Source organism: Anas acuta, chromosome 1 (assembly GCF_963932015.1).
Source record: "Anas acuta chromosome 1, bAnaAcu1.1, whole genome shotgun sequence".
NCBI classification, from domain to species: Eukaryota; Metazoa; Chordata; class Aves; order Anseriformes; family Anatidae; genus Anas; species Anas acuta.
Window position 1 is genome coordinate 73448244 of NC_088979.1, and position 144179 is coordinate 73592422.

Here is a 144179-nt window from a genome sequence, read left to right on the forward strand (position 1 = left end):
CATTTAAAATAAACATGACCTGAACAGCAGATAACTACAAATATTTTCTTTCATTAAAAAAATATAAAATACTTATGCTGCCATGGCATACCACAGAGGATTGAAAAGAACAGAAAAGGGGTACACAATTCCCTGCTCTGGAGCTTTCCTTTAAAACAAGAAGATAAACACTGGAAAGAGGATAAAGATATAAAGAAAGCAAATGGACTTTGGTAAAGATTGGATCCATCATAACTGTAAGGATATAAGACAGACCTTCATGTTTGTGTGTCTGTTTACAAGTACAGCTGTTTGCAGAAAAATTAACAATTTACATTCCATCGGTCACCAGCAAAAATATTGTGCTTTATATTTGATCCTTTATATCCTTTATATTCTTCAGTTTGTCTGGCCATTTTTTCTATCAGTCTGAACCATCTGTACCTGTGTTTTTCTTGAGAACTAAACAATGCTACAGGATTAGAGACTTACCAAAACTTTTCTTTTTTTCTTTTGAGATATTTTCCAAGAAAAATTACATGTGAAAAAGTTAGAATCTCAATTTGAAGCCAAAGATTCGCTTCGCCATATTCTAATGTTTAGAGTAATTTGTGACCGTTCTTGGTCAGAATACAGATGAACTGATTTCCACGTGTAGTTATGCAGTTTTTTTCTTGGTTCTTGGTGAAAGACTTTGTAAGACATTATTATTATTATTTTTTAAGAAATTTGCGAGAGAAAAGAACATCAACCTTCACATAATAATAAAGCTATCCTCCATATAACTTCAGTTGTAATTTAAAAAATGCTTTCAGGAGGGAAAAAAATACATTATAATACAGCATTCTCAAAAATATGTTAGCCTTATAACTGTACGTTAAACACAACTATGTATAACGGTACCTTTTAAATAGGTAGAAAAAGTATATAAAACACTGACATAAAGCAGTATGAAAGTGCAGCTGCCAGAGGAATAGATAGATATTGAATAGATGTTTAAGTAGTAACTTAAATATCATCTATGTAGGTATGCTGTAGGGTTTCATTTCCTGAAGATGAGTAAGACATTCTCCTCTCCTTTACTGTACACAGACTGAAAACTGTAGACAAAATGTTACTTTACAAATTGGCTGTAATTAAGCCATTCTATCTGTGACAGAAAATAAGTCAGATAATTATATTGGAATTCATTATTAAAACTGCAATTGAGCCTTGAATCTGTCATAGGAAACACAGACAACAACACTAATTTTGAATGCATTTTTAAACCATTCTCATCAGTTTCAATATTATCAAGAGTTTATTGACAATATACATAAGTAAATTGGAAGTGTCAAGCTAGGATACAAGGTTTGTATTATACCAGCTATTTAATTATGTCTTATTGCCCATATGCAGGATCTTGTTCCCTGCATTACAAATAAAACAGACAAGCCATGCCATTTTTGTCTTAGTATAAGAGGAATCAACAGCAAGTTCAAGGTGAATTTTAGGTTATTACCTATCTTGCTTGTATAGCCATAAAAATAAGCAAATAATAATAATAAGAGTACTACTACTAATAATAATAACAATAATAATGGAGAATATATCAGTAATGAAGTCACAAAACACAGAAGCAAAGTCAGCAAAGTTCTTAACTAGCAGGTTGTTAGACTGTGTGACTGTGTGACTGTGTGTGTGTAGTCACTAGACAGCTTAGCAGCATGTTTGCAGGGAGCACTTGGACAATGTTGACCCAAGTGCTGGGTTCTGCACCTGAGGCGCAACAACCACAAGCAGAGCTACAGGCTGGAAGATGAGTGGTTGGAAAGCTGCCTGTCAGAGAAGAACCTGGGAGATAGTTGGCTGAATGTGAGCCAGCAGTGTGCTCAGGTGGCCAAGAAGGCCAACAGCATCCTGGCTTGCATAAGAAACAGTGTGACCAGCAGGGCTAGGGAGGTGATCGTCCCCCTGTACTCGGCTCTGGTGAGGCTGCACCTCGAGTACTGTGTTCAGTTTTGGGCCCCTCACTACAAGAAGGACATTGAGGTGCTTAAGCGGGTCCAGAGAAGGGCGACGAAGCTGGTGGGGGGCCTGGAGAACAAGTCCTACGAGGAGAAGCTGAGGGAGCTGGGCTTGTTCAGCCTGGAGAAAAGGAGGCTCAGGGGCAACCTTATTGCTCTTTAAAAGTACCTTAAAGGAGGCTGTAGTGAGGTGGGGGTTGGTCTGTTCTCCCACGTGCCTGGTGACAGGACGAGGGGGAACAAGCTAAAGTTGCGTCAGGGGAGATTTTGTTTGGATATTAGGAAGAACTTCTTTACTGAGAAGGTTGTGAGGCATTGGAATGGGCTGCCCAGGGAAGTGGTGGAGTCACCATCCCTGGAGGTCTTCAAAAGGCGTTTAGATGATGAACTTAGCGATATGGTTTAGTGGAGGACTTGTTAGTCAGAGGTTGGACTTGATGATCTTGAGGTCTCTTCCAACCTAGAAATTCTGTGATTCTGTGATTCTGTGAAAAGGACAGAAGAAAACCAAATAAAATTCTGCACCTGCGCCATGTAAAAAGGAGTCATATTTATTTTAGAAATCATGGAAGCCGCTATTAGAAAAATGAAGAATATTTAAAAGGATTTTGCATCCCTGGGGAGGTTGCTGAGGGGATCAGGGGTGCAGGTAGTGTTCTCCTCTGTCCTCCCGCTGGGTGACTGGGATGCAGATAGAAGGAGCAGAACAGGACAGGTAAATGACTGGCTGAGGGGGTGGTGTCTGGACCAGGAATTTGGGTATTTTGATCTTGGGCCGTCCTTTGAGAGGTTGGGTATGTAGGCTATGGACAGACACCAACTGAGCAAGTGGGTCACAAGTGTGTTGGGGAGCAAGCTCTCTGGGTTGATAACCAGGGCTTTAAACTAGGTTTGATGGGGGAAGGGAGGGGAGCTAAAGGTGACAGAGAAGGGCTGGGGGAAGCCATCACTACTGTCACTGTTGAAGATAGGGAAAAACTTCTGAGTTCTCCCATAGGATTGTCTGAGGGCTCCTCAGAGAAGGTAACGTTCCCGATCCCCCGTCCAGTATCTTCTTCTTGCATCCCCCCAGGGGTAACTGCACCTGCTGCTTCCCTAAAGTGCCTGTACACCAATGCACAGAGCATGGGAAATAAACAGGATGAGCTCAAGATCTGTGTTCATTCGCGGGGCCACAATCTCATTGTGATCACGGAGATGTGGTGGGATAGCTCACATGACTGGAACACTGTCATTGAGGGCTATGTCCTCTTTAGGAAAGACAGGCTGAGGAAGTGAGGGGATGGGGTTGCCCTTTACGTGAAGGAGCAATTAGAGTGTACCCAGCTCCACCTGGGGGAGGGTGAAGGACAAGTGGAGAGCTTGTGGGTAAGAATTAAGGGGTGGGCTGGTATGGGAGACATGGTGGTGGGGGTCTACTACAGGTCTCCAGATCAGGAGGAAGTCGATGAGGCCTTCTACAAGCAGCTGCTAGTAGCCTTATGATCACGAGCGCTGGTCCTCATGGGGGACTTCAATTACCCAGACATCTGCTGGGTAAGCAACTCGGCCAGGCACGAACAGTCCAAACGGTTCCTACAATGCATTGAGGACAATTTTCTGACGCAGGTGGTGGAGGAGCCGACAAGGAGGGGGGTGCTCCTGGACCTCGTTTTTACAGACGGGGATGGCTTTGTTAGAGATGTGAAGGTTGGGGGCAGCTTGGGATGCAGCAACCATGAGATGGTGGAGTTCCAGATGCAACTAGGCAAAGGAAGTAAGGCTAAAAGCAGGATTTCTACCCTGGACTTCCGAAGAGCCAACTTCGACCTCTTCTGGGACCTGCTTAGGAGTATCTCATGGGATAAGTTGCTAGAAGGCGAGGGTGCTTGTGAGAGCTGGGCTACATTTAGGCAGCACTTCTTCCATGCTCAGGATTGGTGCATCCTGAAGAATAGGAAATCGGGGAAGGGGAGCAGGAAACCCACATGGATGAGCAAGGAGCTCATCAATAAGATCAAAAGGAAGAGGAAGGCCTATGAAATGTGGAAAAAAGGCCTGTCCTCTTGGGAGGAGTATAGATGTGTTGTCAGGGCCTGCAGGGACACGATGAGGAAGGCTAAAGCCCACCTAGAGATGAGGCTTGTGAAAGAGATAAAGGATAATAAGAAGGTTTTTTTTTCAAGTATGTAAACAGCAAGAGGAAGATTAGGGATAATGTGGGTCCCTTGCTGAATGAGGGGGGTGTCCTGGTCACGGGAGACGCTGAGAAGGCAGAGATACTGAATGCTTTCTTTGCTTCAAGGACACTCCCCTGGGACTCCTCACCCCTGGCAATAGAACAAAGGGTCTGGGTAATATAGGGCTCCCCCACGGTACATGTGGGAGTGGTTTGGTAGTGTCTGAGTGGGCTCAGCGTACGCAAATCCATACGTCTCAATGGGATGCATCTGCATGTGCTAAGGGAATTGACAGAGGTGATCGCCAAACTGCTCTCTATCATCTTTGAAAGGTCCTGGAGAACAGGAGAGTTGCCTGAAGACTGGAGGATAGCCAATGTCACTCTGGTCTTTAAGAAGGGCAGGAAGGAGGATCCGGGAAACTACAGGCCAGTCAGTCTCACCTCTGTCCCTGGAAAGGTATTGGAGCAGCTTGTTCTGGAGGCTATCTCCAAGCAATTGGAAGAGAAGAAGGTTATGAGGAGTAGTTAGCAAAGATTCACCAACGGGAAGTCGTGCTCGACCAACCTCATTGACTTCTATGATGGCATCACCGGCTGGGTAGATGGGTTGAGAGTAGTGGATGTCATCTACCTTGACTGTAGCAAGGCTTTCGATGCTGTCTCCCATGACATCCTACTAGCAAAGCTGAGAAAGTGTGGGACAGGGGAGTGGACGGCAAGGTGGGTTGAGAGCTGGCTGACTGGTAAAGCTCAGAGGGTGGTGATCGGTGGAGGAGAGTCTGGCTGGAGACCTGTGACTAGTGGTGTTCCCCAGGGGTGGGTGCTGGGTGTGGTCTTGTGATCTTCATCGACGACCTTGATGAGGGAATAGTGTCTGCCCTCCGCAAGTACGCCGATGACACAAAGCTGGGAGGACTGGATGACATGCTAGAAGGCTGTGCTGCCATTCAGTGAGACCTGGACCGGCTGGAGAGATGGGAAGGAAGAAAGCAAATGAGATTTAATAAGAGCAAGCATAGAGTCCTGCACCTGGGAAGGAACAACCACATGTATCAGTACAGGCTGGGGGACGACCTGCTGGAGACGAGCTCTGAGGAGAAGGACCTGGGGGTCCTGGTGGACAACAGGTTGACCATGAGCCAGCACTGTGCCCTGGTGGCCAAGAGGGCTAATGGGATCCTGGCGTGCATTAAAAGGAGCATGGCCAGCAGGTCAAGGGAGGTGATCCTCCCCCTCTACTCTGCCCTGGTCAGGCCTCAGCTGGAGTACTGTGTCCAGTTCTGGGCTCTCTGGTACAAGAAAGACAGGGATCTCCTGGAAAAAGTCCAGCGGAGGGCCACAAAGATGATATGGGGCCTGGAGCATCTTTCATATGAGGAAAGGCTGAGAGACCTGAGTCTGTTCAGCCTGGAGAAGAGAATACTGAGAGGGGATCACCTCAGTGTATATAAATATCTGAGAGGAGGGGGACAGAAGGATGTAGCCAACCTCTTCTCGGTGGTTTGTGGGGATAGGACAAGGGGCAATGGCTGCAAGTTAGAGCACAGGAAGTTCCGCACTGACATGAGAAAGAACTTCTTCACGGTGAGGGTGACGGAGCACTGGAACAGGCTGCCTAGGGAGGTTTTGGAGTCTCCTTCTCTGGAGATATTCAAGGACTGTCTGGATGCCTACATGGGCAGCCTGCTCTGAGGAACCTGCTTTGGCAGGGGGGTAGGACCCGATGATCTTTCAAGGTCCCTTCCAACCCCTACAGTTCTGTGATTCTGTGATTCTGTGATCATGTGATTGTGTGATTCTGTGATTCATGTCTATTACTTTCATTTTTTGAAGATTTATTTTAGGTTCTGAACTGAGGTTCTGTTTCATTTAGTTTTACTATGTTTACAAGGGTAAACAACAGCAAGTAGAGCACATGGGTTACCCTACCTTTTTTTCTTTTTAATTAGATAAGCTATTATAAAAATGTTGTATGTTTTTTTTTTGGTTGTTGTTGCTGTTGTTGTTTGTTTTTTATGGCATTCATATACTGAAACAGAGGTAAAGATGTTGTTATGGTTTAATCCTGCAAGCATCTTGGTATCACACAACTGCTCACTCCTTCTCTCCATGTGGCATAGGGGAGAGAATGGGAAAGGTAAAAGTGCAAGAACTAGTGGTTTGAGATACAGACAGATTACTAACTAAAGCAAAAGCTGTGCACACAAGAAAAAAAAAAAAAAAAAAAAAAAGGAATTCTTTCGTTGTTTCCCATCAACAGGCAGGTGTTCAGCCACTTCCAGGAAAGCAGGGCCCAGCACACATAGCAATTTCTTGGGAAGACATGCCATCACTCACAACATCCCCTCTTCCTCCTTCTTTAACCCAGTTTTATTTCTGAGCATGACATCATATGGTATGTGCTTTGGTCAGCCTCAGTTAGCTGTCCTGTGTCCCCTCCCAGCTTCTTGTGCACTCCCAGGCACCTGGCAGGGCAGCATGAGAAGAAGAAAATACCTTGATTCTGAGGTCACTACTCTGCAACCACTAAAACATTGGTGTGTTATCAACACTATTTTTATCAAAAATTCAAAACACAGCATCATACAAGCCTCTATGAAGAAAATTAACTCTATCCAGCCTAAACCATAACATTTATGTTGTGGTATGACAGACTTAATGGAAACACACTTCAGGGTTAAGTTGTATAAATTGCTTGCTATTTTGACACTCTAGTGAATTGTAACCATCTGAATTAGTGTGAACAATATTTTATATTTATATCACACTCAAGAAACTGTAAATGTATATATACACTCAAGAAACAAAGAAAATAAAAGAAATACAAATGTAATCTGTGTAATCTTTGTTTTTTATCTCAGTATTTTCAGCTTCAGTGATGGCAAAAACAAATATTTCACATTCAAGATGAAATTTAGAAAATAATAGAGAACATCTTTCAGGTTACTTCAACTAATTAAGCTATTTTAAGTGATTTGCCATCATTTTGACAGGATGACATTTTCCATCACACTCTGCAGTTCCTGAGGTGATTCTTAGTCTGTCTATGCTTCCGCCTACTGTGCAGTGAGAAGATACCAAGGCCAACAGCAGAAAAATCAGCCCTTGTAGTAGTAGCTAGGAACATTGTACATGTACATGTCATTTAACCTGCTTCTCTGGTACACTTCTTTGCAAAGCACTTTACACAGCTAAATGCAATGCAAAAAGAATTATTATTTTTATGTGCATGTATATATTTATATATCAAACCACTGGGATTTTTATCTCATTATATTTCATGTGCCAAATTACACTGCAGTAATTTCAGAGTTATGTTGGTGAGTTCAATAGTTGCAACCCAGATTTACAATGGGATGACTGATTAGAATCTATGTAATGACTCCTTTCCTAAAAAGGTCCAAGTTTGAGGCAAGATTCAGTACTAACTTCTACTTAGATTAAAAAAGAAAAAGTATGATAAACACTACCTTTTTGTCTTCCTGTATTTACACCAAAATACAATAGTTAACTTAAGAAAATTAATTTAAAAATAAATAAATAAATAAACTCAGTTAATTTCATCTGTCATTCTTCATCATTGACATGACTTATCTGTTGCTGCTGCTAGAGAGAAAGGATGGTTGCAATTTTATTTAAGTGCTTCTGTCTTATAATTGCAAACACAGCAACGACAAATACTGGATTTCAGGGAGTATTACAAACAGAATTTTATCTTCAGAAACTTAGAAAATATTTCAAGCAACTAAAGGCTTTTTTTTTTTTTTTTTTCTAGAATGAGTAATTAATTAGAATTTTTTATTGATTTGTGTTATTTAATATTCATGGAAAATCTTATTTTCTGGTAGTAAATTAAGACTGCTATTGATCTGTGCCAAAAACAATATTAATACAATTAAACTTATATTGCCTAATTTTGGTATGAAAATAAAAATATTTTAACTAAGTAGGCATTCATACCAAAACATACTTTATGATAATAGCAATGTAAATAATATATAAGATTTATAGATATCCATATCTTAATAAATCTAGTGTCTCAGCACAGCAAGTGCTACTGAAATTAAAGGAAACATTTTTCACTGTGAAAAAAAATTGTGTCATCTGCATGAATTCCCAATATGTTTAAATAAGCCAGTATCATCTCTGTTTTGAGTTAATGTAGAACTGTAGCAAATATATTTTTTGTTACTGAGGAAAAGTGGAAGATTTATCTCACTGCCTTGAACACTTAGATTCCCTTATGGTGTTCGCTTATTCTTCTTAATGGGTGTTTAGACAATGTCTTTTACTAAACCATTGGCTCAAGTCTGAGTAAACTCATTCTATTTGTCATTCTCCAAACTAAAGTAGTCCAGTAATGATCACAAGGCATAAAGAGATGTTGCTATGTAACTTCTAGATGCAAATGAGATACAAAATGATTTGTATAAGCAATCCAAGTAGCAAAACATCAAGTTGTGGTTATGAAGCTCTGAAGACACTTCCCAGAATGTGAATGATATCTGTGAACAGGCTCACAAAACAACATCTTTAAGAAAAAAAATTCTTACAGATAAAAGCTGATACTCACAAAGAAACCATTTAATCTGATTTCCTGTTTTACAGTATCTCAAAGAGAGATACAAAATCCATTGTCTACCTGAAGGTGTAGAGGGCAACTTTTTCCAATAGTTAATTAAAATGCAATGCAACAAAAAGCAAAACTTTGTTACCTTACTTAAAACACATGGTAGTTAGTATATTTTAAGGATTAATGTGAAGTTCCATCTGGTCTATAATTTCCAGGGTCATCTCCTGTGACTTATTCTTTAATCCATAAAATTTCCAGAATGTGATAATAATTCACATTAGTGGTTCTGTAAATTTTCATATGGCCTTTTAAGATTTTTTGCTTTACAATATATGAACATATTAGTTCATTAATGTTTCATTTTAGCCAAGGTGTCTCTCACTTGTCTCACTTGTCTATCACTACAGCATAGCATATTGAATTTGTACAGAACTGTGTTTGTTTCAAATACATCACAGAAATGTTTATCTAATGGTTCTGAAATGTTTTCTGTACCTATATTTACTAATGAATATACATAACCTAAGATTTATTTTTTTTTCTTAATACATGTATAAAATTCTTAGCTTTAGCTTTTCCCACAAGGTTTTGTACACTTAAAATACATAATTAATAAATCCATGACTTTTTATAAATCATTTTTATTAAAGAATTCTCCGTTTTATTTTTTCTAGTCAATTATGTCAGTGCCAATTATCCCTTCAAACATATATAGTCACAAATGAGATTATGTGTGTTTAAAAAAATATGTATGTATATATAAAATATGTTCACAAACATATGCAATATACATATATCATAGAATCATATAACCATATAATATACCGAGTTGGAAGGGACCCACAGGGTTTATTGAGTCCAACTCCTGGCACCACACAGGTTTGTGTGACTACATCTCTGGGGAGTCTGTTCCAGTGCGTGACCACCCTCTCTGTGAAGAACCTTTTCCTGATATCCATCCCAAACCTCCCCTGTCGCAGTCTGACGCCATTCCCTCGAGTCCTGTCACTGGTCACTGAAGAGAATAGATTGGCAACCTGACCATCCACTCCCCCTTGTGAGGAAACTGTAGACCGTGATGAAGTCTCCCTCAGCCTCCTCTTTTCCAGGCTGAACAGGCCAAGTGACCTCAGCCACTCCTCGTATGTCTTCCCCTCTAGGCCCTTTACCATCTTTGTAGGCCTTCTCTGGACTCTCTCCAACAGTTTCACGACCATCCCCATCAGGTAGTGGACCTATATTTTCTCTGGTTCTCTTTTTTCTATTCACATATTTTAAAAAAAACTTTTTCATTGTCTCACTGGCCAGCTTCAACTCTAATTGGGCTTTGGCTGTATGAATTTTCTCCCTACAAAGGTGAACAGCATCCCTGTAGTCCTTCCATGTTGCCTTACGTGCTTCCAGGACCCATAAACTTTATTTTTGTGCCTAAACTCCAGAAGAAGATCCCTGGTCAGCCAAGCCAGCCTTCTGTCCTGCCTGCTTAACTTCTAATATCTAGGAATTGCCTGATCCCATGTTTTTATGAGGCAGTGCTTAAAGACTGACTATCACCAATGGATGCCAATGCCTTCATAAATAGTTATCATAATATGCACATAATCTCATTCAGTCATTTAGGATGGAAGAGACCTTCAGGATTACCAAATTCAATAATCTACCTGACCTACCAAGACCTGTCACTACATTCTGTCCCTTAATGTCACATCCACAGATCTCTTAAAAACCTCCAGGAATTTCCCCCACCACTTCCCCAGGCAGCTTTCTCCATTGCCTAACTACCTTCTCCATGAAGTTCTTTCTAATAGACAGTATAAACCTCTCCTGCTGCAACTTGTGACCTTATCTAGCATTTCAGCAGCAGATTCTTGCAGAGTTGTCTTTCTGATGACCATGAGTTTGGACCTTTTTAGAGCAAAAGGCCTTCACACTAACAAACAAAAAAACATGTTGTTCTACAACTTTATCATATAGCATTATTAACAAATACAGATTAAAGAAGCTCACAAATAACATGATGAACACGTTTAGTGAAGTGATGCAAAACACAAAGAGAAGGAAAAAAGAACAAATTTAAGAGAAGAAGAAAAAAGAACAAATATAAGTAGATAAACAAAAGTTGAACATAGAGATTTTAAAGACAGAATTAAAATATATATATATTGAATTGTAAGATTTTGGGGATCTGCAGAGTGAAGCCATGATAAAAATATAATTTTAAATACAGAAGAATTCATGCAGAATATTAGCAACTTCATTTTTAATAATAATAATATTATGTCTTAATCCACATAAAATAGTGAAATATGGTAATCATATTTCAGTCTAAACAATCAAGGTTAAGTTGATCTGCTACTTAGCACTCAAGCTGTTCCTGCTAAATTTTGACCCACAGGAAGCCCACGTTAATATGTCTCAAACTTTCAACATTTACTAATCTCATCATATGTTTATCTGACTAAAGTTGAATTGGTCTAAGCTAACTGATTAGTTTTGCAACATAGGATATACAAAGCATATTTTATACAGGCCTACTGAAACAATTAAGATTAAATGATTGTCGCATGTGTACAAATGTATACATCTACTGACTACTATGTTGTATTAACATAAAGTATATGGATTAAGATTCTAATCAATTTGAACTGAACAATTGCTAAATATAGACCAATGCTCAACTCTTTTATGTCTGCCAAAATGTAACTCACTAAAGAATTGGCCTTGCTGAATGAAAGACTTAGTGTAAGAAATTATTAATTTTATACCTGTAAATAAATAGTATTCCAGAAACAATAAATGTTCTCATTAACTCATGGAGAGTAACATAATGTCTCATACACAGAATGGAGCAGTCTGTTTTCGGAAATTAACTTTTGTCAGAGAACTTTACCAATGAGTGCTTTAAACCTGTGTTTTATTTTTAAGCTTTAATGATCCTGATCATTAAATGAAGAGAGAGCTTCTTTAGCATAAATATGCTTTCCCCCCTTTCCTCTTACATCTCCATAGAATGGCACCTGCTATTTATTGTAAGAAAAATCCTACCACATTCAAGCTGCATCAAGATGACATGTTTCTTTGAATCTACAAACATCTACCATACTTTCTTTATCATTGCTGGGCAAAATCAAGTGGAAGAAGAGAGTCTACAGATCATGGAAGAAGGGGCTGGCCACTTGGGAGGAATATAAGGCAGTTGTCAAAGAATGTAGGGAGGCAACTAGGAAAGCTAAAGCCTCCCTAGAAGTAAAGTTTATGAGAGGGGTCAAGGACAACAGAAAGAGCTTCTTCAGATACATTGTGGATAAAACTAACACTAGAGGCAATGTAGGACTAGAGGCAATGAACGAGGTGGGTGCCCTGGTGACAGAAGATAAAGAGAAGGCGGAGTTACTGAATGCTTTCTTTGTCTAGAATGCCAGAGGCTCTCCTGAGGAGCCTCATTTCCCTGAGGCCCCAGAGGAAGTTGGAATAAAGGAGGAGTTTGTCCTGGTTGATGAGGGCTGGGTTAAGGAGCGATTAAGCAAGCTGGACATCCATAAGTCCATGGATCGTGATGCATCCATGGGTGCTGAGGAAGCTGGCAGAAGGCATCACTAGGCAACTCTCCATCATCTTTGGTAACTCATGGACATCGTGAGAGATGCCTGAGGACTGGAGGAAAGCAAATGTCACTCCGGTCTTCAAAAAGGTCAAGAAAGAGGATGCACGTAACTATAGACCAGTCAGCTTCACCTCCATCCCTGGAAAAGTGATGGAACAACTTATCCTTGGCCTTATCTTTAGGCATATCAAGGATAAAAGGGTTGTTAGGGACAGTCAGGCAGTCAACATGGCTTCACCAAGGGGAAGTCGTGCTTGACCAACCTGATAGCCTTTTATGAGGATATAACCAGGTGGATAGATGATGGTAAAGCAGTGGACATGTCGTCTCTTGATTTCAGTAAAGCCTTTGACTCCATCTTCCACAGCATCCTTGCAGCTAAACTGAGGAAGTGTAGTGTGAACAATTGGGTAGTAAGGTGGACCGTAAACTGGCTGAAGGGAAGAAGCCAGAGGGTTGTGGTTAATGGGATGGAGTCAAGTTGGGGTCCCATATCTAGTGGAGTCCCTCAAGGGTCAGCACTGGGACCAGTGTTGTTCAATATATTCATCGATGATTTGGATGAGGGAATGGAGTGCGCCGTCAGCAAGTTTTCTGATGACACTAAACTGGGAGTGGCTGACATGCCGGGAGGCTGTGCTGCCATTCAGAGGGACCTGGACAGGTTGGAGAATAGGGTGGGGAGAAACTTAATGAAATATAATGAGGGCAAGTGTAGAGTCCTGGATCTGGGAAAGAACAACCCCAGACACCAGGATAAGTTGGGGACTGCCCTTCTGGAAAGTAGTAAAGGGGAGAAGGACCTGAGGGTCCTGGTGGACAGCTGGATGACCATGAGCCAGCACTGTGCCCTTGTGACCAAGAAGGCCAATGGCATCCTGAGGTTTGTCAGAAGGGGTGTGGTTAGTAGGTCAAGAGAGGTTCTCCTCCTCCTCTACTCTGACCTGGTGAGACCACATCTAGAATATTGCATCCATTTCTGGGCCCTTCAGCTCAAGGACAGGGAACTGTTTGAGAGGGTCCAGCTCAGAGCCACAAGGATGATTAAGGGAGTGGAGCATCTCCCTTACAAGGGAAGGCTGAGGGAGCTGGGTCTCTTTAACTTGGAGAAGACTGAGGGGTGACCTTATAAATGTTTATAAATATGTAAAAGGTGAGTGTCAGGAAGATGGAGCCAGGCTCTTCTCAGTGACATCCAATGATAGGACAAGGGGCAATGGGTGCAAGCTGTGTGAGATATGTTCATTTGATTTGTGTCAGTATGGAACAATGCTAGGGCCACATTGTATGATGAATGTGACCTTCTGTCTTACATACCCTTGTATAACCACAAGTCTAAGAAAAAAAGAGTGGTTAATGTATATAGTTCTTGTATCTTGCAAAGGAACGTTTTAGCAATTTGTGTCAATAGAGAGCTTGAAGGGAAATGTATTTGTAGGCTTTTCCTTGAAGTCTCTGATATCTGGGGGGTTTCAGAATAACTGCTAAGTATTATGACTATTGCATGGGACACTATGTAAGTCTCTGATATCTGGCCAGGAGATTAAGGAGACGGGGAGAGCTGAAGAACAACTAAAAGACAAAGCTTGCAGGGGACGCTGCACAAGTCTCTGACATACAGCCAAGTTGGACAAAGGAGAAGGACAAGAGGGAGGAAGACTATGAGCCTTCAGCACAAGAGACCCCCAGAGACCCCCAGGGGGACCACTGGAGACTGATATGCATGCTACAGTAGGAGGGCTTGGATTCCGGAAACTAATTATAATAACCCTGGTTTTCTTTTAAAAGCAGTAATGAATATGTATTAGCCTAGGAGCATAAAAATCAGCTGCTTGATGTAACTGGGGTGCATCTTGGTGGAGCAGAGATTCCCAGTGCACCCAGCGCTGTTCGCTTATCTCTATTCCTTTAATAAATTGTAAACTTTGATTATAGTCCTGTTTTGAAGACTGAGCCATTTAGTACACTGGAACATAGGAGATTCCGCTTAAATATGAGACTTTTTTTTTAAGGTGAGGGTGACAGAACACTGGAACAGGCTGCCCAGGGGGGCTGTGGAGTCTCCTTCTCTGGAGACTTTCAAACCCATGTGGACGTGTTCCAGTGTGTGACATGAGTTAAGTGTTGCTGCTCCGGCAGGGGGATTGGACTAGATTATCTTCCAAGGTCCCTTTCAATCCTTAACATTCTGTGATTGGTATAAGGAATTACTAAATATCTGCATATCTTCTTTTGCTTGATTTTTATTTTATTTTTAATAGTATAACAACATGAATGTTTTAAATTTAAAATTACTGAAACATTATGACCCTGGATTCTGACTTCTCTTTCTGATTAATTAAATCCTTTCAGTTTCTTTGTTAATCTATCAGCTGGGAAATTCCTCCTAGATACAAGACAAAGCCATTAGAACCATCAGATATAACAGAGACCCAGTGTGACATAAATTCTTTCTACCAGTTAACCAAGGGCCCTACTCTTTCACATTTTATCTTTATTTCTGAGAACATTTAAGAGGTTGTGCTCACTTTCAGCTCCCTCCACAGGTTCACAAGTTCTTCTACAAACTGTGAAATGGAAACGATGTCCGTGCTGCTACTGTATATCACCATCAGTACTCACTCACCTGTCAAACTCTGAACCATCTTTCTAAATTCAGGGCTGTCCTTTTCCTGGCTGATATATTTCTGTTCCTTCCAGGGTAGCCAAGGCTGATTATTTTCTTTCAAAGACAGACATAGATTCTTTGCCTCGGTCTTTAGTGGCAATACCGGTTGTTCTCTGGATACCCAGTACCCTGAGTTGGTGGAAGGGGATGGGGAGCAGGATGTGGCCCTCACTATCCACGAAGAAATGGTTGGTGACCTGGTACGGCACTTCGATGTGCACAAGTCGATGGGGCCGGATGGGATCCACCCAAGGATACTGAGAGAACTGGCAGAGGAGCTGGCCAAGCCACTATCCATCATTTATCAGCAGTCCTGGCTATCGGGGGAGGTCCCAGTTGACTGGCGGCTAGCAAACGTGATGCCAATCTATAAGGAGGACCAGAGGGCAGACCCGGGAAACTACAGGCCTGTCAGTTTGACCTCAGTGCCAGGGAAGCTCATGGACCAGATTATCTTGAGTGTTATCACGCAGCACTTGCAGGGCAAGCAGGCGATCAGGCCCACTCAGCATGGGTTTATGAAAGGCAGGTCCTGCTTGATGAACCTGATCTCCTTCCATGACAAAGTGATGCACTGGGTGGATGAGGGAAAGGCTGTGGATGTGGTCTACCTTGACCACAGCCAGGCTTTTCCAAAAGCAAGGCTTTTGACACCGTTTCCCACAGCATTCTCCTCAAGAAACTGGCTGCTCTTGACTTGGACTGGCTCATGCTTCATTGGGTTAGAAACTGGCTGGATAGCCGGGCCCAAAGAGTTGTGGTAAATGGAGCCAAATCCAGTTGGAGGCTGGTTACTAGTGGCGTTCCCCAGGGCTCGGTGCTGGGGCCGGTCCTCTTTAATATCTTCATCGATTATCTGGACGAGGGCATTGAGTGTACCCTCAGTAAGTTTGCAGATGACACCAAGTTAGGTGTGTGTGTCGATCTGCTGGAGGGTAGGAAGGCTCTGCAGGAGGATCTGGATAGGCTGCACCGATGGGCTGAGGTAATCTGTATGAAGTTCAATAAGGCCAAGTGCCGGGTCCTGCACCTGGGGCGCAATAACCCCAAGCAGAGCTACAGACTGGGAGGGGAATGGTTGGAAAGCTGCCAGGCAGAGAAGAACCTCGGAGTATTGGTTGATAGTCAGCTGAATATGAGCCAGCAGTGTGCTCAGGTGGCCAAGAAGGCCAACAGCATCCTGGCTTGCATAAGAAGCAGTGTGGCCAGCAGGTCTAGGGAAGTGATCGTCCCCCTGTACTCGGCTCTGGTGAGGCTGCACCTCGAGTACTGTGTTCAGTTTTGGGCCCCTCACTACAAGAAGGACATCGAGGTGCTTGAGTGAGTCCAGAGAAGGGTGACGAAGCTGGTGAGGGGCTTGGAGAACAAGTCCTACGAGGAGCAGCTGAGGGAGCTGGGTTTGTTCAGCCTGGAGAAAAGGAGGCTCAGGGGCGACCTTGCTCTCTACAGGTACCTTAAAGGAGGCTGTAGCTAGGTGGGGGTTGGTCTGTTCTCCCACGTTCCTGGTGACAGGATGAGGGGGAATGGGTTTGAGTTCCACCAGAGGAGTTTTAGGTTGGATGTTAGGAAGAACTTCTTCACCAAAAGGGTTGTTAGACATTGGGATGGACTGCCCAGGGAAGTGGTGGAGTCACCATCCCTGGAAGTCTTTAAAAGATGTTTAGATGTAGAGCTTAGGGATATGGTTTAGTGGGGACTGTTAGTGTTAGGTTAGAGGTTGGACTCGATGATCTTGAGGTCTCTTCCAACGTAGAAATTCTGTGATTCTGTGATTCTGTGGTAGATGGCTGTGCAATTGTTCTTTTATTTAAACGTGTATTTGGGTAGGGTAATCGTAGAATCATAAAATCATTAAGATCGGAAAAGACCTCCAAGATCATCTCATCCAATCATCTCCCTGTCACCAATATTACCCTCTAAACTATGTTCATAATCTTCAACATAAAGGTTTGTGCTTTTAATTTATATTCCTTTTCTTTCTGGGTATTCAGGTTCACAGCTTTGAAATAATAAATTCAAAATCAGGGAGTAAGAAAGACTCCAAACTCAACTGAAATTTGCATGCATCCTTTGTGTGAAGGCTGTTTGTCATCTTTGGTCAAATCATCAGGTTATTAACTTACCTGATTTAAATCAGTTGTTGGTGAAAAAGTTATTTCATGTAGTACAGAGGTTACTTCTCCTGAAATTTTTGTTTGTTTGTTTGTTTGTTTTTTCATTTTTTTTAAATGATATTGCTCATCATTAGAAAATGACTCAGTATTTCTAGATATTTAGCTATATACAGCTGGAGAAGACTCCCTTCTTCCGTGTGCAGGGAGTCTATCACATTTTTATTTCATGAAATTGTCTTTTGTTTTACATAAGCAGATCAAAGATGGCTAAAAAATAAGTTTAAAAATAGTGTTAAATACTTCAAAAATATATTTTTAAAAAAGTTATATTTTTCAACAATAAATTGCTGTTTCTGTTGTTGTGTTGGGGTTTAGAAAACGTAAGAAAAAAATGTGAAACTTTGAAACAGTGGAGGCCAGCAGTCTATATTTAATATCTTTAAAAATACATAAAAAATGTTTAAAATTGTTCTGAATTAGAAATGTCAAACAAAAAAAGCACATTTCCTGTTTTTGCATAAGACATCATTTGATGTTGTGAAGGGTAATATCCTTGAATGTTTGTTTGTTTCTTATTTTACACTAGTGCACTTAGTGATGGGCTCTAAATTAGATATTACTGCCTATAAAAAAGAATTCAGAGCCACAGCTGTTTCTCTCTTAAAATGTCACCTCAGTTTTCAGTTTTTCCCAGCAAAGAGATAATACAGAAAAAAAAAAAAAAAAAAAAAAAAAAAAAAAAATCCCTGATACTAAATAACAAAAAAACGCCATGATGTTAAATTATTAACAGTATTGGTGAGTTCTCATCTTTAATATTATGCATACCCCTGGGCACTTCATCTCAAAAAGACAATATTGTAGCTAGAAATGTACTTAGAAATTATCAAGGATGACAAAAGGTATTCCTTACAACGGAAGAATTTTTAACTAAGTAGACATACTAAGCATTCTAGAAAACAGGCTAACTGAAGAGCCTGAGATACAAAGTCTGCATAACCCAAGGAAGTGCAGAAAGCAAACAAGAAATACTTATTTTCAGAACAGAACAACTGGAAAAACATATTAAAAGGCAACAAGTTTCAAAACACGAGGAAAGAAAAACAGCTTTTTTTCTTTCTTCCTTTTGCAAGGGAGAGAGATTGAGAGAGCATGTGATTAAATTGTGCAATGCATTGTTGTAGCATACCAAAGATGATGAAAGATGTTAGACAAATTAATGATAGATATCTGTTGCTGGACATCATTTAAACACAATAGTCTCAAGCTTAGAAGGCTTTGAATGGTTGATTCCCAGAAGCTGAGCAGTATAATAAGGTTACTCACTTCTGTTTCTTAACTATCCCATAATCATCTCATTCTGGTTATATTTAGAATTATAATGTCAAACCAGGTAGTCCTGTGGTCAGAGCTATCAAAATACTCTCAACATAATGTATCATTACCTTAATTTGGCCTGAATTTCTACTTATTCCTTTTCTCATGAACTCAAGTAGTGCAGACTGGTTGGATTACATGCAACTCATGTCCTCATATCAAGCACAAATTTAGATAATTATAATATCTTGAACTAAGGAGAAAAGTGATTTAAAGAACTCCTGATATTTTTATTATTATTATTTTTAAGGAATTATTAAAGTATTTAACTCAGAAAAAGAAAAAGAAAAAAAAAAGAATTTATCTCTGAAGTAGGGATGACTGTATTTTCCAATGGGATATCTTCTCTATGTTTAGAAGTAGTTAACTCTTTTCAGTAAGTATCCCTTAACTTTGATATATGCTGGTAGAAAAGTATAAGATGGTTTCAATAAGCAATGCATTCAGTCAGATAACGCCAGCAACTAACACTGTGTGTGGGTGCAACACAGCATCTTTAGACTGCAGAAATGGTTATGTTAACCAATGGAGACCAACATTTGCATTATGTCCGTAATGAGATGTTAAAATATGAATGGAGAAGGAGATAGATTGCATATTAGAAATACATTAAAAATATAATAATAACAATCAGATAACTATCTAGCAAGTTTTCTTAGAGTACAGAAGATGAATTATTTTCTTCAAAATCATAGCTTCATAGAATCATTAAGGTTGGATAAGACATTTTATTCATACAATTGATCACAGACAAAATTTTAAGTGCTTTTGTTTGTTTGTTTCATTTACTTTTATATGGCAAGCAAGAAAACAAAGCCACAAAGGGCTATTTTCTTTTAATCAAATATGTAATCTTAATTACTTAATTTGGTAGAAACTGTACAAGGTAAAGCATGATACTGCTACCAATAGCAAGATTTGTAATAAGCTGTTACAGACTGCCATAGAGCCAGAAATTTCATGAACAGAAGCAGCAAACTGAGAAAGTGATCTACTTGCATGCAAAAATTATGTGACCATTCACTTGAAAATACTTTTCTGATGTAAGTTTCAAATAGTCTCAGTTAAATCCACCTATGTGTCTAAACTACAATGTCACTTCTACGAATCTGTTTTTTGATGAACTGATGTTTGTTCGTGTCTCAGTGAAGAGTCTAAAAATGTCTTTAAAAGTTGTGATTTTGAAAGGATCATATAATCACCTGTTTGTAGGGAATATTATTATGCAGACAGAAGGTCTACAAGTAAGTTGTGAGTGGAAGGAATGAGTAGGATTAGGTACCAAGATGATTTCAAGAAAAAATAAACTAAAAAAGAAAAGATTGTAGAAGGACAACTTTTGTATCGATTAGATTTAAAAGTCCATGAGAAAGAATTGTAGAAATCAGAAATAATCAGTGCCCATCTATTTCCAAAGAAAATCTTCATATTACATCCTATGATATTTCCAATAACATCAGGAAGTTTGGATGGGCTTTAAGGAATGAGAGAAAAGGAAGATGCTGTCATTATTCATATACACAGCTTCCCTGATCCGTCCATAACAAACTGATAAATCATATTCATAATTGTAATGTTACAATGCATGGGTTAATAACAGCAGTTGTGATGATTATAGTCCAGAGACCTGAAACTGTCATAACATATAACAGATAAGTCTTCTTTCCTTTTTTTACAGAAATAGTACATGTATTTCTGCGTGGCTGGGTCAGATTCATCCAAATGATTTATTCTTTAGACCAGCCTGAAAGGTTTGTCTCTTTAATAGAGACAGAAAATTTTATCCAAAGGCTCAGTTGTAGGATAAATGAACTATCTTCCCCTGAGCTTTGTTCCATTGAAAAGTTAGTTACACTTGCAGGATATCATGGAATGAAGTCTGAGCTAGGAAGGACCAGAATCTGACAGTTTCCTCAGCAAGCCCAACCATTAGGGCTCAAAAAGTGAATGAAGGCACTTGAAGCTTGAAACAGAGGTGTTTGATACTTAATATTCACCTTAAAAAAAAAAAAAAAAAAAAAAAAAAAAAAAAAAAAAAGTTTTAAAGCCTATACATATAACCTATATATAAGTTTTGGAGAACAACCATGTCTCTATGCCTTTTCAAGCAAAATAGTACAACAACCATGGATTTAATAAAAGTGTTGGAAAGAGGTAAAGAGGTACTTTTTGTTGGAGAGGAAACTGTTCTGAAACAAGATCAAATTACCATAACTAAATGAAATCAGATAACGCATCTTTTTTGGGTATCCTTTTTAAAACAGGAGTATTTTATGCAATTTGTATTCATGATGTTTAAATATTTTCAAATGGCTAAACTCTAGGGACAGTGTGAAGCACTTCTACATGGAAGAAAATTAAGAGAAAAGGGGGATACAGAAGGCAAAACATTTTATGAGAAAAATTGGTATGCATCTGGTATTTGCATTTCCTATTAACTTTCACTTATTCAAACAGAAAACTTTCTAAATTGGTAAACCCACTACAAGGGCTCAGCTCAATTTTCCTGTTAATAAAATTTAATTTAACCAAAAACCTACAAGAAAACAAAAGCTGAAACAAAGTCTATTGCTGATTGGTTTAATGTGAGGAACCTGAAATTGATGTTGACATTTTTCCAGCCTGGAGCAATCACTACACTGAATCTCTTAATTGGCTACCTAAGCCTCTCTCTTTCTCTCTCACAGCAGTAAGCTCATGTTTGCAGCTGCAGGAACCTCCAGTTTGTAAATGCTTACATGGAGAAAAAAATGGGGCAAACAAAAGGCTTCCCATCTTGGATATACCAGTTAGTTTTTTAGATACCAGTTTTTCAGCTGTGAAAATTCTGAAAGAAATTCCTGGTAACTTTTTCCATTGTGTGAAAGCATGAAGTGTGACGTTACTAGCTCTAATGTGTCAGACTGGAAAATATATAAGACATTATGGCACAGTCACACTGTCATCTACTAGATTGAACCAGTTCCATTAACAACAACAACCATAACGATAATAAAAGGCATGCATGCCCAATTCAGTTATTATCATTTTATGGGAGGTTCGCAATCACACTAGATTTATTTTTCTTTAAAAATTGCATTTTGAATTTTATATTAAAATGATCTGGTGCTTTCATTGTTTCACATGGTCTATTTTCTGGAACCTGTAGAAGTTCAACAGAATATTATTTTTTACATTTCATTTTATGAATTTATACTTACATAAGTTGTAACTAGTGTTACAACTTAATTAGTTGTAACTAATGTGTCTGTGATAAGTTGTAACTAATTTAGATAAATATTTTAACTATTATTGCAAACTGCTGTTTCCAAAGAAGCTTATGAATTTATTGTTAGAAACCACTATTTAATACATTTTAATTTGTGGAAGATTTTTAGGCAGGCAGTAGGGTTCTCAAGAATTTTTATTTATTACAGTAAGCATCTTTGTTTGTTTGTTTGTTTATAACAATAACTTCTGTCATAAAACATTGGAATTTTACCACTCTAAATTACTTAAATAAATGAATGCACTGCACTAAGACTCCAAGAGACAAAATTCTTCGTGCCGGACTATCTTTATATTTTCTTGACAGCACTTCCTGTTTAGAGATCTTAAATTTACAAAACTTTGAAATCTCTTAGAATTAGGATTTGGGTATTTTCAGCAGATCTGCTTCACTACTAGGATATCAAAAAAATATATGAGAGGTGTTTAACACACAACACTGCCTTAATAGTTTTACTAAAATGATTGCCACTGTGCAAATAAGTATAGAATTTGAGTAGCTTAGAATATGTTTACATGATAGATCTAAAGAAAAAGCCATAAACAGGAATGCTTTCTGTAGACATATGTTTTGTATCCTACTGTAAACTGCTTTTGACCATCTCTACTGAAAACTTTATTAACAATCTGAAAGAAAGCAGGAATACTGGCAAGACATATAAAGTCTGCAAACATTGCAAGAGTGGTAGCTAATGAATGCACGTGTGTCCTTTGGCTCTGACACACTTGTGCATGTGTTTCAATATAGTTAAATGAAAAGGTGTATATAAGGAAACTAAAACAAAGGTCCTGCTTATAGAAGGTAGAACTGCATTTTAGAAATCATCAGAAAAGACATGATGATTTTGATAGGGGAGATGAAGAGACTCAGACCATAATAAAACAATCTAGTTTACTATGTAATTAGATTTTGAAATGACTAAAATGCCTTAGCAAAGTGATGCAGACCACTGAAACAATGAAGAGAGGGCACTAAAAGCAGGTGTATGGAAAATTTTGTTGTGTGTGTAGGTAATTCACTATTTGCTAAACCTAGAGAAAGCTACAGAAATAGGATATTTCCATTAGGAAATAGTAATGTTCTTCAGTAAGAGTGGTGTAGTAATAAAGCATTATAACTATCCTGAATATCTCACATGACTTTTTTGGGATGCATACTCTCAATCAAAGAAGAGTATATTTCTAGAAATGAGTTTTAGATTCTACATGAATCATGAGTTTGCAACAGGAATCACTTGGTAAAAGACTGCTAATAAACAAGAGTTCATGCTAAAGGAAAACAATAATCAGCCTTAGAGTTTTTAATCTGATAATCATGAAAGAAAGGTATGACCTTAGTGACATGAATGTTGTTGTTTAGACATCAAAGCAGAATTGAAGGTATAATATAACAAAGAATTATGTTAACATAACAAAGAATTTTCTTCATTATAGATGTTTGGATCATTTTCCCATGCTAGTTCTTTTGCAAACTCAACCTTTTCTGAAGTCTCCCAGGAAAATCTTTGGAAGATATTATTCTGTATGTGTGACAGAAAGGAAGCCTCCACAGTGTTTTTAATACTTTTGATCTCTGACATCTGCTTCACACCTTTTAAGCAAATCATGAAAAGTACTGATATATATGTGACCTATATACACTTGTCTTAGACCACAGCAAAACAAAGTTCAGTGACTCTGCCAATTTTTTTTTTCTTTTGCCATAAAAAATAATGTAAGACATTGTATTCTATTTAGGTTATACATATACTACATATAAAACAATTAGTTTTTCCATAATTAATTAATTAAAAAAGAACAAACAAACAAACAACACTACTCACAATTATTCTGTTTTTTCTTTCTGTAGTTCTGTAGTCTAGAATTTTGCTTGCCTTTTTTTTTTTTTTTTTTTTTTTTTTTTTCCCAACCATGCCATACTGCAACTTCTCTGGAAGAATAATAAACTTCAGTTTATATATTGTTGTAGTTCCTGTAACACTGAGCTCAATGTTTACATTCTTAGATGCAAAGATTTATTTCTGTATCTATTAGTTAAAATAACTTTCTCCTCCCTAGATATTCTTCCATTTATGATGATGAAGTTTGTGTTTTTTATAAAAGTAGCTATCACCATTTCACATTGGTGATGTGGAAGGGGAGATAAAACAGAAAAATCTTACAAAAGATCAAAAGTAGAATGAGAAGAAGATATGAGATGCTAATGCAATTGCTGGTGAGAAACGATCATTACTGCAGTTTCTCATTAACCATATAATAATGTCAGTTGAGAATGACTATTATATGAACTCTGTGAAGGTGCATGTAGTTGGAATGGGATACAGTTGTTAAAACCAAATAAAACAACAAAAACTTTTTTTTTTTTTTTTAATAAAAATTTCACTGCATTTAATGGCTTGTTCCTTCTCTATCCCAAGACTTAAGCATCTTAAGGTCTTGCATCTATATAGTTCAACTAAGCAGAACAGGGTTCATGACAGCAATTCAAAGATCTTAACATTATTCTCAGTTTCAAATCCAGTCCAAATCTTCTCACTCCAAAATGTATCTAGAATAAATTTACCCAATACTATTGGAGATATTAAGGAAACCAACAACCCTTTTGTATTTTGTTGGAAATATTTCCAATAATGAAAAATAATAAACATCACACATATTGTTTATTATAATTAGTCTATTCTAATTTAATATCTTTCTTTTATGTGTGAGATGGTAGTTATTTTGAACTAGATATTTGTTAGCAGACTTCTCATATCCTGTTTTCAAAAGCAAACTTGGTTTTCAATCCTCACAAGTACCTAAGTACCTAAGTAACCTGGTGAGTATATCAGAGCAGGAACTATGCTATGATTATTCTGATGAATCTATATTAAAAATGTCTCTGTGGACTGAAGCTTTCAATTACAAACACAGGAGAGAAAAAAAAAATATTCGGATACCAGACAAAAAATGATTTTTATTGTTATTTTACCTGGTGAGGTAACATAATAAGACCATCAATGTTTCATTAACACTGAAGAACTCAGAGACACGCTGTCAGAAGCAATATCTTCTTCAAAGTAAAAATGTAATTTTTATTCTTTTCTTTTTTTTTTTTCTTTTCTTTCTTTCTTTCTTTCTTTCTTTCTTTCTTTCTTTCTTTCTTTCTTTCTTTCTTTCTTTCTTTTTTTTCTATTACTTAGGTGTGAGTCTGAAGTACTGACATCAAAATATTTCTTTCTGATGAATTTTTAAAGTTGTAATAACAAAATCCAATCACAAATAATAACCAACTTTTTCGGAGTAAAGTAACATTTAGTAATTCATTGATTCAGTGAGCTCTTACCTTTCACATTAAGGCTTTATATTCAACAGTGCAATTTAGAAACCTGTCAATATTGTAATGAGTTTTTTTTTTTGGAAGGGGAGAGAAAAGCTATATCAATACCACAGAATGAGATAATTCTAATAAAATTTCAGTTTTGCAATGTGAACTATTCAAATGTTTACAAATCTGGCCTGGAAATATTTAGATGTGGGGAAAAGGGAGGGGGGAGAAGGAAGTTTGGAAGGGGGAATAGGTTTCTTTGTGATACAGGCAGTGTTTTCAGCCTTTTCATAAACTGAGAAAAGTACATGGTTGTTTTACATATCTCTGGTTGTTTTACAGTATCATTCTGTCAAATGTCTCTTCATTTTCCTAACCCATCTGAATATTACAGAGGGTCCCTGAAATTATAAATGTAATCAAAAGCTTGATTTACATTCTTTTTTAATTAAAATTTGTTTTGATTTTTTTTTTCTTGAAAGTAGAATCACAGAGGAAATAGATAGAGATGTCATCATGGAATATCAGATTGATGGTTTTCTATACATACTTTCTATATATACTTCCTGCAATTCTTGATTGTTTGCAGCAATAAGATTTTTATGGTAAATTTTTTGCCAAATGTTTAACTCCTAGCTTTGTTATTTAAGGCTATGGTAGACAAATACAAAATCCTTGAACATAAATTATGATCTCACTTAGTAAAGTGACAGAACACATAGCAAGCTGCATGACTTAAATGAAAATCTTGTTTAAATTATGTGGAACAATAATTTGTCCTTGTCAATATACTGTCTTTTTGTTTGTTTGTTTGTTTCTGAAAATGAGAAATTTGTAGTTCACAATTCTGTCTTCAATTAAAATTAAGAAGCCATTCTCTAGTCTTTGTAGTCAAAAAAAAAAAAAAAAAAAAAACAAAAAAAAAACTATGAATCAAGAATAACCACAGAATGATATCTGTCAGCTTCTACCTAAGACACTAAATCCTAATTATTAAAATGCTATGTCTTCCCATATGTCGGTACTTCTTTGATATGCAATATTAGTTTATCTTAGCTTCTGCAGATGCAAATATTTTGTATTTCAAACCACATTGTATTTCAAACCACAAATTCTACTCATGTAAATAACATTTTGTTCCTGAGTAATCCTTCTCATCTTTTAGCTAAGGATAAGGTCGTATGAGAAGGCTGTGCATGTTAACCAGTTGGATAGTGCCAGAAGACACCACTAATGTTCATCTGACACTAAAGCGGTTTGAAAACAAAAGGCACCAAGAGCTAACATTACAATAGAATCAATAATTTCTTGAATATTTATTACCCTAAATCACTTCAGAATCAGAAAACTGCCAGTGGTGGTGCATTGAAAGGGGTTAAAAAAGCATTCAGGAGTGTAGAGAAGCAGAAGTCTCATTTAGTAATTACTTGTTGATACATTGGCATAGCTCTGCTGTGAACCACAATAGGCTGAAAAGTCCTAGTTGGAAAAATGTTACCCCTCCAGCATGAATTAAAGAGAATCAGGTTTCTACAGAATGATCCAGTTCTCAGACCTCAAACACCTCTGAATGCAATTGTCTGTTTCCTTACAGAGCAAGACTACCACATGCAGCTGTTAAATTTAGTGAATAAATTTGGGTGGAAGGAATTGAGACCTACTCTCTACATGTAAATTTCAAAATGTTTTACTATCTGCGTTATCTTTCTCCTGTGCTATTTGTTTAGTCTGTAGAGAATAGAGTTACTCTGAGAAGAATGCATTTATTTATTTTTATTTAATAAAATAAAAGTAATTCTTCATAATTTCAGAGAGAAAACCAGGGAAAATTTAGTGCTTCTACAAAATTGTTATTAAAGTCAAAATAAAATTCACAACTACAGAAAATCTTACACATTATGAAGTTATAACCTCTTTCTTTTCTAACAAACAGTACAATCTAAAAGTTCAAGACTTGATTATTTCACCTTGTTCAGCAATTAAAAAGGAATTGCAAAAGAGATATTGTGGCATATGTAACAACTAAACATACATTTTAATATAGTATTTTTGCTCCTGATTTTTTCTTATAATGATGTTGATCAGAGCAATAGTAGGAAGTGAAAATTGTTTTTAAATAGAGGTGACTAACCTTTAGCACAGACAACCTGCAGCTTCTTAAATCACATCAAATCTTTACGCAACTAGAAAATTAATTATAGCACTATATTTTTATGGATGTGAACTCTAGCAGTGGTGCTGTGGTACATAATAAGACAATATTAAGTCTCTAACATACACACAGGCATCTCTTCCATCACAGATGCTTTATGCCTGCAGAGATAAGTGTGTTGACAACTGTATTCTACTCTAAAAGCTTTGAAATTAGAGCCACCAACAAGCAACTTTAATGGCTCTGGGATAGTTTCATGATCACTCAAGATAACAAAAAGTAAATGCATAATAGCAAAATTACACATCCTTTCCACACTGGAAACTAACTATTATATATGCACACTACATTTATTTGTGGGAAAGCACTTCTTTTAAGATCTGCTTCAAGAAGAGAGTCATTATATTTAATCACCACTGGTGTCAATGCCTCCTCCCTGCTTCAGCTTGAAATTGTTATTCTAATATCACCACATTTCCACTGAGACTTGCAGTAACTTCTCCTGGACGCACTGAGTAAGCAGATTATCAAAAGAGGAGACATTCTTTCAGTCTTGTGCTTGGAAGTGAAACATTTTGAAGTGAAACACTAGAAATAAAACTGCCAAATACAGATATAATATAGATCACAGGTACAAACATACCAGTGAAGGTCAGAGAGAGAGCAGATCAGGCTCCTCTTTACTTCTTTACATACATGTATTGCAGATGTTATGGTACATGAAGTCATTTAAAATCAATGACAGTACTGATTCTCTCCCAAGCCCCCAGATCACACACAATTAACTTGTTAAAACTATATATAATATATATTATTGTGAAAGTCTATGAGAATTCAGAGGAGTTTGGAAAAGAATAACCAGATTAGTTATAGCAAAATTTAAGCAAAACAAGTCTTCAGAAAAAAAATCTAGAAGTCTCTCCTTTACAATATACAGAAATCACTAATTGGTGTATGTTAAACTCTGCCTAAAGGGGTTTTACCTTAAGTGTAATACCTTCTGTATATTGCCTCCTGCAAGGCTTTGTGAACAGTGTTCTGAAACTGATAGTCGTTGCTGCAATTTCTGATCTATATCTAATTTTTGGCTTATTCTACAGGTATTCTTGTAAACTTAATTTGAGAAAATAGGAAGAAAATAGAGATCCAAGATCTTCAAAGTCATAAATGCAAACCATAGGTCTGTCCTTCCCTCCTCCCTACCCCCCCTTTTTTTCCCTGCAGTGACTTTATCAATCTCATATTTCCTGTTCTAACGAATCTGCACTCAGTCCTGATATTTACTGCACAGCCCAATTTCAAAATTTCCCATTTTGAAATTAGAAATCATATTTCCAAGAATGTATTTGATTATGTAAAGATATTTCAAACATTGTAATGCAAAGCTTACCTTGCTGTGGGAAAAAATCATGTATTAGTAGGATATATCAAACACTAGAGGTTTGGTTTATTATTATTATTATTATTATTAACATTATTATTAACATTATTATCATTAACATTATTATTTTTCCCTTATTATTATTCCATTTGTAGCACATGAGGCCTGGAGATGAGTTGGAAATTAATGTCTTTGTTGTTTTTTTTTTTTTCTATATGCTGAACTCTGTCAGAGTTTCAGTGAAACCCAAAAAAAAGTTCAATTCAAATATCAGCTATCTGCATCTGTATAATCACATATGCAATTCCACTTTTAATATTTCATTTCCTTTCTTTAAGAATATCCATTTTATTTTTTTTAGTAAAGTCTCTGAGCTTTATTTCTCAACTGTTGTACAATCTCAAGACCTTTTACAGACTCAGCACATCACATATCAATCATACAGCAAACCTACATACTTGGGTGTTTTATCAATGTCTGCATTATTCTTTACTTTCTACGGTATTCTGAAACAATAAAAGTGGATTTTTGTACATGTGACCTGCAAGGTTCATACACTAAGGACTACTTGAGAAGTATATATATATATATATATATATACATGCATATATGTATATATATATATATATATATATATATATATACATATATATATATATATATACATATATATATATATATACATATATATTCATATATCTAGATATATATCTAGATACATATATATATTTATATATATATTATGAAGAAAAGGAAGAATGTGAAACATTCATTTTCTCCAGGACCTCAGGGAACTATTCTTCACCAAAGATAACTAATGTTTTGTTATATGTGAACTGTCACTACATGATACTGCTTGTCTGTACCCAGCAACATTATACTAGGTGTACTATTTCTTTAACATAGCAAGTTATGTAGCCACTGAACCCAAATGTCACAAGCTAAGCACTCAACAGTGATCTTTACTTGTCAGCAGATTCTTCAATTCCTTTAAATTACTGAACAATCAGTTCAGTACTGAGAAGCTGCAATGAGGTCACCCTGGAGTCTTCTCTTCTTTGAGCTGAACATCTACAGCTCTCTCAGCCTTTCTTCATAGGAGAGGTGTTTCAGCCTTTTGATCATCTTTGTGGCCCTCCTCTGGACCTCGTGTTACAGATAAACATCCTTCTTGTGCTAGTGACCCCAGACCTGGATACTGTACTCCACGTGGAGACTCACAAGCTCAGAGTAGAGGGGGACTGTCACTTCCCTCAACCCACTGCTTGCACCTCTCTGTTTGTAGCCCAGGATACAGCAAGTGCACACTGCTGGCTCACGTCAGGCTCATGTCGAGCTTTTCATCCACCAGAACACCTAAATTATTCTCTACAGAGTACCTCTCAGTGTGTTCTTCTCCCAGTCTGTACTCATGTCTGGGATTGCCCCAACCCAGGTGCAGCACCTTACACTTTGTTGAACCTCATAAGGTTCATGTGGGCCCACTTCTCAAGTCTGCCTAGGTGCCTTTGGATGACATCCCTTCTTTCTGCTGTACTAACTTTACCTCTCAACTTGTTGTCTTCTACAAACTTGCTGAAGGTGGATTCAATCCCACTGTCTATATTACTGATAAAGTTATTAAAAGATGTTACTGGTCCCAGGATAGACCACTGAAGGACATCACTTGTCACCAACCTCCAAATGGACATAGAGCCATTGACCACCACCCTCTGGGTGTGACCTCCAGGCCAATTTCTTAGCCACTGAATGGTCCACCCATCAAATCCACCTCTCTCCAATGTGGAAACCAGGATGTCATGCAGGACCATGTCAAAGTCCAAGTAGATGACATTGGTCTGTCTTCCTTTGTCAACTGATGCAGTCACTCCATCATGGAAGGCCATCAGATTGGTGAGGCACATTTTGCCTTTGGTGAAGCCATGCTGACTCTCTCAGATCACCTCCTGGTCTTGCATGTGCCTTGACATTGCTTCCAGGAGGATCTGTTTCATGATCTTCCCAGGCACAGAGGTGAGGCTCACCGGTCTGTAGTTCCCCATGTCCTTCTTTTCTACCCTTTTTAACAATGGGAGCAATGTTTCTCTTTTTCCAGTCACCAGGGTATTAACCTGACTGCCAGGACTTTTCAAGTATGATGGAGGGAGGTTTGGCAACTACATCAGCCAATTCCTTCAGGACCTGGGATGCATGTCATCAGGCCCCATAGGCTTGTATATGTTCAGCTTCATCAGGTAGTCCCAAGCCTGCTCTTCAATTCCAGTGGGTGGGACTTTGTTCACCAGGCCCTAATCTATGGGTTCAGGGAAACAAAAGACTTGGGAAGCCTGACTGGCAGTGAGGACCGATGCAAAGAAGTTGTAGGGTACCTCAGTCTTCTCTATGCCTGCTGTTACCAGTTCTCCCTTCTCTACTGTCAGAGGGGGTACACGCTCCTTGGCCTTTCTTTTCTGAGCAACGTACCTATAGAATTCCTTCTTATTATTCTTTGCATCCCTTTCAAAGCTCAGTTCCATCTGTGCCGTAGCTTTCCTAATCCCATCCCTGCACATCTGGACTGCATTCCTGTACTCTTTCCAGGCTATATATCCCAGCTTCCACTGCCTGTGCCTTTCCTTCTTGTGCCTCAGTTTGACCAGCAGGTCAATGCTCTGCCCTGCCAGTTTCCCACCTTCCCTGCTTGCTTTCTTACATATGTTAGGGGACCCAGTTTTTTTCCCTAGCAGAATGTTTATCCCCAGGCATCTGGAATTCACTCACAAAGAGTCAACATTCATTTTCTGGAGAACAAGTCCTACGAGGAGTGGCTGAGGGAGCTGGGCTTGTTCAGCCTGGAGAAGAGGAGGCTCAGGGGCGACCTTATCGCTCTCTACAGATACCTCAAAGGAGGCTGTAGCGAGGTGGGGGATGGCCTGTTCTCCCAGGTGCCTGGTGACAGGACGAGGGGGAATGGGCTTAAGTTGCGCCAGGGGAGTTTTAGGTTAGATGTTAGGAAGAACTTCTTTACTGAAAGGGTTGTTAGGCACTGGAACAGGCTGCCCAGGGAGGTGGTGGAGTCACCATCCCTGGAAGTCTTTAAAAGATGTTTAGATGTAGAGCTTAGGGATATGGTTTAGTGGGGACTGTTAGCGTTAGGTCAGAGGTTGGACTCGATGATCTTGAGGTCTCTTCCAACCTAGAAATTCTGTGATTCTGTGATTTAAAGCAGTGCCTCAGTTTGACCAGCAGATCCTTGCTCACCATCCTGATTCTCTGCCCTTCCTGCTTGCTTTCTTACACGGGGGATGGAGAGTTCTTGTGTCCTAAGAAAAGTGTCTTTAAAGAGTTGTCAGCTCTGTTCAGCTCCTTTGTCCCTGAGGACAATGTTCCAGAGGATCTCATCCACTACATCTTTAAATAGCTAAAAGGTCTCACTTTGGAAGTTCAGGGTCCTGACTTTAGTCTTTGTAAGGCCCATATTCTTCGAGATCACAAACTCAGCCAGGGTGGGATCACTGCAGTCTAGACTGCCTCCAATCTTGACCTCTTTAATGAGCTCTTCCACACCGGGAGTTCCTGCTGTGTAGTTTTACCAGCAGGCTTCCAGGTGATTGAAGTCCCCCATCAGGATGAGAGCATGCAAGCATGACAATTCTTGTAGTTGAAGCAAGAATGCCTCATCCACAGGCTCCCCTTAATTGGGTGGCCTGTAATAAACCCTGACCACAAGGTGTCCTTTATTGTTGTGGTCCTTAACTCTCACCTACAAGCTCTCAGCCTGTCTGTGCCTGTTTCTCAGAGGCATCTCTTCACAATCAATCTCTTCCCTAATGTAGAGGGCAACACTCCCTCCCTTTCTTCCCTGTCTATCTATTCTGAACAGTTTGTAGCCCTCTATTCCAGTGTTCCAGTTATATGACCCATCCCACCACGTTTCCATGATAGCAACCAGGTCATATTTGTCTAGTTGCACCATGTGACATTTTTTCTCCCTATTTGAACATTCTCTATCCTGTTTACACATTCACAGCAACTCTGCTATGGAGAAGTAATGATAGATTGACCTTTCTTTATGCATACATAATTCTTTCTTTCTGGCTTATGTGAGGTTAGACCTCTTCCATGCTGCTTTACAGACAGGACTTTTAAATTACTTTTTTTTTTTTTTTTTTCAAAATGGTTGAGTTTTCTGATCACTCTTATTACTCTCTTGTGATCACTTGGCACAGTGAAAGACTTTTGAATTGGGTTCTCCAGAGGCATAACCAGAATCCTTAGGTGAGATTTATCTGCTTAAATATCTTTTCAGTACTAGTCTAGATGCCAGTTTCTGTGCATTGACTATAAAGCAATACCCAGGCAAATAGGCCTGGTTAAAGCTAAGTTGGGAGAGCAAAGACACACATGTATACATAAACACGTTTGCACATAAAGTCTATTTGTAGTAACATAAAATCTACTGAATGCCTGCATGGCTTCTGGACCATGGCATAGCAATCTTCAAAAGACATTGATTTAGATGACTTGGTAATCAGAAGGATTATACCTCTATGGAGCTCAGTGTCAAATTTTTCATCCAGAGAAAGGCACAATTTTGTAAAACAGGTACCTTTTTTTTACAATTGTGAGGAATGTTTTAACAATTCCAATTCGTGTCCATAAATTCGTGTCCATAAAGAATAATTCTGTTTGAATCCTGTCTGCCTCTGGGCCCTGCACTGGCAGTTTAATTCTTGAACCACAGATGCAGTGTGTCCCAGTCTCCCCCTCATTCCAGTCAATTTATCAAGTCTTCAGAAAACACTCCTTAAATTTATGAACCTGTTTGCTTTTGTTATTCCTGACTTCTAGTTCTAACAGTTACAGTTTTTTTCTGTCTTCTTCGAGATTGATTTAACACTGCTATAGATGTTATGTAGATGACTGTAAATAGCTGGGAAAGAATGTTTTAATTGCTCGTGAGTCGTCAACCTGTTTGGGAGTTTCAGAACAACTGATAATAACTGGTGACTGCTGGTGACTGTTATGAGATCCTTGGTATCTGGCCAGGGGGGCCAAGAGATTAAGAGGAAGAAAAAAGAAGCTGAAGGACGGTTGGGAGACAAGACCTGCGGAGAGTGTACAGAGAGTGTTCCATAAACTTGGAATAGTGCCGAGTAAGTACAAAGGGTGAGAGGAAGACTACAAGCCTTCAGCATGAAAGACCCCTAGAGACCCCCAGAGGAGACTGATGCACATGCTCCAGTAGGAGGAACTGGACCCCGGAAGCTAATTATAATAATCTACTTTTTTAGAAGTAGTAATGAATATGTATTAGTCTAGGTGCATAAAAATCAGCTGCTTGATGTAACTGGTGTGCGTCCTGGTGGAGCAGAGACTCCCGGTGCACCCAGCGCTGTTTGCTTACCTCTATTCCTTTATAATCTTTTAATAAATCCTATTTTTTTATTTAATCCTAATTTGAATCCTGAGCCATTTATAACACAATGTTACTTCTTTCTGTAACTGTTTGCTCAAGGGATGTAGTCTATGTACTGATTTTGTTGTTCTCACTTAAAACCACTGCCATGGTGTTTAACTTTTTACTTCATCTCTCCTAAACTGACAGAAAATAGTCACTATTCTTAAAAGTTTCTAGTATTTTCTATTTTATGTTATTTTATTTTATGTTATTTTATTTTATGTTATTTTATTTTATTTTATTTTATTTTATTTTATTTTATTTTATTTTATTTTATTTTATTTTATTTTATCGGAAAAAGCTGTCGAATTGTGGGTGTGGTATCATACAAAAGGCAATATTTGAGTTTAAAAGAATAGTTTAATTTCAAAAAATATCAGCTGTAAGCTTGCTTGTATTTATGATTTTCAAATACAAAACACAGAACACGACTCTAAAACAGGCATAAGAACAATAATCCAAGGAAATAATAATCCAAATCTAGAAGTGTCTTCTTGATAATCCTAGTTATAGTCACTTCAGAACAACTATATCTACAGAGACACAGGCATCTGCTGTCTTTTTTGGTACTACAGGTCTGTGTTGGGTCTGTCTGGGATGGAGTCACCTTTCCCTGCAGCAGCCCACACAGTGCTGTGCTCTGCACTCGTAGCTGGAACAGCACTGATATCACTCCAGTGTTGTGTCCATTGCTGCATAGTGCTGTCACAGCATCAGGACTCCTTCCAAGCCCCCAAGAGCCAGCAGGCTGGGGGTGGGCAATTGATGGGGAGGGGACATTGCCGGGGCAGCTGACCTAAACCAACCAAAGGGATATTCCATAACACCTGATGTCACACTCAGCAATAAAAGGGGGGGCTCTCATGGGAGAGGGGGCTGTTCCTCCTGAACAACCACTATGCGTTTTGAGGCCCTGCTTCCCAGGACGTGGCCGAAATCACTCATTGATGGGAAGTACAGATTTTTTTTCCCTCTCTCTGTTCTTCCACACGGACTTATGTTTTTTTTTGTTTCTTTTTCTCCCCATTCCCTTTCCCTTTAATTAAACCTTTCTCATCTCAAATCTCAAGATCTCTGTGTTGTATTTTCTCCCCCTTCCTCTTTGAGGAGAGGGGTAGTGAGAGAGCAGTTGTGGTGGAGCTCGGCTGCCCACCTGAGTAAAACAAGGTCCTTTCAGCAGGATGCTAATCTATTCTTCCTTTGCTTTGTCTGCTCTGTGCAGAGGTCTATCACATCCTATAGCTTTTAAGGTGTCACTCAACATCTTTGGATATGGACTTGTAGCAACAAATTTCATTTTCTCTTTTAATTTCCTAATACTTGTAGTACTGGCAACCAATCTAGAGGGAAATAAATAGATAATGATTTATATCCTGAAGGTGGATTGGAAAACAAATGCAGGTGACTACTCTATCTACTTAACTGTTATAAAAACATATCTCCTCTCCTCTCCTCTCCTCTCCTCTCCTCTCCTCTCCTCTCCTCTCCTCTCCTCTCCTCTCCTCTCCTCTCCTCTCCTCTCCTCTCCTCTCCTCTCCTCTCCTCTCCTCTCCTCTCCTCTCCTCTCCTCTCCTCTCCTCTCCTCTCCTCTCCTCTCCTCTCCTCTCCTCTCCTCTCCTCTCCTCTCCTCTCCTCTCCTCTCCTCTCCTCTCCTCTCCTCTCCACTTCATTTTCCCTGAAGCAGGCATTCTATATTCTGTACTGCACACAGAAAAAATAATATGAATAGTCTAAATATATTCACTGTGTGCAGGTACCTTCCCAAGGACATAGACAGAATGTGAGATGGTATAATGTTGAAATTCATTTGCTAACATAGCAGTTCAGTTTCACTCCAAACCCTGATTTTTCTCTATAGTTAAAGGAGAATCTAGAAAAATATGTTTGGTGTTTAAGTTTGCAATATAGTTCTCTATGTTTAATGTTTCTTTCTGTATACCAGGAGAGCTCAGGGCAGAACTCAGTGCCTGAACACACAGCAGGAAGCTTTGCTATTTGTGGATGTCACTTGACTTAGAATTTAATATTTCTAAGGCAATACTTCTAAGTTAATACTTCTAGGGCAAGGAACTTCCTGGTGACTTAAGCTTGTCCAGGATAAGTGTGTAACTTCAGGATTGCTGAAGACACCTTACTAGATCACTTTCCTCAGTCTGGAAAGTAATTTTTACCTATATTTCATTTTCAGTGTGAAAGTATTGCACTTGTTTAATAATTCTCTTCCTATTTCATTTTAACATCACAATTAATGTCCTATATACTGGAAGTAATATCTATGACCATGTCATACACTGTTTCAAACTGAAGTTTATAATATATTTCCATGGATGGAGTCCATTAAACCAGTTATACATCAGTGTATCTGTTTTAAATTGACTATATCTTAACTGATTTGCATCAGTAAATGATCTATCATGTTGAATTTATTCAAAGTTTGAAGAGATATATTGAACTGGTAACTGGAACATCATAATTGTGATTTGTGTCATATATAGAGTATCAATATACTTAATGCCAATTAAAAGGAAATATAATCTCAGATTTTTCTTGTAAATACATGAGATGATGATTTTGTTTGTTTGTTTGTTTGTTTTAAGAAAGCAAAGTATTTATCACTGCTTTTGTAATGTTAGCTATATATTCTTATATATCTGCTGAAAAAAAAATTCAAAATTTCTTTTCATAGATTAAGCACGGTGAATCAGATTGCATATGACACCTCTCTGGTGTGACGAATGGGTTTGTAAAGTGTTACTTTCATCGTATAATAGTAATTTGTCTATTCAGTGGCTGTAACAAGCATATTACATTTTTGTTTAATGGTTATAATTCATCACTTCAATGCAAAAATATGTGCAGATACTATATTTCTCAGGAGGGGATAAAAAGTATGTCAACATTAATGTTATATTTGTTTTCTAAAAGCGGTACTAGTAATTAATTCTTGTGTCTACCCATAAGTAGGAGCAGGCTGTAACTGTGGGACTATGTTTTTAATAGTCAAAAATTATACTGGAGAATGAACCATGCTGAATGATTGCCCCCTGTTCATTTGAGCAAGTGTGCAATCATGCAGCATGCAATCATGAAGCATTAACAGTGTCTAGAGTTGCCATTTATTTTTAAATCTATTTGAGACAAAAGTCATAAATATTTTATCTAAATTTGTTGAGATGGGTACAGATAATATCTTAATACCTTACTAAATATAATTTATTAAATATCCTTTTTTTTGTGTAACTCTTTAGACAGTATTGCTTGCTCATGTCAAAAATCCCTAGCTTCAGTAGACCTTTTAAAATACAATAGTGTAACCAACGAGAAAAAGTATTCTCATATTGTGTGAAATATCTACCATAGAAAGTCTTAATATCAACATAGATTGAATGGGCAATTAAATGTTGCACAATTCTTAAGAGCATTTCTTCTAGATTAGAAATTAGAGGTAGGCTTAGTATATCTTCAGATACAATTTATGCTTTTAATCTTTAAGGAAGAAATCTGCCTTAGATTTTCCTCATTTTGCGTAATAATATCCAACTACATAAAAATACTTTATTAGATAACAAATGAATAATACTACTGTGTTTTTTTCTTTTTGCATCTTTTACACAGGTCTGATTTTTTTCATAGATCTGAAATGATTACTTCTTCAAAGTTGAATTTTTATGGTAATACGATTTGGTTTTATACGTAAGGAAAATGATTTTTTTGTTGTTGTTGTTATTTTTGTTTTTGTTTCTTTAAAGGAGTAAGTATTTTAACCTGAATATTCTGTCCCCAGTATTGACTCCTGGTTCCCACAAAGCAAGCTAAAGAACCTTAGTACCTTCCTTTTAGCTGTTTAGTAAAGCTAAATATAATACTCTTATAAAATAATATATAAAATAAGTTTATTCTGAAAATAAATATGAGCTTAGCTTCATGAGCAGGTAGTCATGATCCAGAGATACACTTGATCTTTTGGAGGGCTTCCAGTATTGCATCAAAATGATGCGTGATGCAGAATTTTGATATGATATATACACACTCTCTCTGTTCAAATCCTTTCAGAACTTTAGGGTGAATTATCATTGCACTGTTAGGCTTTACAAAAGAGTAAATATTGTTTGTTCATGACATTTTAGCCTTATGCCAAATCATGTACTGTCCGTCTTCTTCCTGTTGACATAATGCAAACAATATATATTCTTATAGAAATTCTGGTTATTTCAACAGAGAAACAATGTGGATCAAAGTTGTATGTATGATATATGCTGTTTGATATAGTGGTTGTAGGATTAATAGTCATGAAACTAATATGAAACAACCTCTGCTCTGTGAAATCAATACAATGATTCCGAATCTATTATGAGCTAATGTTTCTGCAGAATTAAAGTTTTATATGAAATAATCAGTGTCACAGTCAATATAATTATGCATCACAACTAATCTGATGTTGGCAATGGCCTTATACAAAACTGCTAAGTAAACTGAATATGCAATATATAACACTGTTGTATATGTTTCTTCATTCCTTCATGTTTCTGGGAAAAATAAAAATAAAAACCTATTCCAGTTTTCACATGGTCAACAAAGACAGGAAAATATTTTTAAGTAGTTTCTAATAGTTTCTGTCAGCTCTAAATTAAAAAATAATAATATATATATATTCACTTTTACAAAGTGCTGAAATGTGCATGTAAAGCAGTTGTACAGCACATTTGTTGTGATCTAGGCATCAGCAGATTCCTATCACAACTAAATAGTAATTATTTTTTTTCTTCCAGAGACTTTCTCTACTATTATAAATTTTTGACTCATTTTATAATTTAGAAATGTTAGCTTTATGGTTTAAAAAAATAAGAATTCTGATCAAATTGAAGCCGACTGATTGAAAAAAAAAAAAAAAAAAGAAAACAAAACACAATTGTCATTGCAACTCTATCAAAATAACTAATTTGTCAGAAACCCCACTGAATTTAATTTATTTTATTATTGTTATTATTATTACTTGTAATATAGGCTAAAGAAGTTACTATTGGATCTGAAATTCTGTTTTTCGATGATGGAAATAACATTAAAATTATCAGATCAAAAATGATTACAATTACAATTGAGAGTGAGTAAGCACATATAACTTCTCAGTACTGAAAAATCAAAATTAAAAACAAACCAGACAAAAGGAAAACAAAAGAAAAACAGACAAACAAAAACAAACAAAAAAACCCAAAGGTTTTATTTTGGAAAAAAATACTGGAAACAAATGTGTGAAGCAAGATAGATAGTATTTGTTGGTTAACAGAAGTGGTTGCCAGATTTAAATGAACAGAAACCATCAATATTCACAATTTCTTGTTGGTCAACTATATATACTTAATTAAAGACACCACTAGAAGTACTATTTAACATGTTTTCTTGAAGCAGGTAATCAAGGTAATCAAGTCCTCAAGCCAACCATGGTCTGGATGACAACAGTTTAAAAATATCTGATTTATATTGAAAGACTTCTGGGAATTAAATAGGGGAATATGATTTTTTTATGCCATAAGTATTAAGTAAGGTTCTCTTATAATAACAAAACTGGGATTTTAAACAATGCTTGTTATGATGTTTCTTTCAAAGTGGGATTTGGATTTGGGAAATAAAAATACTTTTCTTTATTCTTCTCTGTGCATCTGATTTCTCTCAAATTCTTAATTCATGAGGCCTACAAATACACTTTGTCTCAAATAGCTCTGCAGAATTATGTAGGGAAGTAGCTCCGGTAGGCAAGGTCTTGTCAGCAGCCATTCTGCAACTCCTTACGGGCATCACAAAGCATAACAAAATATGAAAAATAGAAAACTGGAAAGGAAGATCAAATTTTAAAGATGAAAGTATCTTACAGTTTTCTATAGTAAAAAATAATTTTTATGTTTCTGAAAAATCAGAGTGTATAACTTTTCTAGGTTATTAATACAGTAAGATAACACCACTGATACTTATGATTAAACAGAATGAGTGGACATACACACACAGAAGACATGTATTTAGTTCTTAGATGTGCAATAGCATTAAGCTTCAGGCAAGGAAAAAGACATCTATGACATATATAGGTCAATCCACATGAATGCCAACATTTTTACATCATAACTATACAGTGGTTCACTTTTACATGGGACTATTGCCAATTAATTATTTTACATGCAATATAGCCTTTGGAAATGCTTACAGCTGTTTTACCACAATATACTGTCTGGAACTTTAATTGTAATAAGGTCAAATGCAGAGATTTCAAAAAAAGTTTCACAAAGGTCCAAAAAATTAATAGCTTCTCTAAATTCTCTTTCTAGTCAAGAAAAATCATACATCTCAGAATTGCTTGAGATCTGAAGGGAATCTCCTCAGTCACTTATTCTCAATTTGAAAGGTCATGCAATCAGGCATACCTTAAAAGCATATTATGTTTCTAAATACAGAAAAGTTAGTTGTCTGACACAGATTTTTTTTTTTTTTTTTACCTGAGACAGCTAATGGTTATCTTCATAGAAAATTGTGTCATTGAAAGGAATAAGAAAGGTGTATAGCAGAGTCACAAAATCAGAAAAGATGTTCTGTTTAAACCTTCTGAGTTTAAATCAGCTAATAAAAATGACTAGGAATTTGATAAGTATGATTATCCACAGCTTTATTATTCCTACACATGATATACCAATTATGTTTCCACAGGTTATCAAGTATCTACACATAGAAGTAATGAGAAGGACTTTCTTCTTGTTTTGGGACTTACCAACCTATAAGGAAAGGACGGTGGCTGATTTCCTGTTTTCTCTGTTCAGTGCCAATGAAGATGGGACAGCCTAATGGGATCCAAAAGAACCAGCATGTTAAAAAATAATGATTTAGAAACAGCCAGTGGGCTAGGTAGTTGCTAAGGGCAAGTACTATAATCTCACCCCTCTTAATTTCCTCTATATGTGGCTAAAGTTTGTGGGAGTTTGTTTTTATTTACTTGAGATACAATCTGCAATCCCTCTTATTTTGTGGACATTATTTTAAAGATTGGATAATTTTGCTGTGAAAGATAGAGAGGTGTTATGCTGCCATTCCTACCTGAGAAACCGGAGACCCCAGGTTCCTGTTTAATGGTAGTAAATTGAAATTCATTAACATTTAACGAAGTCAAGTGCAAGGTCCTGCACCTGAGTCAGAACAGTCCCAAACATGAATACAGCCTAGGAAATGAGTGGATTGACAGCAGCCCTGTAGCTGGACTCAGACTTGGAAGGACTTGTTGCTACTGGTGGATGAAAAACAGAAAATGCATAGACACAATGTGTCTGAGCTTGCAGCTCAGAAAGGCAATCATGTCCTGGTATGCATCAAAGGTATGCCAAGGCAATCGGCTCCAGGGCAGACGCGTTCTGCAGCGGAGCGAGGGATCGGGCCAGGCAGGGCTAACTTTTCCAGCATCGAGCTTACTTGAGGGAGCCGCCAGGACCTGATAGCCCTTGTGAGGGAGGCTGATGAGGCGTAGGCAGAGCCAGCAGCGCCCCCTCCCCAGACGTTCAAAAAGCTGCCCCTAGGGAGCGCGAGCGACCAGGAGCGTGGCGAACAGGGCGGGCAAACAGGGCGTGGCACCTCAGAAGGGAGTGGCGCAGCAGTTAGCGCGGCAGTTCGCTCAGGCAAGGCGAGCAGGAAGGGCAGAGCGCTCCCCCCACCCATACAAACACCTCCTTAACGACAGCCGTTAGCTAGGCGATAATGGTCTCCACCAGGCATGGTGCGCTCTCCAGGAAGTCAGTACACACCCAGACCGACTACCCATTAAAAAATACAGCAGTTCAGGTCACAGGATGCAAGGAGTGTCTGAGCCTGTTGCTGCCATCGACGGGAGGCAGAGAAACTGCGTGCGTGAGGTGCGATCAGGTGGATGACCTGGTCTGCATGGTGGCGGAGCTCAAGGAGGAGGTGGAGAGGTTGAAAGATATCAGGGAGTGTGAGCGGGAGATAGACTTGTGGAGTAACTCCTTGCAGGGCCTCAAGGAGAAGGTATCGAGGTGAGACACCCCAAATGGTGGTGGATCCCCTGCCCTGTCGCCGTCAGGCAGAGGAAGGGGATCTGGGAGTTGAGGAGGAATGGAAACAGGTCCCTGCTCTACATCACAGGCGATGCCCTCCCCTTCCAGCCCCACCTTCCCAGGTTCCCCTACACAACAGGTTTGGGGCCCTGGAGCTCGACAGACCGGTGGGTGAGGAAGAGGTAGCAAGTGTTCCCAGGAGGATGCCTAGGGCGAGGAAGTCGACTCCACGCCTCAGAACTGCCTCCACCAAGAAAGAAAGAAGGGTGATTGTTGTGAGAGACTCTCTTCTTAGGGGAACAGAGGGACCTATTTGTCGGCCTGACCCTACCCGTAGGGAAGTCTGCTGCCTCCCTGGGGCCAGGGTCAGGGACGTTGCCAGGAAGCTTCCCAACCTGGTACGCCCCTCTGATTATTATCCTCTTTTGATAGTCCAGGCAGGTAGTGACAACATTGAAGAGAGAAGCCTGAAGGCTATCAAATGGGACTTTAGGGGACTGGGACGGTTAGTGGATGGAGCGGGAGTGCAGGTGGTGTTTTCATCCATCCCTACGGTGGCAGGGAGGGGTACAGAGAGGACACGGAAAGCCCACCTGTTAAACACGTGGCTCAGGGGCTGGTGCCAACGCAGAAATCTTGTTTTTTTCAAACATGGGGCACTTTACTTGGCACCCAGCCTGATGGCCGCAGACGGGTCCCTATCTTTTAGGTGAAAAGGATCCTGGGCAGGAGCTGGTGGGGCTCATTCAGAGGGCTTTAAACTAGGTAAGAAGGAGGATGGGGCTGAAGCAAGGATTGTTGGAGCTGTGCCAGGGGGAACAATAGCAAGGCTGGGGGATGAGGTAATGGCCCAGCTGAAGTGCATCTACACCAATGCACACAGCATGGGTAACAAACAGGAGGAGCTGGAAGCCATCGTGCAGCAGGCAGGCTACGACTTGGTTGCCATCACGGAGACGTTGGTGGGACCACTGTCATGACTGGAGTGCTGCAATGACTGGCTATAAGCTCTTCAGAAGGGACAGGCAGCACAGAAGGGGTGGTGGTGTGGCTCTCTATATTAGAGAGTCTTTCGATGTTGTAGAACTCGAGGCTGGGAATGACAAGGTCGAGTCCCTTTGGGGTTAGGATAGGCAGGGACAACAAGGCTAGCGTCCTGGTTGGGGTCTGTTATAGACCGCCGAACCAGGATGAGGAGATGGATGAGGAGTTCTACAGGCAGCTGACAGAAGTTGCGAAATCTTCAGCGCTTGTACTCATGGGGGACTTCAACTTCCCTGACATATCCTGGAAGCACAACACAGCCCAGAGAAAGCAGTCTAGGAGGTTTCTGGAGAGAGTGGAAGATAGCTTCCTGACGCAGCTGGTTAGTGAGCCTACCAGGGGAGGTGCCCGCCTTGACGTTCTCTTCACAAACAGAGAAGGACTGGTGGAGAATGTGATTGTCGGGAGCTGTCTTGGGCAGAGAGACCACAAAATGGTGGAGTTCACTATTCTTGGTGAGGCCAGGAAGGGGACCAGTAAAACCGCTGTATTGGACTTCCGGAGGGCTGACTTTGAGCTGCTCAGGACACTGGTTGGTAGAGTCCCTTGGGAGTTCTGAAGGGCAGAGGGGTCCAGGAAGGCTGGGCACTCTTAAAGAAGGAAATCATAATGGCGCAGGAGCGGTCTGTCCCCATGTGCCCAAAGACGAGCCGGCGTGGAAGAAGACTGGCCTGGCTCAACAGAGAGTTGCATCTTGAGATTAGGAGAAAAAAGAGGGTTTATAATCTTTGGAAAAAAGGGTGGGCCACTGAAGAGGACTAAAAGGATGTTAGGAGGCTGTGCAGGGACAAAATTAGAAAGGCCAAAGCTCATCTGGAGCTCAATCTGGCTACTGCCATCAAAGACAACAAAAAATGTTTTTATAAATACATCAACACAAAAAGGAGGACTAAGGAGAATCTCCTCCTTTACTGGATGCAGGGGGAAACTTAGTTACAAGAGATGAGGAAAAGGCGGAGGTGCTTAATGCCTTCTTCGCTTCAGTCTTTAGCGGCAATACCAGTTGTTCTCTGGATACCCAGTACCCTGAGCTGGTGGAAGGGAATGGGGAGCAGGATGTGGCCCTCACTATCCACGAAGAAATGGTTGGTGACCTGGTACGGCACTTCGATGTGCACAAGTCGATGGGGCCGGATGGGATCCACCCAAGGATACTGAGAGAACTGGCAGAGGAGCTGGCCAAGCCACTATCCATCATTTATCAGCAGTCCTGGCTATCGGGGGAGGTCCCAGTTGACTGGCGGCTAGTAAATGTGACGCCCATCTACAAGGAGGACCAGAGGGCAGACCCGGGAAACTACAGGCCTGTCAGTTTGACCTCAGTGCCAGGGAAGCTCATGGACCAGATTATCTTGAGTGTCATCCCGCAGCACTTGCAGGGCAAGCAGGCGATCAGGCCCACTCAGCATGGGTTTATGAAAGGCAGATCCTGCTTCATAAACCTGATCTCCTTCTATGACAAAGTGATGCACTGGGTGGATGAGGGAAAGGCTGTGGATGTGGTCTACCTTGACCACAGCCAGGCTTTCCAAAAGCAAGGCTTTTGACACCGTTTCCCACAGCATTCTCCTCAAGAAACTGGCTGCTCTTGACTTGGACTGGCTCATGCTTCATTGGGTTAGAAACTGGCTGGATAGCCGGGCCCAAAGAGTTGTGGTGAATGGAGTCAAGTCCAGTTGGAGGCTGGTTACTAGTGGCGTTCCCCAGGGCTCGGTGCTGGGGCCGGTTCTCTTTAATATCTTCATCGATGATCTGGATGAGGGCATTGAGTGCACCCTCAGTAAGTTTGCAGATGACACCAAGCTATGCGCATGTGTCGATCTGCTGGAGGGTAGGAAAGCTCTGCAGGAGGATCTGGATAGGCTGCACCGATGGGCTGAGGTCAACTGCATGAAGTTTGACAAGGCCAAGTGCTGGGTCCTCCACCTGGGGCGCAATAACTCCAAGCAGAGCTACAGTCTGGAAGATGAGTGGTTGGAGAGCTGCCAGGCAGAGAAGGACCTGGGAGTGATGGTTGATAGTTGGCTGAATATGAGCCAGCAGTGTGCTCAGGTGGCCAAGAAGGCCAACAGCATCCTGGCTTGCATAAGAAACAGTGTGACCAGCAGGGCTATGGAGGTGATCGTCCCCCTGTACTCGGCTCTGGTGAGGCTGCACCTCGAGTACTGTGTTCAGTTTTGGGCCCCTCACTACAAGAAGGACATTGAGGTGCTTAAGCGGGTCCAGAGAAGGGCGACGAAGCTGGTGAGGGGCCTGGAGAACAAGTCCTACGAGGAGCAGCTGAGGGAGCTGGGCTTGTTCAGCCTGGAGAAAAGGAGGCTCAGGGGTGAAATTATTGCTCTTTACAGATACCTTAAAGGAGGCTCTAGTGAGGTGGGGGTTGGTCTGTTCTCCCACATGCCTGGTGACAGGATGAGGGGGAATGGGCTAAAGTTGCACCAGGGGAGTTTTAGGTTGGATGTTAGGAAGAACTTCTTTACCGAAAGGGTTGTGAGACATTGGAACAGGCTGCCCAGGGAAATGGTGGAGTCACCATCCCTGGAAGTCTTTAAAAGACGTTTAGATGTAGAGCTTAGGGATATGGTTTAGTGGGGACTGTTAGCGCTAGGTCAGAGGTTGGACTCGATGATCCTGAGGTCTCTTCCAACCTAGAAATTCTGTGATTCTGTGATTCTGTGCAAAGAAGTGCAGCTAGAAGGTTGAGGGAGGTGATTCTCCCCATCTACTCCCAGCCTGCTCTGAACTTGTATGGGATCTGCTACTCCAAATTGATGCATATAAATCTACGGGACCAGCATTTGATAATGCTTATATTTAATAACTCAGCACTTGAAGATGTGGCATGGAGTTAAGGAGTTTCTTTCAAATATGAAGAAGCCGATGAAGAACGCTGATGGTGGTAATATACAGTGGTGAAATATTGCCTGTGAAATCTAAGAAATCTTAATAAACACATGTAAAGAAATTAAATAACTTGGCAGTTTGAAAGCTTGGAAATTGTTCATGGAGATCCGTTCTGAAAATAAGGTGAGGCTTTTTTTGGTATGTTTCTTCTTTGCTTCAGACAAGAATGATAACATGGAACTATTTTCCTACTAATGTGAAAATAACATAACATAACATAACATAAGATTAAAATTAAATTAAAATTAAAATAAAATAAAATAAAATAAAATAAAATAAAATAAAATAAAATAAAATAAAATAATTTTGTTTGTTTGTTTGTTTGTTTTGTATCTAGGTTGTGTCTAATCTATATAGCTACTTCTACATGTGAATATGTGGACACATTTATGTTAGATGGGCTTCTTTACATCTGATATGGGTTCATGGCTAGTGTTCTAACAGAACAAATGGAAACCTTTCCAATGATAAAATATTAATTAGAATCTCTGTCTAAGAGCAATGACAAGATAGGAGTACAGAACAATGGAAATATGAATGTATTTTCTACAATAAATTCTTGTTAAATTTAACAGACTTGAAATAGATGGACAATTATCTTTCTAGAGGCTCTTTCCAACCTATCAGTTCTACTTCAGTGTGTATGATACAGGCATATGTATTTGAGAGAGCAGCATCTGCCTGAGAACAAGCTGCTGGGTGAGCATGGTATTTTTATTCTTGTGGTATGTTTTCTTCTGTCTCAGTGGAATGAGAATGTGTGATACTTTTGAGAATTTTTTGTTTGCATTTAGGAAAAATAGTCTCTTAGATTCCTTAATACCTTTTATCTGACTTTTCAAAACACTGGGAATAAGAAGACTTATTTCCTTAAACCCGTTTCAACAACAACAACAATAATAATGAATGTTTTTTCTTTCCTTATACACGCATATATATTTATATGTGGACTCTGTTACTCCAAACTCAAAAAACACCACACAGTTTACGCAAATAGCTTCGAAATAGCTCCTGTAAAATACAAGAAAAGCAATTACAAACCAGAATGAATATGAAAAAGTATGTTCAAAAATGTTGTATTTTTGAGGAAGTTTATCCCTCATGTAAATGTTATATAGCATTTTGATAATGTTTGTATAATTTCAAATTCACTTCAAGAGAATATTTTTGCAAGGATGATTTTCTTCATTTTGCACTTTTCTGCATTAATAGACATTACATTTATGTACAGCCACTTCTAGTTTATAAGAGAAAGTTTTAAATCCCTCAGGCAGAGAATTTCATGTACTAGATGAATATTCTAAGCACAAGACTATTGTTAGTGGAAGCAGGGTAAGGAAGCTCTGGCTGACAAAAAAAAAATAAAGTTGTTTTACCTTCCCATATGTGTTTTTTCTGCTATTATGAAATGGCTCCTGTATGTTTCTCATGAAAACCAATATTCTATTCTGTATCAGTAACACATAGGTGAGAAAATGCAAGTAAAAAATTTCAACAAAACCCGAGAAAATGCAATGTATACTTTTAAATCAGAATATAGAGTACATTAATATTACTTGCAAGTAAAGAATATGTAATTAAACAATTTTTTTTATTATTATTATTTTTTTTTTTATTTTAACAACTAGATAAATCCAAATGCTGGTTCAGACTTTTTATCCCTGAGTTCTTCTGAAAAGGACTTTATCTCACTGAATTGGCAAATAATAATAACAATAATAATAACAATAATAATAATAATTTTAAAAGCTTGACAAGATAAACTCGATTTAATTAAGAGATAAGCTTTATCATAGAAATTTAAATGGCTGAGGTTGGAAGGGACCTTAAAGATCACCTAACTCCAACCCCTCTGCAATAGGCAGGGATTCCACCAACTAGATAAGGTTGGCCAAGGTCCAATCCAACCTGGCCTTGAACGCCTCCAAGAATGGGGTACTCACAATTTCTCTGGGCAACCTGTTCCAGCACCTCAATACACTTACAGTGAAGAAGTTCCTCCTAATGTCTAGTATAGGTCTATCCTCTTTCAGTTTAAGATTATTCACCCTTGTCCTATCATTGTCTACTCAAGTAAAAAATCCTTTTCTATCCTTTTCATAAGACCCCATTAAGTATCAAAAAGCTATGGAGAGGTTCCCCAGAGCCTTCTCTTCTCCAGGCTGAACATCCCCAGCTTTCTCAACCTTTCTTCATAGGAAATTTGAAACTTTTTCTTTCTCCAGCCCTATAATAATCTTTGTGGTAATCCTCTGGACTTGCTCTAACAGGTCCACATCTTTCTTTTTCTGGGGACCCCTAAACCTGGTCACACTACTCCAGGAGGGGCCTCACATGGGCAGAGTATATGGGGACAATCACCTGCCTTGACATTCTGGTCACACTCATTTTGATACAGCTAAGGATGGAGTTCACCTTCTGGGCTGCATGTGTTTACTGCTGTCTGATGTTTAGCCTTTTGTCTACCAGTACCCCTAAGCCTTTCTCCACAGGTCTGCTCTCAATGAGTTCTTCTCCCAGTCTGTGCTCATATATGGGATTGCCCCAACCCAGGTGCAGCACCTTGCACTTGTACTTTTTGAACCTCATTAGGTTCACATGGACCCACTGCTCCAGCCTATCCAGGTCCCTTTGGATGGCATCCCTTTCTTCTGTTGTATAAACCACACCACTCAGCTTATTGTCATCTGGAAACTTGCTGAGGATACTCTGAATCCCATTGTCTATGTCATTGATTAAAATATTGAAAAGTACCAGTCCCAAGACAGATCTTTTATATTAAATTTTGGTGTTTTTTTTTTTTTTGTTTTGTTCTGTGGTTTTGTTTTTTTTTTTTTTCAGTTATTGTTTGTGAAACCTATTAATTTTGTATCACTGCTTTAGAAGACTGTATAGAGATTCAAGTGAGAAGTGATTTGCTTCTGGAGAGTAGAAGCCTGTAAGTTATTTTGAAACAAGATATGGAGAGAAGAAGATAGAGAAGGAAACACTTGAAGAGAGTTTATGATTATTTTATGTGTTGCTTGATGTGGTTAATATTCACAAACTTTCTTCTTTTGTTAGATTGGAGAAATGTTTCTTTTCAATAACTTTTATTTATTTATTGAATTTAAAATGTGAAAGTAGAACTTCAGTACAGGAAAATGGAAAAATAAGATTTTTTTTCCAGGTTTTGGGGAGTAAGGTACATACACTAAAGCCAAAATGAAGTGCTCTAACTGTTGTGGTGCATGGTATAAAAGTGGTGTTACTCCATTCTCTTTCTAGACTATTGAGAAAATTATATTAGTGGCAAATTCCCACCAGGTTGGGCCCACAAGTGAAGAGAGGAGAAGAATGTTTAATTTTCAGATCTTTGTCATGTGATTTATTTGAATGAAAACAGAAATATTTGACTTTGTCAGTGAAAAATAAAATTTTTGTATTTAATATTATCTATATAATAAATAATATAATAAAATATAATATTATATATAGAAAATAAAATGAAATATAATACTCTTTATGTTATGAACCTATACCAGGAGGTAAATGGTAGTTAAAATATGTTTGTGGAGCAGGAAAAGAGTTAAAGAACCTAATAGCTGTCTGAAGTATAAATATGTTTTGGAAAAATAACATGATCATTAACAATACAGAAAGGGAATCCAGGGAGTCTGCATGTGAGAATCTGTGTCTGCAAGCAGTTTTACTTTTTTATTTCGCATTTCTAAGGAATGTAAGTGATCAACTGCAAGATCTCCATACCTAACAAAAAATACAATTCAATAAACATTTGGCAAATAACAAGGGCTGAATTCTAATCAATTTTTTCATCAACATTTAGTTTTCATTAATACAACCAGGCAAGATTAAACTCTACTTCTTGGCAGATCAGTGATTGCTATAATTCTGCTTACTCTTAATGTTGTATCTGTATGCTTTTAAGCATACCATAATTTGTTCCAAGTTCAATAACTGAAGAAAAATGCCCTTCATCCACATTTAAATACTTAATATGTAGTGTTCAAATCTTCAAACCTGATGGCTTTACAAGGAGTCCCACATTTGTGTTCAGGCAAATTCTTGGTTTTGAAAGGTGTTTTGTTGTTGTTGTTGTTGTTGCTTTTTCTTAATTCCTTTGGTATTTCTGTAGTAGTAATTATAATTATATATTATAATTATTTAGTATTTATGTAGTCAAGAATTACAGAATCTGGTTCAAGAGTCTTTAAAGACACTTTAAGGAAATGTAAAGTCCTTTGACAGTACTGAAATTCTTAATTTAATGGTCAAAACTCATACTAGACTTTGTAACTCAAGTCATGTTATGATTGGAGTACAGATTCTTCCCAAGTAAAATTTAGCAAGTCCTGAAATTATATTAATTTAAAACTGACTGTGAAATCAGCTGGGGAAGTAGTTTAATCATGGTAGTGTGATGGTTTTAGTCAACCGGACAGCTGAACTCCACCACAACTGCTCTCTCACTCCCCCTTCTCAAAGATAAAGGGGGAGAAAATAAGATGACAAATGGCTCAAAGGTTGAGATAAGGACAGAGAGATCACTCAGCAATTATTGTATTGGGCAAAACAGACTCAGCACAGGGTTATTAACATAAGTTAATAACCTTTTGATAATAACGTTGAGCAGTGAGAAACTCAGAACAAATTAAAAGCACTTTCCCTTCATCCACCCTCTTCTATGCCCTCCCCCTGAGAAGCACAGAACAGGGAATGTGAGGTGCATTCAGTCCTTAACACTTTGTCTCCACTGCTCATTCATGGTTACTCTCTGCCCTTGCTCCAAGCATGGGGTTTCTCCCCATGCTCCAGCATGGGGTTTCTCCCACAGGATGTTGTCTTTTCTGAACTGCATGGGATTCCCACAGGCAGCAGGTCTTCAAGAACTGCTCCAATATGGGTCCGTACCACAGGGTCCGTCTGTCAGGAGAAAATTACTCCAACATGAGTCCTTCATGGGTGGTAGCTCCCCACGGGTCACTGTCTCTTGCAGGGGCTTTCCACAGGCAGCAGCCTCCTTCAGGCCACATCCACCTGCTCCACCAGGGGCTTCTCCATGGGTTGCAGTGTGGACATCTGTTCCACAGTGGGACCCGAGTGCGGCTGGGGAACAGCCTGCTCCACCATGGTCCTCTCCACAGGGCACAATGGAATTTCAGCTATGGCATCTGGAGCACTACCTTCTTCACCTTCTTCACTAACCTTGGTGGCTGCAAGACTATTTCTCACTCCTCTGTCTCCCAGATGCTGTGGCACAGTAGTTTTTTTTTGTTGTTTTTTTGTTTTGTTTTGTTTTGTTTTGTTTGTTTGTTTGTTTTCCCTTTTTTAAACCTGCTCTCACAGAAGTACAAACAACATCTCTTATTGGCTTGGCTCTGGCCAGCAGGCCCCTTTCATTAAGAACCTTTCTGAAACTGGTCCTTATTTAACATCAGGCAACCTCTGGACTCTTCTCACAGAGCCTCCCCCCACCCTCCCCCACCCCACCCACAGCCCCCCACTACCAAAACCTTGCAATGTAAAGCTAATACAAGTAGTCAAAGCAATTATTGAACATCCAAGCAAGGAAAATTTCCATACAGAAGCCTGAACTGCTGCATATTTTCTCTCTGTATGAATGCTTTCATACCAGGCCATGAAAAATTATGATATACTCTATAAAGAAAAACACAACAACAACCACAAGCTACTTGTGAAAAATTGTACATGTGTTTAAATGAACTTATTTCTGTATGACATCCATTCATTGTATTGTTTTCATAATAAAAAGCAACATCACCCAATGCATAGCACTCAGGTTCTAATACACATGCATGCCGCAGCTATGTAAACTGAACTTTCATATAAGACTTTCCTTTCTGGAGGAATATGTAATTGAAAGAATTGTTCTGGAAACTTTTAATTATTGCATGTCTCTTCCTGAGTATTAGATCATTTCTACAGTCTTGACTTATCTTCATAAATATTCATACATTATTTCTTTATCTTATCATTGGTGCTACATTTTCTTTATCACTTTAATGATGTGTGTACCTTTTTGATTCCTAATTTTAATTGTCTAGTTAAGAGTACATATTGTTGTTGTTTGTTTGTTTATCTTAATAAGAAATACAGGCAAAATGAAAATACCAGGTGGAACTTTACCATTCTGATTTTCTGTTTGTTCTCTGTTTGTGATTCAGTACTTGTATTTTAAATTTGCACAAGAAAAAAGTGAAAGTTGTTGTTTGTTCATCTGTTTTGTTTGCTTGTTTTCCTTCTCTAGATATGGTTAAGGAAAACTGTCAAAGGTAATTACTTTCCTTCAACCTGTTAAGTGTTCTGTAGCCACTAAAAATAAAAGAACGTACAGACAAGAAACTAATAATAAATGTTTCTTGGACTGTAAAAGACACAACATTGCAATCAGGTCCAGCTTATTCCATTCCAAATCTTCCATGGAGCTTTTGGAGACTGCATCAACCACCACCTTCTATTATAAACTCTCCTGATTAAATCTAAAAAGAAAGTAAAAATATTTATTGGCAGTCCACTGTACTTCAAACTCCATGAGAATATTTTCAACTTTTAGTATGGTGTATGACCTCTATCCTTCAGACTTGATCCATTCAACAAGAGATATGTTTACATTTTAGAGAGAAGGGCAAAAAGTTCCTCTTTAAAAAAAAAAATAAAAATCAGTGTAGGCTGACTTAAAATGCTTTTCAGCTCTATGGTATTGCAGCTGGATTAACGTATAAATGAGTGATTCCACATAATTTTATAATTCAAATAATGGATAAAACAGAAGTCATAAAATAAAGTTTGTGTTTGTAAAAGGAAGTAAACTTGGAAAGAAGCGTATGTACCACTACCTCAGTACATTTACTATAGTGTGTTGTGCTAAGTTTTTTAGTTAGACTCAGTTGTACGAAACTAAAGTGATTGTTACAGATAGAATTAATTTTCTAGAAAATATAAATCTCAGTTCTATAAACACAGGTAAAGTAGAACCTACTGCAGAGTTATATATGATTTCGGTCTAGTGCCAAATCTTACAGCATAGTGGTTATAAAAGGAATATATTACAAACAGGTCATGGAAATAATGCTAACCAATTGAAATGTATCATGTGTGCAGGGGATTCTATTTCTCCCCAAATAATAGAACCGACAGCACACTGTACTGTTCCATTTGTTCCAGTTATATCTTACCCAGTGCTTTCTTAGGTGCAGCCAGTTACATGAAGTCATTCAGAAAAATAAAATTAAAATAAAATAAAATAAAATAAAATAAAATAAAATAAAATAAAATAAAATAAAATAAAATAAAATAAAATAAAATAAAAATAACTGCGTTTCTAGTATAACTTTTTAAATAAATTTGACTTTAATATTTATATTTATATATATATACACTTTATATTTTTCAAACCTAATCCAGTAGCTGAAAAAGACAGCACAGAAGCACCTCATGTTGTGATTTTTTTTCCATTTGCCACTAGCTTCCTTCCTGTTACACTAGGATATTAAGGCATTTTCCACTTGTCTTTCTAAAATCCTGTAAGATCATGACAAAAAAATTTTATCTTCAATGCTTTTACCTTCTTGTGGGCATGGGTTCACTGAATCATTCTAAAGATCTATCTAAGCTATTATTCTTTGACTGCCAGAGCAAACTAATGATGTCAAGGCAATGTATATGAGGAAGGGTTGATATACAGTGTTAGATCCACCAGTATAGTTTCCTAGCATCACAAAATCCAAACTGTATGGATTTCCTAAGGATAGAAGCTGCGTGACTGTGCTTATTGAACACTGATAGATTTTTATTTTACAAATCTTGTCTAACAACACATTTGCTCTCAGACAATATGAGAACTTTTAGCATGGTATTTATAAACTGCAAGGTCTTTTATACAAAGCTGAAAGAAAAGTGGTGTTGTGTATCAGAATACATCATATCATATATATGTGATATGTGTTATATGTGTTATATATATGTATGATATATATAGATATTATGTGATATATGTGATATATTACAAGATCAGAAAAAGGTTGAAGTTGGAAGGGACCTCTGTAGGTCATCTGGTCCAAATCCCCTACTCAAGCAGGGCCACCTACAACAGGTTGCCCAGGACCATATTCAGACAGCTTCTGGATTAGCCAGTTAAATGTGGACCTTTGAACTGATGGTTTCCTATGGTATTAGAAGACTGTTTTGGAGATACTGTCTTCAAAATAAGGTTGGCTGAACCTAGATTTGGGGCAGATGAGAAAGAAACTCTTTGCTTGTCCTAATTCTCTAGAAAATCTCTCATACTGACTAGTTAGAAAAATATTCATTTAATTATCAGTAAACAGATAAGTCCCCTGGAATCATCTGATCTCAGGTGTTGTGGGGTAGCAGGGGGATTGCAGATGTTTGTCGTATTGCAGCTAGACAATTGGTCATGGGTCAGTCTCAAAAAGTTACAGTATATGGGGTTACATCAGACTGGTGGCCAGTACCTAGTGGGGTTCTCCAGGGCCCCATTTTGGGGCCAATTCTCTTTAATGTTTTCATTAATTACTTGGATGCAGGACTTTAAGATATACTAAATATTAGTATGTGTAAATATTACTAAATATTACAGATGACTCTAGTTCAGGATGAGCTGTTGACTCTATTGAGGGTAGAAAGGTCTTGCAGAGAAATCTTGATAAGTTATAAGGCTGGTAATCACCAACTGCATAAGTTATTAGGCCGGTAATCACCAACCGAAAAAAAAAAAAAAAAAAAAAAGAGGTGCATTCATTGCTCTTTACAAATTTCTGAGGAGGGGAAGTGAAGAGGGAGGAGCTAGTCTCTTCTCCCTGGTAACTGATGACGAAATATACTGGAGATGCTCTAAGGGAGGTTCAGACTAGAAATTAGGAAAAAAATCTTTATGGTGGGTGGTCAAACACTGAAACAGTCCTTCTAGAGAGGTGGTTGATAGCTCACGCCTGGAAGTGTTCAAGAGGCATTTAGATACTGCCCTCAATGCTATGCTTTAACTTTTGGCTGCCCCTGAAGTGTTCAGGTAGTTGGACTAGATAATTTTTGAATGTGCTTACCAACTATTTTATTATGTGCTTACAAACTATTTTATCTAATACTCTTTAGTAATCAGTGGTAATGTAGCCATTGTTTATTGAAAAGTTATATTGTTTTGCAGTCAAAATAATATAATTCTTCATATCAGGTGTATTAATGTTGAGTAGTTCCCTTTTCTCCATACAATCTCTCAATTTCTACTTTATTTTCTTCCCAAAGGGATTGTCATCTTGAGCCATCCAAGGGTTGTTCTGTTCTATTGAAATAAATAAATAAATAAATAAATAAATAAATAAAAGGTTACTACCTGGAATGTGCCTCTGTAAATTAGAATTAATGTTCATTTTTCCTATGGTATCTGCTGGTACCTTGCATGCCTCACTCATCTAAGCATTTGTCACAAAGCACTGATGTAATTTTGAATACTTTGCAGAAGGGTTGCTTTTGATTATCTACTACTCTGAATGGTAGCTGAGGAATTAGATTTTCTTAATTTCTCTTGCATGATTATCCATACCTAATCCATAACATTTATACTTGTTTAACTTAGGTTCACATGGGCCCACTTCTCAAGCTTGTCTAGGTGTCTTTGGATGGCATCCCTTCCTTCCGTTGTATTAACTGCACCACTCAGCTTGGTGTTTTCTGCACTCAATCCCATTATCTATGTTGTTGATAAAGATGTTAAACAGATATTGTGGGAAAGTACAACTTCTGTGAACATTTGAACCAGAACAGAAATGAATCTAGTGGTATAAGTGTATGGACAGATTGGCTAAAGTACAGTAGCAATTCCAGAGTAAAAATAACAAGCCATTAGAACTAAATCTAATGAAAATCAGTTGAAGAAAGTGTATGTTGGCTTTGCTCAGTAATTAATGATCTGAGTCAATGGCTGAAGAAAGACATAAGTCATGGGATTTATTTCCATAGAAATATAAAGAAAAACAAACAAACAAACAAACAAACAAACAAAAAACTGAAAATGAAATTATAAATACAGCATTTTGTTTTCTGGTTCCTTGTGTTCTTTATATCTGATAGTCACTTCTGGAAATTTCTATTAATCTCCTTTCAAATGGTTACTTTTACCTTTTACAAATGGTTACTAAGGTCAGGTTGAAAACAAATAAACAAACAAAAAAACACTTTGAAGATGAATATTTTAGGAAGTGAGTTTAAAAGAAAAAAAAAAAAAAGTTTTGTTAGAAAGTTGTTATTCAGAGATTCTAGTGTAATCCATTTTAAGAACATTTCATTAAACAGATTATTCTGAAAAGGAGACTGCTGTTCAGTCTATGAAGGAAGTACAAAAAATATCAAATACCCAATTATGCTTACCAAGTGTCCAATTTTTGATTGATTATATAAATATTTGAGAAAGCACTTTGCAATTAAAATGAAGGATAGAAATGAAGGATTGCCACTAGCAATATCTTCTGGAGTGAAATAAATACTGTATTGTTTACATAAATTGTATAATTTTGAGTTAGTCCCAGATAATTTATAGGCCATGTGTACTGTATCTCTGTACTGAGATGTCATACCAATGGCAATGGCCCAATGATAGCAGTTACATAGAAACACAAAAAGATGATGGTAAAATAACATTTTAGTCAATCTATAGAAAATACATGTATATATTTTTTCTGAGTGCTCTGATTTGTATTTTATCCATTATATATATATATATATTTTTTTTTTGAGTAAAAATTAAAATGAAAAAATAAAAGAGAGTTGTGATATACTCCCTTCCTTTTAAAGGGTTTATGATGAACTCCTTTGCTGTCAACACTGTATGTGCATTTCTTTTTGGATGAATATCCAATATTTATTTAAATGGTATTATCCTAAAATGTATACGAGTGATTCTCACTGAAGCCATAGAACAGTCACCAACTGGAAGCCCAGAAAAAAAGGCCTTAAAATCTCTTCCTTTTTCATATACAAAACTATCAGCTTACCTTTACTTTTACAATGTCTGCAGATAGCATTCTCTCTCTCCCTCTCTCTCAGAAGAGTAGTTTTAAAAGAATAAAACCATGTTTTACAGTAGGCTTCAGAATTGCATTTGATACACTATCCTTCCCTAAAAGAAGATTAACTATACTTCCATCATTCCTGACAAAGATTCTAGCTACAAAATTTCTAGCTTATAGCTAAAGACACATGATGAAGGTTAGGTAACCTCTTAGTAACAGATTCTGGTAATTTGGTACTATGAGTAGCCTGATATTATCTAACCTATGTATTGTGGCAATCAAAAGCAGTCTAATATTCTCCTTGCACAGAAGCATGAATGTTACTTATGGCATGACTACATTTTTGTAGCTAAGATTTTTATGCCTTCAGTCAACACACTTTCCTATCTTGCCATCTTTGATCCTTGTTACTAAACATGAAATGTTTGGTAACCCTTCAATCCGTTCGTCCCTATCACACTACATTAATGAATGGGGTTTTAGGATTTAATACTAAGCTACCTCTGTCTGATTTGTAGAATCATTTCATTGTCTCAAGCTTAAAACCAATAAAATTATTTTAATTCTTCATCTCCTTATTCAATTTTGGTTCCCCTTTCTCTCTCTCTCTCTCTCTCTCTCTCTTTTCTCATGAGGTAAAGACCAGGGCTTTGCATACCAGAGATCAGGACAGATACAAGTGAACTAAAATTCTGTATGATCTTCTGCCTTGTTCTTAGTTCTGTTTCTTTTAATACCTGAGATTTGTTAATTATTATATTGTTACTAAATATTGAGTAGCCGATTTCAAAGAAATCAGTGATGACTACAAATTATTTTCTAAAATGTATCTCTTATAATAGTTTTGCTGCTTCAACAACACATGCACATCTTTGCATATGATAAATGGATTTTTAAAATATTTTTTTCAAATCATATCTTTCACATATTTTTGATCCATTGCTTTGTTTCATTTATCTTCTGGTGCAGAATCTGTCTACTTGGATAAAAAATAAAAATATATTACTGTAAAAAATGATTTTAAAAATTATTTTCTTCATAAAACAGAAAGCTTCTAATGTAGAGCTAGAAAAACTCAAAATTATGTGAGAAATACTTATATTGTGATGTTTTGACATCTATTTTTTTTTTAAATTAAAAATAGGAATATTTAAATGTTCCATTATTTTTTCCTGTAATAGAAAAAAATCTAATGGAGTTATTTATTTATTTATTTTTGCATTGGAATTCACAAAGGCCTCCAACATATTATACAGACTTCAAGAGCTGCTTTGTTTACAACAGTTTGCTTTTGAGACAGATGTACAATATGTGTTTAGTGCTTCTGTCAGATTTAAGACTGCAAGCTCCCCACTGTGCAAATGGAGCAAGTTAGCAGAAATATCACCGGTACCTGATACATGCTGTGTAAGTAGGATTTGCTCAGAAATGTGTTGAACTCATGAGTTTCCACAAAACATATTTTCATGGTTAATCAATATTTGAAAATCTGACATCAACAACTCAGGTTGATGTTACCCAAATGCAAATCTACTTTCCACTTAAATAATTTTCATATCTCTGTTGTAAACCTACAGGGACACAACCCAGTTCCTAACTTCATTTTATGATATTTTTTTGTTTTGTTTTTGTTTTGTTTTCTGTTTTTGTTTGTTTGTTTTGTTTTATTTGGGGGGGGGAGGAATTTCCCCCCCCCCCCCCTTCTTTTTTTCTCTTTGCTTGATTTAGTCAAAGCTATCAAAACAATGCAAAAGATGCTTTAATGTTGCACACAAGAGATTTTTGTAATATTTCAGTGACAATGCTGGAATGTCACAGTAGAATTTGGTCATAAACGAAACACAGATTAGACAACACCACTGCAGGTTGTCAGTAAGCTTTTCCTCTTACCGATGTCTGATTAGCACTTAAATTGTTTCACACCATTAGTTGCCTAGGATTTAGTGATCATTAGTGGGTCTGCAAATGAACAAGATAAAAGGAAGCTTTGTTTTCAATTCAGGGGATGGTTTACTTTTTCTGTGCAGGGTCATTTACCACTAAAGAGGTGTGTGGTGTTGATTAAAGTTTATTTTTATGCATCATTATATTCAGTTATGAATATTAATGGAAGATTCAAATTAGGCAGAGTATTCTTCACTTTCTCCTTTGAATGCTGTTCATTTAGTGTTGCTGTGCACATGCATAAGTTCGATGTAGCTTCCTTTACCGATACTATCCATATTCATTTCCTGCAACAGCTGCAATTCGGTACTGTGCTCTGGGAATATTTATGCCTATTCAGAATATGTATCAACATAAATCTGCACAAAATGGATTGCACACAGTCACACTAGCTTGTCTTAGTGGTATTACTGCCTTTTACATGAGGTGTGATATACCATGGATGAGACTGGGTCATTCTGAGGATGGATACTGCTGATGAGTTCCAAAGGTTGGGTCTACAAACTGGGTTCTGTGATTTCGGATGCACTTTTGAGAGACCGGGTATGCTGACACCAGATGGGGTGCAGCTGACCAGGTGGGGGAAAGTGTTCTGGGCAGTGAGCTGTCTGGGTTTATCAGGAGGGCTTTAAACTAGATGCAGTGGGGGAAGGACATACACCTCTGAGTGAATGAAGCACACCTAAGAAAAATGTCACTCTAAGTAACAATAGATAAATAATCTTGGACTGTCCAAGAGCAATTAGGAAGGGTCTGGAAATTCGATGAGACTGATATTCCAGATGAAATGTTTCCACACCAGTGCACACAGCATGGGAAATAAGCAGGAGGAGTTGGAAACCATGGTGCAATTAGACAAATATGACCTGGTTGCTATCATGGAAACGTGGTGGGATGGGTCATATAACTGGAACACTGGAATAGAGGGCTACAAACTGTTCAGAATAGATAGACAGGGAAGAAAGGGAGGGCATGTTGCCCTCTACATTAGGGAAGGGATTGGTTGTGAAGAGATGCCTCTGAGAAACAGGCACAGACAGGCTGAGAGCTTGTAAGTGAGAGTTAAGGACCACAACAATAAAGGACACCTTGTGGTCAAGGTCTACTACAGGCCACCCAATCAAGGGGAGCCTGTGGATGAGGCATTCTTGCTTCAACTACAAGAATTGTCATGCTTGCATGCTCTCATCCTGATGGGGGACTTCAACCACCTGGAAGCCTGCTGGGAAAACTACACAGCAGGTTGTAAGCAATCCAGGAAATTGTTAGAGTGCTTTGAGGATAACTTCCTAGTGCAGGTATTAGACAAACCAGCCAGAGGAAAAGCGTTACTTGACCTGGTGTTCACCAACGCAGAAGAGCTCATTAAAGAGATCAAAATTGGAGACAGGCTAGACTGCAGTGATCCCACCCTGGCTGAGTTTGTGATCTCGAAGAATATGGGCCTTACAAAGACTAAAGTCAGGACCCTGAACTTCCAAAGTGAGACCTTCAAGCTATTTAAAGACATAGTGGGTGAGGTCCACTGGAACTCTTCCAAGTGCTAGGTGCTGTACCTGAGTTGGGGAAATCCCAGACAGGAGGACGGAGTACAGACTGGGAGAAGAACTCATTGAGAGTGTGTTAGAAATGGCTCAGTCTTCAAAATAGTATTAAATAAAAAAATAGGATTTATTAAAAGAATAGAGGTAAGCAAACAGTGCTGGGTGCACCGGGAGTCGCCGCTCCACCAGGACGCACACCAGTTACATCAAGTAGCTGATTTTTATGCTCACCAGTTACATCAAGTAGCTGATTTTTATGCTCCTAGACTAATACATATTCATTACTACTTCTAAAAAAAATAGATTATTATAATTAGCTTGGGGGTCCAGTCCCTCCTACTGGAGCATGCGCATCAGTCCCTCTGGGGGTCTCTAGGGGTCTTTCATGCTGAAAGCTCGTAGTCTTCCTCTCCAAGTTTTTTTCTTGTCCTTCCCCTTTGTACTTCCATGGCACCGTGGCAAGTTTATGCAGCATCCCCTGCAGGTCTTGTCTCCTAGCTGTCCTTCAGCTTCTTTTTTTTCTTCTTCTTCTTAATCTCTTGGCCACCTGGCCAGATATCAGAGTCCTGCATAGTATCCCATAACAGTCACTAGTTGTTATCAGTTGTTCTGAAATCCCCAGACATCAAAGACTTCATACAAACACAAGCAGCTTTCTTATTGACACTTCACGAGTAATTAAAACATTCCTCACCAGCCATTCACAGGGACAGTCACACCTATAGCAGTGTTAAGTTAATCTCGAAGACAAAAAAAAAAGGCTGCAACTGTTAGAAATAGAAGTCCGGAATAACAAAAGCAAACAGGTTCATAAATTTGAGGAGTATTTTCTGAAGACTTGATAAATTAACTAGAATGAGGGGGAGACTGGGACACACTGCATCTGTGGTTCAAGAATTAAATTGCCAGTGCAGGACCCAGAGGCAGACAGGACTGTTCTTTATTGACACGAATTGTTAAAACATTCCTAACAGCGGCTCTGCATAGAAATACTTGGGAGTTCTGGTGGATGAAAGGCTCATCATCAGACAGTGCGTACTGGCAGCCCAGAAGGCCAACTGTATCCTGGGCTGCGTCAAAAGTGGTGTAACAAGAAGTTTGAGGTATGTGATTGCCCCCTCTACTCTGCCCTCGTAAGGAGTAGTGTGTCCAGGTTTGGGGTCTCCAGCACAAGGAAAATGTGGACCTGTTAGAGCAAGTCCAGAGGAGAACCATAAAGATGGTTAGAAGGCAGGAGCACCTCTCTTATGAAGAAAGGTTGAGAGAGCTGGGGATGTTCAGCCTGAAGAAGAGAAGGCTCTGGGGAGAGCTCATTGCGGCCTTTCAGTACTTAATGGTGTATTATAAAAAGGATGGAGAAAGACTCTTTACTTGGGTAGACAATGAAAGGACAAAGAGGAATAGTCTTAAACTAAAAGAGAATGGATTTAAATTAAATGTAGGCTCTGAGGTGACCATACCACAACTTTTCGATACTTAAAGTGGGCTTGTAAAAAAGATGGAGAAGGAATCTTTACTTAAGTAAATAATGACAGGACAAGGAGGTATGGCTTTAAAAAAAAAAAAGAGTACAGATTTAGATTAGAGTTTAGGAGGAAATTCTTCACTGTAAGGGTAGTGAGGCACTGGAACAGGTTGCCCAGGGAAGTTATGGATGCCTCATCCCTGGAGGTGTTCAAGACAAGGATGAACGAGGCCCTGGGCAACCTGATTTAGTGAGTGGCATCCCTGCCCATGGTAGGGGAGCTGGAACTAAATGATCTTGAAGGTCCCTTCCAACCCAAGATGTTCTATGTTTCTATGATTCTATGAGAAAAACAATATATATATATATATATATATATATGTAAAATATGTAATATGTATAAATGTAAAATATGTATTGTTTCTTTAATATTATAGAATATTATATAAAAGCACATAAAATATATATATTATGTATTTTTTTTTCTCATGGAATATATACATTTTTTTTTCCTGAGTTCCAAATTTATATTTAAAGTCCTCTTATCCAGAAAAAGTAACTTAACCCTGTACAAAAAATGAATTAACATATAAAGGCCACAATATATCATTTTGTCCTTTAACCTATTCTTGCTCCTTTAAAAATTAAATTTTCAAGTGAAGCATGTGTGTCTTCAATATAATCTTATTTTATTAACTTTATATGAACTCATATAAACACGCAAAGAGTCATATATCTTACACCAATGGTACCATATACCAGTCATATTCCATATACCATATACATATGGTACTATATACCATATAACAATGTTACCTTACATTTTCCCCAAAATAAAAACTTTAAAGTTTGAAGTCAATTTCATGCTAAAAGTGCAGTAAAATCTGTATCATACTGTACACTTTCAAATTTTCCTGATTTATATGGATAACTTAATGTAGAACAAAATCTTAATGGAGAATGTTAATGAAGAATGAATTTGTGTTAAGGAAGGGGCTTAAATATGATAGTAAACACAAATATTCACCTGTGATATTAGATTCTGATTTTTTTGCCACAAAGTTCTCTCTCTCACATTTTAGAAATGACCTGAGCATAAAGTTAAAGGATGATGGCACTGTACTTTTTTTTTTCCAATTCACCTAATAAAAATAGGTGCACAAATATAGGTACAGTAGCTGCACATAACAAATCTAGGTGCCTTTATTCTGCAGACTACAAAAAAAAAATATAAACAAATAATTTAAAAAAAAGTATATGTTTAAGGTAAAAGTTCTGATTCTAAATATATATATATATATATATAGTTAAAAAAAAAAGCTTCATCAATGTAAATTGGAATTATAAGTAAATTCCATATTCTTTACATTCAATAATTATTTGAACAGTAGAAGTTCATGTGTTAATAAATTACAAAATATTGTAGGTGAGGAAAATGGATCCTCAACATCTTACATTTTTAGGGTCTATAGAACTGATTATCTCTGAATAGGAAAAGAATAACAATACTATTTTTTATATTTAATCACAGAAAGATAGCAATTTTCTTATTACTAAGAACTGTGAATCACAATATTTATTTATTGACTTATTAAACATATATACTTAACAACACTTACAGTCTATACTTGGTTTTATCTAACTTGCATGGAACTGTAAAAAATATTATTTGCTGAAGGAAATTCAATACAAATAAATAAATCCTAGAAAGCTTTGCTAGTTTCAAATTGTAGAACAGTAAGTACACAGAATGTGAGAAGTCTATAGAAAGAATACTTCCTGCCTGGCAGAAAGGAATGGTAAGGTGTAGAAAGAGAATAGCAAAAATAAATGCATAGCTGGTAAAGGTAAATTAGGTTAACACAAAGTAAGGATTAGACAGGAATCTTGGACCCTTTCCATGCCTCATAGGCATATTCGTAAGGTAGTCTCTTCATAAATACAACAAAATCCTTTTTAGAAAACAGCTTTAGGTTAGTTGTAAACTACTAAATAATATTTGTCAAAAGCAATCATGTTCTTCCTCAAGATTTATTTTATCAAACCAAAGAAGCAATGGATTTTAGGTACTTGTAATATAGGCTTCATATGTTTCAGTAACCTCCTCTAAATCTAATCAAGTTTAACTGCTTTTATAAGGATCGTACAGAACATATATTTTTGATTTGTCTTGAAGGAAAGTTGTCACGTTTACTCAGTTTCAGACTTCATTCATTAATTCAATTTCATTACATCTGTTGTATGTTCTAAACAACATGTATGTCAAATGTAGGCATTTGATAGTGAATTATTGCTGTTAGTTATAAAGCCCTAATATAAAAAGACACCAATTACAATCCTCTGTGACTCTATTTCCTATTTTTGTTGTCTTTGTTTTTGATTCTTTGCATATTTTCATCAGTTGTTTGTTTTTTTTTTTTTTTAATTTCAGTAATAATATTAATACACAATAAAATAAATAAACCACTAACCCAAAATCTTACAGAAAAAGATCTTAGCTAATTGAATTTTAAATCCATAGAAAATGAGGGAATATGATGTGACAATAAATCAATTTTTTTTTTCTTCTAAAACTGATGTAAAACTTCTCTTCCCCAAATAAAACAAAACCAAAACAAACACCAACAACAAACACAAAATGAAACAACAAACAGGGAATTTTCATCTAAACAGAATAACATTCAGTAAATGTCCTATTTGTCTGTCACATGGTAATCAACATCAGTAAAATGTTTATAGAGGATTATATCTGGGGGTCTATGGCCTGAAGGCATGGATGGCCTGAGGGCATGGATACGAAAGCATCAAGGCAACAACTGAGGCATAAACTGAAGCAAATTGAACCATAAGGTGTGCAAAGATCTTGCTGTGTATTGACAGGTTTTATCCTGAGTCATTCAAGAGATATATTCACTATTTTTATGGAGGCCCAAATTGCCTTAAGCAACACCTCGTGCCCTCACATCCTTTTAAAAAATTGTAGCTTTATTTGTTGTTGGTCTGAGGTCCATAGTTGTAGGGAAACACAGAGTTTATGCAGTCAAAAGGTTTGCTGGAATCATTTCATTCAATGGTGATTTTTGGTAGAAGTGTAATGGCAAGTTTTGTTGGTTTGGTTGTTTTATGTAACACAATATCTTTCAGGAAGCTTTTCAAAAATGTTTACAGGAATATTCTTACCAGAGATTCAGAACATCTTTCCATCAGTTTCACTCTCATCCAGTTTTCAGTGAAAATTCAAGGAAGGACAAAGTATTATTTGATTTTTAACCTGATAAGCAAATAATATCATAGATTTTGAAGAATATTGCTGAGCAATGTTTCAAAAAAAAAATAATCCCCCAAACACTTTTATAAAACGTTAAATCATAACAAAACTACTATCAATGTGAGTAAAAAGTAACAGAAAGGAAGCCATTTGTTCATTATGCTTGCAGGCACTTAATGTGCTTAAGGGTATAACATTTATACCCTGAGGCAGGCAAATAATTTGTGAGAGGAAATGTTATCTGGGAGAGATCTCAGTTTGTGCTGGACAACAGATTAACAGCACATGGAGATGAACTGGGGACTGCATTACTACCAGGTGTGCCCTGATAGCAAACATCTGAATTAACTTTACTCAGACACCTATGATGTTTACTGAGTAAACATTTTTTGTGTGATATTCTTTCAAAAACACTTTATATGTCCCTCTCAAAAGTGTACAATTTCACTGTTATGTTTTACTTCTAATCTTCTCTCTGACAATAAAGTCCCCATGATCTTATAGTTAATTTCATCTTCCATTGGAATAAAATCAAACCTTTTTCCAAATGCCAAAATATCCTAAATTTGTTGCTTATTACAAGTTGAAAGCTCTGTCTGGAATTAAAACAAACAATCAAACCAAAACAAACAAAAAATCAACTTTTTTTTCCCTATCTTTGTTGTGTTTTTATTGTTGTGTTGCTTTGTCATGTTTTCCTTAATGATAAAAACATGTGTTTCCCAATCTCTGACTGATTTCCCTTACTCCCTCAAAGGATGCTCCTGGAACCAATTCCAGACTCCTTCAAGAAGTAGTACACCTTTTCCATCTGCTGCACCCCTTTTTTTGACATGTGCAACAGTCCCCAAACCTTTCTGCCTGTAAATGCCTACTCTGTAGTATTTACTTTTCTGTGCATAAGAAACTATAACTATTGCAAACAACAAAAATATACCTATCTGTATATTGCAACCATTTCTTCTACCTGTATGAGTTTTCTGAAAGATGGTGAAGGGATATTTGGAGAGAACACATGCCTTACTTTGTAAAATATCTCAGTTAGGAATAGAACTATTAAGTTTAAGAACAAAACTCTAGTGATAACTTTGTTCACTTCTCAAATAAACAATATTACCAGAGATCAGGAAGAAATAGCAAGTGCTTAAATACTGTAAAATCTGAAAGTCACAAGAAAGAGAACAAGAAGTTTGGAAAGTGAAGTAAAACCTTTTAAATTCCATTAGATTTGATAAGAGGTATTTCAGGAATACTTTGAGAAGTATTGGGGGATGCTGAGAATGCAGAGATACTGAATGATTTCTTTGCTTCAGTCTTTGCTTCAAGGACACTCCCCCAGGACTCCTTGACCCTGGAGGGAGGAGAAGGAGTCTGGGAAATAGAGGGCTCCCCCTGCTTGATGAGAGAGTGGTTCGGTAGTGTCTGAGAGGGCTCAATGTATACAAATACATGGGTCCCGATGGGATCCATTCACGTGTGTTAAGGGAATTGACAGAGGTGATGACTGAACCTCTCTCTATCATCTTTGAAAGGTCCTGGAGAACAGGAGAGATGCTTGAAGATTGGAGGATAGCCAATGTCACTCTGGTCTTTAAGAAGGGCAAGATGGAGGATCTGGGAAACTACAGGTCAGTCAGTCTCACCTCTGTCCCTGGAAAGGTGTTGGAACAGCTTGTTGCTTGATGCCATCTCCAAGCAATTGGAAGATAAAAAGGTTATGAGGAGTAGTCAGCATGGATTCACCAAGGGGATGTTGTGCTTGACCAACCTCGTTGCCTTCTACAATGGCATCACCAGCTGGGTAGATGGGAGAGCGGTGGATGTCATCTACCTTGACTGTAGCAAGGCTTTCGATCCTGTCTCCCATGACATCCTACTAGCAAAGCTGAGAAAGTGTGAGATAGAGAAGTGGACAGCAAGGTGGGTTGAGAACTGGCTGACTGGTCAAGCTCAGAGGGTGGTGATCGGTGGAGCAGGGTCCGGCTGGAGACCTGTGGCTAGTGGTGTTCCCCAGGGGTTTGTGCTGGGTGTGGTCTTGTTGAACATCTTCTTCGACGACCTTGATGAGGGAATAGTGTCTGCCCTCAGCAAGTACACCGATGACACAGAGCTGGGAGGACTGGATGACATGCCAGAAGGCTGTGTTGCCATTCAGCGAGACCTGGACTGGCTGGAGAGATGGGCAGGAGGAAACCAAATGAGGTTTAATAAGAGCAAGCATAGAGTCCTGCACCTGGGAAGGAACAACCCAAAGTATTAGTACAGGCTGGGAGACGACCTGCTGGAGACGAGCTCTGAGGAGAAGGACCTGGGGGTCCTGGTGGACGACAGGTTAATCATGAGCCAGCACTGTGCCCTGGTGGCCAAGAGGGCTAATGGGATCCTGGCATGCATTAAAAGGAGTGTGGCCAGCAGGTCAAGGGAGGGGATCCTCCCCCTCTACTCTGCCCTGGTCAGGCCTCACCTGGAGTACTGTGTCCAGTTCTGGGCTCCCTGGTACAAGAAAGACAGGGATCTCCTGGAAAGAGTCCAGCGGATGGCCACAAAGATGATATGGGGCTTGAAGCATCTTCCCTATGAAGAAAGGCTGAGAGACCTGAGTCTGTTCAGCCTGGAGAAGAGAAGACTGAGAGGGGATCTCCTCAATGTGTATAAATACCTGAGGTGTGGGAGACAGAGGGATTTGGCCAACCTCTTTTCAGTGGTTTGCAGGGACAGAACAAGGGGTAATGGCCACAAGATGGAGCGCAGGAAGTTCCACACCAACATGTGAAAGCACTTCTTCACTGTGAGGGTGACAGAGCACTGGAACAGGCTGCCTAGGGAGGTTATGGAGTCTCTTCTGGAGATATTCAAGGCCTGTCTGGATGCCTACCTGGGCAGCCTGCTCTAAGGAATATGCTTTGGCAGGGGGGTTGGACCCGATGATCTTTTGAGGTCCCTTCCAACTCCTTCAATTCTGTGATTCTGTGATTCTGTGAATAATAATATGCTGTGAATTAAATACCCAGATGTCAGGAAGCTCAGATGTTGGACTATGCCAGTTGTCACTTACACTAGACACATAATGTCAGAACAATAAGCTTTCTTATAAAATCTGTGTGCAAAAATATTTGTTGTGGTTTTACCCCAATATTTGTTGTGGTTTAACCCCATAGGCAACAAAGCACCACACAGACTTTCACTCACTACCCCTTATCACAGTGTGATGGGGGAGAGAATCAGAAGTAAATGTAAAAATCATGGTTTGAGATAAAGAAAATTTAATAGAACAGAAAGGAAAATAATAATAATAATAATTATATGTATATATAAACACAAAACATGTGATGCACAATGCTGTTGCTACCACCCACCAAGTGATGCCCAGACAGCTCCCAAGCAGTAGCCACCCCCTTTGCAAACTCCTCCCACTTTTTATTGTTCACATGTGTAGTGGGTTTACATGGCAAGGTTTACGTAGTGTGGGGGTTGCAGGGTTGGATTCTGTGAAAAGATTCCAGAAGATGCCCCATGTTAGATAAGGGTCAGTTTCTACTGCTCTAAAGGGATCCACTACTGCCCAGAACCGAGCGAATAAGCAATGTTATTCGTGCCTCTGTGAGAGCATATTTAAGAAAGGGAAAAAACTTCTGCTCAACAGCATCTGGGAGAGTGAGGATTGATAACCAGCCCTGCAGACCCCAAGGTCAGTGCATTTGGAGGGCAGGAGGTGCTCCAGGCACCCAGCAGCAGTTCCCCTGCAGCCTGTGGAGAGGCCCCTGGTGGAGCAGGCTGTTCCCTTGCAGCCCATGGGTCAAAATGGAGCAGATCTCCACACTGCAGCCCATGGAGGAGCCCCAAGTAGAGCAGGTGTGGCCTGGAGGAGGCTGCAGCCCATGGAGAGCCCCCACAGGAGCAGGCCCCAGGCCAGGACTGCAGCCCATGGAGAGGAGCCAACGCAGGAACAGGGAGTCTGGGGGGAGCTGCTTCCCGTGAGGGACACATGTTGGAGCAGTTTTTGAAGAGCTGCTGCCTGTGGGAAGCCCACGCAGGATCAGTTCAGGAAGGACAGCATTCCATGGGAGGGACCTCGTGCTGGAGCAGGGCAAGAGAGTGACTGTGAAGGAGCAGCAGAAGAGAAATGCTATAGACTGACTGCAATCCCCATTCCCCTGCACTGCTCGGGGGGGGGGGAGGAGATGTAAAAATGTGGATGGGGGAAGGTGTTTTTAGTTTCTTTCCTTTGTTTCTCATTTCACTAGCATTCTAGTAATAAGCAATAAATTTAACTACACTCTGAGTGTGTTTTAACCATCACAATAATTGTTGAGTGTTCTCTCTGTAACAAATCAACATCCTTCTTGTGCTAGGAGCCCGAGATCTGGATACAGTACTACTCCAGGTGGTACCTCATGAGGACAGACTAAAGGGGGACAATCTCCTCCCTCAGCCTGCTGGCCACTCCTCTTTTTGATGCATCCAGGGATGGAGTTCACCTTCTGGGCTGCAAGTGTACATATTCTTTTTTCTGCAGTTGGCCTTCTGGGCTGCAAGTGCACACATGAATCTTCTCAGTTTTGTCCTGGGACAGTAGAAGACGTGACAGGTGTGAAATGAAAAAGAGGAAAACCTATCTGAGCATGAGAAAGCATTCCTTTTACTCTGAGAGGGAAGAAACACAGGGTGATGGAATCCAAGAGCTCAGAAAGGTTGTGGAATGTCCATCCTTGAAGATACTTAAAACTCTACTGAATGCAATTTCAGGCAACCTGCTGTAGTTGACTTCACTCCGAACATAGACCTGGGCTAGATGATCTCCAGAAATGCCTTCCAGCCTCAGTCATCCTGTGATCGTACCAATCTGACCTAGTTTACTAAAGGGCCAACCATGCCTGCCTACAAGAAAGATATGTCATGAATGAAGCTCACCTTCCACACGGTGGTATGCTTTTGGATCATTGTCAGCCATGTCATGAAACCTCAGACTAAAAAGTAAAGACAGGGTCCCCAAGACATACAAATAGCCAACTGAGAATGATAAATTCCTGCAGATGTCTGTGGATATTTATATTTTCCAGAACAGTCTGGAGAACATCAGATATGAATGAGACATAGAATTGACACATTAATGTAGGCAAAAGAAAAAAGAAAGTTGCAAATCTGAGGAGATGATGGTAGAAATTTGTCTTATACCTGCTTAATTTGAGAACTGAAAATATGGCAGAGGGACAGGTGTCATGAACTTAAAGGGAGAGCAAAGACATGAGGAAGATTCAAAACACTTAGAGATGTTTACAAAATTCATAACTGAGGGTGTAATAACAACATAGACCACCATAAATGCTTCTCACTGCTGACCAGCAGAAAGGATAAGAAGATGATACAATGCAAGTATAAAGGGGGGATACCAACACAGTATAGGAATGAGTAATTCTGAAGGAAATAATGCAGGATCAGTAGAAAGACCTAAAGGAGTGCTTGGTCAATAGTATTAAAAAAGAAGATCAATAAAATAATAGCAGAAAAGATGGACTTAACACAACATTGAAAGAGAAATATGAAAGATACTTTCAATATTTTTCTGGAGTAAAGATCATAGGAACAGCTAGAAGGGAGATGGAGTAGTGGTCCATAAATGATAGCTTATTCTAACATGTTGTTAAGCAGAGACAAGATATTATTTTCTAGGATTGTACATTTCTTGTCAATGTAGCATTCGAACTGCTATTCACATTCAGACAGGTGGCTTTAACAACGTCTGTTCCAATTTCATATCTAGTGTACCAATATTAGCTAAAATTGTGTACAGATGTATGGAAAGATGTCCTATCTACCTTTACCAATAATTCTGACAGTCATTTTCTGAACATTAGATCATCATTGCTATTGCTTTCAGGAAATTTTACAGTAAGTAAATAAGACTATCGACTGTCTACAGCAAGAATTAAAAACCACCTATCAAATTTAAATAAAATTAAATCAAAATTTTGCCAGGAAATCTCCATGGGAATCTATTTTTATTCACTAGTTCTCTGTGTACACACTGAAGGATTTCATTTACTCAGTGTTTAAACAAATGAAAAACACAGAATAATATCAATTCTGGACCACGGAACTCTGGTAATTTAATATGCAAAAAACACTTATTGCTTTAAACAAAGGATGCCAAAATAAAAGATGACAACATATAAGTCTTTTAGCTTTCAGATAATGTAGAGATGTACACTTTTCATTTATTTTTGTCCCTTTCATTGGGAAAAATCTCATTATATAAATGCCAAAAAATATATATATAAATAAATAAAAAAAATAAAAGATCTTGTATAAAGACCATCACATTCAGCTAGGCACTATAATCAATTTAAAAGTAAAGGTTTATTTATTTATTTATTTATTTATTTATTTATTTTTAATTTCTAAATGGGTCATTTAGAGGAAGCATTTGGATTATCTACAAGAAATTCTACTGTTCATTCATCAACTGTTCAAATATCCAGAAAATGCATGTGATAAATTATGAACATGCTCTGACCTTGTTGTATATGTGAGTGATAGAAATCTTTTAGTTATTTTGAAACAGAAGTGCTCTGAACTTAAATATATGATGAAAATAAAAGTCAACAGAAGATAGATTTTTGTTCATTTAGGAGGATATTTTATTTATTTATTTTTAATTAAAATATATATTTTACTTTTTAATTCAAAATTTCAGTCAGAATTCTAGGAGTTAGTGCTAATTCTCAGGAGTTCAAGCTCTGTGGGAGACAACACAGAAAGTAGTCTCTCAAGTGGATTAATAGATGACAGAGAAAGAAACAGCATACACAAATATAAACAAGATGAAAGGTTTGGTAAAAGTTAGGAGAAATATATGTGCTCCGTGAGATTAGGTGAAAGCATTTAAACAACAATTCAACAATTTACCTGACAGCAGTTTACATTTCTAAAAATTCTTCATAGTGGAGATTATAATTAAGGTCCTAAATTCATCAGGCTTAATTTACATTTCTGAAGTAGCAAAGAGGGAGCTTTTTTTTTTTTTTTTTTTTTTTTTTTTTTTGTCCTTAATGCTGTTGACTAGTGATTGATAGTGACTGAGGTGCTATGGTCTATTTAATCAGTGCAGAATTTACCTTGAGTCCATAAGAAGACCATTTACTTCCCATTTGGTTCTAGGCTGAGCACTCAGATGGGACCTAAATGTCCATAGGCCTTTTACTTGTCCTTCGAAAATGATGAATTCACTGTCCATGAAAAATAAAGATGCCCACTAGACAACCCTCTAGTATTAGAAAATATTTTCCTGAAATCATTACACAGGGGTGAGCTGTTTGTATAGCCATTGCAGAAGAGCTTTCCCACCATTGATCCATTATGGGTTACTAAGGGTCCTCCCTTAAATCCTCTGACAGCCTGTGAAGATAACTTAGAAACCTTGGGGCGACTTGAAAAGTACTAGATACAACCCCATGATGCATTTATTATCAAAGGATAGAAATGGGCATTCCTGATCGTACAGAAAGATAGCACAGTGGGGAATATGGATGGATGGATGGATATTAAGCAACTCATTTTTTCCTTTGATTATAGAAAAAATACAAAGCATGAACTCAAATGTAGTTACCTACATTATAATTATCTGAGTTTGGCTGATAAAATTGCAAACTGCATATCTGCTATACCAAGACCATGGTCACCATGTCAAGAGAAGTTTTTATCTCCCTCTACCGGGCACTGATGAGGATACACCTGCAAACAGTTAAGTTTTGGGTTAAGTTTCCTCCTTTTAAGGAAAGATGGAGAGAAGTGGAAGATTGGCAAAAAGGAAGATTCTTAGGGTATTCATGATCCCACTGGTATCACCTGAGAGGAGGGCCCAAGACAGCCGGAATTCCTTATCTGGCAAGGATTAGGCTAAGCTTTGGTCTAGCACAAGCTGTAGTTAATTTGAAGAGTAGTTTGAAAAGTACAGATCTAAACCTCTCTGGTTAGTGCAAGAGGCACTAATGGAAACTGTAGATTGCGGTTTCAGAGGGAAGAAAATTCACTGTAAGCTGTGCAGCACTAGAACGGCTTGCCCAGAGGTGCTATGAAACTTCCCTCCTTGGAAACCTTCAAAATTAGATTAGGTAAAGCCATGTTAAATGATCCAATCTACTGTTGGCAATAGTCCTACTTCAAGCAAAGCATTGGGCTAATGACCTCCAGAGACATCCTCGAGCCAACATTTCCACAATTCTGTGGTTTAAAACAGTACTTATTAATATTGCATAAACTAAAATCAAATTTATTATTTTATATTTTGTGTTCAGTATTAATGGTAAAATCCTGGCCTAATGGGAGTTAAGTAGGATTTAGTTCCTGGGTGTTGTGGGTCTGAAAGCTATTTGTTACAGAGGAAGAGCAGAATAGTGATTGAACTTGTGTTATGGAAAAGACAACCTCAAAATAAAGCTGCAAACACTAGAAATGGCCATCTTTCCCTTCTCATTCATGCTTCAGTAAACATCAGAAACAGGAGTTGTAAAAACTAAGAAATAAAACAGTATATCAGATTTGTTTGACAAAGGTAAACATTGGTTCAGAATCTAATCATTATTGAAATATTTAGGTATTTTGAATCTAATGGTTCAGCCAGTCTTGCAAACACCGTGTTCGTTGGAAAAAAAATGAAATTTCCAACTAAGTAAAACACAGCAATATATGTCTATTTTCTGATCTTAATTAAAGTATAGTTAAATAAAAATAAAAATAAAAATAAAAATAATAAAAATAAAAATAAAAATAAAAGGTAATACTTCAAATCTCAGCTTAAAAACAATCCCATAACTCTACGCACATTAGCAGCATTATTCATTTAGTACCTTGAAAGTGCATATTTAAATTCCAACTAAAAATACCAAAAGAATCATCCTCTGAAATATATCTAAATATAGATTACTTCATTACCTGTATATCAGTCTCAAAAAAAGATGCAGCATGTGAAGTGCTAAATGAGAACCAACTGACTGGTTAAGTGCTGTGCCACTCGCAATCAGAAGAAATAACAATTACAGCACCAACTGCTAATCCTAAGAAATCAAAACACAGTTAGGCAACCACTGGATTCTATTATAAAATGTAATTATTATTATTAGAGTTCTTTCAGAAAATGAAGGGATGGAAACATTATGCAAGTACTTAACCTTTTTTAGTAGCTAGGGCATTGTGCTTTACTGTGCTACTAAATATATTCATCTTTAGAAAAAAAAAACAACATGAAAGTTCTGAAAATATTAGCTGATGCATCTCCTAAACGTTTAATCTGAAATGTTGAGATGTTCTAATTTGTTTTCTGAAGTGAATTAGATTGAAAATGAAGATATGTTAAGCAGGGAGAATGTGTAATAATGTTTTGTACTTAGCAGAGTATGAAGCTAAATATATATTATTTTCTGATGTATGTATTTCTCATGTATTTCTTTTCACATACATTACACATTTCTGTCACTACAACGTAAAGAAAAAAAAAGTCATGGCCATGACTTTTGTCGTGTACACAATATGTACACATACTGTCATGTACACACATATGTACACAAACTTTTTTTTTGTCTTTACCTAGATAGGAAATTAAATATACATAAAGATAAATGAGTGAATACTACAGCTATAAGTCCTGCCCTGGCACTCAGGCATATTTCTTTTCCTGACTAAAGAGTTTTGATTCCTGTGATCGCTTACATATAGCCAGAATTTTATTTTCCACCAGTTATCTATGCAGCAAGTTAACTACCCACTTATTCTTTCCACACAGACTTCATCATTAAAATAAATAATTAAATAAATATTTGCTGTACACTTAATTTTCTGTGTCGAATCTAAAAATGATTTCATTGAAAAAGTCTACATGGTAAGAAAAAGAAATTCAATACATCTATTTTCTCTTAAATCCTTGTTGACAGTTTCTAGTCAAATGTCTCCTAAGGTATTTCCTAATTTATTCCAACAAATTGCTTCTAATAACCCTCTCAGGAAGGGAGTATACCTTGGATGGCTATTGATCTCTTTATTTTGAAACGTATGTGTTCCTCGATTATATTTGTTTTGAGAATTTGAGCTTATTAGGACTGGAAGTGAGATTCAGGTGTTTTCCTGAAATATTACTATACCAATAGGTTTTCCTTAGGCCTAGTTTTTGATGAATACCTCTTGCAATTAACCCTACCCATCTGCCTGGTATGGTGACTTCTGTTTACTGCTTTATTCTTTATGTGTATTTGTTAACTGGCTTCATCATTCATTCAGAATTTTCTGTAAGCAATTCTCAACCTGTCAGCTGCTTTAGAACAGCCTGTCTCTGGTGGCAGTGGCATGCTTTCCCGGCTGGTGACAATACCTGGAGTTAAACAAGCAACAGAGTGCTTGTTTAGACTGAACAGTCTTTTTATTATTATTGTTATTGTTTTTTGGTTTTGTTATTATTATTTATTTTATGTATTTGTTTCTATAGCCTTTCAACAGGTCTAAGTTGCCAGGCCTGGTCTTCAGTGTTTAGCATGTTATCTGTCTCATACTCACATGCTGCAAAGTCTAGTAGCTACTGTAAATTTAGACACATGAGACACAAAGGACATAAAGAGTAAGTCAGAGATAAAATCAATGGATAGTATATGCAAGCTATCTTAAAGTTATGTCTTGGCCTCAAGTTTACTTTTCTGAGAAGTAGTTTCTTTAGGGTAAGAAAAATTAGGATTCCAGGATATTGATTTCAATGTTTTCTGAAGGTCTGTAAGGTCAGTTACAGCAATGGTTCCCTGGATATTTTCCTAACATTAAGGCTGACTCTGTAGTTCCTCTCCTCCACATTTATATTGTACCACTGCTTTTACTATTCTCCCGGTGTTTTTCTTTGTGGTCATTCTGGGTTTTTTTGTTTGTTTGTTTGTTTTATTATTAATAATCTAATTAATCTAATATTAATCATATTATTAATTATTATTAATAATATTAATAATTAAAAGACCCACACAATGGTACTAAAACTTCAAACTAAAGAATGCTACAGACAGCTCCAGGGAAGCCCTTGAAGAGCATGAACCTGACTTTCCTCTGTTTTACTCCTCAGCAAGCCAAGTATATTTGTAAGTGCCTAGTGAAGGTAAAACTTTTGCCATTCTAGTCGTGGGTAGTTCTCATGGCTGGATTTTACCCCTGTGGTTTACTTTTAAATGTATTGGGTGTTTGAGAAAAAAAAAATATTTTTAAGTGCTCAGGAAATCTGAATGACAACTTTCAGAAGGATTTATGGATCTGTCTGTGGTTTGAAAGAACTGAAAGTTTTACTTTCAGGTCAATTTGCTCAAGTCCCAGAAAAGTAAGGCCTTGGTCTCAGTCTAAGACCATGAATTTACAAGTGATGCCTCTGACATTTCCACTGCAAGAAGTTCCCATCCTCCCAGCAGCCCTTGGCTCTTTATTTTTTTTGTAAAGGATCACCACTTTTCAGTTGTGCTGACACCACTGGGAGATGTCACACAACGGTGTTTGAGTGAGAAGCCAAGCATCAGGAACCATGACAAAATGTTGCCACTGAGAGCTTGAAAAGATGAATCTACAGCTCCATTTCATCACTTGTAGCTCCTTGAAGACTGGAGTTTCCCATAAAGCTTTAAGCTTTTAAGCAATGTATCTTATTGAGGTTTTAAATTAAGTGTAGCTAAAACTTTCAAGTTTCTTAAACCACGTGTTTAACCTGTATAGATTACTTTCTCTACTATTTGTGTCTATAGAGATTTAAGTTCCTATAACCACTGTGAGCAATTTTTTTTATTTTTTTGGAGGGGAGTTTATGACTCCTGTGGTCTCCAGCAATGAAATTTTCATTCTTCCCAAAGAGCAGATGATACGTGTTAGGAGATTTAGAGCTTCATTGTGTATTTGAGTTTTTTTGTTTGTTTATTTGTTGGTTTGTTTGTTTGTTTTTAAGAAGCTGCCTCCATTCTGGTCATTTGAAAGATTTTATAAACTTTGCTAAACATCATCGTAAAAATTCTTAGCTCTTCATTAGATTAAATTTTTATTTCCATAATCAATGCAATTTGAAAAGTACTCAGGAATTGGAAACTACATGCTTCATTTCCTAGTGCTGAATTTCAGAAGGTCTTCTATACCACTTGAAAAGATAAAGACCACATGGAATATATATGTTTTATGTGTTTAATGATTGCACCTATATAAAACATATCTGTACCTATATAAAATACCAGAAATAACATTCTATACTGGGGAAACAAATATGAAGCTAGCAAAAATTATTAGTATAATTGATTTGTTAAAAAGAGGCACTAGGTCCAAAATCACTAGGATTTTTATAACACAATTCCTTTCACCTGAGTTTAGCTTATCTTTTGGTAAAGGAACATCTTTTCTATGCCAACATCTGAACCTAAATTCTGGCTGTGTACTCGTAAAGTAAAAGCCTAATTTCCCTTCAATGTCAATAATAATAATAATAATAATAATAATAATTATTATTCTTATGTGAACCTTCAGATTAAAATCCTATTTACATATCTCAAGTTTTTAACTTCTGTAATAAATTAGTAAACAACTCCTCTGTGGCTTACACCATAAGCCATTCCTGTGGTTTTCTTTTTAAACAGTGTTTTTTATGCTGTGCCTAGATGCAAGCTTTGGAGACTATAAGAGCATGTAAAGAGTAGGTGGAAGGTACTACAGAAATAAATAGTATCTCAACTGCTGCAAATTTAAGATAAACAGGGAATGGAGAAACTCTTACTTTAACTTATACTTAAAAAAAATAAAAAAAAAAAAGATAAAATAAATTGCATTCTTCAGTTTCTGTGTTTGTGTTTAGAAAGAGCAAAACAATGAGTTTCATTTATTTATTTATTTATTTATAAACAGATCAATCTGAAAGCCATAGTCAATCCCAGTCAGCTAATTAGCAGAGATTTCAACTTGGTTGGCTGAAAGGATCCAACGTCTAGGCAATGTGGCTACTGGTAACAGTTTCTAAATAAGCCTGTTGCAATATGAAAACTATGGTCTGTAGAAATAGAAAAAAAATAATATATATATGGTATGAATTGGAGATATTTTTGTATACCAGCGTACAATGTAGTATTTCAGTAATGACTGTCTACAATAATTTGTTAACTAGTAATGTACATAGCAAACATAAATTCAAAGGTTCTGTAAATTGCTCTTCAATATTCCAGAACACGTAAGAGGTGATAGGTTTTTTAAACCAAGAGTAAGATGGCACTCCATAATATCTCCCATGAAGTAATAACTCAAATTCTTATGAAGCATATCCCTTCTTTTGTTCACTACCTCATTGCTGAAAAGAGGAAGAATAAAGTTAAAAATACACAGGTTAAATGGTATGAGTCTCAGTCTATAGATCTAGATAGATTATCTTACCAGATTTATAAAGTTTGGTTCCACTGGTGAAGCAGAAATATCTAATGATAACTAAGATGCATATGGTACCCAAGATGTATAGTATCAGCAGAAAGTAACACAATATCTGTGGTAGAACAGAAAAAACAAGGTCAAACAAGATACATTAGTTCACTTCAGATATTAATAAAAGCCTATGTTTTGGAGGTCAAAGTGAGTAGTAAGTAAGCAGGTTAGAGTTATATAACAGTTCTGTAGATTACACCTGTTTTGGCTGTATCTCTGTCAACACAGTTCAGATGCTTGGATCATCTGTTCAGAGATGTCAAAGATCAGAGAATATTTTAATTTAAAATGTTCACTGAAAGGATGAAGGAGAAGACTAGGTAATTTACACATATGAGAATTTAATCTGATTTGAACTTATTACTTATTTACTTGTGTTATAAATACCTAATACAAGTGAGTTTAATCAGTAGCCATTCTTAGTATTTTGAAAGAAAAACACTTTCTTATGTTGAAAATGTATGCTTTTTCTTGTTTTCTTTTTTATTGTCTAGCTGTGAAATAGGAAAATAAAATAAAATAAAATAAAATAAAATAAAATAAAATAAAATAAAATAAAATAAAATAAAATAAAATAAAAGTAGACATTTTTCATATTTATGATAAAGAGATAGAGATGTAAGAAATGTAAGAAATTGAAAAGTACTACTTTATTACTGATAGTTAAATTAAGATTATATTCAACAATATATTCATGAAAGTTTAAACAACGTTTTTAATATTGAGGAGGTATTACACTCATATGAATGTGTATTATATATTTAGAGTTATATTCGTAGAACTGTAAATCTGGTTAACTGAACAATAATATTTAACAATTAAATTCTTTACATTCTCAGGGTTCCAAAATCATAAAAATGCAATGTAAAACAAAACCCCTAAAAATAAACAATAGCACTTTGCTTATTAAATTTCAAAGAACACTCCATGCAAAGAGTCAGAGTTATTTAATGACATTTTATAAATACCAGAACAGTGAAACATACTTCTTTTTTTTTTTTTGGCTTGGTTTTTAAGCTGTTCCACTAAACTATGACACTATTCTTTGTCACTGCCAGTGGTTAAGCTCCAGTAAGAACTGCAGGTCTGACCCTTGATATTCTGGGAAAGAACTGCACTTTTTCTCAGTTTATCACAGGAACTGTCCATGTATTAACACAGTAGTAAGAGTGCATGGTCACAGTAAGGGGAGGAGGAAGAAAGAGAGGGAACTCACAGTCAAAATGCTTTCTAGATGAGTAAGTTGCGCTGGTTAAAGTAAGCAGGAATGGCTACTTTCCTGTTGTGACTGTTTTTTAGGCAATGTGGGCTAGTTCTTGGTTCCACTTTCACTCTGACTTGCAAGAAGTTTGTCAATTATAGCATATGAATAAACATAGACGCAATATAAATGCAATATAGATGCAATAAGTATCACCACTCTTACAAGTTACTTTTAAACTCTAACAACGGAAAGAAAAGGAAGGAAGGAAGGAAGGAAGGAAGGAAGGAAGGAAGGAAGGAAGGAAGGAAGGAAGGAAGGAAGGAAGGAAGGAAGGAAGGAAGGAAGGAAGGAAGGAAGGAAGGAAGGAAGGAAGGAAGGAAGGAAGGAAGGAAGGAAGAAAATTCATTCTTAATTTAAATAGATAACGAGCTACATCTCCAGTATCTTCAGATAATGGCCTTATAATATTTGAAGGGATCACAAACTGTCTAGCAGGAAGCTATGCCTTTTCTCTTCCAACCCTGAATAGTGAAATGCCAATAAAAGGGAAGACAACAGTGTACAACTACCATATTGGTTTTACTAGTCAGTATAAATCAGACATCTTGAAAATGAAGAGATAGGTCTATTCTGAGACATCTCTCTTTTTCTATCTCCTTTCTAGTCCATCTTGTGTAATTCACACCACTGGTCAAAGAATTTTTTTCTTGTAATGAAGCTTTTCTTCTATTCTGCAGGAAGATTTAGGTTTCTATAAACATTAGTCAAAGACCCTGACAACTTATTATATATATATATATATATATATATATATATATATATATATATATTTAATTTAGCTAATCTATTTTAATCTTAGATGGAAAATCAGGTTAATGGGGCCATTCATATTTGCAGATTTAGGGTTTAAACATGTTTGTAATTGGTGAATGGAAAGCTGTAAAATCATCTAGTTGCTTAAATAGTCAAACCTGAAGTCACTGGAATTTTCACCTGCAGAGAAGAGTAGTGCAATTATATATATATAAAAAAGCTGAAATATTTATCTTAAATATTTATAATTCTTTCATAGTTGTCAAACTTTTATCACTTAGTTAAACCAATATATTAATAACAGTAAAATATAGTTTTGTTCTATCTCTGTCTTTTAGCCTCATGCAATCAAAATGGGAAATAAGGATGATACTGAAATTGGAAGAGATTCCATTTGTTTGTAATTTACAAACAAAACATATTTACATTTTTATTTTTATTTTTATTTTTTCAACAGATCTGTTCTGAGAGAGGACTATTAAAGGGTGAGTCTATCTGATCACTCCTTGGCTATCCAGTCAACAAATCAGTTTATGGATGGGAATCAGTATGACATTTTTGCCAGTGCACCATTGTGGTAGTAACTGGTATCTGCTGCTCTTCAACCCTCAGCAACCCTCAGCAACAGAAGGGTCTCATGAGAGTCCAGGCAAGGTAGACAACTGCTTAACATCCTCCAACTCCAAGGCAGCTATGCCAAAAGCACACTGGTACTCTTTTGGATATTTGAAGTACCCTCTCCTGAGGTAGTTTATGCCAAGGATGCATGGAGACTTCAGCCCATTCACAATGGTGTGCTTTTGTCACACATTCCCACTTAGACTCACTTCAGCTTCCAATATAGTTGGTTGTTGGGATCCGCCTGTCACTCCAGAAAGACATATGAGTTCAGAATCTTTATAGTTTGATAGCATTACAGTACATTGTGCACTGGTGTCTACCAAAGCCTTATACTTCTGTGGGCCTAATGTGCCAAGCCATCTAATCCACACAGTCAATAAAACTAATTGTTCACTTCCTCTTCTGTTGGGTTTATGTGGCAAGGTTTTGGTAGGAGTGGTGCAGGGGTGTCTTCTGTGAGCAGAGCCCAGCAGCTACCTAAGTTATATCACAGCCAACTCCAACAAAAGGGATCTGCCGCTGGCCAGAACGAGCAACTGAGTGATGCTGCTTGGGCCTCTGGGAGAGCAGATTTAAGGAATGGGAAAAAACTGCTGCACAGAAGCAGCTGGAAGAGAGAGGAAAAACAGCCCTGCAGACACCAACCAGTCTCCCCCACAACAGACAGCCACCCTATATTAACTGTTCTACATGACACTACATGGTATGGGATATCTCTTTGGCACATCTGGCTCAACTGTCCTGGCTGTGTTCCCTCCCAGCACCTTGCGCAACCCCAGCTTCCTCACTGGCAGGGCAGCACAAGAAGCTGAAAACTCTTTGGGTCTGTGTAAGCACTGCTCAGCAACAGCTAAAACATCAGTGTGTTATTAACATTATTCTCATCTGTGGTTGTTTTACCAAGCTGGGCAGTTGAGCTTCACCACAACTGCTCTCTCACTCCTGAAAGGGAAAGGGGGAGAAAATACAATGAAGATGGCTTAAGGGTTGAGGTAAGGAAAGGACAAGGAGATCACTCAGCAATTACCATCACGGTCATACAGACTCAGCATATGGAGATTAATAAAATTTATTACCTATTACTAACAAGCTAGAGCAGTGAGAAACAAACCCAACCAAACAAACTAATTAAAAAACTAAAACCACCTTCCCCTCATACAACATTTCTACCTCCTTCCCCTGAGTGGTGCAGGGGAAAGGAGACTGGGGGCTGTAGTCAGTCCCTAATGCTTTGTCTCCACTGCTCCTTCATGATTACTTTCTGCCTCTGCTCCAGCATGGGGTACCTCCCACAGTATTTCAGTTGGGCAGCTCTAAAGAGCAGTTCTGTATCCGTGAAGCTGCCTATGAATATATTCAGTACTTTTCACTGTTTTCAAAAAGCAAAATACCAGGGAGCTTTTCCATGAATATGATACATTGATATTGTTTTCTAATGATTGCAAATGGAAATTTGTGCAATAAAATGCTGGTTTGCAGTATGCAGGTTTCAGAACAAATCACCAAGTATAACCAGATTACATGTGGAAAGCCTAGATTACTGATTTATGAATCAGTGCCTGTTTTTTCAGTTTCCTGAATGTAGAAAAAAAAAGTTTGGCAAAAATTTAAGATCTTGAAACAATAATTTGGTAGTCTTAAGTGCATTTAGTGCTGACAAATATTTAGAACAACAAATGACTACCCAAAAGAAGAATAGAAAAGTCATACCATCCAAATAAGACTTAAGACTTACAGAGTGAAGATAATAGAATTCAGTGTTGGGGAAGATAGATCTTAGATTCAGTGAAACTAATTCTATTTCATGTATAAGGAGTAAAATACTGAAAGCAAATACTATAAGCACTCTGTGATGCATAGCATTACCATCCCTCTTTGAAGGATTAAAGTCTTGAAAGCCTTCTCTGAATTTTATAGCTTACATCCATTTTCAAATTAGAAACATATAATTTCAATTTCTTTTGAGTCCAGGAAAATATGATACTCAGCATGTTAATATATTAATACAGCATTCAGTACTGGTAGTATTTCATAAGTACAAAATCCCACCATACAGAACTTCATGTAATTATGCAATCCAGCCACTTTTAACGATGCACATAATATTGTTTACAAACGTAGCCTATAAAATTAGTATGCTCTTGAGTGGTTTTCAAGAAGTTAAATTATGGCTGTGCACTGGCTTTTCCTAGGTCAGTTATCATAAAGTACACATAGTCTAGAAAAGTATGTTTTATTAAAAAAAAAAAAAACTGTTACAAGAATCATATAATTTTAATATGTAAATTCTAAATGGAAACTAGTGTCTCCAAGGCATGGGGGATGAGCAACTGTATTTTAAAATTTCTCCAAGAAAATATGCTTTGAAGTACTCAAAGTTTCAAATACTTGCAGCTAATGGAAAAGTTAGAGCTTCACAAAGCTCACAGGCTGCTATTCCCCCTGATGTGTATTACTAACATTCCATAGGACATCTTCTGCCAGAGAGCTCGGCCTGATTCCATAGGAGAGGTTAAGGTTAGCATTCCCCCTTAGTGCTAGAAAATATAAATAAAAGCTGTCTGACTGAAACTGTTGTGCTTACTAATTCAGTCTAAAAATGTGAGCTTTTATGAAGACATGTTTTCTCACACAACAAATAAAATCTCTTCAGTGAAGGGTGATGATTATTTCTTTCACTTCCAAGAAAGACTTCAGTAATTCAAAAGCACCACAAAAGCAGTAATAATCACCCTTCACAGATAAGATAACCTGTAGATATAAAATGCACAGTTGTCACCTCTCAGAGTCATCAGTTGTGCAGCTGACAAACAAAGAGAAAGTCTAGGATTTCCCTTCCATGTAGACACATCTTTAAACTCTTTTTATTTTATTTTGTTTTAGCCCCACTCCCCACCCCACTCCCCCACCCTGAGCTCTTAAAGTGCAGTTCTATACTCAGCTGCAGGAGAACATGTCTCTACTGCAGGGAAAGATGAGACACCATCACAGCAGAATTACTTATGGATCAACTAAGCTTACAAAAAATTCTGTCTGAAGGTGCTTTTTTACTGTGTAAGGTACAGTTTGTCTCTGTTTGGTTTCCGTGGAAAGCAGTCACTTAAGTGACAGGATAGCTCTGTGTCAAGAACATGTTCTACTTTTTTCAGGGTAAAGTAATTGCCATAACAAAAGGGCAACCTGACATAAAAATTCAAATTCTTTTGACAACTAACATAGGCAGCAGGTATGGATAAAAGGAGGTGACACCCATATTCTTTCACAGCAACTTTAGAGCTTCTTTGAACTATACCCAACAGCCAAGTTCCTAATGTGGTAGCTCATGTATGGTAACTCCCTAGGATCCTCCAGAGGACAAGGAACTAAAACATTAATTGTACATATGAACTCTTCAGCTGCTGAAAGACTCTTCTGCTCTGCAAGTTGAACTGGAGCCTAATATTTTTTGTTCACTATATATATATTTATTTATTAATTTATATTTCATATATATCTATATATGTCTTTTATATCTATATAAAATTATGCATATATTTCTTATAAACACCTGGAAATTTTTAAATTGTATAATTGAAAGTTTATGCAACAATACTATTTACTAACAATGTAATTGGTTTTCTGTTTCTCTCTTAACTACAAGCTACTTTAATTTTGGACTTAGATTAAGTGCACAATGTGGATGAAGCTCTATGGGTCTTTAATCTATGACTAGATTAAAGATGACAACCTCCGAATTGATGACTATGACTTCTTCTGTCACCCTGAGACAGAACCCCTGTTTATTCTATTAACATAGAAATAAAAATTTCCTCTCCTCATCCAAAAAGGATCTTGTGATAATTAGCTAATGTTTACAGGGCACTTTGGTGATTTTCAGCACTATATATATATATATATATATATATATATATGTATGTATGTATTTTTCCGATTAGTAAGAGAGCTTTCCCAAGTTTTCCAAGACTTTGAGGAAAGCAAATAGGACAAAACCCTTTTAAGTCTTTAGGGAGGAGTTTGGGAAACTTATGAGGACTGCATATTTTGAACAGCTTCATATCGATGACTTCATATTTTGAACTCATTCCCTTCATTTTCTCTCTCCACAGCCACTGCTATCCCACTTCTTTGTCCAGTACAAGATGAGACACTTGTAACTAAGATGCAAGTAATGACACAATATGATGAGTTGTTCTGTATGTTCATGTGAATTACTTCACTTCCCAACAGCTTATATGGGTTACTACCATGCTTCTTGATTCAGCTTTCAGAACTCAGTTCAGAGGTTGGCAAGATTCAGAATTCTATGAAAATATGAAAATGATTCAGTGGTTCTCATTTCAAAAGATATCCATTTAAGAAATTTGTAACGTTATAAAATATCTTCTGTTCTGAAAATAAATAAATAAATAAATAAATAAAATTTGATTTGAATGAAAGCTGAATTTATTTTAATTTATATAATTATGTTTTCACTATTTCTTGATTAATCTGTGACACTTTTACATAATATATGTAAAATTGTAAGTAAATACTGGTATATCACAGAATGAATAATAATTTGTCTATTTATTAAAAAATAAATAAAAGAAAGAAACATACTTGCTACTTATTTTAAAACAATTTATCTCATTTTCTTCATATAATGATTTTTGTTTGCGTTTAAAAAGTTTGAAAAAATGAAAATAAAATAACCAGGGAAAAAACAGAGCAGTCTTCAGTATTCTTCTTTTATCTTCCAATTATTTTTCTCTGACAATGCAAATAAATGGATTTTTCACATGAAATCCAAGAATATTGTTGTCTGTGACAATTTTTTCTTCCTCCCAGTAATGAAGTACTCTGGGTTAGGAAGAGACCTCTGTTTATATTATTGCAAAGATGCTATTTATGGAAGTTATAAAGTTTTCATGAGTGTAGCTCCATCTTTTACACTATGAACAAAAAGAGACCTGAGGAGGTTTTTGTAAAGCAAGAAGCAAGTTAATTTATCGTGTGGAAAGGTGGTTACTAGAGGAACCTATTAAATATGCCCTTACACAATCAAGCAAGCATATAGCTTATGTTTTTGCTGGTTAGTTATTTTTACTTTACTTATACAGAGTTTATTTATATGGAAATCTTGTAGCATCTTCTGGAATGTTCAGAAATCTGTCTTTACAACTGCTACCAACAATGAAGGAACAGCATGGCTTTGATCTTGGAATATGAACTAAGAAACTTCCTCTTAGTGGGAATTTAAGATTTGAAGGTCATGAAAATGTCATAAAATAAAGGGAGAAAATATACATGTTTTTGAAACAAAAATAATATTCCTTTATTAGCTAGGAGGTTAGGTTCTTCATGGCTCATAATACACTTGAATAGACTTTGTTTTAAAATGACTGCTCATTCTCAGATAAAATACAGCACTAAAAATATCTCAAGTGTTTTTGGTCAACTTATGTGTTTATTTGGTCAAAGAAAAACTGATGAAGCCTTTGGCACTAAGGATACTGTGAACACTGCTCTCTGAATCTTTCCTACTGAACTGTTAACCGGGACTTTTAAATAATTTGGGGAATAATTACATCTAAGTATACAATTCTGCAATGAGTCTCATTTTCCCAGAAACATACACACTTCTACAACTGAAGTGGTCTATCAACCCAGGTTTACAGTCCCATTGTTTTCATATAATGAAAAAATATTAATACCTACCAACTAACTGGTAAAGAAATACGTGTATCAAATCTTGGCCTTCTGTATGCTATAATTGAGATAAGAAGTGCAGATAATACAATAGTCAGACAGGACAGAGGATAGAAACAGTCACTTCACCTATTCTGATTGTAAGTCCTGTTGTTATAATGCACTAATTGTTCTACTCTCAGCTTTTCTCATACCTCACCTGTGTGGTTTCATCTTTGCTTGTAAATTCAATATAGACAGTTCTTCTTTTTGTTTTGCCAGTTGTTTCTGACCTCAGAAACATCTTTTAAATTAAATGGCCATCTGGCAACTTCGCTCCTCTTCAAACTTCTATGAAAAGTAACTCATTTAGCAGGTGCACACTAAAGTATTGACAACTTATTGATGAATAAAGAAAAAGGTCAGCCTAGACTGTCATGAGAAACCTTCCAAGCAAGAACATAACATGTCTTATTAGACAGAAAATCAAGTCAGAGGACATGGTCTCAGAAAACAGACACATATTTCTAGATATACTATTTCACTTTTTTTTTTTTTTTTTACTACAAGAATGAGTATGTCAGAAATAGAAAGGAAAAGTAAAGACATATATGCACTGTTTTCGTTTGTTTGTTTGTTTTTCTGTTTTTCTGTTTATTCTTAGGTACTCTGCTACATAAAATATTTGGTTCTGAAAACCAGTCTTATGTTGAAGTTCTTAATGTATCAACTGTATAGTGCCAGAGGAGTGTCTGCTTATCTCATTAGTTGTGTCCTACTTGTCTCACGTAGAGGGAAATGCTAAAATTTAAATTTGCACATTTTGTAACATAAGATTATATATGACTAACTTAAATATAAGTACAGAAATGATAATGTAAAAACAGCAAATTTGTTAAAATGACCAGATATTTTGGTATAGCTTTAGATGTTTCAAGTCATACTGAAATATTAATTTTGCATCTTTTGTTGTTTTATTTTATTTTATTTTATTTTATTTTATTTTATTTTATTTTATTTTATTTTATTTTATTTTATTTTATTTTATTTTATTTTATTTTAAAGATTTACAGCTGAGGTGAAGACGTGTTCATAGGACTGTGAAAAATAAATAAATAAATCTCCCAAGTTCCAGACCTTCCACAATAGTCTAGTGTGCTTCTACCAAAATCCTATATTGTGTATAATATCATGACCTTGAATCAGGACAGTTTCTATCTGTACTACACAAAAAAAAAAAAAAAAAAAACAAACAAAAAAAAAACTGCCCTGAGAGAATAAACCCATGTACTAATTTTGTTGTTGTGACAGGGAAGGGAAGGGAAGGGAAGGGAAGGGAAGGGAAGGGAAGGGAAGGGAAGGGAAGGGAAGGGAAGGGAAGGGAAGGGAAGGGAAGGGAAGGGAAGGGAAGGGAAGGGAAGGGAAGGGAAGGGAAGGGAAGGGAAGGGAAGGGAAGGGAAGGGAAGGGAAGGGAAGGGAAGGGAAGGGAAGGGAAGGGAAGGGAAGGGAAGGGAAGGGAAGGGAAGGGAAGGGAAGGGAAGGGAAGGGAAGGGAAGGGAAGGGAAGGGAGGCATTTTTCTTCCTAGAAATGGATCAAAATAAGCAACTATGGACAAAAATGCAATATCACAGCTGAATGCAATCCACAAGTTAGCATCACAGAGTACAGCGAGCTTTGCTAAGAAGGGAAAAATATGTCATATTTCTAATGACAATTGCTTCTGACTTGGTGAGATAAGTAGATAGTGGCAGTGGTAGCCCTAAAGAACCCAAATGACCAGAGTGGGACTGAGATGAAGAAAGCACTGGAAGCTGGAATGAGATCTTGAACAACAGAAGAAAGTGTGGGAACTAGAAGTGCCATGCTTGCCAAAACATCTTGATGCAGCTTCTCATTAACAGCCAGAATAGTAAATGAAGAGTATCTAGAAACAAATAACAAAGGGCAAGTACTATAAATAATAATAAAAAAAAAAATAAAAAAAGAGGAAAAAAAAAAAGCTTTATTCACTGGCCATGAAAATGAGAAGGCAATTTCCTATCACCTTCATTTTGAATTAAATCTGCTATACATGTATATCAAGTTTCATCTTACTTAACAGCACGAAAAAGAATAAGTTAATTTTTAAATTTACTTTCAGTCAGAATTTTAATAACATAAAATTAAGATTCTGGATTGCGTGTTCTTTTTTACTAGAAAGGTTTTAATGCAGTCTCTTCATTTTTCTTGTCAGCTTTATTGATACAAATCTTTACATATGACCAATGTTGTCCATAATGACTAAGGCAAAGGAAAATACAGTAACATAATAAAACAAAGCAAAACAAATAAACAAACAAAAGCTATAGGCATAGATTTGTCTCAAGAGAATTCTCAGGGTGCTGGAGAAATGCATAATGTTGTAAATAATGGACAGCTAACTCAGATGTTTCAGAGTCCTTCACAGAATTAAGCAGAGCTCTAACACCTCAGGGTCTTTGCAGGTGGAAGCAGTGATGCATATGGAAAATTCCATTCAGAAGTCTGATTGTTAACACACCACATCATAAATGCAACCTACAGCTTTCACACAGCCAGCTGATTTAAATACATTAAGCAGGAAGAAGATTGAGAGGGGAGAGAAAGGGGAGACTGTGTTGCATTAGAGCAGAGGGATGGTACCAACATGGAAAGAGAGAATGTGGTTGTGATTATAGACGTATGTTCATCATCAGTATTGAAGTAATGTGCCTTGGGGGAGGACACACTGGAGACAGTGTGAACTTAACACAACCTGTAGTTTTTGGTCTATGTCTAGCAAAGGAACTACAATATAAATGGAGCTAGTTCTCTGTGTGTATGTTTTATCTCTACACAAGAGGAGAAGACTGATGTCTTTTTTTGCAAGATTTTTTTTTTTCTAACATTAGTTTGGCAGTACCTATTAAAGCCAGTGTTAATTATCTGGTGAACCTTACCAATACAAATTCATGCCCCTTGTTATGCCTACTTTCCAAAACAACAGTTCCAGAAAATGTTACATTTATCCACCTTTTCAAACCATATTAAAAACGTAGTAATCTGCACATGCATAATACCAGCTTTTAAGACAGAAATAAAAGAGAGAAGGAGATATACCCAGCTCTACAGATGTTTGGATGTGTGCTAAGCTCTTGTATGGTGTGCTAAGCTCTTGTATGGAACTGTTTGGAAAGATAAGAGGAATTTGGATCATGTGTAAATTCTGTAATCCAAAACTGAAAAAGCTTAAGGCTTTGCTAAAGACAGTTTTGAGGACAGCCTTTGATAAATTGAAGAGATTTATGATGATATAGGATTATGTCTCAGAAGGTAGGAAAAAAAAATTATGAAAGAAAAATTAGGTGTTCTAGACTGACTACCATAGAAATAGTATACTGCACAGTCTCAATTACATGATTTGATTGTGGTTTTAAGTTGGTTAACCCTGAGAATGTAACTGTTGACAGTGATTTAATTGTTTAGGAAAAAATGATCAGGTTTGCTAGAGACCACAGAAATGCTGAGCACTGCTGGGAAGATCACTGAAAATAATAATAATAATAATAATAATAATAATAATAATAATAATAATAATAATAATAATAATAATAATAATAATAATTCTGAAAATAATTCAGTTACAGAGAAAAATATGTTTTTTTTTTTTTTTTTTAAAAAGAGTTGATTGCATAATTGTTATGGGAATCTCTCCTCAAACAACTTCTAAAACATTTAGGAGGAGGAACTCAAGGAAGGTAAAATTTTGGTAGTCTATATTCATACAATCATAAAATATCCTGAGTTGGAAGGGACCCATAAGGATCATCAAGTCCAACTCCTGGCACCACACAGGTCTACTCAAAATTTTAGACCATGTGACTAAGTTCACAGTCCAAACACTTCTTAAATTCAGAGAGGCTTGGTGCAGTGACTTCTTTGCTGGGAAGCCTGTTCCAGTGTGCGACCACCCTCTCGGTGAAGAACCTCTTCCTGATGTCCAGCCTAAACCTCCCCTTCCTCAGCTTGATACCATTCCCATGGGTCCTATCACTGGTGATTAAGGAGAATAGGTTGGCACCTGCCCTTCCACTCCCCCTCAGGAGGAAGCTGTAGACTGTGATGAGGTCTTTCTTTAGCCTCCTCTTCTCCAGGCTGAACAGGCCAAGAGACCTCAACCACTCCTCATACATCTTCCCCTTCATCATCTTCATTGCCCTCCTCTGGACACTTTCCAACAGCTTTACATTTTTTTTGTAGTGGTGCCCAGAACTGCACACTACTCCAGGTGAGGCTGCACCAGCGCAGACTAGAGCAGGACAATCACTTCCCTTAACTGACTAGTAATGCCGTGCTTGATGAACCCCGAGATACAGTTGGCCCTTCTGCATGCCAGGGCACACTGCTGGCTCACATTCAACTTGCTGTCAACCACAACCCCCAGATCTCTCTCTGCGGGGCTGCTCTCCAGTGTCCCGTTGCCCAGTCTGTACGTATAGCCAGGTACGTATAGCAAATTTGCTCAAAACACCTTCTAGTCCTACACGAAAATCATTTTTAAAACATTGAAGGGTACTGGCCTTAAAATAGAGCCTTGAGAGACCTCACTAGTGACCATTCACTATCTTGATGCGGCCCCATTTACCACAACCCTTTGAGCCCTGCCCGTCAGCCAATTGCTCACCCATCAGATGATGTTTTTGTTTAGTTCTGTGCTGGACATTTTGTCCAGTAGGATCCTATGGGAAACCATGTCAAAAGCCTTGATGAAGTCCAAGAAGATCACATCAGCTGGTTTCCCTTGATCGACTAGATTGGTGATCTTATCATAAAAGGAAATCAAGTTAGTCAAACAAGACCTACTGCTTGTGAACCTGTGTTGTCTGGGACCAATGACTGCATTGTCCCCCAGGTGCACTTCAGTGACTTCAAGGATTATCTTCTCCATAATTTTACCAGGCACTGATGTGAGAATGACAGGCCTGTAACTGCCAGGGTCTTCTTTCTGACCCTTCTTGAAAATTGGTACAACATTTGCCAGCTTCCAGTCTACTGGGACCTCTCCAGATTCCCAAGATCATTGAAAAATAATTGAGAGAGGTCCCGCGATGACGTCAGCCAGCTCTTTAAGCACCCTGGGATGGATCTCATCCAGACCTATGGACTTGTATGGATCCAGGCGGAGCAGCTAATCCCACACACATTCAGGGTCGGTTGGGCGTTTATCATTCCTACCATCATGGTCCTCCAGCTCAGGGCACCCTGGGTCCCGAAGCCCATCATCAGCATTGAAGACAGAGGCAAAGAAGGCATTAAATGTCTCTGTTTTGCCTATGTCCTCATCCGTGAGGTGACCTTCCCCATCAAGTAGTGGACTTATGTTTTCTTTGGTCCTCCTTTTTTATTAACTAGAAGGTTCCCAGATGAGTTTCCAGCTGCTGGACAATGTGGCAACCATGACAGAATTGGTGTTTTTGAGGGTTTTTTAACCACCAAAACACAGAGACCATTCTTTGAACTGTTCTCCCACGTGCCTGGTGACAGGACGAGGGGGAATGGCCTAAAGTTGCGCCAGGGGAGTTTTAGGTTAGATGTTAGGAAGAACTTCTTTACTGAAAGGGTTGTTAGGCACTGGAACAGGCTGCCCAGGGAGGTGGTGGAGTCACCATCCCTGGAAGTCTTCAAAAGACGTTTAGATGTAGAGCTTAGGGACATGGTTTAGTGGGGACTGTTAGTGTTAGGTTAGAGGTTGGACTCGATGATCTTGAGGTCTCTTCCAACCTAGAAATTCTGTGAATTCTGTGATTCTGTGATCATAATCTGTATGTTTTACACTATCTTCAAATGCTAACTGCTGAAGCAAAAAAAATATGGTGATATAGAAAGGTGCAACCTTTCTGCCAAGCAAGCATTTTGTACTAGCTTCAACAGCAGCAGATCTCCATTTTAATTTAGGAAGAATGAAACACCCTGTTCTGAATTTGTTAGTCAAATGCAGTCACCAAAAATATTTCTGCTAAAAAGACACAATGTAAATAATTAGGCTTACCCAGAAATTACAGTCAGAGAGAATATTTCTATCAAAAGGTAGTAACCATCAATATTACCACTAAGCAATAATACCTTAATGAGTCTTGGGGTGCAGTGAAGTAACTGGTGGGGATCAGGAAAAATGTAACTTTCTAGTGGAGTTTATAATATGTCTCTCCTCCTCTTCCTTTAACTATTTAACTGGCTAAAGTTTTGTATCAAGAATAAAATTAATAAGCTAAATTCGATACAAAAACTGACAGATGCAAAGATGAAGGAATTTACTTTTCAGCTATCAGAGTAGTTTTTTTACTTTTCAGCTATCAGAGTAGTTTTTATCCTTCCACCACTTGCAAGAATATATACATGTATATATATATTTTTTTTCTACTTAGTGTAACAGATATTATCAAGCTGTTACTTACTATACAAAACATCAAAACATTTACATAGTTACACTGTTACACTGTGGGTTCTAAGAGGGGGACATCCTTTCTTTTTTTTTTTTTTTTTTCTTCTTCCCACAGAGGAAGATTTGGGAACAAAAACTGAGAAAAAAAAAAAAAAAAAAAAAAAAAAAAGATTTAAATCTGAGAAAAAAAAAAAAATAAAGTAGAAAGCTGTGATCAGCCAATAGTCTGAAAAAGAGTAGATCTTGGAGGTCTTCAAAAGCCAAGTGACCATGATCACTGACTGTCTAGGTGTTTCTGCTTGAGGGACAAAAGCCCCAGGGGGCCTTAACTATTCTATGATTCTCTGGAAACTTGTTTGGTAGGATCTCTATTAGTTCTAAACAAGGATTGGCACCACTATTATTTCTGAAAATTCACGGAAAATTCTAATATTTTACAGGAGAAAAAGAAATCAGAGTCATGACAAGAATCATAGTAATTAAAGAAAAGCAGAAAACTCCAAAACTCTTTAGAAGCTTTTACTTACATTGAAAATGAACACTGTGAATGGGGACTGGAGGGGGAACATTTACTTTATAAGATAAAATCAGAATCAGAGAAGAAAACCAAAGAATTTAGGTTTTGGAGTTGCACATTATGAAGGCCAAAAAAAAAAAAAAAAACATAATAGAAAAAAATAATTAACTTTTTTTTTTTTTCTAGTGAGGGTGCTATACACTGTTGTTTTCATGTTCATGGTGCTAAAACTATTTAACAAGATTAGAAGAAATCAAGATATAAAGGAAAATCACGGAAGCAAACAAACAAAGCTGGTATGTAATATTCCACATTGGTAACCTTTAAAATAACATTGATAAAAATATTTTTTTTGAAAGGTAGAAAAGGAAAAAAAAAAAACACTATCATTATGACTGGAGATGCAGAGAAGGAGAAATGTATGAAGTCAGTTCATTAAGGTTTGCAAAATGATGGGCTTGGCAAGAATTCTTCAAAGTACAGTATTCTCTGATAACAAGTGTAAGATACAAAATGTCTGTCCCATGCTTCAGAGACAAAATATATATATATATTTTTCCTGAAAGTCCTGATGACATAGTTGATGAGAGGAAGGAAGATTTTGATTTAATTTCATATCTTGCATATTACTAAGGTCTTATGTATACATAAAATTATGTGGCAACTATGTTCTGCAAATAAATAAATAAACAAACAAATAAAGCAAAACAAAAACTTAATTATGTTCTCAGTGCAAAGGGGACACTTGCAATACTCTTGAAAAAATACTCTTTAGTGAAGTCTGTCGGGAACTGGGTATCCCGATCCCTCATGCCCCTCTATGAATAGGACTGTTACCACTAGAATTTACCACAGATTCGGAATTTGCCTTACCAATATCCTAATGAGGCTGTGCAGCCTAATATGGAAACATTGTGTTACTCTTTTGGGTTCTTTTTGAGTGGTGAACATTACCACAGTTAGTAAAATATGACAAAATACAACAAGAGAGACGCATTTCAAATCAAACCTCAGAAACTGAATATCTATAACTTACTGGTCACTGCAAATTAGAAATGTCAATATCCATCCATAGACGTGCAGAGCCATCTCTTACACAGGCAGCAAATGAAGCTGTGATGAGCTGGCGTTCAGCTTGACTATAGAAAAACAATTGCACCAGTATCTTCTGAAGACTGTGAGGCAAATTAAAGCTTAGTATGCTACTAAATGAAAATATATTTTACATGTTTACAAGTGGTCAGCTGCATTTTACACAAATATACAAAGTGAATAAAAAGTGTGGCTCACTGTTAGCTTAAAAAAAAAAAAGAAAAGAAAAAAGAAAAAAAATAAATTAACAATAAGTTTGAATGACCTAGCTTTTTAGGGCTGTGGGACCTAGGACTGTCATGTTGACTACACAAAATACTTCTGATAGAAGATTCTTAGATGTACTGGGTCTGGCTGGGATGTTAACTTTCCCTGCAGCAGCCCATACAGTGCTGTGCTCTGCACTTGTAGCTAGAACAGTAGTGGTATCACACCAGTGCTGTGTCTGCTGCTGAGCAGTGCTGGCACAACATCAGGACTCTCTCTAACCCTCCTAGGGGGTGGGCAAAAAAGCGAGAAAAGAAACATCACCAGGGCAGCTGACCTAAACCAACCAATGGGATATTCCATACCATGTGATGTCACACTCAGCAACAAAAGGTGGAAACAGGAAGAAGAGGGGAGGGGTGGGCTCTTGTGAAAATATTGGCCCTCCTCCTGAATACCAGCTACATGCGTTGAGTCCGTTGAGGCCCTGCTTGAAGAACGTGGTCAAGCATCGCTCATTTGTGGGAAGTAGAGAGTAATTTCCTCTGCACTTCCACACAGCCTTTATTTTTTTTACTATTATTATTTTGTATATATTTTTTTCCCTTTTTCCTTTCCTTTTTTTTTTTTTTTCTCTTTTAGTTAAAATGTTTAGTTAATAACAAACTTTCCTTAGTAATTTTTTTCCCTTTAATTAAATTATCTTTATCTCAACCCGTGAGTTGTTCTTTACTTTACTTCTTCCCCTCCTCATCTAAGGAGGGGGAATGAGAGAGTGGTTGTGGTGTTTAGCTGCCTAGCACGGTAAAACCACCACACTTGACCTAATATCACAGTATGACTGTGTAACCATTACTGTCAACTCAAAATGACTTGTTGGTGAGAACTAAGGACATGTTTTGAGTTTAAATAAATGAATTTTTACTTCTTAGGCTCAAGCTAGCTTTTGTGAACACATCATCTGTCAGCTAAATATTTAATAATTATGTTGTATTAAAGAAATAACCCAAATTTTGCAATGCACTCATAGAATATAACATTAGTAAAGTTTTTTTTTTCAATTAAACCTTATTAAAAATGTCATGAATTATATTAATAAATATAGAGTCAGAATTCTTAAGCAATATCTCACCAGAATAAGTCAAAAATTCTGATTAATTTTGTCTGTAATATCTATGATTCTAATATATTGATTAGGAAATACATATACATGTATGTAACTCTATCTTCTAATACCAAAGAGAACTGTGAATCTGTGTGACCCATAGATTTGTTCTTATTTCCTTAGTGTCTTCATTCAAAACAAAAAGACAATCTGTAACAGACTGACTATAGCTCTTAGGAAGGTTTGGTTTTGCCTTTTTTTTTTTTTTAAGCTCTACTATACATGGGGGAAGTTAAAAGATATATATGATCTACTAAAAAAAGGAAAAAGTGCTTCAAATGTAAAACACTAAGAAGTGTCTTAAAGATTTATAAATCAATCCTGACATGAAGATATCATTTTTCTTATGCCAAGAATGCCAAAACATAATAATAGGAGTAGTAAAAGAAATACAAGTATGTATATAACACCAAAAGAAATACAAGTATGTATATAACACCAAAAATTAAGATAATAAATACTTTTGAGTAGTGGTGTGAAATCATTTAGTCTAGGGACAGGAAATGCTATTTATATAAACTCAGACTGCTTAAAACATACTTAAGGAGGAAAAAGAGAAAAGAAAAATAGTTACAGAACCAATAATAAGAAAGACCCAGAAAGGTGGTGAGGTGACAGCATATTTATACAGTGGAAAGGGTTCAGGGTTTCCTTTGACGTTATCTGTTTATGATAAAGTCATATGAGTTCAAACTCCATTATTTTCTTTGTGTTAAGAACAACCTGTAACAACATTATTCTTCTAGCATGTTGCTATCTGCAGGACTTTTCAGAAACCAGAGAATCTAAGGAATGAAAATAACTGTGCTGCATTTCAATTTACCTTTGTCGCCTCTTTAATTACAACTACTACTTATTTAAAGTGAAGATGTAACCTGAATTACAATAGCATTTTATGCATATGTATTGGTTTTATGTGGTAAGGTTTTGGTAGTGAGGGTCTGCGAGTGTGACCGTTATGAGAAGAATCCAGAAGCTGCACAATGTTAGATAAGGGCCAGTTTCAGCTGGCTCCAAGGGGACCCGCTGCTTCCCAGAGCCAAACCAATAAGCAATGTTGTTTGCACCTCTATGAGAGAACCTCCTGAAGGAGGCTGCAGCCCATGGAGAGCCTCCTAACCACCATCCACCTACACACCACCACCCCTGAACAGAATCTGGGCTGGAGCTGCAGCCTATGGGGAGGAACCCATGCAGGAGCAGGGGAGCTGGGGGAAGCTGCCACCCTTGGGGAACCTGTACTGGAGCAATTTGCTCCTGATAGATGGATCCCGTGGTAGGGATACAACTGGGAGCAGTTCTTGAAGAGCTGCTGCCTGTGGGAAGCCCACGTAGGAACAGTTGAGGAAGGACAGCATCCCATGAGAGGGACCCCACGTGGAGCAGGGGCAGAGAGTGACCTAGAAAGAGTGGCCAAGACAAAGCATTAGGGACTGACTGCAGCTCCCATTCCCATGTGCTGCTTAGGTGGAGGAGGTAGAAGAGGATGGATGGGGAGACAGTGTTTGTAGTTTGTTGTGTTATTTTGTTTGTTTGTTTGCTTCTCAATGCAGTAGCTTGTTAGTAATAGGAAATAAATTTCATTAATCTCCCTGTGCTGAGTCTTTTTCCCATGATGATAATTGTTGAGTGATCTCGCTGTCCTTATCTCAACACTTGAGCACTTTTCATCATATTGTCTCCCCCTTTCCCTTTGAGGAGGGGGAGTGAGAGTGCAGATGTGGTTGAGCTCAGCTGTTTAGCTGGGTAAAACCACAACATCATATCAGGAGTATTTTACTTATTACATCATAATATCAGACCCCTTCAGTATATTATAGTGTTTTTTCTTTAGGAATGTATTTCACATTTGACAGAAGATATTTTACACATTGAATTCAATCTGAATAAGAGGAAAAAGAAAAAAAAAAAAAAAAAAGGGAGAAAAAAATATTAAAAAAATACACCAAAAATATTATGCCACTGGTATAGAAAAAAATAATTCAAACTTTTATCTTGAAGTTTAAGCATGCCTAAATCTCAATAATCTGCACCTCTCATAATAATTTTTATGATACACCTTTCTTATCCCTACTGACTATTTTGTTAGCTAATACTATATTTTCCCAGTTACTTTATTCAGTGATAATAAAATCAAGTGTTTTTGACTGTATATTCTTCTCTAGTACTTGAAGGAAGAGGAGATTACAGAGGAAGCTTATATCCAAAAATTTTAGTAGAATAATATTGACATTAGAAAAATAATTTTGACAAGCATGTTCATTAGATTTTATAATAATATTAATATGTTGATGTCATATATATCACATACACAATTATGCTAATATGCTAAAATTATATATGCCATGTCAATAGTATTATAATAAGAGTCACTCAAACTAATGAAGAGTGGATCTTGATGAAACCAGGCCACTGCAGCAAAAATGCCATCAGAGCTATCTTCGGCATGCAGCAACCCAGTTCCATACACCATCTCTCCTGTCTGGAAGGACCATTATGACAGACTGAGACAAAGCCATGGACTAAATGAACTCAATGAAAAATTCTAAAGGCATGACCCATAGACTAAGAGAATTATATCTGAAAGTATATATCAAAGGACAGGAAAGATGGTTGTAATTAATTAGGATACATTGTAAAGTGCGGGACCTGCACATGACATAAATAGTATGGAATGAAGAGTAGATATTGCCCTATTTTTGGTTGGCATATTGTTGATTTTCTTCATAAATGCTTGCAAGATACTGTGTTTTGGATTTTTTATTAAAGTAATATTGATAACACACCATTGTTTTAGTTGTTGTTGAGCAGCGCTTACAGAGCCAAGGAAATTTCTGCTTCTCATGTTGCCCTGCCAGTGAGGTGGTTGGGGCAGCTGAGAGGGGACACAGCCAGGATAGATAACTCAAACTGACCAAAGGGATATTCCATACCATATGGCATCATGCTCAGCAATAAAACAGGAGGGGAAAGAGGGCAGATAGGGAAGGACATTCAATGTCATGGTGTTTGTTTTCCCAATGAACCATTACATATGATGAGTCCTGCTTTCCTGGAAATGGTTGAACATCTGCCTGCTGAAGGGACTTAATGAATGACTTCCTTGTTTTGCTTGGCTTGCATGTGCAGCTTTTGCTTTCCTTAGTAAACTGTCCTTGTCTTAACACTCTCATTCTTGCAATTATTCTCTCTGACTCTCTTCTCCACCGCACTATAGTGAGAGTGAACAAGTAGCTGTGTGGTGCTGAGCTGCATGTCAAGGTTTAACACAATATCTGGGTAGAATTTTTAAATGCTTGTTCTGCCAAGCCAACAACAGAGGATCAGTTATACATATACTAAAGGAAGAACTGATCAGCATAAGCTGGTATCAGCCTTAACTGAAGTAACAATAAGATGTCAAAATTTAAGATCCTGAGGAAATTGTTGAAGGCCAGTAGCAGACTGAAGACACTAGAACAGACTTTGATTTATTCAAGACATTGATGGGAAGCCCTGTTCTGAGGTCCATTTCAGGAAGCAGCTCCAGGGTTCCTTCCCAGAGAAGGTGAGTCAGGAGCTGAGAAAGACCCAGTGTGAGACAGGCACAGATAGTGACAGGACACAGTCTGTATAGGGTCAACAGAGCAGGAGTGATGATAACAACAGTATCCATCAATAATCCAGTGATCATCAGATAAGTTAAAATAGTGAGTCAGGTCTATGGTCACTGAGGGAAAGCCAAGTGACAGTTCAGTAGAAGCTGAAATAACAAATAACCCTGTACACATAGTTCAAGCTGGGGACTGGCTAGCTAAAGAACTCTGATAAATAAATAGATAAATAAATAAATGGAAACACAACTATGCTGAGAGAATCTGCAGTATATTTGCAGAGATAAAGTATAATTGAATACTGGACTGCATTATTAGGATTACAGTCAGCAGGTTGGAGAAAATGAGCCCACCAGGCTCGTCATTTCCGTCATTCAATCAGGAACCTCTCAGGGATCACCTGCAGCAAGGGCTCCTGGCAGAGAGACGAACAAAGCCAACCCCAAACCCCCCAATAATGCAGAACAGGGCTGCAGCCCCACCCCTCCCCACACCCTCCAGGCAGGTGCTGTGCTTGTGCCGCGCTGACGTGCTGAGGGCAGAGCCAGGGTTGACAACAGCCCACCCACCCCTGGCGCTATAAAAGTAGCCCCTAGGGAGTGCCACAACCCAGGAGCACCTTAAACAGGACGCGCTAACAGGACTGACATGGCAGTTAGCGCAGGCAGTTTGTACAAGGCAGTTCAAGTGTGGCAGTGAGGAGAACCTAGATCTCGCCATGGTGGGCACCCATCGCAGCGGTCGGTCCAAGACGGCAACCCAAACGGAGGAGATGCTGCCTCTCAGGTCTCACGTGGGCACCCAGGTGGATCCCCTGAGGGGAAAGGTAGCAGTCCAAACAGGTGACTGTGGGGAACTCTGGAATCTGGAGGCACATCTGGGCCATGAGGGAGGAGAGTGCTGTCACGGGTGTAGGTGTGCCCTGCTTCAGGGATTCCTCAAGCAGGTGTCCGGGCTGCAGTGAGAAATCATCAACCTGAGGGAGTCTCTGAGGGTGACAGATAGGAGGGGTCTCCCCGCCCCTGCTGTTGCTCGGCAGCCCTCTCCTATGTCCTGAGAAGGGGTAAAGGCTGCCCCCATTGAACACATGCAGAACAGGGGGCTAGACTGTACTCAAGACACAAGGGGCTGGACCCTTGTCTCAGCTCAGAGCTGAAAGAGACGTCTGCCCCCGACACCCATGGTGTCACCTACCCCCACGGTGTCCCTGGGAAATAGATTTTGAGGCTCTCAGGGAGGTTGTGGAAGAGGCTGAGGGTCTGAACAGTAGTCTGAACCCAGGAAGCAAACCCAAGAAGAGAGACAAGATTGGGGGAAGTGCAAAACATAAGAATCAGGGCCGGATGGAGCACCACTTTGTAACCTGTACCACAAAAAAAGAGCGGAGAGTCCTGGTGACTGGGGACTCCTTGCTGAGGGGCACTGAGGCTCCTATCTGCCTCCCAAATAACCTAGCCAGAGAAGTGTGCTGTCTTCCTGGGGCATGTGTCAGAGATGTTAGGAAGGTTCTGCCATGACTCATTAAACCGGAGGAATACTATCCTCTCGTAATCATTCAGCTTGGATCCCAGAAAGCTGCTATTAGAAAAATGAAGACTATTAGAAAGGACTTTGCATCCCTAGGGAGGTTGCTGAGGGGATCGGGGTGCAGGTAGTGTTCTCCTCTGTCCTCCCGCTGGGTGACTGGGATGCAGATAGAAGGAGCAGAACAGGACAGGTAAATGACTGGCTGAGGGGGTGGTGTCTGGACCAGGAATTTGGGTATTTTGATCTTGGGCCGTCCTTTGAGAGGTTGGGTATGTAGGCTACGGCAGACACCAACTGAGCAAGTAGGGCACAAGTGTGTTGGGGAGCAAGCTCTCTGGGTTGATAACCAGGGCTTTAAACTAGGTTTGATGGGGGAAGGGAGGGGAGCTAAAGGTGACAGAGAAGGGCTGGGGGAAGCCATCACTACTGTCACTGTTGAAGATAGGGAAAAACTTTTGAGCTCTCTCATAGGATTGTCTGAGGGCTCCTCAGAGAAGGTAACGTTCCCGATCCCCCGTCCAGTATCTTCTTCTTGCATCCCCCACAGGGGTAACTGCACCTGCTGCTTCCCTAAAGTGCCTGTACACCAATGCACAGAGCATGGGAAATAAACAGGATGAGCTCAAGATCCGTGTTCATTTGCGGGGCCACAATCTCATTGCAATCACAGAGATGTGGTGGGATAGCTCACATGACTGGAACACTGTCATTGAGGGCTATGTCCTTTTTAGGAAAGACAGGCTGAGGAAGTGAGGGGATGGGGTTGCCCTTTATGTGAGGGAGCAATTAGAGTGTACCCAGCTCCACCTGGGGGAGGGTGAAGAACAAGTGGAGAGCTTGTGGGTAAGAATTAAGGGGTGGGCTGGTATGGGAGACATGGTGGTGGGGGTCTACTACAGGTCTCCAGATCAGGAGGAAGTCGATGAGGCCTTCTACAAGCAGCTGCTAGTAGCCTTATGATCACGAGCGCTGGTCCTCATGGGGGACTTCAATTACCCAGACATCTGCTGGGTAAGCAACTCGGCCAGGCACGAGCAGTCCAAACGGTTCCTTCAATGCGTTGAGGACAATTTTCTGACGCAGGTGGTGGAGGAGCCAACAAGGAGGGGGGTGCTCCTGGACCTCGTTTTTACAGACGGGGATGGCTTTGTTAGAGATGTGAAGGTTGGGGGCAGCTTGGGATGCAGCAACCATGAGATGGTGGAGTTCCAGATGCAACTAGGCAAAGGAAGTAAGGCTAAAAGCAGGATTTCTACCCTGGACTTCCGAAGAGCCAACTTCGACCTCTTCTGGGACCTGCTTAGGAGTATCTCATGGGATAAGTTGCTAGAAGGCGAGGGTGCTTGTGAGAGCTGGGCTACATTTAGGCAGCACTTCTTCCATGCTCAGGATTGGTGCATCCTGAAGAATAGGAAATCGGGGAAGGGGAGCAGGAAACCCACATGGATGAGCAAGGAGCTCATCAATAAGATCAAAAGGAAGAGGATGGTCTATGAAATGTGGAAAAATGGCCTGTCCTCTTGGGAGGAGTATAGATGTGTTGTCAGGGCCTGCAGGGACACGATGAGGAAGGCTAAGGCCTAGAGATGAGGTTTGTGAAAGAGATAAAGGATAATAAGAAGGGTTTTTTTCAAGTATGTAAACAGCAAGATGAAGACTAGGGATAATGTGGGTCCCTTGCTGAATGAGGGGGGTGTCCTGGTTCCGTGAGATGCTGAGAAGGCAGAGATACTGAATGCTTTCTTTGCTTCAGTCTCCATTTCAAGGACACTCCCCCAGGACTCCTCACCCCTGGCAATAAGGTAAAGGGTCTGGGAAATGGAGGGCTCCCCCCTTGTGAATGTGAGCGTGGTTTGGGAGCGTCTGAGTGAGCTCAACGTACACAAATCCATAGGTCTCGATGGGATGCATCTGCGTGTGCTAAGGAAGTTGGCAGATGTGATTGCTGAACCTCTCTCTATCATCTTTGAAAGGTCCTGGAGAACAGGAGAGTTGCCTGAAGACTGGAGGATAGCCAATGTCACTCTGGTCTTTAAGAAGGACAGGAAGGAGGATCCGGGAAACTACAGGCCAGTCAGTCTCACCTCTGTCCCTGGAAAGTTGTTGGAACATCTTGTTCTGGATGCCATCTCCAAGCAATTGGAAGATAAGAAGGTTATGAGGAGTAGTCAGCATGGATTCACCAAGGGGATGTTGTGCTTGACCAACCTCGTTGCCTTTTACAATGGCATCACCAGCTGGGTAGATGGGAGAGCGGTGGATGTCATCTACCTTGACTGTAGCAAGGCTTTCGATCCTGTCTCCCATGACATCCTACTAGCAAAGCTGAGAAAGTGTGAGATAGAGAAGTGGACAGCAAGGTGGGTTGAGAACTGGCTGACTGGTCAAGCTCAGAGGGTGGTGATCGGTGGAGCAGGGTCCGGCTGGAGACCTGTGGCTAGTGGTGTTCCCCAGGGGTTTGTGCTGGGTGTGGTCTTGTTGAACATCTTCTTCGACGACCTTGATGAGGGAATAGTGTCTGCCCTCAGCAAGTATGCTGATGACACAAAGCTGGGAGGACTGGATGACATGCCAGAAGGCTGTGTTGCCATTCAGCGAGACCTGGACCAGCTGGAGAGATGGGCAGGAGGAAACCAAATGAGGTTTAATAAGAGCAAGCATAGAGTCCTGCACCTGGGAAGGAACAACCCAAAGTATTAGTACAGGCTGGGAGACGACCTGCTGGAGACGAGCTCTGAGGAGAAGGACCTGGGGGTCCTGGTGGACGACAGGTTGATCATGAGCCAGCACTGTGCCCTGGTGGCCAAGAGGGCTAATGGGATCCTGGCATGCATTAAAAGGAGTGTGGCCAGCAGGTCAAGGGAGGGGATCCTCCCCCTCTACTCTGCCCTTGTCAGGCCTCAGCTGGAGTACTGTGTCCAGTTCTGGGCTCCCTGGTACAAGAAAGACAGGGATCTCCTGGAAAGAGTCCAGCGGATGGCCACAAAGATGATATGGGGCTTGAAACATCTTCCCTATGAAGAAACGCTGAGAGACCTGAGTCTGTTCAGCCTGGAGAAGAGAAGACTGAGAGGGGATCTCCTCAATGTGTATAAATGTCTGAGCTGTGGGGGACAGAAGGATGTAGCCAACCTCTTCTCAGTGGTTTGTGGGGACAGGACAAGGGGCAATGGCTGCAAGTTAGAGCACGGGAAGTTCCGCACTGACATGCGAAAGAACTTCACTGTGAGGGTGACGGAGCATTGGAACAGGCTGCCCAGGGAGATTGTGGAATCTCCTTCTCTGGAGATATTCATGGCCTGTCTGGATGCCTACCTGGGCAGCCTGCTCTGAGGAACCTGCTTTGTCGGGGGGGTTGGACCCGATGATCTTTCAAGGCCCCTTCCAACCCCTACACTTCTGTGATTCTGTGATTTTTTCTTTCCTACGTATCACTTTGAAGTCCTCGTGTTCAGTATTGTGCCACTTATGGACTCACTGATGCAAGAGAGATATTGATAAACCAGTGAGAAATGGTGAGGAGGTTAGCCTTGAGCAAAAAAGGGTATGATCTAATTGTTCTCTTCCAGTATCTAGCAAGTGATTACAGAGAAGACGGAGCTGACCTATTTTCAGATAGAAATAAAAAACAAGAGCCAGTAAAAAAAGGGAAATTCTGACTGAAGATAAGGTGGCATTAGGGTTAAATTGGGGATGTCACTAAGAACATTTTTAACCACTGGAATAGGCTGTACAGAGAGATTGTGGAATTTCTATCCTCAGGGTATTTAAAACCTGAATCATTATGTCCCTAAGGGACAACATGATATAACTTTGATTCTATCCCTGCTTTGAATAGAAACTTGGACTAGCTGACTTCGAGATGTCCCCTCTAATCAATATTATTTTGTGATCTTGGGGCATGGCAAAGAACTAGGAACAGACTGATACAATACACATGGAACTGTCTCATATCCAAGCCAAGTTTTAGATGGCCAAGCCAAGCTTTTTATGGGCGTACATAAGAAAGCTAACCTGGACAAGTCATGCACGTGCTGTGGATAACACAGGACACTTATAGGTCAATTCATTCAATAGGCCTGTACATGTGCCAACTCAATTCCCCCATCTCTGCCACAGTCCTGCCCAGTGACATTTAGCCTCGCTTATATGCAAAATCCACCACCCTGGAATACTCAAAATGGTGTTATCATCCTCATTATGGTTCCTGGGATGTGTCCCTTTTTCAGGTATACAGCCAAATCAGGAACAGATCTGGCATTATCTAAATGCTAAGAATATCTCTTTTGCTACTGTATAATCATTAATGAAAGTCAGGTGCTGTGCCAGCTGGAAAATTTTGCTGGATCCTTAAGGGAAATTCTGGCAGAATAATGCTATTAACACAGGTGCCCACTGCCTGCCTCATCTTCTCTTCATCTGTGTAGGAGATATATGCAAAACTCTCAGATAACAGTCTTGATAGCCTCTCCTCTACACCAAAACATTTTTTTTCCTTCTAGTTAGCTTAGTTTATGGACATCTGTACACTCAGGTGTATGGATTTATGCACCATAGTCATGTCTGAAAAGGTGAAGTTTATTGGTTTTCCTTAGGCCATCTCCAGCACCTACTCTAGCAAAGACTCTGAGATATCAGAAATTCAAGCACTAAGAGTACCTTCTGAAAGTGTAAGAGTCAACAACAAACTGTGAGGCCAAAGGAAATATTTGGATATATGGACTTTTAGGCCCCAAGGGAGTACAGGACTTTGTTTTCTTTATGTAAGGGGATGGCCTTGTATAGTTGTCTTGTATAGCCCTTGTTCTTTGCCCTTCCTTCTGTTTTATTTCTGCTTCATTTTCCTACGTGGAGACATTTAAAAGTATTTCAAAAGAAAGTATATTTTAGATAAATATCATTAAGAACATCTGTCCTGAATTATTACTGCTGCTGCTCAAAGGTTCCCAGGCTACATTTGACACTTTTTTTCAAAAAACGCATAGGGGAAAATCTAGACATTAACTCCAATGGGAGGAATCTCTGAAGATTAGTTGTGGGAGTTTGCTTGAAAGAAAGAAAAAAAAATCAAGTGGGAATTACTACATATAGAAAAACGTATATAGGCAGATAATAATAATAATAATAATTAATAATAATAATAAAAAAGTCTGCATGCAGTGGAAATGAAATCAGAAGATTCATTCCAAATCCAACAGCAAAGGATGGAGGAAGTTTGATTTAGCCACCTGTGCCTTTAACCATACTGATTTCTGGTTGGTTTAAGGAAAAATCCTTGAATTTTTTTTCACCTTCTTTCCTACATATTTCTTCAATGCTCTATTTTTTCACCACAGACAAGGCATTGGAGTCTGCAATTAAATTATCCCATAGTGCAGCTCAGAACTGTGCACTGGAAGAAATTCCTTCTGACTCCAATTGCAGTGAGCAACTTGTGCCAGAGGCATTCTATTTAATTACCATATAGTTTCTTGATTAGTATTGTGGGGACGGACATAGTAGTGTGACATCAACTGCAATATGAAACAATAAAATGAACTAAACTGCACATAGCAAAAGGAGAAAAAAATGAGATGGGAGTTGTTTTTGTTAAATATTTATTGTTCATGCACTGCTTGAGGCTTAAATGCTTGACTGTTAGAGGATTTCACAGTTTTATGGATAGCATCATACATGTAAAATGTACTGGTGTTTTTTTGTTTGTTTGTTTGTTTTTTTAATTCATGTTGAAACTAAGTACGGTTAAGTATGGTTTGGTGTTTTTTAGAACACTTCTTGGAAAATCATCCTTCAACCTTTCTTAGCTCTAAACACAACCATAACAACATTTATCCATAAAAATAAATAAATAAATAAATAAAAAGTTAACCAGACACTCTTTGTATCCCCTCTTGCTTTTTAAGATCTTACTCTTTACTTCCCTTTATATGTAACTCACTTGGAAAAATCCTCTGAAAGAGTTTCTGATAAAGAAATAATTTTAGATTTTAGCAGGAGATTGAGAAAAATTGTCTTTAGTCATGTTTTTATAATTATTTCTTCAAGTTCTGTCTTCCATCAGTTACAAATTTATTAAGAAAATAGCTTGCTTATCAATAAATATTTTAGGGGGAAAAAAAATAGAAAAAATATTTAGAAGAGAACATGTGGCAAAAATCCCATTATGTTAATAAATAATTTTAAATAAAATAATTTTATCATGAATTCAAGACTTAGTATATCTTTGGAAATATTATGCAAACAATGGTAATTAGCAGAATATGTTTGAAGAGTACAATTTTTTCTCTCTCTATTTTTCTTTGTCTCATATCACATATATGTAGTCAGAAAAAGTGCCATAAATTAACTGGTACGTGCATTATGCAAGCAAGCAATCATAACTAAGCAGAAGTAAGGTATTTGCAGTTTTGTGCCTAAAAAGAGGATTGCTTGCATAGTCTAATCTACATTTAATGTTCTTTTATGGGTCAAATGCCTGATTTTTTCACACAATAATACAAGTGTCTGCACATCATTTCCATAACACAGAATTTTGCACTTTGCTGCTAATGCAAGCAATTTGCAAGAGAATGTGAATATGTCCTATCTATCTGGCTGATTAAAAATCCTTGATTTTTTTTAAATTCATATTAAACTGAAGATCCTCTCTCTCTTTTTCCAGGTAATTTTCCAAGTCTCTACAAGGTCCTGGGCAGAAGTCAGAATTTCAATTATGCAGCAAATGACAATGATGAAACTACAGCCCCTCCATGAGCAATAAGCTTAAGATTCATCCAGTTGTCTGGATTTGAGAAACTTTGGCAGGAGGAATGTTTTGAAGAAACTCAGATCAAATCCATCACTGCAGATCCAGGACTTGATCTGTTTCCCCGCTATATAAATTATGAGTAGGAAGGCTGGATCTTTTTAAGGACTTAGCACAGCACCAGACTGGAAAATCTGTCAGTACGAGTGTTGTCAGCCTCTCAAAGCAGTAGTATAATGTAAAGGGTGATTTTTAACTCTCAGTTTGAAGTCCTTTATCCTGACTGTCATAATATAGTTGGTCTGAATAGAATATCAGTCACTGGATTAAAAGTTGTTTCAGAGGAGGCAGAAAATCCAGTCTGTACAAAAGAATGACCATATGATGATCTGTGGCAATGTATGCTCCATAATCTAATAGTAAAGACAAACTGAAGCTTCATTGAGTCTCTTTATTTCATACCCTCTATCCCATTAGAAGTGAATTTCCTTCATTTATAGGAGTAGATATACACTCTTTATCTGAGATTCTGCTTTATCTGGAATGTTCTATCTCTTATAGAGTACATTGCAAGAGAGAATGTTAGTTTAATGAGGGACAATTGTAATTGTATACAGCTATAGCACTTCTGAGAGAAAATACTTGCATGCATTTTTCTCTCTCTATCCAACTTCCTTATCATTTTTTAAATGTATTAATCATTCTTGTATTTCTATACATGTATGCCAATGACTATTATTATCTAAAAACAAAATATTAACTCTCTTTTCCTCCCTGTCTCTCAAAATTAAATTAAAGAATTAATATGTTCAGTGACTAGTATATTATAATTGCTTCCTAAATATGCAATTTCCTGAGCAAAGCAATCTGAAAAAGTTACAATGCCTCCCTTCTACTCTGATAAAAATCCATCAAAAAACATTTTAGAAATATCTTTAGTCATCTAATAAAAAGGAATTTTCTTTGGTATGTTTCATAGAGTCATAGAATCATAGAATCAAGTTGGAAAAGACCTCTACAATCAGCTGCTCTAACCTTTAACCTAGCACTGCCAAGTCCACCACTAAACCACGTCACAAACCACTATATCTACACATTTTTTGAAGACCACCATGGATGGTGACTCAACTACTTCCCTGGACAGCTTGTTCCAATACTTCACAGCCTTTTCAGTGAAGAATTTTTTCTTGATATCCAACTTAAATCTCCCCTGGCATAGAAAGGCCATTTCCCCTTGTCTTAGTGCTTGGGTGCTCACTTAGTGCTTGGGTGAAGGAACTGATCTTCATCTCGTTATGGCCTCCTCAAATGTAATTATTGATGACAAGATCTCTCCTGAGTCTTCTTTTCTCTAAGTTAAATAACTCCATCTCTCTCAAACACTCCTCTTAAGACTTGTTCTCTAGACCCTTCTCCAGCTTCACTGCTCTTCTTTGGACACTTCTTTTGCCCTTATTTACACTTAATAGGGAAAGTTGTTATCTATATTCCCCTTGGTTTTAGGATACAGAAATTGTTTTGAGAAGCTTTTAGAAGACATGAAAGTGGCATGTCTTAATTGTACTTAATTGCAGTTAAATAATGAAACCGTTCACACAACAATGCCACAGAAATATTGCCAATCAGATATTAAATTACAATGGTAGAATTGTTTACTTGAAATAAGTATTTAATTATTAAATACAAAAGTACAATGGAAAACCAGAAATGTTAATTTTGTATTTCAAAAATAAATCTTCCAAATTTTACTTCAGGGCAAGATAATTCTCTTAGCAAGATAAGGCTAGAAAATATTATATGCTACCAACTGCACTCCTTATTTTAAAGTTAATATCTGAAATACTGTGGAACAATTGTATGCAATAGCCATTCACTTAATGAGACCTTTTATATCAGTGAACAAACTAGAATCCAGCAGGGATTTGTTTTCCTTTTATTTACTTCATTAGCAGCAATACAAATGTTGCGTATAAAGCCAGTTGGAAAAGCAGAACACTTTTGTATGCATACCTTCTTCCTAATGAAGCCACAGGACAATAAATTAGCTATGGAAGATGTTACTTTTTATTGTAATTGTTGGTTGCACTACATTCTCTGTCTCACTCACTCTACAGTGAATGAATTCATGACTGTATTCTTTTTGACAGCATTTCAATACCCTGAAAATGTGCTATGAAAGATATAAATTATATAAATTACTTTAGATAACAAAACAACCTGTCATATAGAATTCCATAAAATTTATTCCAGCTATATCTTGAAATAACACAATAAACACTTGAAATGGAACTGTAATTTATATTAATGATAGAAAAAAAAAATTCTCTACTTCAATAATAGGTGGATGCAGTTATACATCTTCTTTCATGTAAAATTCTTATTGAATTCAGTAAGGACCTCTACCTAAAAACGGATTGATAGCACAAAATTTAGAAGTCATTATATCTACATTAATTTCTAAAAAAAAAAAAAAAAAAAAAAAAAAAAAAAACTTTTCTAGATTTCACAATTTTCTAGATAAGATAAGGAGAAGAACAGTATTTTACTATACCATATATAAAATAAAACCTTATACAAGTTGTAATACAAACAGAAAAGTTAAGTGCTTTTCTTCAGAAGAACCAAGGATAGAGTTTTCAGCTATGCAACATGGGAAGTGATAGGGAAAGGTTGTGTATTAAACTATTACAAATAACATCCTGACAGCTTTGAAGATATCCAGAGAGGGAGATTCCACAACCTCTCTAGGTACCACGTGCCACTGCTCTGTCACCCTTACAGTAAGGAAATTTCCTACTGTTTCTATGGAACTGCCTGTGTTCCAATTTGTGCCAATGCCTCTTGTTCTGACACTAGACAGTACTGAAAAGAGATCCATCCTCTTTGTATCTCCCTTCAGGTATTTATAAACACTGATAACATCCCCTGAGACTCCTCTTTTCCAGACTGCATAGAACCAGCTTTATCAGCCTCTCCTCATGGGAGAGCCAGTCCTGTCCCTTCACAATCCTTTGGCCCTTTTTTGGACTCTCTCTCCAGGATATCCATGTCTCGTTTGAACTGTGGGACCCATAACTGTCCACAGTTCTTCAGATATGACCTCACCAGGGCTGACTAGATGGGGAGGATCACCTCACTCATCCTGTTGGACAAAGATCACAACTGCATGCCTCTTTGTTAAGAGTTACTTACCCCAGAGTGAAGGGAAAGAAGATGACAGAAGAGGTGGATGAGGAGATGGGCTGTGGTCTCTCGCATTTGTTAACTGAGTGTACAGATCTCTTCAGGAACAGCTCCAAGTACCCATCTAATATTCTGCTTGTTTCTATGTTCTCCCAATAATTTCTGACTTGAATTCTCTTAATAGTCTGTAACTTTGGAACAGAGATCCTTGGTTTTCCCACAATGTCATCAGCTAATATTAGTCACTCTAGCTTCCACATCATAGAAAAATTCTCAGGTTTTGTACAGGGTTGAAATTGCAGGAATAAAAGGGGATGGGGCATGGCAATTTTCTCAACAGTGCTATTAATGGTTCAGCTTAACTCCACACTTCATGCTAGCACATCTATGCAGAATGAAGATGCTTTAATTTGACTGGTGGTGCCAAGCTGTTGTAAACATCAGTAACTATTCCAGTTGGTCAATGTTTCATCAGACTACAGATCAAGGTGCTTGTATAGTGGACTTCCTGTTCAGAAGAGAAATGTTACTGAAAATGTAAAGGAGAAACTATTCAAATTTTCTGCCTTTTTCTGTTTCTAACAGAACATGTTCATATTGCCTCTGTGATGCTGCCAAGAAGATAATGTTTCCCTACAAGGCTCACTCAGAATTAACAATCCAGCAGAAGTTCCTGTCCTAGAATATATTTGCAGTCATAAGTGTGTCTTGGCATAACCAGACATATCTTCCTAACCAAGAAGTTAGGATCATCACTGGGACTTATCCCTAACAACCTACTGCAGCTTTCTGTCCTTTCCTTGACAGAACACACTATTCCCTAAAAATTATGTTAAATGTCTCCAGAAATGCTGTGAAAATGCTCCAAACTGCTGGAAGCAATGATACTGATTTTCAGGATGACAATGACCTGTTCTCAAATGGAGAAGACCCCTTGGCATTTGCTTCTGAGCGAGTCAGGACATGACTGAGAGGAGAAGAACAAGGTCTGGAAAGAAAGGATGAGCTCTTTTGTGGAAAGAGGCAAATGAGGATGTAATTATTAAATATGTATATATAGATTGGGTAAGGGTGCCTCGTGCCTATCAGCAATTCAGCAATCTAGATCAAGAGGTATATATCATATATGGAGGCCCATCTTGCTTTTTAGGATTTACCAGGACAGGCATGTGTACTGTTGTCACTGCTCAAATGTCTCAGGCACTCTTACTGATAAGTCAGGAACTTGACTCTAATGCCTACATAGCCATTGTTGGTTATTTCATATAGTCATACATTCATATAGTCATGGTTTAAGTCCTGAGGAAGAAGAAAATGTAATGCTTCTCTTCCTTGTGAGTGTTGATTTAGGTGCATTACCTCCTAGATCCAGGAAGAATATGTGCAAAATTTAAAATTTCAAGAAAAATGAAAAAGATTTGGTGAACTTCTCTTGGATACCAGAGGCAGCGTGTTGGCTTTTCTGATAATCAAACAGGCTAGTTACCAGGATGGTTGTGATGCTGTTCCCTTTTACCTAGCAACCCTGCTAGCATCCTGAACCACAACTTTATACTTCACAATTGTACTTCATGTGGAGGTGAAATCTCACAGTATTAAAGTTAATCAGGCAAAGTTAAAGAAAGTTCCAAAGTGAGTTTCTGAATTGTGGCATATGAGGTGTATTCTGCTATTCACCTAACTGCTCTCTTACTTCTCTTCAAAAGAAAGAATATAAAATGAAAAGCACATGGGTTGTTATAAATACAGGGAAATCCCACCCCAGTTGCTATCACAGGAAAAACAGACTCAACATGGAGAAAATTAATGTAATTTATTGGTAATTAAAATAGATATGAATGATGAGAAACAAAGAAAGAAACTAAACCACCTTCCCTCCTGACCTTGCTTCTTCCCAGGCTCAATTTCACTCCTTCATTCCCATGCCTCTACTTTCCCCCCACCCAAAGCAGTGCAGGGATATTGAGGAGCAGGGCAATGGCAGTCACTTCATAGTAGCTCTTCTCTGATTCTCTTTCCTCCTCACATTTTTTGCTTTTACTAATGTGGGTCATTCCCATGGGTTACAGTTTCTTCAGAACATATCCACTTTCTCTGGCATAAGATCCTTGAAGGGCTGCACTGTGGATGTCTATTCCAGTGCAGTTCTCACCTGCTCTACTGTGGTCGTCTTAATGAGATGCAGAAGAATCTCTGCTCTGGCATCTAGAGTTGACATCCACCCCCTGTTTCTTTTATGATCCTGGTGTTTGCCATTTTTCTTTGTTTTGTTTTGTTTTTCCCCTTACTTTTCACTGCCATGTGGCATTTCGAGTTTTCTTAAATATGTTTTTGTATAGGTGCCACAAAATTGGCTGCTGGCTTCAGACCCTGTAGTGGGTTAGCTGGAGCCAGCTGGAATCAGCTTTGTCCAGTATGTGGCAGGCCTCTTCTCACAAAGGCAACCCTGAAGTCCTCCTGCTACCAACATCTCGACACCTGCACCCAATGCAAATCATACCCTATCAGTCTTTATCTGTTCAAACTTTAGTATACTCTGTGTTAATATTCTGTAATGCTTCCACAAAAAGATGTCTTTCACCACTTACCTTTCTGTCTTCTGGTGGAGTATTGCTAAATGTAGAGACTAGCTAAAAATGTTTGGCAGTGCTATTTTCAGATTATTGTTGAAACCTTGTTTTGCCCTGTAGACTCCATTCTGGAAATGCTTGGAGTGAGAGGTATTCACAGATGAGCACAACTTGGAATAACAACAGCTATATAGAAGGCAAAAGTAAGCTGTGTATATTACAGAGAGGTAACTGAATGACTGTCAGAGGCTTGGATTGTCCTTATTACTTTAGTGGTATACATATGGTAATATTGTAATATATCGGTGTATGGTAATTGGACAAAAAGACCTTGGGAGTGCTGATGTTATGCACGGTCCCAAAGTCTAGACAAGCGTCAAGACAGATTTCTGTCAAGCACTAGGATATCTAAAACATCATACTATATGGGAATTATGTGCAATTACATGAAAGTCAACAAGTCATAAGCTACTCCTCTGAAGGAAGCAGGAGACCTGGTTACCCATGACATGGAAAAAGCTGAAGTACTCAGTGACTCTAGTCATTGAGTGATATAGCAAGTGCTCTAGCCACACTGCCCAATTCACAAATTCCATAGGCAAGGAGTGGGAGAATGAGGTACCCCCCACTGTAGAAGAAGATCAAGTTCAAGACCATTTAAGGAAACTGAAGGTGCACAAATCCATGGGACCTGATGAGATGCATCTACGTGTCCTGAGGGAACTGGCAAATGAAGTTTCTAAACTACTATCCATCATATCTGAGAAGTCATGGCAGTCCAGTGAAGTTGCCAGTAACTGGAAAAGGGGAAATATAACTTTTAAAAAGGGGAAAAAAAAAAAAAAAAAAAAAAAAAAAAGACCTGGGAAACTAAAGGCCAGTCAGTCTCACCTCTGTGCTTGGTTTGGCAGCCAATATGGCTTCACTGAAGGCAAATCAGGCCTGACAAATTTGATGGCCTTCTATGATGAGATTACAGGACTGGTGGATAAGGAAAGAACAGTTGATAGCAGATGACAGAGGAGTTTACTTGGACTTGTGAAAAGCTTTTGATTATGTTCCACACAACATTCTTGTCTCTAAAATAGTGAGACATGAATTTGATGGACCTCTTGGTGTATAAAAGATCAGCTGAATGCTCCCATTCAAAAGGTTGTGGTCAATGGCTCAATGTCCAAATGGGGACTACTAACAAATGTTGTTACTAGTCAGGAGTCTTTACTGGGACCAATATTTAACATCTTTGGTGGTGACATAGACAGTGGGATTAAGTGTATCCTCAGCAAGTTCACAGACAATAACAAGCTGAGTGGTGTGGTCAAAACACTGGAGGGAAGGAAAGCCGTCCAGAGGCACCTGGACAAGTCTGAGAGGTGGGTCCATGAAAACCTCCTGAATTTCAACAAAACCAAGCACAAGAGCAGGCACCTGGGTCAGGGCAATCCCAAACATGAATACAGGCTCTGTGATGAGTGGATTGATAGCAACCTAGCAGAGAGAGATTTGGGAATTTTGGTGAATGAAAAAACGAATATGAACCAGCAATGTGTGTTGGCAGCCCAGAAAACCAAGTGTATCATGGGCAACAACAAAAGAAATGTAGCTACCAACTCAAAGGAGATGACACCTTTTACTCCACTCCACTCCACTCCACTCCACTTTTGTGACCCCACCTGGAGCATTGCACTCAACTCTGAGACCTCCAGGATAAATTAAGGCATGGACCTGTTTAGAGTGAGTCCAGAGTGAGTCCTATAAGGACACGCTGAGAGAGTTGGGGTTGTTCAACCTGGAGAAGACAAGGCTCCGGGAAGGCCTACCAGTACTTAAAGAGGAGCAACAGAAAAGATGAGAAGAGACTCTTTATCAGGGAGTGAAGCGATAGGACAAGGGGTAATGTTTTTAAACTAAGACAGGGTGAAGGCACTGAAACAGGATGCCCAGAGAAGCTGCAGATTTTCTACTCCTTCAAGAGTTTAAGGCCAGCTTGAATGAGACTTTGGGCAACCTGGTCTAGTGGAAGGTGTCAAAGCCCATGGCAGGGGGGTTGGAATTAGATGATCTTTACAGTTTTCCAACTATTCTATTTCCAAACTATTCTGTGATTCTATGATTCTGCTACTAAAAGCAATATCCTCTGCATACCATTAATAAGCATCCCATGGATGTAATTGTGTAATTGTATAAATATTCAGTGTAAAAATGAAAGTCTCAGACAATTCATAAAAACTGAAATCTTTATGTTTTGAGCAGGACGGAGACTGTTTGTTGTGGAAATTCCTCATACCAAATACCACAGTCCGCTTTCTACTACTATACACTGTAAAAGGCAGTTGATCAGTAGATTTTGAGGGATGAATCAGTCATCTGTAGATTAAGGCCTTCATAAATTCACTTGTGTCTGGGAGTATAGTGTACTGGAAAAAGTTTGATATAATGCTATCACTTATCTTGTAATTTTAAGTAATCTCCACAAAAAAAAGGTAGGAGTTAGGAAAGTTATAACTTATTTGTACTGCAGAAGAGAAAGAAACATTAAAGGCAAAAAAAAAAAAAATAATCTTCTTATAAAGCAGTGGCAGCAAAAGGAAGGCTTAAGAAATTGTGTGCACTGTTCAGTGAGACAGTAGACCTCATGAAATAAGGCATAGAACAGGCAGTTTCACAGTGCCTGTTTTGTCAGTTTTCGCTGCTAAGGTGAAAGATACTGGATTCCAGAACTGTGAAAAACAGAAAATGAGTAGTGGAAAAGATAATTTCTCACTCTATCTTAATTTTAACTTAATTGATCATTCCATCTTTATTTTTCCTTTTCCTAGTTTTTGAAAGTTTGATTCAGTAAAATTAAAAGACATTTTCTAGTTGTTTTTTGTTTGTTTGTTTGTTTGTTGTTTTTCAAAGTGAGCATTTTCTGCATGAAGAAAGCTGTAATTTGGAGATTTTTGTCATTTGCTATTTCACTAAAAATATTGTAGAGGTACAATACAGAAATAAAAATCTGAATTAAGTTACAGAAAAAAATGTGTATAGAAGATGACGAAAACAGTTTAGTAGGTGGGAAAAAAGAGCCTATGTTCACTCATACACTTCCTATGTCATATAAGTCAAGTCAGTAATACTATGTGTCTTAAAGTAATCTGTGAATGTCATAGTCTTACAAATGCATGCATTGACAAGCATTTTTCCCTAAATTGTGGCAAGCCACTATATTTTACCAACAATAAGCCATTTTGGATTCTGCTTGAATTCAACAGATAAAAGTTTTCTAAAAAATGGCTTGAATCAAAAACAAAGAAGACAGCTGGTGGATAAACAGGTCAATTTTTCTCATTAAGGTGCAGAAAAAAACAGCCTGCTGCATACAGCTTGCCCTTCTCACCTACTGCAGTGAAGGCAGAACAGTCTTATCAGGTAAGGTCATTTTGCATGGCAGCTCTGCAATTTCTGTCTCATCCTTCATTAATCCACAAGGTTAACCAGTAGGAATTCAACAGCTTCTCATCATTTCAGTATCAAGCAGCATCAAAACAGGTTGTCAGGAGCCTGTTTTCATCCAACCCTATGTGAATGAGTACGGGTAATAAAAATCTAAAAAAAATAAAACAAAAATAAAGCGTGGAGACTACTGGGGAAAAGGAAACAAATTTTATTTGTTTCATATTACAACTGCAGGTAATACACTCCACATTAGTGTATTATCCATAGGTAAACTGGAAAACTATATAAAAATTTCAGCATATTTTTGCTTCTCAAAGACCTCTTTTATATATCTAACGTAAACTGCTTTTTGTTCAGGATTCAATATAAATATATATAAATATTTCTCAGATTACTGAAATAACTAGGTATGTTTCATTAAGGAAAAATATGGTAAAATGTGGACCATTTAGAAAAAAATTGTCATAATATTTTGTCACCTGCAGACCTTCTGTCCCTGAAAAATTACATGAACTTAGAGCTTAAATTAGCTTTTTAGCACAAGATGTTCCATGAAGGTCCATATTCCTGGCTTGATAAATCATACAAAATGATCTCTGCTCTTAATATCACAATTGTATATAAATAAATTAGTAAAAAGTATTATTGTGGAATTCCCTATTTTTGTATAGTGACTATAAGGAAACATAAGAAACTGCAACACTATTTGGGAAAGAAAAAAAAAAAGTTTTCTGACACCAGGGAAGACAAAAATTACTAAAAACATGCTGATAAATTCCCAAATCATTCCTTCCTTGTAGCAGTGCAGTGTGCTCTGTTTATTTCTCCTATCCATGATGTTTACTTCAGCAGCCTGATGCTCCCAAGTGATAGAGCATGAATAAAAGAGCAAGCAGTAAACTGTCAATTTATCACAACTCTACTAATGAAAACTCCATGTGGTGTTCTACTTCTCTTCTTTTCCTTAATGCTTCTTATCAATGTTTCAGAGTGGTTGTCAAAGCTGTTCAAAAATCTGTTATCCCCAAATGTTAGGTATCTTACATGGAACACCAGTGGAGTCTGTATAAGCAAAGCACAATTTGACATCTAATCAAGATAATTCCTTAAGATGAAACAATGCAGTTTTATACAGCATACAATATATTATATCTAAACTTTATTTTTATATATATACTTTACTGTGATAAATAATGCAAGCATTACATTAAATAATAAAAAACAGACAAAAAAAAAAATGACAAAGAAATTACATAACATGTATTTTTTGACAGAAATTGGGGGGAAAAAAAACAGATTTGATAAAGTAAATAATGTAGAGAGGGTTTTGCAAAAGGAAGAATATGTATTAGAAAGATGTTTACATTAAACAAGTTAAAAATGTTTACATTAAACAAGTTAAGATTAAATGGCTGGAAAAAGTATGCTAATGCTACCAACATAGGGCCAAAACTATTTATTAAACTTTGACCTAGTTGATGTTTTCTCTTTGCACATAAAGTCTCCAGTGAACAAGTTAAAAAGAAAGAAAAAAATGAATAAAGAAAGAGTTACTTGAATGAAACAAGTTAGAAAATAATACTAATACTAATATTAATAATAAAATAGCAGGATCTAGACTCACTTAAAACTCACTTAAGAGTTTTTAGTCAGTTTTGATACACAGCTGTGTTTCCTGATTGAGTAGCCATAAAGCATATGACAAGCTAAGCTTTTATGATTTAACAGTGAGAAGCCAGAACAGAGATAAGAAGATTCAAAACGGAGACTTACAGAACATTTATCATAAATAAATAAATAAATAAATCTATATCATCATCATTCTTTTAATGATCTTACTATGAATTAATATTGTACGGTACAATGTAAGAATCCATAGCATGCAGGTTTATTTCTGTTTTTGAAATTGTTTCTTGGTGCAAAAAATATCATATGTCTACTGATTCTCTCATAACATATATAATTATCTGAGTAGTATAGGCAAAGAATGAAACCTATATACAAGCCTTTACTTTGTCAATGTAAAATGTGACTAGACTTTTTAAAGCAATAGAGATTTTATTAATATATGTCTTTGTACATGGCGTTCAACAAATGTACTTTAATTTGTTGGGATGTTCTGGACATACTACAATTAAAAATAAAAACAATTTACCATCAGTGCATGACAATCATAACTTCTTTTATGCTTTTTTTTATTCTTCATTTGTCCATTAATTAATTTTGTCAGGGAGTCAGTTATTTTATTTAATTGAGAAATCAACTGAAATTTGGTCAACTGTTCTAAGAGTTGTGAGTTTGAGCCAGCATTCTTGCTTTTCTTGTATGACACAGTTCTACTTTTCATAATTTCACCAAAAGCTCATTTTTCATTTTTTACAAAATTTCCATCAGTGTCCTTTCATTTAAAGCCTGGCATATAATCCCTATTTTAAGAACAGAAACATGAAAAGAAATGTTATCTGGATGGCCCTAATGTGAATCTGATATGACCAGCATAAGTATCTTTTTACATCATCAACAGTCACAATTTTGAAAGAGTTAGGACAGAGGTTAAGAGTACCTGCAAAATTTGCCCATGAACAAGATACATTTGTCTTCTGAGACTTCTTGAACTTACCTTTGCTACTAATAAGAGTTTTCCTATAGCTCCAAATCGCTAGGTTTAACAAAAGTAGTTAAGAAAAAAAAAAAAAAAAAAAAAAAGGAAAGTGTCAAGGAGGAAGTCTTTACACCTTTTCATTGCACACCTAACATGCTGCAAAAGCATGAGATAGAAGCTGTTAAATTTGTTATGATTATTTAAATGTCAGTGGGTCTTTTGGGTTGCATGTGTTGCAAATCTTCCTCTGTTGAGCACAGCAGGCACACCTCATCCTCTCATTATGTGGATCCCACTTTCTTTGAACTACCATGATTTACTGAAATGGAAGATGAGATGTACAGTTATGGGAATCTCTGTGCCTCTGAATCAGCAGAGCTCTATTCATCTCATTGTTTTTAAACCTGATTGAATTTTTTTATTTATTTTTTTAATATTGTAGTTACAAATCCATTTATATCCCAATCCAAGGAAATACATTGCCAAAATCTTGCTTTCATTTTAATAGACCAGAGGCATTTTGTATCAGGAAGAGGGAGAATTTTTCTCATTTGAGTTAAGGTTTCCATTAACCTGATTTATGCTTAATGAGTGAGAAAGGAACTTGTTCCAATTTTTTAACCAGATTCTGATGATACTTCTTTGTTTTCTCCCTCTACATTTGAAAAAATATTTTTGCTGACTGGGTTGGTATGTCTTTCAATAAAAACATATTGTTAATACTTTTTTGATTATCCTTGAGAGCAAACTTACCCTTATTACCTTTTTTTTTCCTCTCCTCTTTAATACATTCCCTCTTGTTATGATCCCATTTTTTGGTTTTGCTTTTGTTTTTCAGTGTGATATATCTTTAAATGAAATTCATAGAACAGTAAAAAGACTGCATTATTTCAGCAACAAAACATAAATTCAAGTTCTAAACCCCATTTTTAAAGTGTCTCAAGTGTCTTATATATGATCTAAACAAGAGAGAAAGAGAGAAAGAGAGAGAGAGAGAGAGAGAGAGACTTTTAAAAGTACATGAAAACAATAAATACTTCCAGACTATTCTGGAGCAGAAAGCCTACACTGCTGGCACATTATAATGAGATGAAGTGAGATGACAGTGAGAATGTGAACAACACAGCTTTAAAGGATTGTCTGGATGACAAGAGAACCATTTCAAAGTGTTTTGTAGAGGGTGCAATGCTTTTCCTTTCTGTCTTACTTTTCAGGTAGGAGCTCCCCCAACAGGATTTGAGTGGCATGAGGAATGAGGATAAGGGACACTGTCAAATCAATTGCCTTCATCTCTGTTGCTGTTTTACTGATTCTAAGAATAGAATAATCCCATCTTTTCACATTACAGTGACATTGATCAGGTCTTTCATTATGCCAGGATTATGAAGAAAAATGGCGGTGAAGCTGTGAGGGGAGAGCAACCTCACTTTGATTTTTCCCTTTCCACCACCTTCGCACTTTGTACTTTTTCATTTGACTCAGGAGGCTAACTAACACCACCTTGAGCTCTGTTAGATTTAAAGGTTATTAACAACTGAAACGTTAACCTGCTCAGACCTTATTTTCGTTAGCTTTTATAGGATTGCAGGATTAGGCTAGCTGGAAGGAGCATGACGTGATTTAGTTCTATTTGATGCTTCTGTCTTAGTAAATGTCAGAAGCAGGGAACAGAGTATTAATAATCATTTGCACCCAATATGCTAAAGGCAGCCCTCCAAGAGAATGTATTCTGTATAAAGTAAAGCTCCAAGGGTAGCAAGGCCTCACTTGCTTTTAATTCAACCAAAAAATAAATGTAAACAAGTACATTCAAGACATATCTGACAAATGCAGGGTTAAATAAAAACACTGGTGTCTATTTAAAAGCAGAGAAGCAGTTTGCTAGAGCAGTTATTTCATGTTAATCACTTTGTATTTACTGCAGCCTGAGAAAGACACATTTGTTATGCAGACAGTGTTCATTGTCGTAGCTTGATCATTAATGCACTGCTGCCAGCAACAAAATGAATTAGCTCTCTGAATACTAAACTGGGAAACCAACATTGAACCAGAGAGTGGCACAATGACACTTACAAAATTAAAATATACTACCCAGCTATGAGAGTGTACATTTATGGCCTCTGATAACTACCATCTATTTTTAAGATAAGTATTAGTAGAAAACCTCTCTGGAATGGCTGAAATTCATCGCACAAACAATAATGATCGTTTATGTTCCCATGATAGTTTATAGTCATTCTGGAATACAAATATCTCATGGATTATTTCCCATACTTGACCAAGGGCTTTTTTTTTTTTTTTTTTTTTTTCATCAACAATTTATCATTTATCCCTTTACATGCATGCTTTGAATTTCTGCAATTCCTAGCATACTGTAGATCCATAGCAGCACTGTGAAAGTACATGAATACAAACCACCATGGAATCAAAGCCTTACTGTGTGCATGAAGAGATGTCACAGGCATGTGCAAAAGCAGAGTAACAGAGCAAATGCCACTTGTCACTCCAAATGTTTTTATACTACTTTTGATGTCCCTATCTCACAAGAATAACAATATTAATCTCTGAATGGTAAGTTGTTACTACTAGCTATAACCTGCTCTGCACGGGCCAGTAAAATAAAAAGAGTTGATTAAGCATTTAAAAGAAAAGGAGAGAAAAAAATATGAAATAACTAGGAGGAAAGTACCTCAAACAGCCAAGCCTTTGTTAATATATTGATTTACACTGCATCCATATTTATTTTATTAGGAGCTCACGGTTTGCCCTATAATAAGATGTGTTCAGGTCAGAGGTGAAGGCAGCAGCTTCCTCTGTATATCCTAAAAACTCTGGGACTGATCTCGTGAGACCTTGAGATATTGTAAACATGATACTGGCAGACATTCAAAAGGGAGCAGAGGGTACTCAAAGGCAATAAGAACATACCTGTACAAAACCAGTAAATGATTTAGTAGAATTATTACCATGTGCATAAATTGGTCATAAATTAAAGCTTAAGGAACAAAATCTTGAGCTAAACTGTACTGAAGAAATCCAAGTTCTAGATGAATTATTTATATTCTCTTAGAAAGGAAAATGAATAAGCAGCCCAGTGTTCCAAACTCCCGTGGGTTTATTAGTACATTTTCTATTTGTTCTTTGCATCCTCAGTATATTAAAAAAAAAAAAAAAAGCACTTTGATATTTATGTGTTAAAACAAACACATCAGAAGATATATTATCATAACCCAAACACCTGATGTAGAGAAATGCTTAAAACCAATTCATAGTTGATGTTGTTGGCTGATCACTTTTTCTGATTAGTGTGTTTTAAAGCTAATACTTTATAACATAAATGATAGCTGACTATCTTGTTCTATTCATTTTCATATATATATATATATATATATTATTTTTTTTTCTGGGGGGGGGAACAGTCCTTCAGGTTTAGAAAGGAATATGTACAAGATTAATGATCAAGAATAAAAACAAGCTATGGGAAAGGGGATTTATCTTCACTATTATGCAGTTTTGGGACCTCAAGACAGTCTAAAAATAATAAGTGTTCATTTACTTGTTTACTAATGTTCTACAGTTAATTAAATGTTTGTACTGTACTCTGAAATAATTAAATCAATATATTATTAAATCAATGTACATTTCTGGCTAAGAAGGCCAATGCTGGGGTGCTTTAAGAAGGGTGTTGCCAGCAGGTCAGGAGGGGCTATCCTCCCACTCTGCTCAGCCCTGGTGAAGCCACATCTGGAGTTCTGTGTTCAATTCTGGGCTCCCCAGTTCAACAGAGACATGGAGGTCCTGGTCAGAGTCCAGAAGAGGGCTACAAAGATTATTAGGGGTCTGGAGAATCTCTCTTATGAGGAAAGATTGAGAGAACTGGACATGCTTAGCTTGAAGAGAAGGCTGAGAAGGAATCTCAAGAGATTCCTTCCAACCTTGACCAGACTGTGATTCTGTGATATACCATGAACACTAGAGTAGCTTGAGTGTTGCCCATTTTGAAACACATTCCAAGCTCCATGTGCTCCAGCCAGTTCTTTCAGTTTGGAATTTTTAGTGTTGCAAAGAGGGAGAATAATATAGTGAGCAAGGCATGTAGGATCTTACTCCTTATTTTTTCATTTAACTTTCCTCAATACCTCTTTCTGTTTGCCTTTCTTGCATACTTAGATCTTTGTTTTTCAGGCTGCTACTATAGGTCTCTGCAGTATTTATGTAGGTAGGACTTCGATCTTTGTATCTAAATGTTCTAAAAATAACTATGCTGTGTTGACATTTTTCATATCTTCTAACACTTTTGCTACCTTTTTTTTATACACTGATGTCATAAAAAGCTGTATCCTTTTTTGTTGTTGTTGTTGCTGACATAAACACAATGTTTCCTTTAGGCTTCCAATACATATGCAAGTCTCCACCATTTCCTCTCTCCCCAACTCCCCCTCCCCTTTCCCCTCCTACCTCATCTACCTACCCCCAATTATTTGTGGAGCAAGACTTCCCTTTTCTTAATTAATACAAATTTCTCTTTGGGGGAATTCTAGATAGTTCTATCTTTGCTTCATTAGGTACTCCTAGCAAGATATTTTCATCTGTCTCTAATCTCATAAATTTTGTTAGTTCACTTTATTGCCTGATTAATTTTGATCTTAATTTTGCAAAATGTCCTTTAATGAAATCTAATTCAGCATTGGTGAATGAAAGAATTTAACTTCCTCAGTGAAGGAAGGAAGGAAGGAAGGAAGGAAGGAAGGAAGGAAGGAAGGAAGGAAGGAAGGAAGGAAGGAAGGAAGGAAGGAAGGAAGGAAGGAAGGAAGGAAGGAAGGAAGGAAGGAAGGAAGGAAGGAAGGAAGGAAGGAAGGAAGGAAGGAAGGAAGGAAGGAAGGAAGGACCATCTCCCAACCACAACCAAAAGTGTAAATGGGTAGGACTGTAATAAACTAATCAGCATATTCCAAATGTCCCAGACACAGCAGAGGAGGATTATTTCCATAAATGGTTATTTTACAAGTGTTTTTAAATCCTATGCTTACAACAAATGCAGTCTGATTTTTTTTTATTTTATTATATGTGTTTTATCTGAGAATTAGATCTTCATCTCAGCAAACATACTTCCTACATCCCATTTTAAAAAGTCTGTCTGAAGCAGCTGCTGTATAAAATCTAAGAGTATTTTTGTGCCAGTTTTCCATAATTTACCCTCTCTGCTGCTGTTGCTCACTGCATTTATCTGTCTCTCAGCTCTATGATGCTTGACTGGGAATAAAGATTTGGGTAGAAAATAGAGGCAGAGATTAGAATTAATAGAAACATGGAGAAAAAATTCTCACTGAAACAGTTTAAAAGGTTTATTTTCATTTTCCATTTTTTTCCAAGATATTACATATCTGCTTCTAACCATACATAACAAAACCTGTGCAGATTATTTCCCTCCCATTATACTTTCAAGATGCAGCAATGTGCTGATGAAAAATTTCTGGTAGGTAGAGTTCCAAACAGTCAGTTGTAGAGGAATTCTTTTCAATAATGCATATTTTAATAAAAGAGAATAAAAATATTGTTTATTATAAAAGACAGAATTTGTATATTTATTTGATTGTATATTATAAAAGACAGAAATGAACCATATATAAATTACTCAAATATGTAGATAAGCACAGAGCTTTTTTTTTTTTCTGTAATAATTTTCCTACAACAAGAAAATAGAATGGAAAAGAATATTCCAGAATTAAAACCAAAGAGAAAAATTTCCTTGAGTGGATAAACCAACCATAAAATTTATTCTCTGTCTTACAGCACTGTACATCAACTGTCTTATTCATTATAATATGACCTAGATCTTCAGGGTTATGTTTGTAATATAACAATGATGTCATCATATCTTCAGCAGATCTTTACAACAAATGATTGATATCAGTGACTTGAAATACACACTGTATATATTCCCATGTCTTCCCAATGTTAGCATTTTTGCTAACAACTGTCATTGGTATAGGAGCAATGTTTATTGCCTTGATATTGCTATTACCTACATTTTCTGTCGCCAAAGTTGTTAAAAAACATATAGATGTTTCTACATTAATTGAAATTTAAGAGTTAAGAAAGTTAAGAAAGAGAAGCTTCAGGTGAAGGGAATCTATAACTTCAAGCAAAATATATTTGATATGCAAGTTGATCTTTAGGGATAATTTAATGGATGTGTTGCAACAAGTTAGTCACTTTGAGAGAGAGAGAGAGAACACATATATGCACTTCTAATGCAACAGTACCCTCATTTGCACATGCAAATGTTATGATTAATTACCACTTGATAATAAAAGTAACCTAGGTTCTTTGAGCAATGTGAGTGGTTTCAATGGTTTAAGTGATACTTTGAGCCATATCCCAGTGAAAAATCAACATGTGAAAAACAATAACAGAACAAATCCCTCCACTCCTCTGCCCCTCCCCCCCTTTCACAGAGTCAAAAAAATTGTCTAGGTTGGAAGAGACCTCAAGATCATCGAGTCCAACCTCTGACCTAACACTAACAAGTCCTCCGCTAAACCATATCACTAAGTTCAACATCTAAACGTCTTTTAAAGACCTCCAGGGATGGTGACTCCACCACTTCCCTGGGCAGCCCACATCCCCCAATCAAGTGCCCACATCCTTAGTTAATATTTCTATTCCCGAAGTTCACTTATCCAAAATATCTATGCTGCTGTCTTTATGAGTAAACTTGTCACTTGTACTTGTCACTTAATACTAATCTCTTTGGAATCACTGAATCACTTCCTTCAACTGAATAATTTTCTAGCTCTTGACTGTTGTTCTGTTGCAATATCATTCTCTGCTGTAGCAGTTTTAACTAAATAAATGTGGTAGTTTTACCATGCTAGGCAGCTAAACACCACAACCACTCTCTCACTCCCCCTCCTTAGATGAGGAGGGGAAAAAGTAAGGTAAAGAACTACTCACAGGTTGAGATAAGGATAATTCAATTAAATGGAAAAAAAAAAAATATTAAGGAAAGATTATTATTAACTAAACAATTTAACTAAAAGAGAAAAAAAAGGTGGGGGGGGGGAAGGGAAAAAAAATAATAATAATAAAGGCTGTGTGGAAGTGCAGAGGAAAAAAATTACTCTCTACTTCCAACAGATGAGCAATGCTTGACCACGTCCTTGAAGCAGGGCCTCAACACATGTAGCTGGTGTTTGGGAGGAGGACCAACGTTTTCACGAGAGCCCACCCTTCCCCTCTTCTTCCTGTTTCCACCTTTTATTGCTGAGTGTGACATCATATGGTATGGAATATCCCTTTGGTTGGTTTAGGTCAGCTGCCCTGGTGATGTTTCTTTTCTCACCTTTTTGCCCACCCCCTAGGAGGATTAGATAGAGTCCTGATGTGCCAGCACTGCTCAGCAGCAGATACAACACTGATGTGATAACATTGCTGTTCTAGCTACAAGTACAGAGTACGGCACTGTACGGGCTGCTGCAGGGAAAGTTAACATCCCAGCCAGACCCAGTACAATAAAATAAAGGACAAAGAAGTTTGATCTGTGCTCTATACATTCCTTTTTATTCACCTTAACTGACTTGCAGACTCTTCTTTTAGTCTAGAGCTTATGTAGTTAAATTGCATTGTTCCTATAACCTACTGGGTAAAAGTGCTGAAATAAGTGCACCATCATGAAAATTACATGACAGAGAGTGTGGAAAGAAGCAGATTTTGTGCATTTTACTTTTTTACTTTTTTTTTTTTTTTTTAAGAATAAAATGATTAATCCTTTGGAGAAAATATAAACTTGTATTTCAAATTATTATTTTATCAAATATTTACAGAATCATACTATGTATTTAAAACAGTACACAAAGAAAACAGATAAGCATATTGATTGTAGAAAATTATTATATAATAATTATACATGTAGTAGAAGAAACAGACACGAGCTGGAAAGAACAAGTAAATATTAGGTTAGTAGCAATCATAGAATCATAGAATGGTTTGGGTTGGAAGGGAGCTTAGATATCACCCAGTTTCAATCCCTCTGACGTGCAGGGACAGATTCTACCAGATCAGATTGCTCAAAACCCTCTCCAACCTGCCTTAAATATACTGTGAAGATTTAGTTTACAGATAGAGATACATAGGTCAAAAAGATCATAAAAAGTGCCCAGTAAAATTCCAGAATTCCAGTTATGGGAGATAGGTGGTGAGTGGATTATCCTGTATAATAAATTGAAAAGCTATTTAGAGATTTCTGAATCATTTGTATTAATATATAAATAAATAATAATAAAATAAACATTAGTTTCTTTTTGATTATAGCTATTGGTAATAGTAACAGCAGTAGCCTTGAAGAAGCTGAAAGCATAGCACAAATAAAATTACTGTAGTTCTTGGTTCCCTCTGTATATCAGCTAGTTGTATGTTTCTGCTCTCACCTGTCAGCTACTAGAAAAATCTTCCCATGATTTTCAACTGCATAAGTAAAATTTACATAACATATTCAAAAGTTTTTTTCACTTCCTTGGATACAAATCTTTGTATTCCATTGACTTCTTTTTTATGTATATCTTTTTATATTCATTCACTAAATAGAAGGCTCATCTCACAAGACATTTCTACTTTTAAATTTAAATTATCTAATAATTTTTTGCAAGCAAAAAAAATGTAAAATAAATTGAAATTGAAATAGTGACACAAATACAGTGTCTACTTGCACAGCAACTGGTCTGCGTAGGTAGGGGATGTTCCAGGAAAAGAACACTTATCCAGATTACTAGAGAATTTCATCATGCAGAACTGCTTGATGAATACAATGGCAAATAGCTACTCTTGGTGACAGGAACTGTCAGAACTCCACTAACTCTATGAAGTAAATTTCAGGACAAAACCAGGCAGTATAACAAGAGAAATCAGAGTAAATAAAATGTATAACTTTATCATAAGATATAGTAACTATTAATATTTCTGTACCAAGAAGAGAATAAGACTTGTTTTGTCCAGTGCTCTCCTTTGTCCAGACTCTTCTTCCAGTGCATCAGCAAAGGGTGAAAGAAGGGACTTCTCTTCAAGCTCCACATTTAATATGAAGATCAGGAAAAATATTTTGTCTTTATATTCATGAAGTAGAATCCTTTGAGTTTCTACATGTTCCTAAGAACAGCTGGCAGACAACTGTGTGCACCTACATCCTTTATTATTTTAGATGTCCTTAAAGGTATAGAAAGTATCGGTACTAATTTTAATTTTGCCATGCATATCCTTGGTTTATTTTCTTCGTATATCTGACTGCAGTGATTTACAAGCAAAAAGTATAACTAGAACTGTATAAAGTATAACAGTATAAAGACATGGTTAGCACACTATTTGGGAAGATAACTTTTGCGAGTAAAGTTGAATAAGTACAATGTCAAAACTGAGGGCCTGAGGCTAAAAGATTTCGAAATTTTTCTGTCTAGATGGCAGTAAGACTCAGTCCTCAGAAATAGTTTAGCAAGGATAGAAGAATTGAGGTACAAACTCTGAGGAACAGTTTTTAGGCTGATAAGTTCATCTTAGTTCTGATGGAGATAATATTCTTTATGCAAAGGTACATGTACTCTGCTTGCAATTGTTTTTCTGTTTCAACTTCTTTTTCTGTAATGTGCTTCTTTGAGAAAATATACTGTGAATCCATATAGGTGGTGTCTTTGACCAATGTTTTTGTAGATTAAACTCTTAACAAATAAACAGCCTATATAACTATTACGTTTCCCCATTTCTTCTTGTTGAGATGTTTTACAGCCTCCATTCAGGCACATGTCTAATTTCCCAGATGCTGGAAATATAAGCATTGCCAAACACATCTTACCCTGACACAAAGCTGGAAAAGCAGGTGGGATGCAGCTGGACACGCCCAGGTCTAACAATACAGTCTCAGATATGAAGACAGTAAGAATAAGATATAATCATGAATAAAAAATAGAGAAGGAACTAGAAGAATTGCTAAAAGTTGGGTTGCAATTCTAACTTGATTTTCAAAAATTTTTATTATATGCTGATAGAGATTGAGGGAAGTGACTGAAAGCTGGGGGGAAGAAATTGTTGCACCCACCTCCAAAAAGACACTATAATCAACCCATGGAAATTAAGATCTCAATCAGTCCCCAGGAAAATCACAGGACAACTCCTCTCAGATTACATCTATGGGTATGGAGCAGCCAGTATGCATTTACTGAAGAATCATTCTGACCAACTTCTGGCACTGATTTGTATGGGGGAGGTTGAACTGAAGACCCCCAGAGGTTCCTTGATACTTCAGTTATCCTGTGATTTCTGTGATCATCCAGTCAGTCACTGTGGAACATTGTTCCCTGTTATTTTGGCTCTTTATATCAAAGTCAATGTTGCATGTGTCAGAAGATCGTATCAGAGATGCTAAAGTTATCACTCATTAATTCCAAAGTTGTGGAAAGAATCTAAGCAGCACAAAAGTGGCAAGGATCCAGATTGTACTTAGAAAATAAAATTGCACAAAGAAAACTATGCAAGGAAAGTATTGGTAGAAAATTGTTTTATGCAAAATAAAAAATCTTTATGAGCTCAGTACTATCTTTTGTTCCTTATTATCCATTTTTTAAGGTTTTATTTTCTATCCAGCTATCTTCATACTTTCTGTCCTATTCTATCCTACTTCATCTTAATTCTTCTATTGTCTCCTCTTTCCCTTGTTCTGTTACATGCATACATTGTCACTACATTAGCTATAATTTTGCACTGTAATTTTGAACTCAATAAAGAGTATAGATAATAAACTATTTTATCTTATATCAGTAATTGTTTGCTAGATAATGACTACAGGTTTACTACAATTGTCGAAAATAGAGACCATATATGTATTAAACAACTATTTTCTAATCTCAGGTTATTAGATAAAATGAATAATTACTGTTCAAAAAGATCATAAGTCATTACTTGGTTTCTGTTTGATTATCATGAGTAAGATTTTTATGGCCTGTCCACAAGTAATGAAAATATATTACTATATGAATAAATGTCATACATGGTAATGTCTTAAGAACTATTCAGCATTGTAAATGTGTTCTTGGTGCAATTATGAAACTTATAAGCAGCATTATTAGTGAAATATTTTACATAAATCCATGCTGTTTAGATATTTTATTGTAAATGGTAAAAATAGATATTCTAACAGAAAATTCAAGGAGAAAAAAATGATAAAAATCTAGTATAACCTTTTGCCTCAACTATGTTGGTTCTGAAAGGACCGTTCTATATAGGGCTACTATACAATAACAATGAACTTCTGATCAAGTCTTGGAATTCAGGTGAGAATGGGTACTTGTAGGAACTCATCATCTGGGGATTCAAATAGATTGTATTTTTGTTTTTGCACATTGGAGATAACAGTTATGATGTACAGGTAGATCCAGTCAACATTCTTAGTCTGAAGATAGAATCATGGAATCTTAGAATTATAGAATCACAGGTCAACCCAGGTTTGGGTTGGAAGGAACCTTAAAGACCATCTAATTCCAACCCATTCACCACTGGCAGGGACACCTCCCACTAGGCCAGGTCTATCAAAAACCCATCCAACTTGGCATAACTTGGCATCCCCAATTTCTCTGGACAACCTGTTCCAGGGCCTCACCACCCTGAGTGAAAAATTTCTTCCAAATATCTAATGTAAACCTACCCTCTTTTAGTTTAAAGCCACTACTCCTTGTCCTGTTGCTACACCCCCTGACATACTGTCTCTGTGCAGCTTTACTTGTAGGCCACCTTTAGGTATTGGAAGGCTGCAGTGAGGTCTCTCTGGAGCCTTCTCTTCAGGTTGAACAATCTCTCAGCCTGTTTTCATGGGAGAGATGCTCCAGACCTTTGATCATCTACATGACCCTTCTCTGGACTCATTCTTATATTTCCCATGTCCTTCTTGTGTGGGGGGACCCCAGAGCTGAACATAGTACTCCAGGTGGGGTCTCATTACAGCAGAGTAGAGGGGGAGAATCACATCCCTAAATGTGCTAGCCACATTTATTTTGATGCAGCTTTTGATACAGTTGGCTTTTTGGTCTACAAGTGCACATTGCTGGTTGATATTGAATTTTTCATCAGCAAATACCAGCAAATACTCCCAAGTCCTTCTTCTCAGAGCTGTTTTCAATCCATTTTCTACTCAGCCTGTATTTCTGCTAGGGATTGCCCTGGCCCAGATGAAGGAACTTGTACCTGGCCTTGTTGAACTTCATGAAGTTTGCACAGGCCTACCTTTCAAGCTTTTCAAGCCTGTCAAGGTCCTTCTGGATGGCATTCCATCCCTCCAGCATATGAACTGCACCACACACTTTGGTGTCATTGGCAAAGTTGCTGGTGGTGCACTCAATCTCACTGTCCATGTAACCAACAAAGATGTCAGGTAGTCCCAGTCCCAGTTACCCCTGATGTAAACCACTCATTGCTGATCTCCACCTGGACAGTAAACCATTGACTTAAACACTTTGAGTGCAGCCATCCAGCCAATTCCTTACCCATTAAGTACTCTATTCATCAAAACCATTTTCCTCCAATTTAGAGACAAGGGTATAACAGGGGACAGTGTCACATGGTTTTCACAAGTTCAGGTAGATGACATCAGTTGCTCTTCCCCTATCTACCAATGCTGTAACCTTGTTGCAGAAGACCACTACACTTTTCAGGCAAAATCTGCCCTAAGTGAAGCCATGTTGGTTGTCGCCAATTATTTTCCATGTAGCTTACCATTATATCCAGGAAGATCTTCTCCAGGATCTTGCTGGGCACAGAGGTGAGACTGTCTGGCCTTTCCCTGGGTATTCCTTTTTTCCCTTTTAAAAATTGGGGTTAATCTTCCCCTCTTCCAGTCAGTGGGAACATCTCTGAATTGCTGCAGCTCCTCAAATATGATGGATAGTGGCTTGGCAAATACATCTGCCAGTTCCTTCAAGGACCTGTGGATGTGTCTCACCAGGTACCATGGACTTGTGCACCTTCAGGTTCCTTAGATAGCCTTGAACCTGATCTTCTCCTACATTGGGCAGTTCATCATTCTTCCAGTTCCTGCCTTTGCTTTCTGGGGCCCAGATTATGTGTCTGGAGATCTTATCTGTGAAGACTGAGGCAAAAAAGTCATTGCCTCAGCCTTTTCCATAACCCATGTGAGCAGGTCTACCACTTCCTTCTGGAGAGAGGCTACAATTTCTCTAATCTTCCTTTTATCACTGACATACCTATAGTAGCCCTTCTTATTGCCCTTGACATTCCTGGAAAAATGTAATTCTAATCAGGCTTTGGCTTTCCTAACCTGGCTGCTCAGACAATGTCTCTGTGTCCCTCGCAAGGTATCTCTCATTGCTTCCACTTTGTATGCATTTTTCTTCTGTTTAAGCTTACTCAGAAGCTCTTTGTTCATCCATGCAGGACCCCTGGCATTTTTTGCCTGACTTCCTTTTTGTTCGGATGCATCGCTCCAGAGCTTGCAGGAGCATAATCATTTAATATTAACCAACATTCTTGGCCCCACTTCTGTCCAGGGCTTTGTCCCATGTTACAATACCAAGCAGATTCCTGAAGAGCCCAGTCTGTTCTCCAAAGTTCAGGGATAGTGAGTTTGCTGTGCTCCCTCCTTGCTGCTCTCTGAATCCAAAACTGCATCATTTCAAGGTCACTGCAGCCAAGGCTGCTCTTGAGCTTCAAAGAATCACAGAATCATAAAATGGCTGAGGTTGGAAGGGACCTCTGAAAAGCATCTTGTCCAATCTCCTCACTGAGCAGGATTACCTAGAGCACATTGCAAAGGATGGCATCTGGGCAGGTTTTGAATATCTCCAGAGAAGGAGACTCCACAGCCTCTTTGGGCAACCTGTTCCAGAGCTTCTTCTTCACATTCCCCACCAGTCTGTCATTGTTGGTGAGAATGAGTTCCAGCACAGAACCTCTCCTCAATGGCTCCACTATCACTTGAAGAAGAAAGTTGTGATCAGTGAATTCCAGGAACCTCTTGGATTACCTCTTCCCTGCTGTGTTGTCCTTCCAACAGATATGTCCTTTCCAACAGAAGTCCCTCATGAGGACCAGGGCTTGTTAATATGGAGCTGCTTTTATCTGTCTGTAGAGGTCCTCATCTGCTTGATCTTCCTGATCAGGTGGTCTGTAGCATACTCCCACTATAATATCACCTGTCTCTGCCCTGCCTCTAATCCTGACCTCTAAACTCTCTGTCAGTTCCTCATCCATCCCCAGGGAAGAGCTCTATGCACTTCAGCTGCTCATTGACATAAAGGACATTGCCCTCCCTCCTTGCCTCCCCTGTCTGTCTTTCTTAAAGAGCCTGTATCCTTCTAACACTGCTATCAAAACCCTTTGATTCTTCAAATCTCTGGAGTAATGAGAAGGTACAGGTTGTCTGTGGACCTTGCAATTATGCTGTAACACATTTAGATAATAATTAATAATAATTAATAAATAATAATAATAATGATAATAATAATACAACACACAAAGTTGGGAACTTTCAATAAAAATATTTGTATAAAAATGAAGGGAGAGTAGTTCTTACTAGGATTTAGATTTTTCTAACTTTTGTCTAAAGCTTTGTTTAATTGTTCCAGTTAACTATTCAATGTTGTAAGACTTTATCAAAAATTTTTGAGTATTGCTGTACTAGTTTAACATTGTAGACGTATATAAGGACATATTTTCTAAAATATTTCTTAACTGACGTATTTTCTTTACTAAGGTAGTCAACTTCATGCTCTCTAGTAAAAGATAAAACAAAAGTGAAAAGGACAGACTATATTTACATCCAGATTTACATCTAGATATGCAAATTAATCTGATGTATTTCTGCTGCTGGCTTTCACTTGGACTCTAAATTTAATTGGGGTCTATATGACACCTATTCAATTCAATATTCTATCTCTAGAACCACATATAAGCTACAGATTCAGAATATACTACAATAAACCCATGAAAACCTGGTCTTAATTCCATGTTTGACCTATTTTTAATACAAGCTTGCTTGTATTAGGTGGAACCAGATAAAATTACACATACTTGAGGCCACACACACACTTGAAGTACCACTGCTCATCTCACCAGTGACAAACACCTTTGGCAGAAGAGTGGGACAAGACCAACATGTAAAAATACAGTCTTCTTCCCTTCCAGGATCAGGGAAGGCCAAACCAACCAACCTGCTCACTTTTAACTTCCAGAAGGAAGTTAAAAAGTTCTGAAGAACTTTTTCTTTTTCTTATTCTTTTCTTTTCTTTTCTTTTCTTTTCTTTTTCTTTCTTTTCTTTTCTTTTCTTTTCTTTTCTTCTTTTCTTTCTTTTCTTTTCTTTTCTTTTCTTTTCTTTTCTTTTCTCTTCTCTTCTCTTCTCTTCTTTTCTTTTCTTTTTTCCTTTCCTTTCCCTTTCCTTTCCTTTCCTTTCCTTTCCTTTCCTTTCCTTTTCCTTTCCTTTCCTTTCCTTTCCTTTCCTTTCCTTTTCCTTTCCTTTCCTTTCCTTTCCTTTCCTTTCTCTTTCCTTTCCTTTCCTTTCTTTCCTTTTCCTTTCCTTTCCTTTCCTTTCCTTTCCTTTCCTTTCCTTTCCTTTCCTTTCTTCTCTTCTCTTTCTCTTTTCTTTTTTTTCTTTTTTTCTTTTCTTTTCTTTTCTTTCTTTTCTTTTCTTTTCTTTTCTTTTCTTTTCTTTTCTTTTCTTTTCTTTTCTTTTCTTTTCTTTTCTTTCTTTTCTTTTCTTTTCTTTTCTTTTCTTTTTTCTTTTCTTTTCTTTTCTTTTCTTTTCTTTTCTTTTCTTTTCTTTTCTTTCTTTTCTTTTCTTTTCTTTTCTTTTTTTCTTTTCTTTTCTTTTCTTTTCTTTTCTTTTCTTTTTCTTTTCTTTTCTTTTCTTTTCTTTTCTTTTCTTTTCTTTTCTTCTTTTCTTTTCTTTTCTTCTCTCTTCTCTTCTCTTCTCTTCTCTTCTCTTCTTCTTCTCTTCTCTTCTCTTCTCTTCTCTTCTCTTCTCTTCTCTTCTCTTCTCTTCTCTTCTCTTCTCTCTCTCTCTTCTCTTCTCTTCTCTTCTCTTCTCTTCTCTTCTCTTCCCTCTTCTTTTTTGCATCAAGTAATTTTTTATTTTTTTTTCCTAACCAGATTGAAGGTGCAGTCCCTTTTCTGAATACTTTTTACTTCTAGGTATGGCATAACAAGTGTGCCCCAGAATCATCTAAGACAATTCATTATCTAATCCTATATGCTCATACATCACGATATTAACAAGGCCACACAAAAGTAACCCAATATTTGAAAGCACAACAAATATATTTCTGGAAAATATGAGGAGTTAATTCAATTCAGATAATATCTACTGGGGGAAGATGGGAGCAGGACAGTATAAGAAACACGTGGCAATGAAAATAATGAAATAATTAGAAGAAAAAGAAACATTTTTCATTTTAGGTTATACATTTTATTCAACTGCTGTGAGTTGATAATGTGTGCAGGTTTGTTAATAAATGAAATGACATGAATGAATAATCCCATTTTATCTTCATCTTACATGTTTGCCATAGACATCAACTCTTTCCTTGCTGATTTCTTGTTTGCTGATTTCTTGTTTTCTTTTTTATTTTTCCATGTACTTTTACAAATACAAAACCAAATCACAAAATTTCTTTCTGCACATCTTTGACTTACTAATTGTCTACTAAAAGATGATTAAAGGATAAAATTCTATATTCTCACTCCAAAGGTTCTAGTTTAGGCTCTGCAGACTGTATTGTTTTGTCACTGAACAACACAATAATTAAAAACTTCTGATATTTTCTTGTGATCATAGAATTGACTGAAAGGTGTTAAATCCAGTAGGTAATTAGAGATTGGTTTATGTCAGCCATAACTCCATAACTTCATCCATAATCTGATTAACAGATCAATACAAAACAAGCTTATCTCTAGTTATTGATTTAAACCTCTCTACATATAACAAAAGCCTGATTCTGAAAAATGACAGTATAAAAGGAGAGGATGTGTAAATATCTGTCATTTGATAGCTTGCATCTATATTATTCCCATACTTATTGAACAGAGTAGATCATTTTTCAGTGTTTAAAAGACTAACATCTGCTTAAATATTCACAGAATTGCAGAATGTTCATCAAGCAGATGGAAATTAAAATACAAAACCTTATAGTTTATTTTATTAACCCTATGAACAGTAAGGTGGAATTATTCATGTAGTTCATAGACAGTCCATTAAGTTCAAAACTGATCCTGTCACCAATGCTGAGATATTTCTCTCAAAAAGAGATGAGAAGAGTAAAGCAACTGAAACTTTCAGCTCTTCAATTTCCGGTATCCTGTCAAAAAAGGCAGATATTTTACACCAAATTAAGCTTTGAAAATTTTGCACATGAACGCACAATGATTACAGACGAGATAAAAAGGTATTGATAGTGGCTAATTATGACAGATTTCTATTTCCAAGTTGCATTACTTTTAATTTATTTTATCCTGGAAATGAGGAGACATTCTTTCTCTCTCAAAGTTTCTTGCTGATAGCAAGCAATTACAGTAAATTGGCAGATGAAGCATCATTTGAAACATTTCAGATTTGATTAACTGTCACCAAAATCAAAGAAGGGAAAAGGAGAGTCTAGACTGGAGCTGACAGACTTAGGGTCTACCCAGTGTATATCTCAAAAATGCTGACTTCTGAAAGCAAAAGGGTTGGCATTCTGCCAAATAGTCTTCCCTGGAGTTGGGTACAATGAAAACTTCAGCTACTTTTACTGGATATTCGAAGTCTGCTCCAAAGCCAGAGCATTCCTGTAGCACGATTTCCTTCAAGCTTATCTTATAGGTCTCTCTATTTCAGAATTGACTATTTACAGTAATCTAAGTGTTACTTCTATAAACGATCTTACTGATTTGCACATAAATATAAATGTGTGTTTCCCTTCCTTTTGTACGATACACCTGTGGATTTGTCCACGAAAACAGGATAAACAACCAGATTAAATACAGTACATATGGCTCTGGAAGATACTTTTCCAGAGCTATGCTCTACATCTAAGGAGTCTCATCACTCAAGGGAAGAGAAGCTTAGCAATCTCAGGAATTCCAGATCTAACCAGGTATTGTAGCCTGATTGAAATGTATTAAATTTGAGTTAAAATTTGTAATAACTAACCTTAAAGATACCATAAATAGAGAAAAGCTAAATATTAATAAGTAGTTAGAAGAGTATTTTAGATGCTTAAAGTTATGTGACATCAATTTCCAGGGACCGTGAGAAACCTGTGAATAAAGAAGAACATATCTGGCCATATGTACTGAAGTTATCTTAAATTGCACTTGAAGAAAAACACATGAAAGAACCCATTAAATAAATAAATAAATAAATAAATAAAAAGTAGGTTTAAATCTAAGAAAAAAAATACCCTGATCTCATTCACAGAAAAACAGGTTATTTAAGAAAATGTACAATCCACATATGAGGAGGTTATATCGTAAAAAGAGGTGACATAAACAGTAAGCAGGGTATCTAAGAAAACAGAGTGCTGAATAGCTCACATAATTGGTGAGTTACCTCGTTAAAGATAATAAAAAACTCAGGTAGAACACAGCTATATAACTCTAATAAACTCCACTGAATTTTGCAGGTGTTCCTTCTGCATTAATAATTTTGATATCCTGTATTGTAATGCACAGTTTCATTTTTGTTAAGAGAGTTTCTTAAGTATCTGAAGGTTTTGTTGGCTTTGATTGGTTGGTCTGATTAGGCTCCTTGAAGAGCTCATTTATAAATCTGGGTATGACACAGGACACATTTACTCTTCCCCTATCCACTAGTGCTGTAACCCTATCATAGATGGCCATAGATTTGTCAGGCACAAACTATCCTTAGAGAAGCCATGTTGGCTATGTTGGCTGAAATGATTATTTTGGTAGTAACCAGTATATGTATTATGAAAAACAAAACAAAACAAAACAAAACAAAACAAAAAAAAAAAAAGAAAAAGAAAAAACAGTTTTTTTTAATGTTTCTTTGTGTCTTTCCCATATGCTTATGTGCATTGTCCTTGCCAAAGTGTTGGCTTAATCCACTTTTCCAGTCACTATTGTTTTAGTCCTTAACAGGACTTCTCTCATTTCTTCTACTTAAACTTGATTTTTCCTTAATAGTTGAAAGACACTTAGACAGCTTCACACTAATTTCAGTGGGCATTGAGTTTTATCTAATTCAGCAAGCAAGCCTTTGTTAATTAGGCCTCACAGGGTAAGTGATTGTAAAGAATGTCTCTAACTGTCACTGATCAATACCAGCAACAGAGGCAGTTCTAGCAGTCAATTAATTGTGTTTCTGAGAAGGAAGAAGGGTCTTATTCTTGTTAACTCTACATTCTTTTTTAAAAAAATTGTGAAGCACCTCATCCTATTCTCCTACCAGGTCCAGCTAGGTGCAAACAAATACATTTCCCCCTTTCTGATGGTGCAGCAGGTTCATCAGCAGTGATGCTCTGTGCAGCTCAGATGTACTGTTCAGCAGTACCTTATGCTTCCACAGACATGAGCCTGACCAACAGGGAAGTCAAAGCTCCAGCAAAACCAGCAAAGATTCTTTGTTTGAGCCTGGAGACATGGGCTCTGTTTGAGTAGGTCAATATAAGTATACAGAAACTAATTTAATGTAATTCTACTTTGCAGTCCTGCAAAGAGAAAAGGTGGGTATGGAGAAAAACAGATCACAAACATTTACATCTGCTGGTCTTATATTTCAGTGAGGATATACATGTATAAATAAATATGCGTTTGTATATGAAGTAGAATTTTTGGTACCTCTAATGATTGAACATATTCTCTTCCGCCTTTCAGAATTCTTTTTTTTTTTTTTTTTCCCTGTTCTTCTCTCTGGGAAGCTCCTGTTCTTCTCTCTGGGGAGATTATGAAGCCACTATTCCTGCCACTGAGGACCTAGTATTAAAGAAAAACAACAAGACATAACTGATCTGTTATAATACAACATAAAAAAATAAGAGCTAATCTCTCTAAAAGAACTGGATAGGAAAATTATTTCTCCATTCATGGAAGAGTTTTGAAAATTTAGAGATTTTCTCATCACACATCATGTATTTTCAAAACAGTATAGAACTGTAAAGAGATTGACTCTTCACTTCTTCATTGAAAGATCAAGGAATATAAGTGGATAAGTGGAATATAAATTGGACTCGATGATCTTGAGGTCTCTTCCAGCCTAGACAATTCTCTGATTCTGTGATTCTGTGAAGTGGAATTAACAATGGGAACATAGATTTATTTATTTATTTTTCCTATGTAAGTCGCTTTTGTAGCTTCTCTTAAACATCTGCTTTTAAGGGTATACAAAAAATGTTCGCTAAATTGTAGGCTGAGAGATTCTATGCTCTGTTGCTGTACTAAATGGAGTTAGAAGAAAGGGTAAATATTCAGTGGAAGCTAAACATACTTAAGTTGGGGAGCTTACATGTGAGCATGTTTAGTGTCTACCAAAGCCAAAGGATATCTAAGCAATACACCACGGAGTTTAGAGAACAATTCAGTCTTTAGAGACTTAACTCAGTTCCCATGCATAGTGAGTTAATGTCCAAACATAAAAATCTGAGGTGCCTACAGTATCCTGCCAATTATCCACCTGCTGGCACAAAATAATGTCTCCCACAAGTTTTGTGTCATATCTGACAATCTTGTCCTGGATACTGTAGGGTGTAGCTCTATGGACACCAGCATTGAACCAAAGATATTTCAGACTAAGGTGAATTGTTTTCTCATCTCCATTGACTTTTCTGGTTAAGAATGGAATTCGGTTGCCTAAGTATCAGCATTTGAAAGGCTCTAGGGAGTCTAAGACACCTATGCAGGAATATAAGATATCTGGTTGGCAGATGTGATACAAGACTTACAGATGAAGTAAGAACAGTTGCCTTTAGAGAAGCAACTGTTGGCCAGAAAGGACACCTACAACATTTAAAAAGACTGAATCTTTCCCTGGATCTTCACTGATCATTATAGGAGCATAGGTACCTCATTTACATGTGAAACCTGAATTTACAAATCTTTATATTGACCTGAATTCCTCTCAAAGTAAGACAGGAAAGTATGGAGTTATGATCATGTCCATGGTGTGTCTGTGGTCTCCATTTACTGGAGTATGTAGATTTATCATGGATTCATGATGATCTCCCCAAGACTGATCAGGCTGGAACTATGGAAGCTCTATATTACATAATAGCCAAAGCTGTGTTGTAGCTCTAATATCTGTGCATCATATTAGTACCAGTTATAATGAATGATAATAGAAAGCATAAATCTTAAAGGACAGAAGCTGAAGATATTGCAGAACATGTTGATGCTGACAAGAGAATAAGAACTTGAACCTGAAACGACTGTTAGAGAAAGATCAAAAGTTAAAACTACAGACCATGAAAATTGATATATATAATAGATAATGTAGGTGAAAGATGTGACAGCTAACAGCTATAAGAAAGTTATTATTTAAATGGAAAGAGCCAAGATTTTGACTTATAAACTGGCATGTCTCTTATACACATTTTTTCAATGGAAAGTCAAGCCACCAAAATATAATTAGTTATGCATTCTAGGAATTCTGTGGACTTACTTTCATGGAATTTTTGATGCATATAAACTCTTGGCTACAAGTTAATAGATCAAGTTTTAATCCCATAAATACAGAAATTCGGACACAGAACAACACAGTTCACTAAGGTGTTGATATTATGGTGAACTACCATTATTTTTTTCACTTCCAATTCCTTAAACTTATATAAATTCATTTTTTTTCAAACTTATTTCTTTGACCACAATCCTAGTTTAATAACTTTTATATCTTACATGTTATATATAAGCTATGTTTCTATTTGAGCATACAGAACCTCTAAATGACATATTTTTCCTTTTTATAAAAATTAACCTTCACCTTCATATTGTCTGCCTTCTCATCTCCATTTCATGTCTCTTTAGCCTTTTTTCCCAGTCTGATGTCACCCTACCTCTTTCAGTAGAACGATCATCTAACTCTGATATGTCCCTCAAGCCCATTTTTTCTAAGAATCCTCTCAAAAATGTTCTTTTTAGCAAACTGTCAAACTCTTTTATCTATACTATATACATATATATGTAATCTCTGTTGTGCCTTTTAGACACTGTAACATGTGTGTGACAGTCACTTGTGACTTGTGCTTGTGACGTCACTGTATTAGATCTCAGACATAATAAATAAATAAATAAATACAAAAACCCTGGACAATATTCTTTCAGGTCTCAATAGTTCCAGTAGTTCTGGCCAAACCTTTTGTTTTGAGAAGAGTAAGATGCTGTTGAAAGTATGCATAGTCATGAGACTCTCACTTAAAACTATTTTTTATCCAAACGAAAAGATATTTTACTACTTTTTCTATTACTGATTTCAGAGAAGGATGGTTTTGCCTGTTTTGTTATAGCTAAGTATCACAGACACACATGGTGAATCAAATAAATATTTTATTTGTTTTATATGTATTAAAAATTCTGTTTACTTCTGAAAGTTAACACCTTTCCAAAACTAAAAACTAAAAATACAAATCCAACCTCAGAACACTTTTAAAATCAATTAAATAAGCAATTAAATACTATGTTCAAAGGTTTCTGTAAACAACTCTAAGTAAACAACTATTTGTTTTATATTTTAACGTGTTAAATTCTTCAAATTCAAGTTGACCTTATACTGCAATGTAGTATTATGATTGCAAACAGAGCTGTTACATTATTTAAAGTACTTACCAAGACAGAATGCAAGAGCTTAAGACAAACTTGATAGATTTAAAAAAATTATTTGCAAAGTCACCACTTGCATTAAAAGCTGTCCTAAAAACACAATAAACAGACAAAAAATAAAAATAAAAATAAAATAAAATAAAATAAAATAAAATAAAATAAAATAAAATAAAATAAAACAACTTATGACAATAATAAGCAAAGAATTTGACAATAGTGTCAAGTGCTTCATATATAAAATACAATAAGTCTCAGCAATTCATATTTTAAAACAAAACAAATTGTACAGTACTGTTGTTATGCAAATTAGCTCTCTTAAGAGCACCACTTGAAAGCTTCAGGGATCAATACAAAATCTGAATCTATTAAAGAAGTAAAAATGATTTTATTATGTTCTTTTATATAGAAGTACATTACTTATAAGTTCACAGTGTTGTAAACCAAAATTTTAAAATTTGAAAAAAATACTTTTTTTTCCAGTGTTAAGAGCATTTAGAGTAGGATAAATAAAAAAATAAATTGCAAAACTGTACTGGGTCTGGCTGGGATGTTAACTTTCCCGGCAGCAGCCCATACAGTGCCGTACTCTGTACTTGTAGCTGGAACAGCAGTGTTATCACACCAGTGTTGTGTCTACTGCTGAGCAGCAGTGGCACAGTATTGGGCCTTTCTCTAACCCTCCTAGGGGGTGGGCAAAAGGTGAGGAGAGAAACATCACTAGGGCAGCTGACCTAAACCAATCAAAGGGATATTCCATACCATGTGATGTCACACTCAGCAATAAAAGGTGGAAACAGGAAGAAGAGGGGAGGGGTGGGCTCTCGTTGCGAAAACGTCGGTCCTCCTCTTGAACACTGGCTGTGTGCGTTGAGGCCTTGCTTCAAGGACGTGGTCAATCATCGCTCATTTGTGGGAAGTAGAGAGTAATTTCTTTCCTCTGCACTTCCATATATCTTTCATTTATTTTGTTTGTTTGTTTTCCTCCCTTCTTTTTATTTTTCCTTTTCCCCTCCCTTTTCCCCTTTCCCTTTCTATTTCCCCTTAGTTAAATTGTTTAGTTCATAATAATCTTTATTTAATTATTATAATTATTTCCCTTTAATTAAATTATCCTTATCTCAACCCGTGAGTTGTTCTTTGCTTTACTTCTCCCCCTCCTCAACTAAAGGAGGGGAGTGAGAGAGCAGTTGTGGGGTTTAGCTGCCCAGCACGGTAAAACCACCACAAAAACTTAATTTATTTATACTAGTTGTGCAGTTT